The 121,896-nt window shown below is 41.7% G+C and overlaps 2 protein-coding genes across 3 annotated transcripts; one reads left to right on the top strand and one right to left on the bottom strand.

The window, feature by feature from the left end:
• The first annotated feature begins 15,796 nt into the window (after positions 1-15,796).
• Positions 15,797-49,161, top strand: EZH2 (enhancer of zeste 2 polycomb repressive complex 2 subunit). Of its 2 annotated transcripts, none has more exons than XM_075271237.1 (20): positions 15,797-15,924; positions 31,089-31,212; positions 31,780-31,908; positions 34,966-35,082; positions 36,969-37,089; positions 38,706-38,852; positions 38,940-39,042; positions 39,261-39,424; positions 41,033-41,124; positions 41,590-41,830; positions 41,930-42,099; positions 42,527-42,621; positions 42,801-42,841; positions 43,337-43,462; positions 43,548-43,726; positions 45,174-45,269; positions 45,566-45,647; positions 46,969-47,049; positions 47,141-47,225; positions 48,892-49,161. In XM_075271237.1, exons 2-20 carry the CDS (start codon positions 31,096-31,098, stop codon positions 48,950-48,952), a joined length of 2,247 nt encoding a protein of 748 aa, XP_075127338.1. In that variant the 5' UTR covers positions 15,797-15,924; positions 31,089-31,095; the 3' UTR covers positions 48,953-49,161. The 2 variants fall into 2 exon arrangements, with proteins under 2 accessions (XP_075127338.1, XP_075127336.1); XM_075271235.1 differs by having other exon boundaries at positions 41,554-41,830.
• Positions 49,162-57,586: 8,425 nt separating this feature from the next.
• On the bottom strand, positions 57,587-110,648 carry CUL1 (cullin 1). The gene is made up of 22 exons (XM_075271255.1): positions 110,564-110,648; positions 84,292-84,627; positions 77,353-77,527; positions 77,092-77,259; positions 76,943-76,993; positions 74,852-74,942; positions 72,232-72,395; positions 71,615-71,777; positions 70,150-70,280; positions 68,934-69,041; positions 68,633-68,739; positions 68,497-68,545; positions 68,172-68,303; positions 66,956-67,073; positions 65,228-65,304; positions 63,709-63,840; positions 63,525-63,617; positions 61,585-61,632; positions 61,154-61,236; positions 60,374-60,479; positions 59,506-59,619; positions 57,587-58,144 (listed from the first exon to the last, which is right to left on the bottom strand). The coding sequence occupies exons 2-22, from the start codon at positions 84,429-84,431 to the stop codon at positions 58,064-58,066; spliced, it is 2,331 nt and encodes a 776-aa protein (XP_075127356.1). The 5' UTR covers positions 84,432-84,627; positions 110,564-110,648; the 3' UTR covers positions 57,587-58,063.
• Positions 110,649-121,896: the final 11,248 nt, after the last annotated feature.

The raw sequence follows: 121,896 nt of genomic DNA, 5'->3' as shown, positions 1-121,896 counted from the left end.
CTTAAAATTATAGACTGTCCATGTCTTTGTCAGTGGGCAAACTTACAAAATCAGCAAGGGATCAAATACTTATTTCCTTCACTGTAGGTCTCTTCTACACCTATTTTTACCTCTCTTGATCTGCTTTTTTACAAATGCTGAGACTACAGAAAAATAATAATAATAATAATAAATTTTATTTATATAGCGCCAACATATTCCGCAGCGCTGTACAATTTGTAGGGTTCAAATACAGACAGGAAGATATATTACAAAGAAAATCATTTCACACAATGGGACTGAGGGCCCTGCTCGCAAGAGCTTACAATCTATGAGGTAGAGGGGCTGACACAATAGGTAGCAGGGGCGGCATTGCTTATGCAGAGGTCAGACACTTTGTAATAGAGGTTACTGTCATTACACAAACATAAGACTTTATGAGCCGTCGACAGTCGTGTCCTTTAACATGTGGATGTTGCTTGGACCTATAAAGTTAGCATTAGATGACATCATATCATGTGGGGAAATGTGGGAGTGGGGACAGGGGAGGGTTGAGGGTTTACGTTAGACATTGTGATAGGCCTGTCTGAAAAGATGCGTCTTTAGTTTGCGTATGAAACTTTAGAAATTGGGAGTTAATCTGATTGTCCGGGGTAGAGCATTCCAGAGAAGTGGTGCAGCTCGGGAGAAGTCTTGTATACGAGCGTGGGAGGTTCTGATAATAGAGGATGTAAGTGTTAGGTCATTGAGTGAACGGAGAACACGAGAAAAATTATTTACTGGGTGTTTGTCTAAGATTAGAAAAATGATTAGCTCCATGGGCTGTGCACAGTATTTGCTGCTCATCCCAATTCAACTGAATGGGGTTGTCAAGTTGTTGAAATTCTAATTCAAGAAATCAATTAACATCCTTCTCCTCCCCCTCTTCTCCTCGTAGACTTCTGTATGTGAACTGGACATGGACTATTTGTAAACAGGCAGCCTGAGTAAAGATAAGGAGGGGGAAAATACCCTAATAAGTGGAAAAACAGATAAGAAAACAGGTTTTCTTAATAAGCTATATTACCAGGTTTCTTATATTCACATGTACACATTTATACTTGGAAGTACAGTATAATTTTTTCATTAAAGAATACCAGACACTGGGTTTTAGGATAGCATAAGCAGTGAAGTGTGGGGTATTTTCTTTGGCATCACCTGCTCAATATACAGTATTTGCACCTGATGGATTCAAGAAAGAGGTGCTTGGTAAATTCTTTTACCATTTAATGCTAAAAATGCTTATTTTTAGCATTAAAGGGATCCTATCATTTAAACACATTTTTTTGTGGTTGACACGTAGGCTTAAGAAAGCCTACCTTTAGATGTCTTCTCCGGGCCGCCGTTCGCTTGAAATCCCGGTTTTTGCCAGTATGCAAATGAGTTCTCTTGCAGCACTGGGGGCGGTCCCCAGCGCTCAAACAGCACTGGGGGCGTCCCCAATGCTGCAAGAGAGCTCTCCAGTGCTGCCTCCATCTTCTTCAGGAAAAAGGTCTTGACACGTCTTCTTCCGGGGGTTGGCTTCAAACTTCTAAGCCTCAGGCGAAGCCGACTGCGCATGCCCGCCGGCCACAAGAAAATGGCCGCTTACAATACTGTGGCTGGCGGGCATGCGCAGTCAGCTTCACCTTAGGCCTGAGGCTTAGAAGTTTGAAGCCGACCCCCGGAAGAAGACGCGTCAAGACCCCGTTCCTGAAGAAGATGGAGGCGGCGTTGGAGAGTTCTCTTGCAGCATTGGGGACGCCCCCAGTGCTGTTTGAGCACTGGGGACCTCCCCCAGTGCTGCGAGAGAACTCATTGGCATACCGGTGAAAAGCGGGATTTCAAGCGAACGGCGGCCCGGAAAAGACATCTAAAGGTAGGAGAAGAATAGCCTTTCTTAAGCCTATGTGTCAACCACAAAAAGATGTGTTTAAATGATAGGATGCCTTTAAATAGTAAGCCTCCAACTGCAGTACAAAATTCTGGATGTGTAATGGACGGAAATCTACTGACAGATTCAGTTAAGGCAAAAAAGGCACAGATCAGATAAAAATAGTGATTCAGTTCAGAGTTTCAAAAATAAGTAAGGCTGGGCTCACATCTGTGCCAGAGTCTGCATGGAGGACTTTACTCCCAGCCAATTGCAGTTTGGAAACGACAGACCCCATTATGGACAATGTGGTCCGCTGGTGTCCGTGTGTAACGCTGTTTTATCAGTCTGGCTCTCAGTTGAACATCGGACACTACAATCCTAGTGTGAACCTAATGTAACACTTATAAATTAAATCATTCTCAGCTCCCATTACAAAGGTCTGTGCAAATTACTATCCTCTTGCACCAAAAAAGTAAAACCCATTCCAAACATATTATAATTAGGATTTTTCAATACTATTAGCAGTTTCTGTTTTGCTTTTTATTTAAAAAATGCAAAACAGGGAATGGATTTTTGTCTGAAGTCAGGTATGATTTTCCTATGTTCCATGTTCATAGGAGAAACTATATGCAAATGTAGTGTGAGTGCTCATCTTTCATGCTTGTCCTGAAGGTCTCAACTAGAGATGACCAATTTGCAGAAAACTAACACTATTTTATATCAAGACATAACAGAACTATTGTAAATAGCCTCCCAGACTCTATAAGACCCTTTTCAAACTGTGACTTCGTGCCACCAGTGTCAGACAGATGGGCCTAGGAGCCACCCAACAGATTCCTGCTAATAACCTACACCACCGCTCCTTCACTGACCTCTTACAGATGTGCTGACTATCCAGCATTATTGAGTATGTTCCCAGTATAGTCATCCCCTATAGTACAGTGCGGACCCAAATAGCTCCAGTACTGTATGAGGAATGACACAAATATGGAGCACTACTAGTATGCGCAAGATTATAGGGAGGGAGCTGTGATGCAGACATAGCACACAGGGCTGTCAGCAGGAATTTGGACCCCCCCCCCCACACACACACAGTATAATGTTCCACATATTATTTAATGATCCACAGTGACCCACACAGTATAAAATTGCTCCCTTCACACCTCCATAGTGACCACTTTCCCGGGCATCCTTGCATTGCTACGTTGTCTCTGCCAGCTTCTTCTTCAAGTCTGCGGCCGACGTCATGCATCCCGGTCGTCACCGCTGAGGCTTGTGATTGGGTCTAATTGGTCACGCGGGGCAATCACTGGCTTCAGCAGTGGTCTGGAACGTGTAACGTCAGTTACAGGCCAGAAAATGACGCTGGGTCACCAGACGCACAGAACAGGTGATTAATAATGTTTGTTATTTCTACAGACCTTGCGTGAGGTACCCCAATCAGTTAGGTCCATCCAACTGTATAGTATGATGTTGTTAATAAGGAGTGGCTAACATCACAGAAATTTGCAACAATACTGATAGTGTGATTACTTATTCTGGATGAATGGGCAACCCTTATATAGTTATTCACATATTTTCTATTTTGGGTGAAGAAAAATAAGCAATAACTTTGTCTTGTGAGCGCAATCCGCTCTAAGTATCACCGAATTGAAGTCCACATTATTAAAGATATGCTAGCATAGAGATACGCACAAAATACACTCAGCTGTGGTGTATATAGTGTGTTCTGTTTTAACAACATGCCAGACTTCCCAGAAGTCTTCACTGCATGATGCAAGGTTATAACCAAATCAATTTCTCAGCTACGGATGGCACCGTTTCTGTCTCTTTGGACTTCATCAGAGCAGCCTAGAGAGAATTGATTTGGGAAGTCGGGCATGTTGTTCAGGGTTGCTTGCTATAGAGGGCAGCATAACAGAGGCACTGTCTCCCTGTTTACATCTTGGGAGACAGATTTGCATATTCTTCCCATGTTCCCTTGCAGTGGAGCAACTATGGCTGTATAAGTCTCCACACACCTGAGAAGGTGGTCTCTCCCTAAGGATAGAGGTCATCCCCATAATCTTATATAATACGTTGCATAGACAAAAAACAGGTTGGACTAGTATAATTAGCATAACATGATTGGGGAGAAGTTGTAAGAATAGGGGGCATGGCTATTGGATAAGAAACTGGAGAGAGATCACACACACCCCTGAAGGCTGAGAGGGGTTGTTAGCTCTCTAAACAAACGTGAGCTGTGAAAAGGCCACCACATGGCCAGCACAGGTCTGGAATCCAAAATGGAGGTTGTGAGCACATGTCCAGTATCCAAAATGAAGGTTGCACAAGCTGACAACCTCTACAGTCTCAAATCTCAATGAGTTGTCTTATAAATAAATTGTGGTCAAGATTGTATAGCCAATTAAAAGGGTTACATCAGATATGTAAGCGTTGCTATATGCACATTGCAGGGGAGACAGTGATGTTTTTGTGCGCAGAGTCCATAGAAATTGATCCATAATAATATGGCAATGTGCATAAGGTCTAAACAAAAAAAATTTGAATAGTAAATATCTCAGGAACATTTCTCTTCATGCTACCCCATACATATAAGTATTTATAATTAATATACTATTTTAGCTAAGCAAAGGTACAGTATATATCAGACTGATGAAGATGGTGACAATGTTAGTGCAGCACTGCAAAATAGTGCTAGGTATGTCGTGAGGATAAGGTGGATTACCTGGCTGTGAATTTGCTAATGTCTGAACTCAAGACTTTTATTAGTTGTGTGCTGGCAGACATTGTTGACCAGGAGCCAAGCAGAGGCGCTCTCATACTTTGTTGCAGTTACACTTTATGACAAATCTTTCCTGTATGTTGCAGTTTGAGTGTCCAAGCACTGCTATTTATTCCTGCAGTTTTTGTCTACAGTAGTAACGACTCATTAAGTAGAAACAAATTTCACTCTTAGCTACCACGAATGAACGACTTACTGTTTGTTCCTCTTATTTCCTGTTGAGATGGTTTTGATATTGAACTTCTTTGAATACTTAAAATGTACCTCCAGTTATAAACAGCTTTCCATAAATGAATAGTGCATTTAAAATATTTAAATTAAAAAAAAACCCTTTGTAATATATCTTATTAATCTGATCTGTTTCCTCCTCCACTTATTAAGCTGTTGTCCTCATCTTTCATCTATGTTTAAATAATATATCCGTATTCAGCCTCAAACATACAACTCTATGAAGCAGGGAGGGGCTGAGCAGAATTTACCAATTTAATTACCTGATTTATTTCCTTATTCTGTGTATTATCACCTTCTTATCTACAACTTAGGAGTGTTAAAAAAGCAAGGAACAGCAGACTGTAACATGAGCAATTATTTGAGCATCTTTCCTAATCCCTCTCTCCTTTTCCTACACTAATAAGTAGAAAGTAACTGTCTAAAGAGAGGAGAAGAAAATAGATTTCTTCAATAAGATTTAATACAAGGTTTCTTATTTTCACTTGTACTATTCATTTATGTAAAGCTGTTTATAACTGGAGGTACACTTTAAAATGCCAAACACTGTGGGTGGGGTAAGTAGAACTCTCTTTATCAGCAGTTTATTTAGAAATCCTGATACAAATCATATAAAGATATATTGTTAAGACAGGCCGGGGCCTCCAATGTGTTGCGCGGAGGCGCCCGACCTGATTTCTGTCCAGTTTTGGGATGGCTGCTGGTTCCGGTACTGGGGTAGGGTGGAGGCCTCCGCTTGAGTGTGTGAAGGTTCCGGTTTCCCCCTAGCACCGGAACTGACGCTTCCAGGTTCAGTGGTGGGCCTGAGGCTATTTAGGCCTCATTTTGGTTCTGGCCCATCACTGGTTATTCATTCTTCTATGGTGTCAGCTCCCCTAACGATGAGCCTCCTGTTCCCTGCCTCCTTACCCTGTACTTGGACTCTGTGTGTATGACCTGGCTTACTTTACACACCTCTCCTCCATGATCCTGATTTGGAGCTGACCTTTTTTTGGATGACCCTTTCTTTCTGTAAAACTACACGGTAGGCCATTTATATGGATACACCTAAATAAAATGGGAATGGTTGATTATATCAACTTTCTGTTTGTGGCACATTAGGATATGGGAGGGGGGAAACTTTTCAAGATGGGTGGTGACCATGGCGGCCATTTTGAACTCGGCGATTTAGGGTCCAACTTTAGTTTTTTCAATGGGAAGAGGGTCATGTGACACATCGAACTTATTGAGAATTTCACAAGTAAAACAATGGCGTGCAGGGCCGGCTCCAGGTTTTTTATGGGCCCTTGGGCGACAGAGCCTCAGTGGGCCCCCTTGTAAAGGAGGTGGGGGGACTTGAGACACTGTGCGTCACAGATGAAGCGAGTGACGTCACGCAGGAGTGTGGCGTCACCAATGCCATACCTCCCAACTTTTAAAGAGTAGAAAGGGGGGCAAAAAGTGCGGTGTGCTCTGCGCGCCGCGGCAAATTTAGCTCCACCCACTTTTATGTTGACTTTGCCCATTCTCATTCATTTATCATGTGCTCCCACACAGTATAATCCTCCTACAGTCACACGTACATTATATGCCCCCCTCCATCTCTCCCCCAGTTTAATATACACCCTTCCTCTGCCCCCAGTTTCATGTCCCCCCTCCATCTCTGTCCCGTTTCATGCTGTTCTCCCCCTTCATCTGCCCACAGTTTCATGTCCCCCGTCTCTGCCCCAGTGTCATGATGTTCCACCCCCCCATCTGCCCCAATGTCATGCTGTTCCTCCCCTCCCCTTCATTTTCCCCCCAGTTTCATTGGGTCCCCAGTTTCATGCCGTTCTCCCCCCCCCTTCATCTGCCCAGTTTCATGTCCCCCGTCTCTGCCCCAGTGTCATGCCGTTCTCTCCCCACCCCCATCATCTTCCCCAGTGTCATGCCGTTCCCCCCTCCCCTTCCCCAGAGGCTCTGTGGGCCCCGGCACTTGCCCAACTATGCCGTGCGCTGACGCCGGCCCTGATGGCGTGCTTGGTTTTAACGTAACTTTATTCTTTCATGAGTTATTAACAATTTTATCTTTGTTTACAGCCATTGACATGTCGCAGAGGTTAACACGTGAGGAGCGGATAGAAATTGTGTTGATGTCTGGTGAACACAGAACACAGTAACCGGGTCATTGCAACAAATTTCAATACAAGACACCCTACAAGACCACCCATATCCCTCTGACTCCCTTAGAATTTTATCTTTGGGGTCATCTGAAGGCAATTGTCTATGTTGTGAAGATACGAGATTGCAGCACCTGAAACAACGGATACTGGAAGCCTGTGCTAGCATTTCTTCTTGCTATTAGTGTGTCAAGAGTGGGAGAAGAGGATTGCATTGACAATCCAACACAATGGGCAGCACTTTGAACACATTTTATAAGTGGTCAGAAATGTGTAAATAACTCAAGAAAGAATAAAGTTACGTTAAAACCAAGCACACCATTGTTTTTCTTGTGAAATTCTCAAAAAGTTTGACATGACCCTCTTCCCATTGAAAAAACTAAAGTTGGATCCAAAAGCATAAGCCCAAAGCTTCGCATTACAAAAGTCTAGGATTACCTTGGAAACTTTGTTACACTGTGAAATCCAATGAACAAGTTGAATGCTGGACATATTTCTCAGTCTCTTCGAAGTTACCATGTTTATTCTCTTTCTTCTCCCTTTTTATTTAAAATAGTTATTTGGCTTGCCTCATCATCTTAGTCTTTTCCATAAATAGACTGAATAGCCTTTAGGTATTAAATTTAATAGTACTTACAATGTGCTCTGTGAACACATTACCTTTTTGAAGTGTGTGTGCAGCTGACTTTTGGGAGCAGTAGTTTCTGTCTGGGATTCATAATGAACCTAACTCTGAATACAATGGTGGCAGTGTGTATTTAGGGTGCAGGGACTGTGTTAGGGTGTGATCTACACTCAATTTTCATCCTGAGTGAAGGAAGAGTGTAAGATTGAGTGAGTGGAGCGAATTGACTCCTTAGAGCTACACACAGATCATGTGCTAGGACATCCCATATGTGACAACCAGATTCTACCTAAATATTCCAAGTTGATTACTTTTTAATTAAAGTATTTCATTGGCGATAGTTGTCTTGAGAGAAAGACACGTGTGAATAGCCTTTTACTACTACCTTCTTTTTTTGAGATCCTCCCCGCCATTCCGTTTTAATCCTGGTTAATAACTTTATGCAAATGACCCTGCAAGCACCCCTCCTGCGTCATACCTTTCATTCCGCTTGTGCTCCGTCCACCCTTCTCCTCGCGTACTGTGAAACCCTCTTTTCTCCAATCTTTCTCTGGCAGTTCAAATCTCAGGCATACTGAGCAATACGCTCAATTCTCCAGTGAACTACACCAAAATGGCCGTTGGACATGCGCAGTAGAATGAAAGGTACCTCCCAAAGATAATTGGAAAGGTGTTCGCACTATCCTTTTCATCAGGTAACACTAGACCTCATACAGCTGCAATTACTAATGGTGGTAATATAGGATTTAGACCAAAATAAAAATAAAATTTATTCAGATAAAAACTCCCACAAAAACCTCTTTGTCCATTTTATTAAAAACAAAAACATTGATGGAGTGTAGCTCCTCCAACATAAACCACGTGATCCTCTGTAACCTGAAAGATAAAACAAAAAAACACAAAGAGAAAAGAAATACAATTCTGTCTGACAATACAAACTGTCAAAGGGCAATAACCCCTTTCCCAATCTATATCTTGGCATAAGTATACTGCGCTACATATATAAATTAAGGGCTTCGACAGTTCAGAAATCAATGGGAAAAACCAATAGATGAGTTTCTCAAACTTGTGGAACTAGAATTCTTGTGTCTAATGAAATGCATGCAGACCAACAAATATAGTGTTAATAAATGGAGAAAGACCATCTTTCAGTTCTGCACCTCAGGTTAGGATTGCTCAAGGTTTACGAAAAATGTTGCCAACCTGCCTGTGAAATGTAAATGTACCAATACATCTCATCACTTTTTAAATCTATCTCATTGCTCCACTACTCAAAAGTTTAAACCTATCCAACACCCTTACACAGGCTCAATGTAGCATTTTATTGGACATAACTGCAAATAATGTATTGTTAGAAAAAAAAAAAAGTAAACTGTTTTATGTCTCATCACTGGAGCATTTCCCCACTGGAATACCTTTTTTGAGTGAGACTGGGTACCAACTTCTATGATAACATTTTGGTAGCAGGGTTTTTTTTGTTTGTTTTTTTATATATTGTGAATCAATTTCATGGCATCAATTTCATGGCATCATGAATTTCATGAACATCTGAATGTTCTGAAGTAAGCACAATCACTCTCCCACAATATTGTCTATATAACAACCCCAAGAAGAAAGGTGTTCAGTGAAAGAATCCATATGATGGAAGAAAAAAAAAAAAAGTTTGCATACGTGGTTGCACAGGTTGCTTCCATAGCAGTACCAGTTCTCTTAAAATAAAATTTACCATCAAAAAGAAAATAATTGTAATTCCCAAAAAATCCTAAGTGTTCAAACAAACTGGTTGTGATATTAAAAATGTGTCCTTAGTGTTCAAAAAATGTTTATCCTAAAACTGAAAACAATGCTGAATGCTTGTATATAGTGATTCCAGTTTGGTTACCACTTCTTTCATAACTCGTATTTAAGATGGCAAAGTGGCTACAAAGACCTCAAGCTTTAGTTTACGAATGTCTTGTCTAAGGTAATCATTACCTGACAATAGAAGGGCCAAGGACAGGACAACATGGTTTGTGAATCTTTGGGAGTGCAAGGTAGCTATGGTTGGAAAACTATTTTATTGTATCTCAAAGGCATATCAAGATGGCGCCGCACTGAGTGGCTGCCTCGATACAGAGCTCCAAGCTGAGAGCAACCTTTATCTTCCTTTTTACTCTTTTTGTCTGTATCTTCAAGAATCCTCTAACCAAGCAAACTAGCACTATGAATTAGCAACTATAAATCGAATGGATGACCCTGTGGAGTACTTCCCCCCCCCCTTTTGTTTCTATTATTAAAGCATGGACAAGACTCAAGACCTGAATCAGCTCTAGTTATCCTATTTGCACATGTGCCTGTTAACATCCCCCCCAGGAGCTAAGGACAGCATGGACACCATGCAGCATGGAGGAGAAACCTGCATGGAAGTGTGGACTTCTTCTTTCAAGGAGACGATTTTTGGCGTCTATTGCTGATGTGTGATTATGCCGACAGCTGACTGGTATTTCTTTCTTTTACTGTGGACACGTGGGACTCTGTTACAGCCTAGGAGCCTACCATCACCCACCTACCCCATAAGTTTATGGAAGCTTGGCAAGAGAGCAGCACCCTGTCTACCTGGATGGCTTCAGACTTCTTTGGGCAGTAGAACACAGTGGTAAGAAGAAAGGAGGAGGGCTTGTGATGAAGGACATTTGGGGCACTTTTTGTGGTTAATGGACAATAGTGCTGATGCAAGATACCGAACTATCAGCTGTGAGTATGGTATCTCGCTACCTACCAAAGGAAATACCACATGTTATCATGATAGCTGCCTATGTCCCCCACCTCTGCAAAAACATTTCTGCCTGATATATCTACATGCTGTGACCCCTCCTCATGTCCTCCAACCACGGTCGGGCTGTATTATTATTAACAACACTCCACACAGAGAACTAAATGATCCTGCAGTGTGTCTGTGTTTCTTTCCTTTTTAGTTGCTATGATTCCTAGGATTTCTCTATCTGCCATGAGCTTGTATGTGTTTCTCTCTTGTTATATACTACTGTACCATCTATGAAACTGTATCACTGAAATGTCCCCATTGTGGGGCTATTAAAGGATTATCTTATCTTAAATTCTCCTTTAGTGATCAGTGCATTGGTTTTTGCCTCCTTCAAAATGAATGTTAGTTCTTTAAAGGTACCTCTCTGTGGGATTTTCCATCAGTAATAAATAGGTATTAGCATAATCAAGAGGTCTCTCTACCATTTCCTTTACCTTTTTTTGTACAATTTGCGAATTATACTCCTCAGGCCCTGAAGTGTCAGATTTTGATATATCTGTGTAAATAGGACTGGGTTCTTATCCAGACTTATTAGTTCTTCTATAAATCTGATGTTCTTCAAAGGGGTATTTTTTTTAATTTTATTTCACAGCTATTTCTTAAGGTTATAAGTTTACGTTCCATCAACTTAATGTAACATCTCTGCCTGTTCGGGTCACTGTGCCACCCTAAGCTCGCATGCTGCGGTGCAGGAGGCATTTGCAGTTTAGTTCCTTGCTTAGAGTTTTTGGTTGCATTGTGTGAACACGGCTCTAGTTCTGTAACTGAATTTCCACCACACCCGTCTTCTGATCTTGTTTGCCTCTGTTCATGAAGTGGTTAAGTTTAGCCTTGCCATGTGATTGACAGCCTATCCACCTATCAATTCCAGGGCGGGTTCTTCCTCCCTATTTATTCTTGGCTCACATTCGTGCTTGCTATTGCTTTGTGCATGCTGGCTTTTCTCTAGTTGTTTATTCTTGTATTCTGGCTTTCCCTTCTGACTACTCTTTTGGATATTGATTTTGACACTGCATTGCTCGACTGTTATCAAACCCTTGGCTTACTGACCTCCCTTTGTTGTTGTTTGCCTTGTCTGCGTTTTGTGTGTGTCACGTATATAGGAAGGGTCCGTCTCCAATTTGCCTCCTATTACATAGGATAGATCTAAAAGGAAAATGTTTGTTTTGGTACCATGTTAGCCAGTGGTTATAAAATATAAAAAACAAAAAAACTTTGCAAGTCTTCAGTAGGTGATACCTTTTTTTAATGGCTAACTCATAATGATGACAGAATATGACGTTTCGAAGCTTCCTCTGAGCTTCTTCTTCAGATATAACTAAAAAACACTCTGTAGAGGCTGCATATTTATGACTGGGCACAGGGCTAGAATTACAGGAGGGAGGGGGGAAGAGGCTTATTACTATATACTTATAACAACAAACAATCAATTGCCAGATCCCCAGTTCTTATCTTAATGGCTGTCTTAATGATCTGTATAAAAAGACATAAACCCAAGTGAGATGTTCATCCCATTGTCCAATGTCTGGAATAGGGTCATGGCCTTGTACTCATAAATCAGTCGCTGTTTCCTTGATTTAAAGTTCCCTTTTAACATTTTGACATGAAAATCTTGATCTTAAAAGGGAACTTTAAATCAAGGAAACAGCGACTGATTTATGAGTACAAGGCCATGACCCTATTCCAGACATTGGACAATGGGATGAACATCTCACTTGGGTTTATGTCTTTTTATACAGATCATTAAGACAGCCATTAAGATAAGAACTGGGGATCTGGCAATTGATTGTTTGTTGTTATAAGTATATAGTAATAAGCCTCTTCCCCCCTCCCTCCTGTAATTCTAGCCCTGTGCCCAGTCATAAATATGCAGCCTCTACAGAGTGTTTTTTAGTTATATCTGAAGAAGAAGCTCAGAGGAAGCTTCGAAACGTCATATTCTGTCATCATTATGAGTTAGCCATTAAAAAAAGGTATCACCTACTGAAGACTTGCAAAGTTTTTTTTGTTTTTTATATAGGATAGATCTAGACAAGCAGGAAGGGACAGTGGGGGGATTCAGCTTAGGGCCCACTTTCTCTTGTGCCCCTTCCTCCAGGGTTCATCTACAGCACTGGGGAACTGATGTCCTAGCAATTGCTAACACTTAAACTGCAAATATTCACTTTTCTTCTGCAGCTTGGTTTCAAGATTCGTGAATTGAGGTATACAATTTGGAATTTTAGGATTGCAGCTATTTCTTGGTCAAATTGTACAAGATTTTATTTTTCTTCAGTCTTAGTTTCTTCATAATCATAAAGAATCATAAGTTTCTGCTCCACTCCAATAAACTCACTCTTCTTGATGTGAATTAGGAGTTACATTAATTTTAATTCTTCTATATAACATTTTTCGTTCAATATATGTATTCAAACAGGGATCTGATATATGTTTATATCTTATGTAAAATTACCAAATGCATATATAGGAATAAAGGGTAGAGACCAACTTAAAAACCTAATTACCAAAGAGCAAAAAAAAAACCTCTACTTGTAATGTTCCAAACAATTAAATCAGTATAACAAGGATAAATTACTCCTAACAATTAATATGTATTCAGTTCTACACAAAAAGGGGTTAAAAACCCAGGTAGGCAGTGTTCTTATTAGAATTATAGTTTCAGTCTATATGTCCTAAAAACTAGACAGTTGCTACCCCCTCCATTTCGTCATACTGACATGTTCAGGTGTAAGGATCAAACAGCATGAGAGGATCTTGGCACCATAGCTACAGTTAGGCATAGATGATTTGAACAGGGCACCACGCAAAGTGGGGATAACCTTGGTGGATAAAGAGTGGGGGCATCTGCTCGTCAGGAGCCGCCATTTTAGTAGCAATGGAGACGTGATCGATAGAGCATCATGTGTTCGTGTACAACACCTTTATTGAAACGGGCCGTTCTGTCATTCAAGCACAGAAACGTTTCCGGAATCATTTCAACATTGGCTATGATGGTCGTGTTGCGAAGTTTGACACGATAATGAAGTGGGTGCATAACTTTCAACGAACAGGTTCTTCGAGCAGTTCCACGTGATATGCTTCAGAGGAGTATGGACAACTTCTCACAACGTCTACAGGAGTGTATGGACAAAAACAGACGCCATTTAACAGATGTAATTTTTCATGCGTAATCAATGTTTTAATTTCTTTTGTTTTTCTTTGATTTTTGTAATGGCAACATTCAAGCTACACATTGAAAAAAATAAAATTTGAGTTTCGTTGAAAAATGTGTGTGTAATTTATTTCAAATCATCCATACCCCCTGCCTAACTCTGTATAAAAGTTTTAGTGATTTCACAGGAGGGTCTACTTAGTAAAGTTGCCTGATTAATTGCAATTTTTATTTAGGTCATACTCATGTGCTATCCAACTTTCCACTCAATATTATTAACAACTAAATAGTTCTAGAAGTGGCGTGGGCGGTGCACAGAAATTCATATGAATTGCAAATGAATGTAGTCACCCTGGCATAGACTTGGCATCATTGAAAACTTCACTACCACGAACTACCTGGAATCAAATTCCTTTTTCGTATGAAAAAAAAAAAAAAAAAAAATTGATGTCACAAAGATCAGACATGGAAAGATACTAGGATGTACAATGTCCTTTGTTTCCTACTCCACAAAATGATTAATTGGTGTGAAACCAGATGGTCAACTAATCATGCCAAAATAAGCAGGTCTAACCAACATTTGCCTAAAGTGTACAGCCAGTGGCACAGCGGCTTACCGTGCTCACATAATCATCTGCAAATCAAGCTACAACATAAAGGGGTTATACCAACTTATCCCCAGTCAGCAGAATAGGGAATAACTTCATGATCAGAGGGGTTGATCGTTGAGACACCAACAATCCCAAGATCAGAGTTCTGATTCTGCCACAGTGATTGAGAGGCAATCCAAGCACTGGAGATAGCCATGAACAGCCTCAACCTTCTCTAGTAGAGAATGAATGGAGCACTGGTGAGCATGCTTGGCCTGATTTGGTTATCGGTGGTACTCCAACCAATGAATCCCCTGCCAAATGGAAATTAATGGGGATGAGCTACAAACCCAATTAAAGCCCCTACGCAAAACATAGCTCTGTGCTTGGTACAATTTACTGAAAGGGTCCCAGTGCTGACCCTGAGGTTACACACACGCACAAGCAGATACAGGTCTGAGAGAACAGTACAGACCACAAATGGGGGAGGTCCACGGACCCATGCATTTCAGTTATGCTAGGTACACGGGCTGTTTTCAGGCTTTCCATTCTTTGGGTCCACTTGGGTACCCAAAAACAGAAACCCAATCAGCAAAAAAAAAAAAAAAAAAAAGTTAACAGCCGCACCCAAGTACTATAATGAGGTCTGCCGGGTTTCCGCCTCCAAAAAATGCAGAGAAAGGCCGTTTACAGGACTTCTCTCTGTCTGCATTTTTCTAATGGATTGAGGAATGGAATTCAGATGCAGGTGTGAACCTAGCCCGAATGAGCCTGGTCCACAAATGGACAGAAAATGAGAACATGAACCTAGAGACTATGATACTTTTATAACTTTCCTCACGAGTAACAACCGTATACAGGGGGGCAAACAACGTATAACAAGGTCTACACTCCATTCAGAGCCTCCTCCATTACAGAACACTGTTTACTAACTACAACGTGCTCCACACAGGTGAAGCGGCAGCGGGCCCGCGTCATCACTACGTGTACAGTCACGTGACCGCCCACATCACTACTCCACAGTGAACGTTAATGCGGTCAACGGCTAGGTCAGAAATTCAAACTGTAACCGCCCACTTCCTTCCTCCCGCCACTGGCGGGAAGGCGCCAATATTAACTGACTAACGTCGGCGGAGTTCACCGCCCCTGAGGCAGATGGCGCTCACTCCATTAAATAAAACGGCCCAGTACTCGCTACATAGACTCGTGTATTTATAGTCTATGAAGACATAAGTGTCCGGTCCACACGGCACTGTGTGACAGCCTGAGGTAAAGCGGTACTGCTAAGCCTCCCGATAAGAGGCAGCTGTAACCCGCCTCAGGGTAACTTCCTTCAGACCCGTGTGACTGTAGACACCGCGAGTTGGAGAGAAGTAGTAGTGCGCGCCCCCGCCGCACCCGACACAGGAAAAGCAGAACAAAGGATCCGGAGAGCGCGACTGGACGAGGAGGGAACTGCTGGCGCCGGCTTCGTTTCCCTCTCTGCGCCCTCATTGGCTCTTCTTGCGTAGAGCGCCGCTTTGGCGACCAATGAGGAGAGTGTGGTTAGGCGCCGGTGTGGGCGTGGCTGTAGCCGGGGGTAGGGTGGGCGGGGAGAGGTGGATCAGGGAGGTTAGTTTGGCGCCCGGGACCGGTGCTGCTGAGTGAGCTTGGTTGTCTCATAGTCGTTTACAGGGACTGAGGAAAAGCGGCGGAGAAGGAAGTCCGGCGGAGAGGACAGCCACTTCTACGGTAATTGTCGCCTGTCCCCTGAGCGGCTTACAGTGGCTTATACTATGGGCCCTGTGTGAGTGCAGGCGAGGACAAAGGGGCCGCCCCCAGCTAGTGAGAAGGAGGGGCTCCCGGCACAGCAGAGCCACACTGTGCCCGGGTGGGATGTAGGGACAGGGTCAGTATAGGGACAGGTGCTGCCCGGTACTCTGATAGCTCAGTGCCTGTGCTCACCGGAATAAGCTGGGGGCGGTACCGGTGCGGCAAGTTTCACTGTATGAATGGGGAGAGACTTCCTGACATATGTGTGACTCACAGACACATGCGCCGCTCATAGGTGTACGGGGGTAATGATGGCACCTATAGCACAACTTTATTACACACTGGAAGAGTTCTGATGAGGGATAAGTGATAGAACTATAGTGAGTGAAGTTGGCGGTAACCAGTGTCTTGTATCTGCTGACTCTGTATACTAGTGTGTCTGCTGACTGTATACTAGCGTGTCCCTGTGTCTGCTGACTGTATACTAGTGTGTCCTTGTGTCTGCTGACTGTATGAGTGTGTCCCTGTGTCTGCTGACTGTATACGAGTGTGTCCCTGTGTCTGCATACTAGTGTGTCCATGTGTCTGCTGACTGTATACTAGTGTGTCCCTGTGTCTGCTGACTGTATACTAGCGTGTCCCTGTGTCTGCTGACTGTATACTAGCGTGTCCTTGTGTCTGCTGACTGTATGAGTGTGTCCTTGTGTCTGCTGACTGTATGAGTGTGTCCCTGTGTCTGCTGACTGTATACGAGTGTGTCCCTGTGTCTGCATACTAGTGTGTCCATGTGTCTGCTGACTGTATACTAGTGTGTCCCTGTGTCTGCTCACTGTATACTAGTGTGTCCCTGTGTCTGCTCACTGTATACTAGTGTGTCCCTGTGTCTGCTCACTGTATACTAGTGTTTCCCTGTGTCTGCTCACTGTATACTAGTGCGTCCTTGTGTCTGCTGACTGTATACTAGTGCGTCCTTGTGTCTGCTGACTGTATACTAGTGTGTCCTTGTGTCTGCTGACTCTGTATACTAGTGTGTCCTTGTGTCTGCTGACTGTATACTAGTGCGTCCTTGTGTCTGCTCACTGTATACTAGTGTTTCCCTGTGTCTGCTCACTGTATACTAGTGCGTCCCTGTGTCTGCTCACTGTATACTAGTGCGTCCCTGTGTCTGCTGACTGTATACTAGTGCGTCCCTGTGTCTGCTGACTGTATACTAGTGCGTCCCTGTGTCTGCTGACTGTATACTAGTGCGTCCCTGTGTCTGCTGACTGTATACTAGTGCGTCCCTGTGTCTGCTGACTGTATACTAGTGCGTCCTTGTGTCTGCTGACTGTATACTAGTGTGTCCCTGTGTCTGCTGACTGTATACGAGTGCTATGTCCTCATCTCACAGCTGTGCTCACATTGGCCATCAGGACAGTCTGCGCTTGCAGGTGGCTATGACTAGGTGTTATGGTGCACAGCACAGTCCTATACAGCCTGGCTCCTAATCAGTATGTACAGGAGTACAGCACATAGGAGTACAGCACAGTGTCACCCCCTCCACAGTCTGGACATATTGGCCTGTTCACAGAGGACAGACACCCCATCGTCTTCCCAAACTGAGATGGCTTTATGTATTATGTGATAAATACTAACATAATATCTTTTCAAGTGAAACATATTTGTACTAAGCTATGACTAAATCTCTAGTTAGGTCTTGAAGGTTTCTAGAAAAATCTTTATAGGTTTTGATCCTTTTTTTATTTTCTGTTTCTGCCAGCTGACATGTCACTCTCCTCTTGTCTGTCTTCAGTACCCTATAGGCACTTAAAGGTGTTGTCCAGGAAAAACATTGTTTCTCTTGAAGGCCGGGGAAGGTAAATAAAAATAACCCATACTCAGCTGTCCCAGGCTCCTTGGTCCCGCAGGTCTCCAGGGTCCAGTTCCTTTCCCTGGTCTCCAGGAAAACATCCTTTGAGCTGTAGGGAGACAATGACCTAATTACTGTCATTGGAGAAAATGTATCAAGCTGGGACAGTTCATTTACTTATTAGTTATTTGCTGCAGTAGATGTGGCCATACAACAATCTTCCCCATGGAATAAACCATTGCCAGGCACCTCTTGCTGCAGTATAAGGATTGGGTATGTTGAAGGGGGTGTCTGGGGACTTGAAATGAACCTACCTGTTTAGGGTGTTTGTTGCAGCTGGACCTGGGGGTTCCAGGATTGTTCTGACCTTGTGTCACATGATTGATATTAACCTCTGCTCTCCTTTTTGTACAGGCAGTTACCTGTGCTATGGGGCCTGGCTTTATATAGTCACCCAGCCCCCATAGAGTAGTAATTACTATGCATACAGGAGAGGATGCAGGGGGTGGAGTAACCTGGGTGAGGTGGGGGCTGGGTGCTGGTTTTGATCACATGATTGTAGGTCAGAAACAGTCTGGTGGTCATTCATTTCAGTGTCTGTCATGTCCGAACCAGATCATGTGGTCAGATGCAGGATCGCAACATCGGCTTCATTAACAAAATGATCAGATCATCTCCTTTAGGTAACTAATGTATTGGAAAGTCAGGAATAGTCCTAGCAGCCGGTCAGCCAATGGTGCCTAAGGGGCTTCTTCTTACATTGACTGTGTATGGAGCGACTTTTCTCAGTATATTTTTGTTGTTAAAAAGAAAATCAGTTTATTTAAATAAAAAAAAATATATGTATGCACATGACAGAGTCTGATACAAGCAAGCCTTCTAATTACATTCTGTGAAGTACAGCACTAACAAAGTATAAAATGTATTGCTGCAAATCTACAGAGACTGCAGCACCAAAACAAATAAACATAGGCATAGACAGCATCGGCATAAATCCACATCATGCATCACAGAAGTCGTGGTCATAATCTTCTTCAATGAGCTGGTTTACAGGCCTATTACATCAGTCATGCCACGACTAGATGACATTTGGCGTATAATTCTTAAATAACGGCAAGGAACCAGTTATTAGATTGTTAGCGCTGCCAATCATATGTACGCTCTTATATCAGCTCGGCACTACTGTCAGGATGAAAGTAAAACATTTATCTACTGCTACCTGCTCCATAACTGGATCTTAAGTGATGTCTCTTGCATTAGAATCTCCGTCACTCTTGCTGTGGATTTGTCCTCCCCATCTACTTGAACTGCTGAGCTATTATCCTTCACCATATTCACCCAGGGACAGTTGTGGGCCTTAAAGCATAGTGAGGCCCGGTTCACATCTGCACATGGGTTTCCTTTAGGGGAGTACACTTGGGGACCCCAAAATGGAAACCTAATCCGCATTAAAAAAAAAGCAGTTACCTTTGGAAATCCATGAACCCCATAGACTATAATGGGGTCTGTGTAGTTTCTGCACGAAAAAAATCAGAGAGTGCTGCTTGCAGGATTTTTCTCTCCGCATTTTTCTTGCGGATAGGGGAACGGAATGGCCCGAACGCAGATGTGAACTGGGCCTAAGTAACTAGGATCATGTGTCAGTCTGGGTCTCCAGACACAGTGGAGTCCTGGAAATATGGCCAATACATGGACTGTATTTTCCAGAACTGACTATACAGGAAGCCTAAGGCCTAGTTCAAACGGTGCAAGGGGGGCGTATTTTGGTCCTGATTTTGACGTGGGCAGCTGCCTTAGAATAGGACCAAAATATGCCTGCTATGACTGTCGGAGCTTGTCACTCCGGAGTAGGCCCAAATGAACGGGCCTAGTCCGGAGCGTGCTGCCGCAAGGCGGACGTGGAATCGCCTGAAGAAAGGGTAGCTCGAGAAAGTAAGCTAGTGGTCTACATAGACGGCTATTGCGAGGGGGTGGATTCAGCACCAAAATCCGCCCCCTCTTGCCCCGTGTAAATGGGGCCTAATGAGTTTTTTTTTTCCCCATAAAAAGTGGGAGTTTATAATTTTGGGCAACCCCTGTGTTCACTAGTTCTGAATTATCAATGTTTTCTGACATAATTCCAGTATTAATAAATACACCTCTCTAATTTTAGACATGCTTGTGCTTTGGAAGTCATGCTTCATTCATACGTGTTTGGTTATATACGTGTCACATGTGAACTCATTCAGGGTATGCACGTGAAGTGGTATGTACCCAATCTGTGGATAAAGATGTATGGTCAAGATAGTCAGCTAGAAGAAGTCTATAATGAAGCTTTACCTCCAAATCAGTTTCTAGAATTTTCTACTTTTTATTTTTCGGACACGTGTAACCAGGTCCTGCTTTTATATATTGGTCTTCATGGCAAACATTTACCTTTTTTTGGGTCTTCTTCGTATGCTGCAGAAGTATGTGGGAAATGTTGGTCTCATTTCAGATGTAGAACCAGGAACAAATGTTTCTTTTGCTATGACTGGTTTCCACCTACAGTCATTTAGGTTCTCAGCCTGATTTATGAAGCTTCTTTCTTCATAGTGCGCTTGACTCATTCAGATAAATGTGATCTTGTAAGGGCTCGTTCACACGGAGTAAACGCGCCGCGCATTGTGGCGCGTTTACGGCGCGTGTACGCCGCGTTTTTTTACGGTGCGCGATTACGGCGCGTTAGCGCCGCATAAACACGGCGTTAACGCGGCGTAATCGCGCACCGTAAAAAAACGCGGCGTACACGCGCCGTAAACGCGCCACAATGCGCGGCGCGTTTACTCCGTGTGAACTCTGCCTAATATGTTAAATTGGTTACTTGGAAAGTTACGTCATGATTCTATTGAGAAAAAGCGTTTTTGTTTTTTTTCTTAACAGGGTTTTCCTGTAATAATTATTTCAGCAAGATAATCTTAAGATCATGTGAATAGGGGTATCCAAGTGTTTTGTATAAATGGAGTGGTAGTGCGCATGTGTATCCACTGCTCCATTCACTTCTGTGAGACAAATAGCTCAGTGCAGTCTGATAGAACTGGATGGAGAGGTGATGAATTACTAGTGTTGCAGCTCCTTTGGGACTCAGCAGTTGGATCCAGGGCTGTGGAGTTGGATTCAAGACTAATTTTGGATGGCATTACTGACTCCATCTTCAATATGAAATTATTAATAATTTTTAAAGGGGCTCTATCATTGGGAAAAGTCATTTTTAGATAAGCACATCCTTGTATAACCTTTAGAAAGGCTATTCCACACCTACCTTTTGTATATAAATTGCCTCAGATTTGGAATAAGTCTGTTTTTTTTCATATGTTAATGAGATTCCACCGTGCATCGGAAGTGCCTCTGTGCACTGTCTGCTCTATGTGTGTGTATAGCAGAGGTTGCTGTGCTGATGCCAGCGGTTTCCCTATAGGTATAATGGAAGCAGAAACCATAAACATGGGGCCTTAGTCTTAAAGGGAAAGTGTCCTCAGAAAATGACTTTATTTAATTAAAAAAAAAAAAACTAAACTCCTGCAGCTTTTACTGTAGCTACAAGTAAGTTGTTCATTACCAACTATAGAAAGAACAGTCATCTGATGAACAATGGTTTTTCTGATTCAGCTGTACTGGAGTGCAGTATCCCACACTCACGAGACATTTTACAGAGCAGTATAGGTTTCTTTACAGTGTTGTTCATAAGGTGACGTATGCCACTGTAGACCTGTGCAGTGTTTATATGTGGGAGCCTTCATGATATATACTTCAAGTAACATGTATGGACAGTGGGCCGGAATAGTTCCATTTAGAAACGGTGTAAATGTGGGCAGTCTTACAATGTGCCACGTTTATCGCAATGACTGATGCTAGGTAATAAATCTTGTGTATCTTTATACTGACTAGTGTATGTTTATATTTTTGTTACTTACTTTGAGCCAGAAGTTTAGGACACAAATTTGGCACATCGCACATTAAGCCACACACCTCCTTTCTTCTTAGAAACCAAACAAGATGAGCCAAGATGTGCCATGTTTGCATCCGTGTGTGCACAGAGCTTTAGTAATTTTATAGAAGAGTGCATGGATTTTCTTTAGGATAGATCATTATATCAGATTGATGGAGTGTGACACCCTGTACCCCTAACCAGCTGTTTTTAGTTGGTGCTCCAGACAGGGACATAGCCAGAAGCGGATGGTAGTAGTGTGTAGTGGCTGTTGTAAGCTAGTGCAATTGAATGGCGGGTGAATTACAATGTCGCGGTATAGCCATTCCACAGTGGATGGAGCCATGTACTACCAGCTCCATTCAGTGTGTAGTTCTGGTGCCGGGTGTCAAACTCCCATGAATCTGATTTTGATAGGGGGGTTTTAAGGTAGATAGTGACTTATACAATTTGTCTAATTACTTTTACTGGGCGGCAATGATTTTTTGGAAAACTTTAAGGAATATGGTGGTTGATAAGGGGAATATTCCTCTAAGAGTTGCCACAGTCTCCTCTTTCAAGCTATATTTTAAAAGCTCAGTTCCTCTGTATATTTTATATTTAGATATAATTATATTTATTTTCAACAAAGCCCCTTATCTGCTCATATATAGTACTTGTAATTTATCTTAACCTTAAATCCTTATGCGACCTTCCTGACTGAACACAAGGATTCTTACTCTGTGGTTGGGGAATGCTTTATATATTGTTGCATATTTTATTAAATGTCGTCTACAGGAAAGTGGCTGAGCAATATATCATGAGACTATCATGCCTCTTCTCAATTAACAATGTTACTTAGGGGAATAAGAAGCGCTGACGGAGGCATGTTTTTCTGGAGTATGTAGTCTGTGCCCTTTCTTTCTAGGGCGAAAGATACCATTGATGTCACACGTGAAGATTATTTTCACGGCTGCTCGCTAGTTAGTATTATACCTGTACGAGGAAAAACGTTAAAAACACTAAATTAGTAATATGAGAGTACTTGTGCAGAACCTAATGTCATGAACCGCACTCAGAAGGTAAATGTAATCATTTTATGAAGTTTTCAGTGTATCGAGCCACTGAGCCCTTTCACCAGCTGAGAGCCGAGTATCTCCACATAAGTAGTGTGCAGTATACAGAAAGACAATAATAAGGATTTCAAGGCAGTAATACATTGTGTGTGTGGAACAGATAGTATATTTCAGTACGACATGCGTGGGATTCGAGATGGTAGCCTTGAGCAACCTCTACATCGCTTCTGAGCTGCCACCATGAATCCAATGGTCGTTGTATTGAACTGTACTCCCTTTTCTGCACACTGTAGAGCAGATTTGCTACTACTGTTTTAGGCTACGTTCACATTTGTCCCGGAGTCTCCGCTGGACAACATTTTTTTTGTCTGTTAGTTTTAAAATGAAGGAAACCCCATTATAGTCAGTGGGGTCCATCAGTCTCCATATGTAACTACAAACTGTAGCAGTCCATTCTCCTGGTCCTCTGATGGGCTAGAACAACAGACAGCTCGGCAAAAGTGTGAATGTCGGTCTGCTTATTATGCTGACTTCAATATTTTTATTTTTCCAAAAGTTTTTGATTTTTGTTGTATTAAAATGGAACAAAAACTATATTTTTGCTATCACTGTAATCCTAATGAACCACAGAATGTAAGTAATAAGTAATTCTGGCTGCACAGTGAAGTCTAGAAATAAAACCTATAAAAATTTACAAATATAAAAGATATGTAGATAAAGATTTAAGTATTGTGTGATTTGTATTTCCATCTTTCTTCTATTTCATGTTTTTCAAGTATATCTGTGATCTAAGTGTTACATGATAACCTCAGGAGGTATAACATACAGGGATTCAGTTACATGTAATTGGCGTACTGGTCACTTAGAGTATGGATTAAAGAATCACTTTTGTTGGTGGTGGATTGACTTTGAGATCAAGTATAGATATATTTGTTCTGATTGTGTGTATAATATCTACAGCAGGGGTCTCAAACATGCGTCCCGTGAGCCACATGCAACCCCTAAAGCTGCCATCTACTGCCTTATTGGCACTGGAGCTCCCAAGACCTCCTCAGGACAACAGAGAGCAGGCCAAAGGAGGAGTGTGCGGGCACCCTTTAATGATGTCACGCTGGAGCACAGTATGTTAGAGCGGAAGCATCTCATTCCCACACATTGGGACCAGCAGACTGTATATAAGGACTATATTTCTATGAGCGCTGGCAAATGTGTGGTAAATTCAAACCTAGTGGTATTACTATAGTAATGGTAACATCACATTTGAAAGGAATCTAGTTAGTCAACTTCAAATGTTTTCTATTTGTGGTGCCCACTTCCCTCGTCACAGTCAGCGCTTCAAAACAGAATCCCATTGACTTCAATGGCTTCCGTCTTACGTGCGCTTCACATTGAAATCAATGGGAGGCTTTTTAACCCATTGATTTCAATGTGTTACGCGCATTAAACGGACCCAATTGAAGTCAATGGGATTCTGTTTTGAAGCGCTGACTCTGACACGAGTTGACGTGTCAGAATGAGCACCGCGTTACATCGTGCGCACGGGTCCTAAGCCTCCTCTTTACTGTCTCAGTTCTCATTGACTCTAATTTACTTTTTCTTCCTTTTGAAAAAAGTAAGTAAACATGACGGAAGATAGTGCCCATCATGTTGTTTGTATTAGTGTCAATAGGAACGGAGATGGACTCAGTCTGTGTCTGTTTTCTGAAAGAGTTAGTGTCTGTTGCTGTTATTCTATGGTGGAAGATAGCAACGGACATTAACAACGGTAGTGTGAACCCAGCCTAATGGTTTCTGCTTTCATGTGACGCCACAACCACTGTTTGAGGTGGTATAAAACTGGACTTAACCATTCCCCTCTGGCAACTGCTACATCTGGTAAATACTGAAATATCAAAATAAATCACTGGGTTTTATACTCTTTAGGGCTAGTTCACACGGGGGAAGTTGGCAGCGGATTTTGACGTGAAATCCTCAAAATCCACTGCCAAAAATTGCTCCTTTTGACTTCAGTGGGAGCCAATTGCTTCTTTTTTCCGCTAACTAGTAGCGGAAAAAAGAAGCGAGATGCTCTATCTTACCGTGGATTCCGCTGCTGAATCAGCCGCGGTGCAAGGCTCCACCACATTCATTTGGGCCTAATCCATCGCACAATGCCTCAACAGAATGTGTGCACGCGGAGTTCATTTAACTCTGTGTGAACTAGTCCTTAGTACACTTCTATATATCAATATAGCAACCCACCAAAAATAAAAACACTGGAAATCAGTTACATAAAACCACATATAATCTTTACAATAAAAAGCATATAAGCAATATTGTCTTACCAAAGCATATTCACCCATGGAAATAAATAGGATTACAAGCCAAAAGGCCAAGTCATCAAAAAATTTCCATAACCGAAATGTACTCTAAATACCCCATGATCCAATGTAAAGGTATGTGCACAAATGTCCAATAATAATAAAATAATGGTGTGTAAATAACATACACAATACATACAGATAACCCCTTGAGAAAATGTCTGCGAAACACACACTAGGGCGACAATCGCTTTTCTGGCTAGTTGGTATCTATTGGCTGTGGTATCTGTATGCTATAATTTTGTTATTATTGTACATATTTTGCCCGCAGCTTATGTTAAATTTCATAAAGTAAATTACAAAAAAGGTAACCAAGCGTTCCATATGTAATAGTAAAGTGAATAACATTGATTTTGTTGTGAAGCAAGATCTGAGCATAATTTACAATGACCATATTGTGATAGCTCTAACCCAGTTGCCTAGCCATGGCACATGTCAAGGGGTAAGATTCATTAGGCTTCAAGTGAACTGTTGTTGAAGTTGGTGTCTGGTTTAAGTACAGAAAAACTACGCCCATGTATTGATCTGCATAAAATATGCTCAAAATGTCAGGTCTGGTGGGGTATTCCCGATTCACAATGGTTAGTACATTAAAAAAAAGTAGTCCAAGAAAGCATAACTATTGAACCAGCAAAAGTGTCAAGGGCACCTAACGCTCAAAGATGCAAGTGAAGAGAGCCGTCAAACCAGTCCGGTCTGATTCAATGGAAGAGGTGTTCTAGCACAAATTGCTAAAATTGTTAATAGTGCTCCCTTTAAACATTGTTGGAGACCAAGTGTAACCCTTTATAACAACAGTATTCCATAATGGTAATCGCCTCTTTCAGTAAAATAATGCACCCTGTACACTGCAAGAATTGTTCAGAAATGGTTTGTGATATATAACAAGAGGCCAAGTCAACAGGTTGAACTCAAAGATCTCAATCTGAACAAACATCGATGGGATGCTTCAATCTATAGTGGTCGCAACTTGCCAATTACAGGATAAAAAGATGTGCTATTAACGTTTTGTACCAGATACCACAGGACACTTACAAGCCGTAACTATATTAGCCAGACAGAATATCTATCATCTGAACAAGTGTTTGGCTTTTTAAGGTACATACTCCGTAGGCCCGGTTCACATCTGCATTCGGTATTCTGCTGGGGGGGTCTACTTGGGGAAAAGCGGTTAGCAAAGAAACCACACAGACCCCCATAGACTCTAATAAAGTCTGTGTGTTTTCCGCACAGTGTCCACACGAGTCTTGCAGAGAGAAAAGTACTGCAAGCAGCAGTCTATTGGGTTTTGTGGTTTCTTAGCTAACAGCTTTTTAATGCGTTTGGTATTCCATTTGGGGGGGGGGGGGGCAAGTGTACTTCCCAAACGGAATACTGAAGGCAGATCTGAACCGGGCCTCACATACTCCTTTAGGGAGAGGAGTTCAGATCACGTTTATCAAGCTGTGATTTTCTAGAGGCTAGAGGTTCACATTTGCATAATGGTTGTTCAGAAAACTTGCATTCTATTTGGAAACTGCAGTGAGGAGCAGGGATGTAACTAGCAAAGATTGGTCCCCATAGCAAACTTTTGACAGTATAATATCCCATAGTGGGGTATTAAGGTTTGATTATAGATAGATTAGATAAGCAAGACAAAATTACGATGAGTGAAGCGGAAGGTTTTTGTTCTCTCTTTACACAGTGAGTGAAGAGGGGAGGGGTTGATTCTCCTTACAGTCTGCAGAAACACATTGCAAACTGCCAATCTGTGTAAAGCGCTGGAAATCTCACAGCTTTACAATGTAAGAAAATAAAGTCCACGTACTTCTGTGTGTGATTACAGATTAGATATTAACAGACAGCGAGCAGTTTTCCTGACTGTGCTCAAAGATAATGTTTTTTTTATTAAGTGTTTTACCTGCTGGCCTTTATGTATTTGCAATCCAGGTTCCTGGATCTCCTCTATTAGTGTCACTTGGGCTCTTCTCAGCTATTTGTTTGCTGTTGTACAATTATTCCTTGGAGTATGATAGGGTGGGGTTGGGGGGCAGATTGCCTCTTATTATATATGTCCCCTGAATGAGATAGAAATGTGAACTGTGCTGCAGCTATAACGGGGATGTTAGCTACAGAAAATTTGATAGGACGTCATGTTTGAAGGCTTATACCTAGATAGAAAATATTGCCCAGCAAGATCCTGCAGATAGTTCAACTTTTCATGAAAACTCAGTTACCCTTTAAGGGTTATGAAACTGTCAGGCTAACTTCACATGCAATTACACATGTGCATATTCCGGGGCGGCTGCCGCGATGGCGGTACAGTGCACGGCATCCCGTCGCAGCTCAAATGAATGGGCCTACTCTGGAGGGAGGTGTCGCGAGGTGGACGCCGCGGCTGAATCAGCTGTGGAGTCCGCCTGAAGAAAGGGCATGTTGATTCTTTTTTCCGTAGCCTGGCGGTCTACATAGACCTCCATTGTGACGGGGCGGGTTTTGACGTGGATTCAGCACCATAATCCGCCTCCTCTTGCCCGTGTGAACTAGCCCTTAGTTATGTGCACAAAGAAGCGCTGACAGAGGCATGTTTTTATGGAGTATGTAGTCTGCGCCCTTTGTTTCTAGGGAGAAAGTTACCATTGATGTCACACGTGAAGATTATTTTCACGGCTGCTCGCTAGTTAGTATTATACCTATACGAGGAAAACGTTAAAAACACTAAATTAGTAATATGAGAGTACTTGTGCAGAACCTAATGTCATGAACCGCACTCAGAAGGTAAATGTAATCATTTTATGAAGTTTGCAGTGTATTGAGCCACTGAGCCCTTTCACCAGCTGAGAGCCGAGTATCTCCACATAAGTAGTGTGCAGTATACAGAAAGACAATAATAAGAAGGATTTCAAGGCAGTAATACATTGTGTGTGTGGAACAGATAGTATATTTCAGTACGACATGCGTGGGATTCGAGATGGTAGCCTTGAGCAACCTCTACATCACTTCTGAGCTACCACCATGAATCCAATGCTCGTTGTATTGAACTGTACTCCCTTTTTTTCACACTGCAGAGCAGATTTGCTAATACTGTTTTAGGCTGCGTTCACATTTGTCCCGGAGTCTCTGCTGGACAACATTTTTTTTGTCTGTCAGTTTTAGTTTTAAAATGAAGGAAACCCCATTATATTCAGTGGGGTCCATAAGTCTCCGTAAGTAAGTAAGTAAGTCCATAAGTAAGTATGACAGTACTAAGGCACAAAGCCTTATTGCAGTGCTCAGGGGCACCATTGGGTATATTATGTACAGACACATTGTTTCTAGGGGAGAATTATTATTATTATTTATTTATATAGCACCATTAATTCCATGGTGCTTTACATTTGGGAGTTACATACAATACACAGAATATACAGGTAGATATAATGCTAACAATGACCGACTGGCACAGTGGGGTAGAGGACCCTGCCCGCGAGGGCTTACAATTGTTTCTAGGGGAGAATACCTCTGCACATGCAGCATCTGATATAGCATGCCATGTTTTTTCTGTTAAATTTTGTGGTAATCAGAAAGCTGAAGCCTCTGTATACAACCTGATGCATAAGGAAGTGCAGTAGAGGTCTCCTATTTCTCTAATAACCCTCCAAACAAAATGTGTTATATGGCCATGTGCGTGAGGCTTACAGGACTTACAGAAACACTATGGAATTTCAAGGACAAGTGTATGAGGGAGAGCAATATTTAATTTCGTTTTACCTTGTTGTTATCTGCATGCTTCTGGGAACTGTGAAGCAATTGTCTGATTATCAGATGTTTATAGCTAGAGAGAAATATGAGACTCACATTGTATGTTTTTAGTTGTTTTTTTTGTTTTTTTTTTTTCAGAATAGTAATATAATGTAAGACAACTGTATGTAGTATTATAGGCAAATAGAGTAAAACATTATAGCTTTCAAATAGTAGCCACAGTTTGTGACTGTTATCTCTGTGACACCATTTTTCCATAATGGGTCATTAAAGAACATTTCCAGAGCTGCAAGGCATTGAGTGCCTGCGGACTACAAGGGGTCGCTCATTGACAATTGTCACAACCAAAAGTCTCAATTTACTCAACAATGACACAAGAAATGGGCAGTGTTCACCAGTCTTAAAAATCCTCTTTATTTCATGTTGTGGAAACAGTCAGGGGTTTTTTTTGGTTTTTTTTTTTTTTTTTTTTGCAGATTTTGCTAGGGTTTTTTTGGGGGCAAATCCAGGAGTGGATTGAGCACAAGGTAGAAGTACACTGTCTACCAATAACTATTTTTTTTACACCTGTGGTAGAATAGAAAAACAACATTTATTCATATCCAGTAGTTGGTAGAACCCAGCAGATGCTTCCTTACGGATGGTATTGATCAACACAATACTCTCGGCTGCCTGGTGAAAATCCTGGTGTATGTGAGCCATCGGTTGGGTGCGGTTTCTCTGGCCAGCACTCGTCAGTCTCTATCTCCCAGTTTCAGGAGTCTTCCGACTCGGGGCACATTCCGACAATCAGTGTTCACCTTCCACTTTGTAATCACATAGGCAAATTGCTGCCGTCAATGGTTCATCTGCTCCTGTGTTTCAGCAGTTTTCAAGCTCTCCTGCTGTTGAGCTTGTTCCTCGCGCTGTGCCTGTGATTGTTCCAGCATCTCAGGAACTGGCTGGGACGCCATATAGTGAGCGTGTTGTTAGTGTCAATGATCCGCCTTTTCCAGGCGCTTCGGCTGCTGCCAAGCTGACCTGCCGCTGAACTTGTTCCTTTCGCCGCTCCTTTGATTGTTCCGGCATCTAAGGAGCAAACTGTTGTTGGAGTTGATGATCCACCTTCTCCAGCGTTTCGGCTGCTCTAAGAGCCACTTGATGCCTAGTTTGCTCAATCCTCCTGAGCTCCGCTTGAGGAGAAGTCTGTGACTTCTGGCTACCGTCATACTCTCGTTTTAAAATTTGGCCACAAATTAGATTTTCTTTTTCCCAGCATGTTTAAAATTGCCAAGCTGCCAATTTGGATTATTTCCTATGTCAGAGTCTCAGCACTGGAGCAGATCAGATAATATGCAAATGCATGTACACAATGGACTCTGTGTTATGTGTGTATTTACATAGAGAGGTAACAGCCCAGGCTTTATCAGCAAAGTGCAATTATCTGATAGGCTGCAAGATCAGTGTAATATAGTATATGAACCCGAATTCATAACAGTCATGAAGCCGTGTCACAAACTATCCAAATTACAATCTGTGTGCCCAATTTCATCTAAATCTGTTCAGATGTTTTTGCGTGAAAGAATAACAAACATCCAAACAAACTTTCACATTTTTAATATTAGTAGGATAGGATTCTCTGATGGAACATGGTACGATTTTGTTTCTTCTGGATGTACGTGGAAAAGATAGTATGGTAGTCTAAGCAAATTTGTGTGCGCCGTATTACAGCGTGGAGCAATGTACTTTGACGGCACTGTTTTAATATTATTTAATGGCTTGTCTGACCATATAAAATTAAACTAGATCTAAAGGGGGTTGTCCAAGTTCAGAAACATCCTTCCAGACCCAGCACCACAGCTGTCTACACAATGGTTGTTGTATTCCAGCTCCATTGAGGTGAATAGTGTCGAATTTTAGTACCTCACACAACCTATGGACAGCCATAGCTTTCTAATCCTGGTTTTTAACTTTTTTTTTTTTTTTTTGCCTTCCATAGTATAAGACAGCATTATCATTTCTTTTATTGCTTAGAGTTGTCTTGAGTGACCCCATTTTAATTAGTAATGTCATCTCTATACCTCTGCAAAGCTATTTTGTAATAATATGGAGCAAGTAATAAAATTGTAACATATGTCTATGATAACAGTACAGTAAATACATTTTAATTAAATACAGCAGTGTCTAAATGTACTTACAGTACAAGAAATCAAGATCTTTCCTTATCTCTGCAGGATAATCATGGGCCAGACAGGCAAAAAATCTGAGAAAGGACCAGTATGCTGGAGGAAGCGGGTGAAATCTGAGTATATGCGTCTGCGGCAGCTTAAGCGGTTCAGACGGGCGGATGAAGTAAAGGTACATAGATAAGCCTGAGATTGTCTAGATTGGTTGATTTTACTTGTATATAGTTTCATAAGAGAATATCGCCTCCTACACCTACCACTATGGTTGTATATTATTACAAATCAGTGGAATGGAAATGGATTTCCATGTAGGTAAAGTCAATAATAAAGCAGATTCAAACCTTTCTTTCATGCTTATTATAATTTTATATATTAACTCTTCCACTGGCCCTTGGGTTTTGTTTTTTGGGTTGTTTTTTTCACGGACGCAAAGTCCTGCATGTCCGACTTTTTGTCCATGCAAAAAAAAAAACCCAAACAAACAAAAACAAAATGTTTCATCGCAGAGAGACTGCATACAGACACAGGCGGATCGCTTTACAAACCCTTTCAAATGAATGGGTTTTTAAAATGACTGCCAGCAAGCTGTCCCTTATGCAGTTTCTCTAGGGATTAGGACAGAAACGTGGAGGGCAGACAGGGGCGCAAGTGTGAACATCCCATAATGTCTGCAGTGATGTTCATAACCATGTTCCTCTTCAATATTCCTGGCAGTGAATTGTCTCCCTTCTATTTGCAGGGTATGTTTAATTCAAATCGTCAAAAAATTCTAGAACGAACTGAGATTTTGAACCAAGAATGGAAACAACGAAGAATCCAGCCTGTTCACATTATGACCTCCGTCAGCTCTTTACGGGGGACGAGAGAGGTACGAACCAACAGTTTCTTATGATCATTGTAGAACTGTAGATGATTTCTTTGTTTTTAACTTGAAGCACATCTGTCGGCACGATATGCAGGCCTCACTGAGGGCAGATTGAGAAGTGACCGTGTGTCTATATATGTGTGACTACGGGGAGGTTTATTGGGATTTTATGGTAGGTCATTAGTTGTAGCGCAAGCTGAGCATTCTGACCTATGCGTCTGGTATATTTATGAGCTAAGTGACAGTTTTTTTCATAGTACTATGCACAGGGAGAAAGCTGTGAGAAGTCGGCGGGTGGGCAGAGTATTCACGAAACAGACTACTAAGCGCTTTACTTGTGCTGCAACAAATGATCTGCACTCCGCAGCACTTTGCATCATCCTGACTAATATACTATATGTTTTATATTACTCTATTGACATAGACATAAGCAGCACTGCTGTATGAATGCATCTGTCACTATTTCATGCTGCCCTCAGATGAGTTACCTTTAGAATGTTTACGTTGCGCTACCTCCCATGGTGGATGAATATGCATACGCCAATATAATGACAATCTGCGTAATGTGAAAGTAAACTTGCCCCTGACCTGCTTCTACTGGCTAAATTCCTCCTCTGATATAAGCTGCTTTTCTCTCATTAAACAGAATGGTATAGCAGAATGCTTTACTATTGAGGATTTGAGAACTTCTTTATTATTCATTTTTCTATTGTTATTAGCTCGGATAATGACCCAGTTGTTTTCACAGTTTTTTCCCAGAACTATGCTATGTTTAATTCAGTTCTAAGGGAACATAAACAGGATTTAGGAAAACAAAGAACGGTTTGTAGTTATTTAGATATGTAGAACTAATTTGCAAAGCAGATTCCTAGCCATATACAGCCTGTAAGGCCCGGTTTGCATCTGAGTTTGACTCCTCTGAACAGAAACCTATCCGCATTAAAAAAAAAAAAAAAAAAAAAAGCGGTTACCGCGGACCCCATAGACTATAATGGGGTCCATGTGGTTTCTGCATGGAAAATGTGGAGAGAAAAGCACTGCTCCCAGGACTTTTCTCTCCGCATATTTCATGCTGATATTGGAATGGAATGGCCCGTACGCAGATGTGATCCAAGCTTATTATAAGTCAATAGATTTTAAAGTATATTTCAAATCATTAGTATTGTAATATAAAGTATAGTATGAGGTTCAAGTCCCATACTTGGTGTAATAATAAAAGTTAAATTGTAAGTTTAAAAATAAATAATAATAAAAAAAAAAAAAAAATTCAAGTCATCCCCCCTTCTCGCCTTCACGTGTCCCATATAAAAATAAGTTAACATATTGGGTATCCTTGCATCCAAAAATGCCAAATCAGTATTTAAAAATATTTATCTCATTCTGAATTCCACAATGAACGTTGTAGTGGGGGGAAAAATCAACACAGCCGAGTTGGCAGCTCAGATTTTTTTTTTTCTTTCAAAGTTTTGGATTTTTGTAACTTGTGATCTTTACTCCATAAAACAGTTTCCAGCTTCTCATTACATTGTAGGGAATATTAAATTGTACAAATAAATAAACCCTCATATGTTATGTCACTTGTCTAAAAGAGGTAATGTATATTCACTGAGTGGTTTGACCTGCTGGAACCCCCCACCGGTCATGAGATGAGGGTACCAGAGTCTTTTTAATTTTTTATAGGACTAACAACAGTAGGTGAATACAGGACACTTTTAGCCCTATAGAAGTGAATAGAGTGGTGGTCACGCATGTACAGTATAATAGATTACTTATATGACTACATGAACTCCAGAATAAATATAGAATAAAATACATTTAAAGAGGACCTTTCACCATATCCGGGCACATGCAGTGTTATATACTGCCGGAAAGCTGACAGTGCGCTGAGTTCAGCGCACTGTCGGCTTTCCCGATCCGTGCCCGGTGTAAAGAGCTTACGGTGCCGGTACCGTAGTGCTCTATGGTCAGAAGGGCGTTTCTGACCATTAGCCAGGAACGTTCTTCTGCCTCGCGGCACCAATCACGCTGTGCTGTGGAGTGGGGAGGAACGCCCCCTCCCTCTGCTCACACAGCTCGTCCATAGACAAGTATTATCAGGGAGGGAGGGGGCGTTCCTCCCCGCTCCACAGCACAGCGTGATTGGCGCCGCGAGGCAGAAGGACGTTCCTGGCTAATGGTCAGAAACGCCCTTCTGACCATAGAGCACTACGGTACCGGCACCGTAAGCTCTTTACACCGGGCACGGATCGGGAAAGCCGACAGTGCGCTGAACTCAGCACACTGTCAGCTTTCCAGCAGTATATAACACTGCATGTGCCTGGATATGGTGAAAGGTCCTCTTTAAAGGGGCTCTATCAGCAAAATCATGCTGCTAGAGCCCCACATATGCGTGCATAGCCTTTAAAAAGGCTATTCAGGCACCGTAAATGTTATATTAAACTATCTAACTAGAGCACATTCTTTTTTAGGTTATTATTTTAAAACGGGGGGGTAGTTTAATATAACTTTTACGGTGCCTGAATAGCCTTTTTAAAGGCTATGCACGCATATGTGGGGCTCTATCAGCATGATTTTGCTGATAGAGCCCCTTTAATAAAAAAAAAATTAAATGACACTGAGCTGTAGTTACAGAATTTCTTAGGACGGGAATTTTTAAAATCTGTTTTGCTGGAGTTTGTGTTGACGTGATTTGTCCTAAATTTATCAAATGTGAATGTGAAAATTCTTATGGTTAACCTGTCTAGCTGACTGTGCACCAGATTTACCAAAAGCGACGCATTTGCATGTCAGGACAGACATTTTAGACCTAAATGTGTGTGAGATCTTGTTGATCTTGTTATGGAGCATCAGCCATTGTATTGATAGGAATGTTCTCGGCAGTGAACTGATCATGTGAATTGGTGTTCCTCTGGATGAGGCCTAGTATGGTAACATATTCACCTTCACTATTATGTAACACCGTCTTTGTAAGATGCATGCTTTTGGTTTCACTGTAATGTTAAGTTCTAGATTATTTTTTTACTTATTTCTGATTTCATATTGTCTTTTTTTATGTTTTAGTGCTCTGTTACTAGTGATTTCGATTTTCCAAAACAAGTCATCCCTCTTAAAACACTCAATGCTGTAGCCTCTGTGCCTATCATGTATTCTTGGTCTCCACTCCAGCAAAATTTTATGGTAAGTGGCATGTGGAATATCCTATGTTATTCTAAAAGTCTTGTGTCATCTGTATAACACATCTGTAATTGGCGATCAGTGTACTTTTGCATCGACTGAGTTATATGGCTTATAGTCCGAATATCCGCTATATTACACAGTGCTGTGCGCTACTGATAGTCTTTATCATTTGCTAGTCAGCTAAGTAACATTCCTAGGTGCCCTTATTTCTGAGACATGACCCCAAAATCGGGTCATGTAATAGGTCCTTGAGTAGTTAATGAATAAAAATGACAGTATGTTGTGAAAGCATTGACATGGGTGCCGGCATGTTTCCTGTAGTGATAATTATAAAGTTACCAACAAAATTATGACATAAACCTAAATAAGCGTAGTTACTAAGTAAGCGTCAATCTTGCCATTCTCACTGGGATAGCTTTTGATCTTACGTCACTTTTAATGTACAGGCCTTCGCTCCTTTAAACCTATGGGTTTTCTCAGCTTAGACAGAGTTTCATAGTAACTATCTTTTCACAAAACTAGTGATACATCTGATGGTTTGATCAATGGGGTTGTAATGCCGAAGCCACCACTGATTGATGAAATGGTGAGGTGGAAGAACTCCGCTGAGCACTGTGCCTGTTCAGCTTTGTTTCTCTATCACTGGAAAATGGGCTGATTAATTATTTCCACAACTTTGTTTCATTAATTGGTGATGGTCTTAGCACCCAGACAACCTACTGGTCAAAGTTTATAACAGCTGAGGTTTTTTGAGATACTAGTTATTCTTTAGGGTATGTTCACATGGTGGAAAGCTTTTCCACCATGTGAACGCTCCATGTGGCTAGCCGTGATGGGATGCAGTGCATTGGCATCTCGTCATGGCATCTCGCTCCTGATTAGGCCCAATTGAATGGGCCTAATTGGCAGTGAGTCTCGCGCCACGGCTGTCTCAGCCACGGAATCTGTGGTAAGAAAGGGCATGTCGCCTCTTTTTCCTGCTAGTGGGAAAAAATAGCGAGCGGCTCCCATTTAAAGAGGTTCTCTGAGTTGGATAATCCCTACTTGTTGCAAGAGTCCCTTGTAAATAAATAATATGATCACATAATGTCCCCTCCTGCTGAGTTGTTAGCAGGTGAAGACTGGCAGAAAGTGTTTCAGTTCTCTGCAGCGCCACCAAAGGGAAAATGAAGTATTACACAGTGCTTATTCAGAGCAATGTGATGTCTGCACTAAACTAGATGGCTTGTTCTACCTCTAATAGTAATAGTCTTTGTCCCAGTAACCCAGGACCATAGAATCTCTATAATTCTGGGGCCACACGGTGGCTCAGTGGTTAGCACTGCAGCCTTGCAGCGCTGGAGTCCTGGTGTTCAAATCCCGCCATGGGCAAAAAACCATCTGCAAGGAGTTTGTATGTTCTCCCCGTGTTTGCATGGATTTCCATCCCATATTCCAAAAAAAGACATACTGATAGGGAAAAATGTACATTGGAGCTCTATGTGGGGCTCACAATTTACATTTAAAAAAAAAAAAATCTCTATAATTCTGGCTTTGTGCAGGTGGCTGCACGGATTTCAGCTGGTTTGTGTTGCAGCTTAATGGCAGTATTGCCTAATACAGCAATTTAGAAAAATTATTTTAGTCCCATTATAGGATAGATTTCTTTTATGAAAATCGAGTTTTTTATTTAATTAGTTTTCAGACAAGAAACATATTCTACAAACAGAACCAATAAAAACTAGCAAGCAATAATGTACGCAGAAACTTATCATATAAACAGACAAAAGAGAAAAAAATGTGCACATGAACAATGCAGAATTGCCTTGTGTGAAATTTCTTTTTGTAAAGTAGACAATGTCTTTAACCCTATATATATTCAGCTTCACTGTTGCATATGATTTCAGGTAGAAGATGAGACGGTGCTACATAATATTCCTTACATGGGAGATGAGGTATTGGATCAAGATGGGACTTTTATTGAAGAACTCATTAAGAACTACGATGGAAAGGTTCATGGAGACAGGGGTACGGTTATTATTGCAAATCGTTTCAGTGGATTAGAAATTAATTATATTTTTTGATATGGTCGTCCTCTCTGGGGCAGATTTACTAATTCTATCTTATCTATTATTAGACAGCGCACACCGTCATATATGCACTAGAAGTATTGCATTGGCTTATGCTAGATGATAAATCTCGCACATCTATAAATTGTCTAGTTCCTCTATACCACTTATTAATTGACAGGCTTTGTAATAGAAATTTATACCAGAATTTTAGTATAATTCTGGCTTGCTTTGTCACAGCTTAAGCCCCGCCACCTTCCTAACTCCCACTAAGCCACATAATAACTATGGTGCACAGCATGTAGACTAGTGTTTGCTTAGTGCAGATGAAGCCAGAATTCTGGTGCATTTAGCTTAATATTTTTTCCCAATGGATCTGGACATGATGGGCTTCACAGAGACCTTACAAGACATGGAGCAGTTGCAGAGGAATTGGATCACTACTGTATTATACCAGTGACAGCAGAATGTAATTGGTTCCTGTGGGCCACTGCTCCGCTTCTTGTCTTGGCTAGTCACGAGGCCCATTGTGATCTCCTCTTATTCGCAGGCTACATTTTTGGATATCTGCGATATTTATGTCCTTGACTGAAATCTTTTGTTGGGCTGGATAGTAATTACTAGTTTACAGCTGTTAGCGGACATGTTTTGTTTCCAGCCAAATCTCTTGGCAGTCATACAAACCTCTGATTCTGTAATGACCATGGGTCTGGCAGGGCTGGTGGGAAAACAGCAAGGTAAAGGAAAGCACTGGCTCTTTTTATACTCGCACTTAATAACTGGTTGCACTTTTTTCCAAAAAGAAAAGATAAAACATATTGTCATGTGTTATTTCTTTTAGGAAAATCTTATTGACTTGAGGTATTCCAGTTATTAAAATGTTTGTGTTTCACTTGTCATTACAGGAGTAATGGTGTAATAGAAAGAGACATATGGGTGTATGTAAATGGTTAAATAGCTTGTCCAACTCAGTTTTAATAAAAAAAACCCATATAAAGGAATTTGTATGCATGAGAAAGGGGTGCTGCAGCAGGACCACCTTCCCTGCTGTTGCTGCTCCCTCATAAACCATTTGTTTGTGGTCAGTTGACCTCTGCAGCCAGTTACTGGACTCACCACTAGCAGTTTATGACCTCTATATACTATACACTAGCGGTTATATACTATACTATATACTAGCATTTTATGACCTCTCAAGACTTTTAAAGGGATCCTATCATTAGAATCCCGTTTTTAGCTAAACCCACGTCGGAAAAGCCTTAAGAAAGGGTGTTCTTCCCCTACCTTTAGAAGTCTTATCTGCGCTGCCATTCGGTATATATTCCCGATTTCTTCATTATGGTAATGAGTTTTCTCGCAGCACTGGGGCGGTCCCCCACGCTCAAATAGCACTGGGAGGTTGGGAGAAGCAGTCAAAGCACATGGCAGATTGATCTCTAATGTCTATGACTACACTAATCTTTATAGGTTTTTGTGTTTTTTTTTGATCATGACATTTTTCTGAAGTCCATCTTTTCGAGAGTAACATACTAATATCATCTATCTGTGTTTTGTTTTGTTTTTTTAACTTTGCAGAATGTGGCTTTATCAATGATGAGATATTTGTGGAGCTGGTAAACGCACTCAGCCAGTATAGTGATTATGAAGATGATGATGATGGAGAAGACAATCAGGACGATGACCAAGATGACAAAGATAAGGATCACGAAGACAGTTTAGATGGTAAATATAATATTATTTGTGTTCCTTTTTTTTCTTTGCAATAACCCAAAATGTCTAGATTAAAATATCATCTTTCTTTCCCTACAGACAAGGTGGCTCGTCTGCCACGGAAGTTTCCTTCTGATAAAATCTTTGAGGCAATATCGTCCATGTTTCCTGATAAGGGAACAACTGAAGAATTAAAGGAAAAGTAAGACTGGCTATATATGTGTTTATCAGAGTTGGGCAATGAATATTTTGCATGTAGGCAGCCAAAATCCAGTTAATAAAGATACAGGACATATCCAAATAACACCAAGTAGTCTAATGTACATTGGAGGGTAGCAGTCATGGGGCCCAAAAACTAAACGGGCCATTTCTGCTGAGACCTAATGTGCACTTGATAATAAGTTGTCTTATTCTTACCAGATACAAGGAATTAACAGAGCAACAGCTGCCAGGAGCTCTACCTCCAGAATGCACCCCAAATATTGATGGACCAAATGCAAAATCTGTACAAAGGGAGCAGAGCCTACATTCATTCCATACATTGTTTTGTAGGCGATGTTTCAAGTATGACTGCTTTTTACATCGTAAGTTCATATCCTACTTTAAATGTTATTTGTTAAACTTTTATATATACCGCTGATACATGAAGGCCTTGTGTAGTTATATAAAAATATTAAAACCACCTAGACTGTGGTGAGATAATAAAAGAAGTAATACTTATCTTACTGATCCAGCCCGCTTCCCGTTTGATGCTTTCCTGTTCCCGGCCAGTCTTGGTATGCACTCCATTGCTGAGATCCTGATATGGATGTGTGACCACTGCAGTCACTGATGCAGCCAGTGTTTTGTCTTCAGTGGTCACATGTCCATTCTTGGATGTCATTGCTGGAGGCAAGGATACAGAAACTGGCGGAAGACCAGGAAGTGTTGAAATAAGATCATTGGGGGGAACAGTAAGATGAATATAAGTTCTTAGAATTCATATACATGTATGTGAGTTTGACAACTTAAAACCACTCTAAGGAAAAAAGATAACATATTTGTCCATATAAGTGATGCATTAAACAGTGATTTTAAAGAGTATCTCCAACTATAAAACCACTTTTCATTAAAGGGGTATTCCCATAACTCTTGTTCTTCAGCCTCCAGGCTCTGTGCTATCTTCACTTCCTGGATTTCTCGGCACATTGGTGGGCAGGGTTTCACTTGCTGTGCTATGTTTGCAGTCAGTAATGAGGGATTGGTTGTAAATGCATTACCACAGTATGAAGCTGATGTGGAAACTGATGTAGCAGAGCTGGATTTAAGTCAGCTTGCATTAAATACAGAAGTAATGGACTCCTTATCTCAGCCCTTGTCAGTCAAATTCAATTGAACCGGCTGATAATTGGAAAAGCTGAAGATAGACAGCACAGTAATCTTAGAGCTCTCACCTCCCTCCTCCCCTATCTGAGGAGCTCCATTGCTTGTCAGCTCCTCCCTTCCCCCCTGAGAGAAGGCAGCTATGTCACTTGGGAAATGAGCAGATAAGCCCAGTGGTCATAGAAAACAGTGTCAACAATGAAGTGAATAAATTAAGATAGCGGCCAAACAAAGCAGTTTTGATAAAGCAATGTATTTAGGAAAAGTCTTAAATCCACATAAACTAGCAGTATAGATAGGATGCTTTTCATGGGACAACCCCTTTAAATGAACAATACAGGTAAAGACACTTTATCCATCTGCTTTCCTCCTCCTTTCTCTTCACTTTATCTGACACAGAAGTCTATGGAGAAAGGAGGAGGATCCTGATTCCTTCTAGTTAAATCATTATTTTTTTGCCTAATTCAGTACAGTGGCACACCATTATCTTACAAGTTATAGCGGAGCTAAAGAACTTTCTTAGTTAAAGTGTGGAGTAGAAGTGTTATAAGTAGTTCAGTCTGATGAATGGAGGTAGAAACATATTTCTTTAATAAGATCTATTAGGAAGTTTCTTGTATTCACCTGCACTGTTAATTTATGAAAAGTGGTTTTATAATTGGAGTGATTTTTTTCCCCAAATTCAACCCTTTTTGAGTATTTTTCTTATAGTGAATATATGTGCCTTTAACGTCACATGCTTTTTAAAGGGATAATGTTTTGTTTTGTTTTTGTTTTGTTTTGTTTTTTTAGTCACTTACAATTCATGTTACTTTTTTGTGTTTGTAAAGCTTTTCATGCCACTCCCAATACATACAAAAGGAAAAATAATGAAGGTGCAAATGATGGGAAACCTTGTGGACCCAGCTGTTATCAACTTTTGGTAAGTTGAGTTTCACTGATTTGCTCAATTTTTCATTTAAAACCATTCAAAAAAGCTGGCCATACACATGAGATAATGTTTGGTTGTAATGCAGCCGATTCGTTGTCTGTTGGATTATTTGTATCGCTGACAATGGAACAGATAAACTAGTGAGCAGGGAGTCCATAGTAAAAGAAGGCTTGCAGTAAAGGGGCAATGATCATGTAGAGACAGAGTCATTCAGTTATGGCATACACATCTAGCTTCTGCCAACCACAATCAAAATTTTCACATAATTTTCGTCAGATGCCTTCCGTTGCAGGGGTTTGTTCTCATTAATATTTAGGACGAATTTAAGCATTTCAGATAACTTTTATCCCATGTCTGTGGGCAGCTTTAGAATGGTGAATACCTGTACAAATGTAGATTGCTATTTACTAAGCATTTCAGTTGAGCCCACAGTCAAAAGATGCATATCATTTAAAGGAAGGAGCAAGAGAATTTGCTGCCGCTTTAACAGCAGAGAGGATAAAAACACCACCCAAACGTCCTGGTGGTCGCCGAAGAGGTAGACTTCCCAATAGTACCAGCAGACCTAGCACACCAACAGTTAATGTTTCAGAATCAAAGGACACAGATAGTGACAGGGAAGCAGGAACTGAAACCAGTGGTGAGAGCAATGATAAAGAAGAAGAAGAAAAGAAAGATGAGACCTCAAGCTCCTCTGGTAATTGACTTCAATTAACTTAAGTGGCTTCTGTTTATAGATACTCATATCTCAGTGGCCTGATATCAAACTGTATTTTATTTTTCTTTGAATCTAAAGAAGCAAACTCTCGTTGCCAAACGCCAGTCAAGATAAAGCCAAATATTGAGGCTCCCGAGAACGTGGAATGGAGTGGAGCCGAAGCATCTCTCTTTAGAGTTCTCATTGGCACCTATTATGACAACTTCTGTGCAATTGCAAGGTTGATTGGTACAAAGACATGCCGACAGGTAATTAGACCTATTTTACAGCTTTTCAATATGACTTAAAGGGGGTTCCCATGTGAATGCAGCAGTGGTGTGCGTTCATTGACACTGCTCTATTCAAATCTGAGTGTCTTAAGGGAACAGGTATGGGATATAGGGGACAGCAAATGTTGACCATGGCCATGCATGCACATGGCCGCAACCTTCTAACAATGCACTTGGGGGATTTCAGACCCACCATTCTCTTGAACGTTTGTGGTCCCAGCCATGGGCTTTCCCCCAGTGATCAGACACTTATTCTGTATCCTGCAGATTGGGAATAAGTGTATGCAGTGGGGAAAATGTCTTTAAAATAGTGATATTGAGGTTGCAGATGTCTCCCAGAAGATCTGTCTATGGTGTCTTTTGTCATGTAATTTTATATTTTACTTTTCTGAACGATCTGTTACAGGTGTATGAGTTCAGGGTAAAGGAATCTAATATCATTGCTCCAGTTCTTGCTGAGGATGTAGATACACCACCAAGAAAAAAGAAAAGAAAACACAGGTACAATTGTTATTTAACCTACGGTCTAATGTAGTGTCCAGCAGCAAATAAACAATGTTAAGTTTCCCACAAACTTCATGGAACATCTTCAGGTTTTCTGTGCCCTACTTTATGCCCCATTCTGTTCATACTTGTTATTGTGATTTCTTATTTCTAATACTGAATTTTCACTATTGCAGGTTGTGGGCCGCACATTGTAGGAAAATTCAGTTGAAAAAAGGTTTGTGTGTATTTTTGGAGCTTTTGGTTGGGTACTTATGGTAGTGTACATTCCTGTCTACTGTGCATCAGATGTTTTAATCTGCACAATTCCTGGATATGTGGGAAAACAGCACAGGCTTGGCTAACATTGGCTTAACTTGAAACAATGCAGAACTTATAATAATGCAAAAAATTGTTGTTCAGAACATCTCTCTTCACTAAATGTATACATGGCTACTTATCCAATATAGATATGTTAGGTGAGAAGGTGAGATGCCATGTTTATGCGTAGGGAAGAGAGAGGCTCTAAACAACCATTTCTATATTATAAGTATAATAATACTGTACATAATGATAAAACTATGAGCGCTTCTAGAACAAAATGATTTGTGGGCAATCACACAAATGAATAAAAGGCTAGTACAGCACTATTCTCTTTTGTACCAGTTCTATCAGCGTATTTTCTTTTTTACTTTTTGTATCTTTACACCTTTTCACAATTTCATTTTTGCAGATGGTTCGTCTAATCATGTTTACAATTACCAGCCTTGTGACCACCCTCGCCAGCCCTGTGATGGCTCCTGCCCCTGTGTAATTGCCCAGAATTTCTGCGAGAAGTTCTGTCAGTGCAGCTCTGAGTGTAAGTTAAAGGTTAAAAGCAACGTTTGAAGATCTACGTTCAGGCTCCCGTATACACGTCTCATTAATTGTCTCTCTTGATAAAGGCCAAAACCGATTCCCAGGATGTCGTTGTAAAGCACAGTGTAACACCAAGCAGTGCCCATGTTACCTTGCTGTTCGGGAATGTGACCCAGACTTATGCCTCACCTGTGGTGCTGCTGATCACTGGGACAGCAAAAATGTGTCATGCAAGAATTGCAGCATACAGCGAGGATCCAAAAAGGTTAGGCTCATTTGCCTCATCTCCTATATTAGTTTAGAAATGCAAATACTTTGAGGTAAAGCTGTCAGCCAGCTGTTGGTTGACGCATTTGCATTTCTAGCCACATGTAGGCCCTATAAGAAATATCAAGGTAAATGATCTAGGTATTTTGATGCAAAAACGACTTTTGTGATGAGGCTATTTACCTGTATCCAGCTATGAGAGGAGAGCTCTGCCAACCAGTTCTCAACCAATCTGCACTATTGCCAACACTTCCAGAGCCCCTGAATGTTGAGAACTGTCTGGCAGAGTTTTCCTGGTGCCGCTCCCTCTTGTCTTTATCGTAATCAATGTCTATGTGAAGTGGCCCTTAGTATAAGGTTGTATTTTGAAGTAGTTCATTAAATGACCTACTCTTAGGATAGGGAATCAATATCAGATCAATGGGTTTTGAATCCTTGAACCTCCACTGAACAGCTGTTTGAAGGGGTCCCGGTGCTCTGGCGAGCTTTGTGGCCTCCTCATCCCTTACATCAAATAAGCAGGAGGAAGCTGTTGTATGCTGATGGGGGTGTCCTGAGCAAGACCTCAACTGATTTGATATGGATGGTCTATCCTAACTAAAACCCCTTTAGGGAAATTTGATTTCATTTAATAGATACCTTGTCCTCCGGTTTGTCATGAGCCACACCTTAGAGGATAGCTTGTTTTAGGGCCTCCCCCCTACCATCTTTAACACTGTATCTCTGTATTAATAGAGCCCTGGACACATATATAGAATTATTATTATTAAAGATTAGCCTGACATTTGTCACATATACATAATGTTGCCCTTATCTTGGGTTAGAGGAATGTAACAAATACCCTGTCTTTGTTTGCCCCTCTCCACCCTTTTTCAATAACACTTGATTCTGCAGACTGATATGGTCCAATTTTGGCAAAGATGCAGAATTGCTAGGTAAGGCCTCTTGCGTTTTTGGAATAGATGCACGTGAATGGGCGGTATGGCTGCCTTGACATTAGGAATGGTGCAGAGCGTGAGCTGGCCATTTCAGACTGCATTCCTCCCACAAGTCATGAGACACAGCCATGTGAGAGCGGGTCTCATTAATCCTCTACTCTTCATGTTTTCCATTTCTTTGTGGCTTAGAAAGAAAGGGAATTGCCATTGAGTGAGTGCCTTGCAGTAGGTGCAGTACTGTGACATATTTTTTTTTTTTTATTATTCTTTTTCTTTTGCGGCTTATGCTTGCTATGTTCACACACTTGAATGTCTGTCTTGCGACTGTGAACGGCTTTGCCGCAGTGAGGTTGAAACTGTGATTTGCAATGTTATTTATTGCATTAGCAACTCTAAATTCATTAAGATTTTATTTTTTTCTTTACTTCTTTGCAATGCAATTTTACATTCATTCAACATTACTTCAGTAGTTCACTCCTAGCAACTTAAGATATCCTGTTTTCTTAGCATTTGCTTTTGGCACCATCTGATGTGGCTGGATGGGGAATCTTCATCAAAGATCCTGTACAGAAGAACGAGTTTATTTCTGAATACTGTGGAGAGGTATGCTAAAAATGTCTGACAAGTTATTCACAAAGTACTTTACATATCTGTTAGCCTAATGTAGTTTACCTGACAGCTCATACTCTTGTACACTCTGTGGGCTGAATTTGCATGTGATGGTTTATCTTCCATTAGAACATAGGATTTGGTGTGTTGTAATCCAAAATGGCTGACCTTTCTTTCTCCTGACATCTAGCATTCGAAAGTGGTCTGCTGGTTCAGTTTATTTGTTTTATACAGTAGCTTTCCATTGGGTCTAGGCTGGTCATTAAGTGGTTAAATGTTTTTGTTTTCAGATTATATCTCAGGATGAAGCAGATCGAAGAGGGAAAGTGTATGATAAATACATGTGCAGCTTCCTCTTTAACTTGAACAATGGTAAGTCTAACATGTACTACATGTATGTATGTTGTATGATCACTACTAGCGATGAGCGAGTAGTATTTGATCAAATACCTCCCTGCCATAGGTATATGTGTAAGCGGCTGAACACCAAGGGGTTAAACACATAGAATACTCGATGCGCTTAACCTCCTGGTGTATGGCCCAGCGCCGCACCTCCCATGAGGCGACCTGAAGCGAGCGCTTCAGGCGGCGCTATGTCAGGGCCCCGGGGGAGGGCGGCATTTTTGATTACCTAAGCCAGCCCAGGACTTAGCACCGAGCGGTGGATTGGGGAGGCCACTGAAGCAGCGCTGCTCCAGCAGCCTCCCCTCACGCTCAGGCAGAGAGCAGGTCCTCTCCGTGCCTGCTCTCTGCCTGCGAACGCCGCTAAGCCTCACCCCTTCTCTTAGCCCCGCCCCTCCGCTCAGTCACGCCCCCTCCTCCGGGGGGGGGGGGGGGCAGCTTTCTGTCGTTCGCCTCGGGCGGCGAAAGGGGAAGGTTCACCCCTGGTATGGCAACTTATACGTATACCTATGCTGGAGAGGTATTTGATCGAAAACTACTCGCTCATCTCTAATCACTACATGTGATGTTGGATACATGGCCTATATGGGGAAGTTGAAGTGCATCGGATTCTGTGCTCTGTTTTCAGGACAAGCCTGTATGTATAGTTTGATGCTCATACAAGGCAACTTTATGGGCATCTAAATGTGATTTGTACCTGAGGTGAATGGCATTAGCCTGTTGGGTAACTGCTGATACACAGGCAATGTCCTACTCTAATGGTGGCAGCTTCTGACCTCTGCTATTTAACACCTTGAATGCCACAATAAAAGCTTTTTACAGCTTACAAGGACCTAGACAATTGGAGTTAAATTTCATAGACAATCTGTTTGGCTCTGTGATTGGAACCAGCCTAGAGATTAAGTCACTCATTGTTCTTTATTTGAACCTACATCTTTTCTCTTTTGTGTTTTACCATTCCCTTATTCAGGATGTTACATGTTGTTTTGCGAAAATTTGTTTCTGCTTTAATAAAGTGTGATGAAATATTCATATTGCAGGCCTATGAATAGAGTAGGGGAGTTGGGAATACATACAATGTATAGAAATGACTGCAATAGCTAAGAAACAAGAATGTAGCATAAACTATTGTGCAGACTCCTCACATTTCACAAACATAAAGAATAACATTTGTAAGGATCAGAAATATTTTGGTATCATCTTGGGTTTTCTCCAATGTGCAGATAATTTCTTTTCTGTTTATTTCAGACATTTGTCTTCATTGCCTGTTTTTTTTTTTCATTCATTTTAGATTTTGTAGTCGATGCAACCCGCAAAGGCAACAAAATTCGTTTTGCAAACCACTCTGTGAATCCAAACTGCTATGCAAAAGGTAATGGATTCCTAGCAAAATGTGAACTGGGCACTGATGCAATTGGGAATATGGGGACATGTGATAACAGCCAGTTTTTTTTCTGTTTCAGTAATGATGGTTAATGGAGACCATAGAATAGGCATATTTGCTAAAAGAGCCATCCAGACGGGTGAAGAACTATTCTTTGATTACAGGTTGGTGTTATGTACTAAGAATGATTCTAATTGATAGCTACAAATATTACCGTATTTTTTGGACTATAAGGCGCACATAAAATCCTATGATTTTCTCAGAAATCGAAAGTGTGCCTTATATATGAGTTAATTCTTCACTTGTTTCTTACAGTTACAAGTTCTTACAATTGTAAGAAACAAGCCGGGCTTGAGTGAATGAGCGGGGGGGCTAGAGATGAGCGAATACTATTTGAAACATCCATTTCGAATAGCACACTCCCATTGAAATGAATGGAAGCGGCCCGCACGCAGGGGGTTAAACGGCCGGCTGCCGGCAAAGTCTGTGTGCCGGCTACATCCATTCGTTTGAATGGGAGCGTGCTATTTGAAACAGATGTTTCGAATAGTATTCGCTCATCACAGTATACAAGTTGAAAGTTATATGTGCTGCGCCTTATAGTCCGGTGCACCTTGTATATGAACCTAATCGACTTAGCAGGCGCTCCTTGGTTTCTCTGGATTACATTGATGTCAAAACTAAATGTGTAACAAAGGAAATGTGACATTTGATGTCATACAGGAACTTCTGGATGACTCCTTGTCCTTCCATATGGACGTTTCTAGGGTGGCTGTATGGCATGTATTTCAGCTTTGACTTTAACAATGTGAATATAACACATTGTGCAATTGCATGCCACGTCATCTATAGTACAAAAAACTAGCTGTTTTCTGCACACTGAAATATCAGGCATTCGTCCTTTTACACATTATTTGAAAACCCCAGCTAAATAAGATTGTGACCTGCCCCTGCAGACTATGTATGTACAGAAGTATTCGTGCCTACAAACATTGGTGCACATTTACTGTTGTGGTTATGGCTAGACACTGTGTAAACATGGTGCAGCTTGGCACATTTTAATTTTTTTTCTTGCTAGACGTGTGGGGTGTGGCTTCTGGCGTGGTTTAAAGACGCACAAAAATTGTATTGTAAAATTTTGTCTCAAAGTAAACCAACTAAAGGGTGGTACACATTTAGACTACAGTCTAAATATACACCAGATTTACCATCCAGCGTCAGCCACTGTGATAGAAAAAGAGGTCTAAGAATGCACCAGGAATTTGACAAATGCCAGAGGAGGCCAGGGAGGGTGAAAAAAAAAAAAAAAATTATATATATATATATATATATATATATATATATATATATATATATATATATATATATTTGTGTGTGTGTGTGTGTATGAGTATGATATCACTGAGTCCTGGCCATGTCTGACCTCAGCAGTCAAATTTGGTGCAGAACTTTCAGCAGCAAAGGCACGGCAGTGGGGACAGGCGAGTATGATTTAGGCTCTAGGTTGTAAGGCTCTCTCTTCTGACAGTGGAGGGATATCTGTACCATCTCTGGCATCTGTGCTTATATTGGCAAAGCTGACAGTGCACTGTATTCAACTAGTGCCTGAATTGACTATCACTCTTAGTAAATCTGGGCCGTTTTGTCTGTTGTGTACCAAGCAGCTGTATGGCCCCATTCAGAATATGTGTCTATATGCATCAAACCTAAGCCTCTGACATGAAAGTGTGTGGCCAGTAAATAGTTTTCTTAGTGAGTATTCAGGTGGCTTTGCCTTTACTTTGTTGTATATCAGCGTATTTCTTACAATACAACTTCTTTTCCTTGTAGATATAGCCAAGCCGATGCTCTGAAATATGTGGGTATTGAGAGAGAAATGGAAATCCCATGATGGACCAGCTACCTCTTGTTGCAGCCCATGCCTTACCTTCTTCAGGAATTTCTAATACTGGCGCAATTTTTAGCTACAAAGAATGAAATGAAAAATGCGAGTGGAAGTTCTGAATTTACTGAGTACTGTATAACTAATTTATAGTGATGTCAAAAACAATTTATTCTTTTTTTTTTTTTTTTTTGTCAGCTGCAAACTTTCTTTTGTACCAGTGAATTTTTGGCAATAATGTATTGTGGTACATATCCCACCTCAAATAAAATATACTTGAACTTCTGTATTTCTTATCTGTTTAACTTATGGCTTTCCTACTAATGGACCGGATTTGCTGATTTCAGGTGACGGTTTATCGAACATTGTGCAGACTGCGTCAACAACTTTCCATTCTGTGGGATTGATATGATGCACAGAAACAAAAACTACTATAGCAAATTATGTGGCTAATAATTGATAAAGTGTAATTTGGTCACTGGTGACATGGAGAAGTCCTAGTGTTCGTGAAGGACCCGGCTGTTGTGGATATGACGTGTAACTCTACTAATGGCTTTTGTCCTGGCTGAATTCAGAAATGGTTTAGAAAAAAAAAATAACAGTGAGAATTATGCAATAACTTTATAAGGGGTAGGGAAAGTGATTTTGTGATTTTATACATTTTTGTAACATCTTTTATGTGATTTAAAAAAAAAAAAAAAAGTGTGAAGTTTTCCCTTAGCAATGCTTTAAATGAGCATTACTAATGAAAAATCAGTCTTCAGCTTAGACTATACATGCTGAATATGCCTGACGTATATAGTAAGGAATATGCAAGTAAGACCTCATTGGTGGAAAAAGAGGAATGTGCTCTAGTGCCACCTTTTGGAAAAGTAGCTCCATATAGATTAATGCAGGGTTTTCAAAGAAACGCTTGTCTTTCTCTGAGACCCCTTCTGACTTACATGGAGAGGCAGGTTTCTCCCCTGCCTACAACCATTTATGTAACTTATATAGGACACTTAACTGCAAGTATAAGGGCCCCTTCACACGGAGTATACGCTCACTGATTCTGAACGTGTAACACGTTCCAAGTCAGCGGCGTTAAAACAGATCCCATTGCTTTCTATGGATGCCAGCATACGTGCGCTCCCCATAGAAATGAATTGGCTGCCTTTTTCCCCCCTATTGCTTTCAATGTGATACGCGCGTATCACATTGAAAGAAATAGGGGGAAAAAAAAAAAAAAAAAGCATTAATTTCTATGGGGAGCGCACGTATGCCGGCTCCCATAGAAAGCAATGGGATCTGTTTTAACGCCGCTGACTCAGAACGTGTTACACGTTCAGAATCAGTGAGCGTATACTCCGTGTGAAGGGGCCCTAATGTTTATCCCTGACTTTTACACTAACAGACTGGCTCTCTTCTGTCTTTACAATGTGCGCTCAGAGATAAAAGTCGGGCTGTTGGCAACCAGCAATGACAGTGTAATTAGGTAGGGGGGAAACATTTACAGACCTTGGGAAAGGAAGGGGATAAGGAGTGTCTGCAGAAGATTGAGATTTGTGTACCAGGCCTATTGGGGCCAGTCTGGAGCCACTATGACTTCCTGGAATGGCTTTTGTCATTACTCGCATGAGGACACAAGATAAAAGTAGAAGTGGAGCGAAGAGATACATTAAAATATGTTTCAGGACACTTCAAGAATATCAACAATGAGAGCGTTTGGCTCTTGTAATCTGTAAGTTTGTGTCTCGTGAGGGGTACCAATAGGTCCTCATCTAAGGTGCCTGATGTTTGATAGCTTTTCTGGAAAACCTCCAGGTTAAGGCACCAGTTCCCCTAAACTAGCTTTTACCAGTAGAGCTATCTCCTGCTCCACTGTCCACGCCTGGGATGTAAATTTTTGAGGGCAGAGATAAGTAGCGCCACCCAAAGAAGCAAGCTTCAACCTGGTTCCCTAATCCCTCATGCCACCTTGCTGATTTTTTTGAAGTCCATTTGTATCACACGTATTAAATGTCGCATCGATTGATAAATTTAGTGCACCTATAAGGGTAAAGTTCACACATTTTTTGGTCAGGATTTTGAAGCCGTATCCGCCTCTAAATCCTGACCAAAAAGACGGCTCATGTTGAAATCAATGGAGCCGCTCAGGTGTTTTTTTTCCAGCTCCCGGAAAAAAGCAGCGAGATGTTCATTCTTCAGTCCGAGTCGCCTCTCCTCCAGAGTGGGCCCATTCATTGGGCCTATTCCAGAGCGGAGTGTGCAGCTAAATACCAGCGCAGTGCACCAGCTTTCAGTCATGGCTACCCGGCTGACAGAATAAGGACTGCACCTGTCCATGCCTGGTATTACATATCAGATCCCCAATAAATGTTGTATGACTGCAGTACCCCACACTGCTGATTCTTAGGAGAAAGCTATGGTTTTCTGATCCTGTACTAAGGCTGGGCAATTGATTGCAAAATAACCAAAAGTCCGCTGAATTAATGGATGTGAACTTGCTCCCCTCGATTATTTCATTTATTTTACATCCACGCCGTCTTGTTTCACACTACCATTAGCTAAATGATGCGTGACTAACTACGTTATACAATCAGGATTGCTGATATGTGAATCGCCAAAACCAAAATTCTGTTAATTCTTTACATGCTGCTTATGATACCTGAGCTTGATCCCCTCAGTTGACAAACTAACAATTCTTTTAATTCTTTCATAATTTATGGAGTCAGGTTTTATATCAAGCTCATTGGGTGAGATTTATCGTGAAGTGAAGACAGGTTTGTATTGCTGGAATTTGTGCCAATGAAAGGCTCCATTCAGAACTTTTTTTACATCCTTTAAGCTGATCCATTTAATAGATGCAAACAATGGATGACTATGCATTTACATAGAGATCAATATCCATTTTTTTGGACGGACACAAAAACATAGTATACCTTACTTTTGTGTCTGTCTGAAAAAAAATGGATTTAATTTTTTAATAAATCAATTATTAATATGTGAAAAGATGGCGATACATTTACATCCGTTTTTTGTATCCATTATACGGATCTGCTAAACAGAGGAAAACAAGATTTGAATAGAACACTTCTGTTCCGAGATGTTTCCCCAATTTCTATACCACCCACTCACTGGGACAAAAGCGTGACTTTTTTTTTTTCATTATTTAAAATTCGCAATGCATAAATCTGGTGTAGTTATACAGGCTGGCCACGCCTAATCTGCCAAACACTTCTTAAGGCCGGGGCCCCACGGGACGCAATTTGCCCGCAGCGGAGATGCTGTGGCAAAAATCGCGGCATTTTACAGTGCAAACAAAGGGGATGAGATTTGTGCGAATCCCATGCCCACTTTGTGGAAAAAAACGCAGTGCAGACACGCTGCGATTTGCAAAGCCATTGCGGCTTTGCAAATCGCAGCATGTCAATTATATCTACGGAAACGCCATCGGCTTTCCCATAGATATAATTGTAACAAAGTCCGTGGAGGAAAACTCCGAACTTTTTGTTGAAAGTGCTCTGGAAAGAACCGCAATGCGTTCACGCCGTGGTTCTTTCCGCAGCGCTGCAATTACGGCCCGTGGGGCCTTAGCCTTAGATTGCAAATTCAGAAGTCGGAAACAGCAGAGTTTGATAAATTCTCCCATTATTCTGAATGTCCCGTTTTTAGATTCTGTATTTTCTTGTGCCAGACTCATTTCTTAATATATCTTTATAGTGTTCAGTCAGGAACTACTCACTAGGGAAGTTGTTCTTAACTGATGTCTTAGTTAATGCATTAGGAAATTCCACACGGACAATTTTGCTTCCCGTGTAATACTAAGGATATCCTGATAACCTGACCTATTGGGGTTACTATAGGACTGGAGATGGGAAGCATTGCTTTATTGAAGAGGTGGGAGTATAAAATGAGGAGTATACACTGCGTTCCCTCACTTTTGATGGGTTAAATATCCTTCCGCTGAATAGGAAACTAAGCAGCTTAAAAGAAGAAGATAATAGGAAAATCAATCTTGTTCATTTAAGAAACCAAAGATGCAAGAATGTACTGACCATGGAAACAAGCCATCCACGTCATACAAATAACATTGATTATGCCTGTACAAGAGCTGCATATTTGGTTTTAAAATCAGAATAATCTGAGTCAATGTGACCAGAACACACAGGGACTTACACTTCAAGAATCAGAAAACAGAATTAGACTTGCCACTAATTAAATCTCTGTAGACTCCTTTGTGACATCACCACAGGAGGTATAGGCTCCGTCTTATAGGGACAGCAAGACCACAAAAAGGTAAAGGGATTTTCCCATATCCCTCCCTCAGAAGTTTCTCCTCTTCTCACTTCCTTTATATTTCTACAAGCTGGTGGGCTGGATATGACTGATGAACAGGACACTATGAAGTATCTCACTAAATATTGCCTTTCCAAAGAGAGTTTAAGATTACATGAAATCTAATATAAATGCAAATCAAATTTTCACAGTAAATGTGTATTACATTACCTGGGTTTGCAGCAGACTTGCAGTAAACTCAATGTTATCTTTCCAAGCCTTTATCAGGAAACTGCTATTAGCTGACCCGACTGCCAAGAACAGAACATAAAACGTGACTACTACGTAACTTTTATTAGTTATTACATTAAAAAAGGAGAAATATCCAAGTGATATACAGTTTGGTAAACCCTTACTGAAATAGTGCAGTCTGGTGAAAAAATATAATTGTCTACTGTTAGGATATACAGTCCTATGAAAAAGTTTGGGCACCCCTATTAATCTTAATCATTTTTAGTTCTAAATATTTTGGTGTTTGCAGCAGTCATTTCAGTTTGATATATCTAATAACTGATGGACACAGTAATATTTCAGGATTGAAATGAGGTTTATTGTACTAACAGAAAATGTGCAATATGCATTAAACCAAAATTTCACCGGTGCAAAAGTATGGGCACCTCAACAGAAAAGTGACATTAATATTTAGTGGATCCTCCTTTTGCAAAGATAACAGCCTCTAGTCGCTTCCTGTAGCTTTTAATCAGTTCCTGGATGAAGGTATTTTGGACCATTCCTCTTTACAAAACAATTCAAGTTCAGTTAAGTTTGATGGTCGCCGAACATGGACAGCCCGCTCTCAAATGATCTGAAAGCAAAGATTGTTCAACATAGTTGTTCAGGGGAAGGATACAAAACGTTGTCTCAGAGATTTAACCTGTCAGTTTCCACTGTGAGGAACATAGTAAGGAAATGGAAGACCACAGGGACAGTTCTTGTTAAGCCGAGAAGTGGCAAGCAAATAAAAATATCAGAAAGGCAGAGAAGAAGAATGGTGAGAACAGTCAAGGACAATCCATAGACCACCTCCAAAGAGCTGCAGCATCATCTTGCTGCAGATGGTGTCACTGTGCATCAGTCAACTATACAGCGCACTTTGCACAAGGAGAAGCTGTATGGGAGAGTGATGAGAAAGAAGCCGTTTCTGCAAGCACGCCACAGACAGAGTCGCCTGAGGTATGCAAAAGCACATTTGGACAAGCCAGCTTCATTTTGGAAGAAGGTCCTGTGGACTGATGAAACAAAGATTGAGTTGTTTGGTCATACAAAAAGGCGTTATGCATGACGTCCAAAAAAAAAAACAGCATTCCAAGAAAAACACATGCTACCCACTGTAAAATTTGGTGGAGGTTCCATCATGCATTGGGGCTGTGTGGCCAATGCCAGCACCGGGAATCTTGTTAAAGGTGAGGGTCGAATAGATTCCACTCAGTATCAGCAGATTCTTGAGAATAATGTTCAAGAATCAGTGACGAAGTTGAAGTTACGCCGGGGATGGATATTTCAGCAAGACAATGATCCAAAATACTGCTCCAAATCGACTCAGGCATTCATGCAGAGGAACAATTACAATGTTCTGGAATGGCCATCCCAGTCCCCAGACCTGAATATCATTGAACATCTGTGGGATCATTTGAGAGCAGGCTGTCCATGCTCGGCCACCATCAAACTTAACTGAACTTGAATTGTTTTGTAAAGAGGAATGGTCCAAAATACCTTCATCCAGGATCCAGGAACTGATTAAAAGCTACAGGAAGTGACTAGAGGCAAAAGGAGGATCTACTAAATATTAATGTCACTTTTCTGTTGAGGTGCCCATACTTTTGCACCGGTGAAATTTTGGTTTAATGCATATTGCACATTTTCTGTTTGTACAATAAACCTTATTTCAATCCTGAAATATTACTGTGTCCATCAGTTATTAGATATATCAAACTGAAATGGCTGCTGCAAACACCAAAATATTTAGAGCTAAAAATGATTAAGATTAATAGGGGTGCCCAAACTTTTTCATAGGACTGTATAGTCATGTTAGCAGACCCATATCCCGTACCATCACCAAAGCTGATCATTTTTACTCACCTGTCCAGGTCGCCTTCCACTGCCTCCTCTATGTACAGCATCCTGGCATTCTTCAGCATCAGCACACCCTTGAGGTGGCAGCAGAGGGTGGCCAGGACTAGAGCATGGACAGGAGAGTAAAAATTATCAACCACTGGGTCTTATCCCGTGGGTGGGTTTATTGAAAAAAAAAAAAAGTCATACTGTGTGTATGGGGTATAAAAGGGGGTCAAAATGTGGGATCAAACTCTGGGGAAGGGTATGAGGGAAAAAAAAAAAGGGGGGGGGGGGTCGTATACGACTGTTGTGTGGGGCCCATAAAAAACATTTGAGAGATTTGATGCAACACCTCTCTGCATTTGGGTATCCTAATACAGAGACAGAGTGAATATACCAAACAACATCTCATGGTGCATCATGGGAATTTTAGTTCTTTAAGGTTCAAAGGCATTGTGAAAGTCCACAGGCCACTAAGGGGAAGAGATTCAAGGCAGAAGTTACTAGCAAGAGACACATTCTGGATTTTCACACTACCAACCCGAACACCAGAAGGTAGGACTATAAGACAGCATGCAATCTATGAATATTAGGGAAGTTATGTGACTCCAGCTAGTATCTTAGCAGTAACATGTCGTGACCTGTGACTTCTCAGCACAAGACACTGCCATCGCCCTTATAGAATGAGCTCTTAGGTTATTAGGAGGGGGATGTAACATTCAGAGATTTTAATCTGGCTTTTTAATCCAGAGAATTGCAGTTTCAGACGCTTTTACCCTGAACAAACAGGTTTTGATGTTAAATGAGCCTGAAACTTCCGAGTATTTTAGAAACATTCTTCTGACATCTAGTATGGAAATCCGCTTCCTTACCACTCGTGGAGTCCGGACAAAGATGGAAGCTAGATTTACTGGGAAATATAAAAATCTGAAGTCACTTTAGGCATAAAAATGGCGTCTGATGTAAAAATTATTCTATTACACAGGTCTGTGACTAAAAAGCCGTCCATGTATTTTTGTGTGCTGAAAACAAAATTTTGAAAAAAAAACTCCCAGACGTCAGGATTTGCCACAAAATGTAAAACTGTCTTCAAATTTATCAAATTACACAGGTCTGTAAAAAAATTTTCTCAAGAGCAGTTTTGGTTATTCCACGTAATTTTTGGGTTTTTTTGGTGCGCTGAATCCGAAAATGACCTCCATTTTGTCATAGGACATCACATTTCCTGACAATTTAGATAACCATGTTAAATGAGGGAATACCTCAAAATAAGTGGAAATAGACTTAAAAACATTATTCCAGCAGCTACTGGAAAATTAAAAAAAATTTAAATAGATACCAATAAAATTACATTAACAGACATCATGGTCATGTGCATCACAGGTTAGTATCTCCATGTGCCTCATAGTAATAGCAGTTAACCCCATCATGTCCCTCACATTAACCCTCTGTGTGCCTCACATAAGAGTTACTGATATGTGGGACATATATTGAGGTAATAATTAGGCATCTTCATAATTAAGGTCCTTTATTAGTACCCCCATGTGTCTCACGTATTAGTAACCCTTATATGGGGCACACAGGGGTTAATATGAGGGACATGATGGGGTTAACTGCTATTAATGTGAGGCACATGGAGTTACTGAAACTAAAATAACCCTAATTGCCTGACATTACTAGGAATAGTAACTCCAGCAGGTACCTGTGTGTTCTACTGTCACTTTATTCTAGCTTCCTCTCCTCGATGCAGGGCAGCAGCAGGGGCCTCCCGAGCTTTCATCTCTCTTGGTATATCATTGCTGTAGCACTAAAGGACCTCCCCCTTTGTTTAATTTATGCAGGTCCTTGCCAGTCCAACCCCGAGTTGGACCCTCATTCGAGTATAAGCCAAGGGGGGCTTTTTCAGCATAAAAACTAAACATAAAAAATACTCAAGTGTATACGGTATGTTTTTGATACAAAAGAAAAAAACACCTAGTCATAAAAGGGTTTCCAACCAAAGATTATAAAAGGCCCATAGACTAAACATGTTTTCCTGTGTCACGGTATTAATGATATTCGTATGAGATAGTCCATCAGTATCAGATAAGTGGGGGTCTGACTCTGCAATCTTGCCTATGAGCTGTGTAGGGTCTGTGCCCCTCGTGCCTGCAGTTTACACAATAGCAGCTTTATCTCATGTTAGACCACCACTTATCTGATATTTGTGGCTTATAATTGGACAAACAAAACAAAAAAACTACCACATAGCAAAGTTGTGTGTATTTTATCGGTTTTATTCATACACACATAAAAAAAAATTAAACACACTATACAAATGGTATTTCATAGCAGATTACATTAGGTCCATTCATACTCATTGTGCTGCCAATATAACTAGGGACTAGCTCCATTGACATCTGTTGCCCGTACAGCCAAATGTACTGATTTAAAAGGAAGGAGGTGGTAGCATGCAAACATCTTTTCTGTTTGGGTACAGGCTACCCTCAGTTCTTAAATTAAAGCGCACTGGTGTCCATATATTCATATTTACATGCTTGAAACGGTGTCAGTCCCGAGGTTGGCATTTGGGCGTCCTTTTCATCTTGTGTGTGATTAAAAAGTGTTGGACCAGGTGGCAGCATGTCCGCTCCTATGAAGTTCCTGTGTCACCATTCTTTCCATCACACAACTATCTGCAGAGTGTCACACAATGACATTTAACCAATCAGGCAATTTCTAAATATACGTATAAAATTTTCATTTCATTCAAGCCAGATAACTGTAAGTGTCCTTTTCTCCGTCCACACGCTCTAGATACTCTTTTTCTATTAGGATGTCAATACATTTCTAGGAGGAAAAAGAAAGAAATGTGAGTGGCTAAAAGTAGCAGGCAAAAATACATGACCCTGTATGCGCCTTGCAAAGCTCTAGATAAATACAATGCACTGTAGCTGAATCTCCACAAGGTGGCAGTGTCTAGACATGGTAGTTTTGCATGGTAGTTTTGTATATTTAAATACAAATATTTCGACACTAATCTTTATAGCTTAGACTCACATCTGCGATTATCTCACCATAGTTTGGGAGAGCAGAACCGCTAAAACAGCAGACACTCATGGGCCACGTAGAATATAATGGGTTCTGCTGAATAGGTGTTTATTTTTTTTTGTCCTTTTTATACTAAAAACATTCTGCCGCAGAAACTGCTGAGAAAAGTCCTGCACTAAGGACATGGTGGCTCCCGCAGCAGGGTCTCTAATGGAGACTGGTGCAGATGTGAGCCTAGCCTTAGTCTGTGACAATTATGCCAGATATCAAGATGTTTTACAGTCACTTTCATGGACCCGAGCAGGTTGGGCAGATTTTCAGTTAAAGGTCACCAGCCCTTATATTCTATCACTCATGAATATTTGGAAGTAAGGAGGACCTTTCAGCTTCCGGACTTGTCTTTTAGGAAATAACTGGGTGCAACCATTGCTCTTCTCAAATTGGTGTGCTCATACACAGTGATGCAGTCAGCAGTGACTGGATGGGATCAGATTGAAGGACAATCATTCTGGTTAGGTCTACACAAGCCCCATAAGTCACACAACCAATAATCTGGGAAGGGGGGGGAGGGGGGTTGAGCCAAGAGTGGCTTCAAAAGGAAGAGTATATATAGGAAGAATATCTAGGAAGTCCTTATTCTTCTCCTTTCTGCTTAATCCACTACTGGCTTTGGATATAAAACCAAAAAAAACAAAAAACAAAAAACCCTGTAACGTGGGGCCTCAGCCTAAATACACACTCTTGCAAGTGTCCTGCAATGTGGTCCATGTTGGGATTGCATTGCAACCTACACGTGGTTGCAATTTTCCAATTGATCATCATTATATGATATTGCACAGACTGTAGACATGCACAGACTGCAGTAATAACAGTCATATGAAAGTAATCTAATGTAATAGAATCGATGGGCATCAATTTTAGATGTGGGGTACAACTGTCTGAACCCCTGCAGATAAGCTGCCACTTTCATAGCAGAGTACTGCAGCAGTGTCCTATTCAATTGCAAGTAAACGAATAACCTCTTTCATTTCTGGAACTTGTTCTTCCAGATAGCTGAAGAGTGTTGACCGTGAAGGGACAGAATGATGGATCACAAGAAAGTTATTTGCTCAATTACTATTTCAGTTTCCTTTAAACTCCCAGGGATAAACCCAACTCACTTTGATAACGGGAACACGTGGTTTGAATCTTGAGGACAGCTGGGTCAAAACTTCTCCAAGAAGCTGCTGGTGTTTTAGGACTTTCCTCATCTTCATGATTCTTACAATGGCAGCCTACTCAAAAGATAAGCCAAGGCAAATGAAAGATTGGGCATTTTCCACATAGACTTAAATGCTTTAACAATGGTGGTCACTGAAACTTGCCCTGACCTAAATGTTGACTGACTGCTATGATGTAGCCAGTTGGATATTTTCCATTATACAAGGCCTAAACTCTTAATTTATAGGTGGTTTTCCATCTGCAGAGGCGTAACGCAAAGTTCCTATATTCCTAATATTTAACGCTAACACCACTTACCATGTGCCATCTATAAAATTGGCATCTTTTCTTGTTGTGAGGCCTTTGGGCCCTTCAGACTCTAGGGCCCAGTAGTATATGCTACCTTTGCATCTCCAGTTATATATACCCTATGTATCTAAGATAGTATCTACAGGATATGCCATAAATGTCCAGTGGATGCCGGTACCGCTTACTACCTCAAAATCAAGGGTTGGGGACCTCAATACTGCAACCTCTGCTTGGTCACACATGCACAACAAACTCTATTCATACCTAGGGGAGTTCTGAGAAAGCCAACTGAGCATATCTGGTGGTTTTCATAACAAGTGAACATAGAAAATTGTGCATGAAAACCCCAAACCTTTCAGGTGGAAATACCTGTTTATACTACATGCATTCCTGTAAATTACACCTTGATTTAGGTGAATCTGACAATCTCTGCTTCATATCAATTGTTTCAACTCTGATATTTCCAAAGAGATCACCTAGAGTGGACTTTACAAGATTTGGGACAGAAGGGGACATTACCTGGATGAGAAGTTTGCGATCTTCCTCAATGTTTTTGTGCGTTGTCTCCTGCTCCTGCTTCTGCTCTGTCTTCATGGGGACATTAATGTTCACTCTAAGCTTTTTACTGCAAAGACAATAAATCACTATCTATAAAAGGATAAATACGACAATGCAGATTCCAAAGAGTGATGATTAGAGTTGAGCAAGTACTGTTCGGATCAGCCAATCCGAGCAGCACGCACGCATTGAAATCAATGCACGCAGCCGGCACGCGGTGGGTTAAGAGGCCGGCTGCCGTCAAACCGGAAGCACCAGGTGCTTCCATTCATTTCAATGCGTGCGTGCTGTTTGGATCGGCTGATCCGAACAGTACTCGCTCAACTCTAGTGATGATGTGTACCCCGCAACACTAGGAGAGAGGACCCAAGCCACCGTAGTGGAGAAGTGTAAATGTAGCAGTGGTCAGATATACATAGTGCGGCTTCTTTGAAGTCTATAGGACGTGTGCAGGCAGTGAAGTACAGCACTCTGCGGCTTTATTTCATCACTATGGGACTGATTGAGCCAGAAGTGTGCAGGTATGTGCGGCTCTGAAATAAGAGCTCAGGGCCCTCTATTTGTGAGGATTCCAGCAATCACACCTTTATCGCCCCCCCTATCCTGCACATGGGTGATAAATGAGAATACTTTCAATGGAATAAGCCCTTAAACTAAAACATTATGGCAAGTAGTAAATACTACTCCCTCCTACCAGGAACCATCAGATATATAAGAAGGTAGCAAGTCGTATGAACCTACTTTTTATAGCCCAGGTACAGTTTTATTAATATGTCCGGCCTCAGTTCCACTTCATCCACATTTGCGTTTTCATCTTCTAACACCTATAGTTTAATAAATAACATTACAGTAACATTAGATTTCCTTAAAACGGGAAAGAAACCGCAAATACACATCTTCAATTTGTAATTAAATAGCATATGATGAGGGTGAAGATCTTAAGAGCAGAATTAATAATGGAGGATGATTTTGGTCTCGCAATAACCAGTCACACTATGAGGAGAGAAAGTTCGACTGGAGATATAACCTTGCAAGTATAAAATGTATTGAGTTTTTATTCGGCATCTTCAGTAGCTTGTTCCCTTCTTTCCCTTTGTCCTATTTTACATTTTTGCAGGATTCTATTAATACATTCCATTTTAATGCATGAAATTAACACACTAATGACTCACCAATAGCTTTGACTTCAATAATATCTGTAGAACCTGCACCAGAATGTCCTGTAAAAGTAATATATGTAAATGAAATTATTAAAGTGTCATTTTAGGTATACAGATATAATATACACAGATTAAATCAAGATCAAAATCCCCTAAAACCTGAAAACTCCATTTAATAAAGATTTTCGTTCTATTCCATGTGAATCACTGTAATAGTTAGCGTTACACTGGTTTGAGCGCAGTTGTAATTCCCTGCATACACTTAGGAGCAGATCTACTATTGTCGTAACAGCTAGACTTTGGCATAAAATGCTCCAATATAGGTAGATTTAGCTTGAGAAGTAAATAAAATTGTGATATAAATTTAGAATAGACAGACACAACATGTACCAACTAGATCATCCAGCATCAGCCACTGTGATAAACCTGGTGCATTTACAGACCACCTTTTACACTATTAGTGAATGGGAGCCATAGTTTTAAGGGATAAAAACTAGAGATGAGCGAGTACTGTTCGGATCAGCCGATCTGAACAGCACGCTCGCATAGAAATGAATGGACGTAGCCGGCACGCGGGGGTTTAAGCGGCTGGTCGCCGTCAAAGTGGAAGTACCAGGTGCATCCATTCATTTCTATTGAGCGTGCGGTTCGGATCGGCTGATCCGAACAGTACTCGCTCATCTCTAATAAAAACACCTTCACCTTCCTCCATTAGCTGAGCATTCATTTCTGGAAAATAAATTAATGCAGCACCCTGCAAGTTTTCCCTTTTTGTATTTTTCTTGGTGATGTAGCCATATGAGGGCTCGTTTTTTGCAGGGATGTGATTAATTTTGTAATAACACCATTTTTGGGTGATTATAACTTAATGACTAAATTTTATTAACTTCCATTCATCGTACAGCATAAGTAACATTTTGCCTTTATTCTATGGGTTTGTACGAGGATGAGGATATAAACTCATAGATAGAATAAACTCATTGGGGGGGGGGGTTTGCATCACCTTCTTCTGGGAGGTGTAATTTTTATTTTTCTGTTGACTGAGCATGTCGAGGGATTAGTTTGTGTGGGACAAGATATGTCTTATAATGGTACTGTTTTTCTAGTACATATGACTTTTAGACTAAAAGCCCCACGTTGCGGCTACATTTTTTTTTTTCTTGCAGATTGTGTTTTGTTTTTCTTGAGCGAAAACCAGAAGTGGATTGAGCAGACGGAAGTATAAGAACTCCCTGCAACAAAATCTGCCACAAATAAATAGCTGCGTCTCTGCAACATGGGGTCTTAGATGGCTTTTTTTTTTTTTATGCAAGAGTCTGAAAAAAATACCGCCAGAATTTTCTTTTCACAATGTTCACCAAGTCAGTTAAACGTTAAATAGGAAAGGGGACAATTTTACACATTTTTTTTTTTTTTTTGTACCACTCAAGACTAGACTAGACTAGAACTAGTGATCTTTTGATTGCTGGTCCAGTAGCATAGACTGCAATACACTTGTATTGAAGTATATACAAAGCTTTTTCTATACACTGTGATTGGGCAGGATCAAACAGGTATGTGCTTTAGCATATCTAGGGTCACTGATCAGAACCAGGCTGATTTTAATACAGAACTGCCCTGGGAACACAGTGGAAAGACCGCTAATGGGGGCAGTATACTTGGGAAAACCCCTTACCAAGCTTGACCACAGCATCTAAGCGGTTAACACAATTAGAGCTCCAACTGTGGGTGCTAGCTGCATGCTACAGCTAACAATCACTCCAGAAGCTTCTGTCATAATGACTACCCCTTTAGTGACAAAGTAATTGTAAGGTGCAAAGTAGTAAAACATAATAGCGAATGCACAATCATACTGACCCACAGCACGAAGTTCACATGTAAAAACAAAACCTCAGCAAAAAAAAAAAAAAAAAAAAAAGTGATCAATCCCCCAAAAATGATTTGAATTGTACCATTTTGATCTGTGTGCTGTCTGTCAGCTGCTGTACTGTGTAGGCATCTTCTGTATTATACTGAAGGAGGATGGCCATCTGGAACGTGGAGGCCTAAAATACAAACAGAAGCCATGTAAAACTTCCACACAGAAAACAAAGTAGTCACTGGCTCGCTAGATGTTCTCACAATGTGAATACCCACCTGTAAGGTATATCTATTTTTAAAACAGTTGGTAACCAACTCTCCTTTGGACAACTGATATAACCAAGTCAGTTTTCTCCCACTGTGCCGGCTGGCGTAAAAAGCTGTAAACCTCTGATAACTTCTTTCCAGCTGTAGAAGCAGACAAGACGCAGATTACAGAAACAAACATGCTAACTTACAGACCACAAGTCTACCCAAATGACCATGGCCTTTCTTCAACCAACACCAGGAGGACACTTATGTGTGAAGCTTTGTCTACAAGAGGGGTTTCTAAAAGGCATGATCAGACTATGGATTTTTCAGGCTGAAAAATCTTAACCCACTTTAATAACTCTCAGGGTATGTTCACACAGAGGAAAAAGTTTCAGAAACCTTTTCCGCCATGTGAACATTCCGTGCGGCGAGCCGAGACGCCGATGCAGCATCCGCATTCCGCTCTTGTTCAGGCCCAAATGAATGGGCAAGATAGGGCATATCACTTCTTTTGTCTTTTTGAAGTCAATGGGAGCAGTTTTTTGCTGGTGGATTTTGAAGCGGATTCTGCATCAAAATCCGCCTGGAAAAAAAAACAAAAAAAAACAAAAAACAAAAAACTGGTGTGAACTAGCCCTCAGATCTCCACAGTGACGTTGCAGCTTAGTCTCATTTCAATGAGTGTAGGACACTTCTGGTTTACCCAAAGAATTTGCCTCAAAAACACAGCAACGGATACCAACAGATATGTCAGGGGGGGGGGGGGGGGGGGGGGGGGAATCACTTTCAATGGGATTTGTTCTGTTGTCCATTAGCGTCAGTTTTCATCAAATCCGTCACAAGTCCATTATTTTGGCGGATGTAATGGAGATCCGAGACATTTGGTCCCTTCAAATTTGCAGATGCATGGCAGATGTGATCTGTCCGTTATTTTCACATTAATGTCTATGGCTAATGAACGAATGTCTCTTATACAGTCAAGTCGTTTATTGTTTTTGTCCGTTTTTTTGTACACTCAGCAGATTAAACATATATATATATATATATATATTTTTTTTTTTTTTTAATGGATCCGCTCATAAGAGATTTCCAATGGTAATGTGAACGCTTCCTAAACCTGCTCCATTCTTCCTGTTCTCCATAAATTTCTTTCCGGTCTTTCTTTCCGGATTTTCCAGCCTTTCTAATGTACAGGTTAAATAACGTGAGGACTTCAGATAAGTGCTTGCAAAAAGAGTGAACAAGAAATACTGATACAGTAATGGCTGATGCCAGAAAGCACTTACAGAATATAGTATATGATATTAAAAAAAAAAAAACAAAAAAAAAAAAACACATGGCTGACAGTTTGACAGGACTTACAAAGAATGGCTGAGGCTATAAAATATTCAGCACGGCTTTTAGCTTACACTGAAGCAAAGCACATTGTGAATTATGCAGGAATCATGTTTTGTCCTGAAATGACTGCATGTTACTGTATGCAAGGTGCTCATATATTCATATCACCAGTTACACAACATGAAAGGTCAAAGAACTACAATACCTCAGAAGGTAACGCAAACGTGCAGAACTGCTGAAAAGGCCACGATCCAGAGCTGAGAACCTGTATGCTGAAATCCACTATGAAGGAAGAGAGAACAGAAAGAAGTCTTACACTTAGGTCACCTCTTCTTTCAGAGGTGTCATACACTGAATGACAGAACTATATTATACAGAGGAGCATTAGGGTATGGGAAGGCTCCTCCAGAGAACACGTATACGTTTGTATGTGTATGGCGGTGGTAGGTTCAGTCGCAACTTCTAACAGTAGAAAACCTTAAAATCTGTCTATGAAGTAGGGCTGGGCGATTACGACCCAATTCGAAATCACGTTTAAAATTGACCATTTTATTTCATTTGTGACTAATGAACAACTATCTTTTGACATGCCACTGAATTTTGGTTTGTTATTCATGTATTCGTAAATCCCTAACAACTCTATGTGTACATAGGATTGTAATTATTGCATGACTTTCTCTCCCTATACATATATATTTTCTTGATTGATTGAAGTGCTATTATGCAATTACTGAACATATACTGAAATACACTATGTACAGATGGTTTCTATATAAAATCTTTTCGTTGTGATAAACAAGCATGTGATTCAGATGATACTGTGACCTTTGCTTTTTGTAGATGTTTTTAATGTGATTTTAATTATTTTCTTGATAAATAAGATTGTGATTTGATATGTTTTATTTCTGCACTGATTCCAGATAGGTTTAGGTGATTAATTATGGGAATCATTTAGCTGTTCTATCGAGTATAGAGAATTTGGTAGGTTATATATCCATTCACTTCTATGTAACTGATGAGTCGCTGTACTGAGCCATCACTGTCCTAAAGAAATCAGAGTGATAACCATACATTATGCACTACCGCTCCAATGAAACAGAGATCTTGGCGACTATGGCATTACCATAAGCAATCAGATACTATCATCCCTATCCTATTGCAGCCAGTCACTGGCCTCAATGGACTAGTTCTGTCCACTGTTAGGGTTAAGGTATGGCCTCAGCGATCACTTGGACAAGACCTTTCAGGAGCAGAGATGTGGATGTACTGGGATGAAGTGATTTATCAGGCCAGTAGTTGTTCGTTATTTTATGTAATTTCTAACCCATAATTTCTTTATTCAAACTATTAAAAAAAAAAAAATCCCTTTATGACCCCAAACAAAAGAATTGTCAGAAGCTGACAAGTTTTGTGGGACCAGCTAAACAGCAATACATGCTTCCGAATGAGCTGCACACGTGAGTATAAGAGTAGCTGGACGTATAGCAGTCAGCAGAATGTTATTAAATGTGTATGGACACCTTTCCTGTATTGTATGGGTGATGTCCAGTGTATGACAGGGGGAAAGTATTCTACTAATCATATTATCCCAAATCTCCTATACCAGTGGTTCTTAACCTTGTTTGAGGTACCGAACCCACCAGTTTCATATGCACATTCACCGAACCCTTCTTTAGTGATAAATCAAATATGACTTTTTTCCGAATTCAAGACATAGGTATATGTTTTTTTTACTGGTAGACAAAATGAACCATGCATATGGCCTAGGGTTCGATCAAACCCTGGTTAAGAGCCACTGTCCTATATAAAAGAGCTGCTAGCAACATATTACAGTACTGGATACGCAATACGGTTACAAGACAGATCTAGTCAGCCTATACTGTCACTTCCATTACTTGTAAGATGCATACATCAGTAAGCTGAGTGCACTTACAGTCAAGTGGTTCAGAATTAGTCAGGTGCTTCTTAAACTGCTCATTCAGGTCTTTGCTGACGCCAATGTCTTGAAACATTCTCTGCAGTTTCGAGGTATATTCAAAACCACATGCTTGCTGTAGAAAGAACATAAAAAATGTGAAGGCTACAAAAAAAAAAAAAAATAAATAAAATATTTTGAAATATCAACTTTGTAGATTTACTAAGCAAATCAAATCACAGCTGCAAGTTGTGCAAAAAGCAGCAACATACCAAACAGATTATCTTGACCGTTTTAAAGAGGTATTGCCAACTGAAATGATATTATGCAACGAGATGTGAGCCATATTTTGGCATGAAATTCTAGTATACCAGTAAAGCAGCCATGAGTTGATAGTGTGTGTTTAGCATTGCAGCATCGGAGTCCTCGGACTGGATCTGTCCAAGGACAACACCTGCAAGGAGTGTGTATATTCTCCCTGTGTTTGCATTGGTTTCCTCCAACACTCCAAAGACATACTGATATGGAAAGTAGATTGTGAGCCCTGTATGGGACAGTGATTGACAATGCCTGTGAAGTGCTGTGGAATATGTTGGCGCTATACAAATAAGCTAAATAAATGACACAAATTCTGCACATTGTGCAACTGTAACTGCTCATATAAAACAGGTCTATGCTAATCTTCAGTATAAAGAGATCACTGCATTTGGGTGAGCAATATGAGGACCTCACAGAAAAAGTGTCATACGTTTTATAGCTGCCGCACTTTGTATCACGACTCAGCCCCGATCCCTTTACTGAGACTGAGCTGAAGTAGAAGCGGTACATGAGAGTGCTTCAAAGAGAGTGCTAAGGAACTTCAATTGATAACCTCTCTAAAGGTTACGTCAATTAAAAAGCATAGAAAACTCCACAAATTCACCTCCAGCAACAAATAAATGAGGATCCAAAAGGGCCCTATGTGAATAGAATAGTGGTGCGCATGGTCAGACACACTTCTATGGAGCTTTTAGAAAGGCAATTTCCACAGAAGTGAATAGAACCGTGGCCAAATATGTGCACACGACTATTTACATTGTGCCATTTACAGACTCTAGCTTTGTAGATGTTCTTAATGCTAAACGACCCCTTCAGGCAGTTAAAGAGTGGGCCAGTTTTCCTCCAGACTTTATCAACTCTTTTCAAATGTCGTTGCAGAATAAAGTTAAGACCCTGCTGGTGCTCCAAGTCTCACCTTAAGTTTGGATATCATGCTTGCTTCTGCATCATCACTGGCACTGTTCTGATGAACAAGTCGTTTAGCAAGCATCTTTGCATAGAATTTCTGAAACACGTCTTTGTCTTCAATATATTTAAAAACCACCATCTGCAAAAGGAGGAATGTTCTAAGTTTCATTGCAACTCAAGAACTTAGAAAGCAAAAATACAGAAAAAAAAAAGCTCAAACAGAAAGTGAATAAAAGTAAATGAATCTGTATGCATAAAGTGTATGTCCTCTCTTCCCATATGCATCATTTGTATAGAGGAAAGTTTCTAATACACATATCCAAGACTCTTACAACTTGATTGAGTGTATCTTCTAATTCCGCCTCTTCAGGGTTCTTAGAGCTATGATAGAAAAGGAATATACAGTCACGCTCAGACTGGGAGGAGAACACACTTCCATATGAGCAGTATTACTGGATCTATACTCACCTCTTCTTCAGTAGTGAATCACAATAACGGGCAAGCAGCTCTGGAGATTTGCTGGAAGACTGGGCCATTTTTGTCACTGCGTTGTTATTTATAAATCGGCCACAAGCCTAGCAAGATATTAATAACTGCATATAAGAAAAATCTATACTGTATTGCCAGCTTAATGTATATATATATATATATATATATATACATATATATATATATATACATATATATATATATATATATATATATATATATATATACACACACACATACACACACACACACACACATACATACATACATATAAACCTACCTTATCTAGTGCAGCCACAAATCCAGCATCATTGTTAAAAGCAGACATTACTAGTGCATTATATTTCTTATGGACATCCAAAACGGTCTGTACATACATTTTGGGATCCTGAAAAAAAAAAAAAAAAAAAGCAACAAAAATAAAACTACATTCTTCTTAGCAAAAGAAATTCACAAGTGCATTAAATTATCTAACAATCTGTAAGTTATAACCCCGGGATACTAAATGTATGCCCCCCCCCCCCAACACAGACAGCCCAGGCCCTGCACTAGGTATAAGTGTACCAATAAGATCTGAGACATTTGAAGGCCTATCCCCTTATCGGCACATCAGAAAAGGAGCGGTTACTAGGCATGCATACTGTTCTCCACAGTGGTGGCCCTGTTCTAGGAAACCATAAAAATGAAGCCACAACCTGTCAAAAACGTATTGCATGTATACAGTTGATTTGCAATAAATGCCCCAAAATGAGAAGTTTATTTTAGCACTATATCTGACATGAGCCTCAGACCAGAAAAGGTTATGCACCCTTCATTCTATTCTATTGTACTGTGCTGGGACAAAAAAATACAGTAAACTGGCCAAGGCTTGTGTTGTCCTGGCAAAAAGTAAGGAATAAACGCAGAGTCCTCTCTGGAGTGTGAAACTAGGCAAGATGCCATCTACATTTTTATGCAAACTGATGAAAACTATAAAAAAGTTATAGTACTACTAATATAATGAAAGTAGTTCAATTTGCTTCATTCTATTTTGGGTGGAGGATCAGACAACCATGAGGCAAAAGACTTCCATACGAAGAGATTGACAAATGTCAGCCATAAGATAACAATGGAATGCAGTAAGGCAAATGCCAAGAGGGAGGCAAATTGAGGGGGGGGGGGGGGGAGGTACAACTTCCTGAAGTATGCACAAAGTGGCAATAAGATGAATTCAGTCAAATATGCTACACACGCGTATTTCAGAAAGTTAGCTAATCACATGTTCAGGAAACCGTATGCTGTTGGCCATTTCAGCAGACGGACATGACTGGGCAGCTTACAAGGATTTTGTACCTCTGATTTTCATACTGATCCTCTAATTTCAATGGCCACCTCAGGCACTTCTTGCCCAAAGTTTATCTACCGCTGCAATTATTGGGAAACAAGGCCACTTTAAAGAGTTAGCATCACCGTATACTTTTTAAGGCTACAATGATGGAGGAAAGGGAAATACTTGCATTTTGTGCTGCTTCGCCACATTTCTCTATGGCAGCAAGTCCCTGATTGTGGATGTGGGTTTCTAAAAGCTTTTTCAGTTCTCCCAAGCCATCTTGAATTCTTGATACAAGATTGTACATTCGCCCCAAATCTGCAATACAAAAGCTTCATGAGCAATACTCCCCAGATACAAAACAGCATGTAATCTATTTACGGTGGCACCTACATCTCTTCATTTAGAACTCGATAAGAAAATAAAAAAAAAAAAAGTAATGACACGGGGAAATCCTGTAGCTGTGATATCAGTGATTAACCAACCTTAAAAAGAGGCTGTCCCACTGTTGTCCTGCTCCATGTTTAACCAGAGCAAAGCAAAGCTGAATGTGGACAGGACTGTGGTGGTCAGTGCATCCATTCACTTCAATGGCTGTGCCAGAGATAACTAGAAGTACAGCACTCAGCAAGCTTCAGCACCAGATCCCCCTTACCCTCATTCAGCCTGGCTGCGCTCAGGTCGAATGTAACGCGGTACAGAGGACCTGCTGAGTTTACTTCGTGGTGCATCCCCTTTAACGCATACCTCCAAATATAACGCCATTCATACAGGAATAGTAAAAGGTGGATACTTTGCAATATAGCTTAATAAAGGAAATCAAATCAATAGCACATTAATTTAAGAAACTTTACAATATATCTTAAAGCTATTTATGATTTTTTTTTTTTTTTTTTTAAATAACTGGAGGTACACTTTAGGTAATCTGAGTCACCACAAAGCATACGTCAGCATGCAAACAAGAAAATTATGGGGTGCCAGGAACCAGACTCTCAACTACCAGCTAGTAGAAGCCTACCGTAATTCTAGATTATCAATAGTAATTTCCTGGAAACCTCTTAAAGGCTAGGATACAAGTGATCAATGGATTAATGATAGCAATGGAAATACAGCATTTACACTGAACCAAGTAACTGAAGCATCTACAGGAATCATGTAACACTTGTAGTTGTCACCAGAGAATGTTATAACAGCACAGTATGCAATAAGCTACTGGCAGACATGCAAAACGGAAAGGGTGAGGTAGCTGTGACTAGGGGACCAGTTATAATAAACAGCATTTATTGGCTATCCATTTTACCTGCAACTTTAGGTTTCCACTTGTTGGAGAAACACCAAGTTCTGCTCTAACAACTAAAATGCTATGCAGACTAAAGGTTCATTTACACTTATGGATGAAAAGCAGAAAACTCATCAGAATATAAAACAAAAAAGTCAAGCTTTCTTACACATTTTTGCCTTTTTCCTCCCCCAAGATTTAAGAATTTTTTTTCTTGTTTTCACAATGAGAAATTTGGATGATAAAAGGAGGGGGAGGGGGGGAAAACACAATTCATCCCATACTGATTTGTTCTATTGGAAAAAATACTCTGGTTTGTTTGTTTTTTCACCATAGACAGAACGACTACTTGATCCATTAACCAGCGATTTACCTTCATTTTTATCTGCGTCTAGCAAATTCTGGAATTCTGTGTGGAAAATCTCCAGGTGCTTTTCAATCAGAACTTGCTCACACTTCCGTGCTAACTCATCCTGTGTGCTCTCATGGAGGTACACCTGTACTCGTCTCTGTTCCTCTAGAAGCCGGGCTTCTGCCTATGGGTTTAGAAATAAAATTACACATCACTCACATTATCACAGATTTCACTTTGGTCAGTACGCAAACAGTGAAATATATATATTTTTTAAAACATATTTCTGATGAGAGTTTGAATGAAAGTCTTAAACTCTGGTATCTAAGGGTTAGCAATCAGAGATGTCTCTTATCACGGGCACTGCTGCCAGGTCTTTGCTATGTAAAATAGATATCCCACAGCCATGGTATACATTCATATTAATACAAATTTATCTCAGCAGCAAAACTAGTCATGTAGAACAAATTGGCCCCTGCCAATTTTTATAAAGGGCAGGAAAGGGTAAATCAGGCAATGTCACCGAGAAATTCCTAGAAGTCTTCAAAGGGGGATAATGGAAGTTGTCTGCTTGAGAGAGCTCTACACAGAACAGATGAGAAAAGCAGCCATCCAAACACTGGCAGCACTGAACTCACCTTCTTCATGTATTCTGTGACTGGGTTCTGCTGTAAAAATTCTGTGCTCTCTCTTGTGTAGAACCTCTCTGTGTCAGCCAAAAACTGAGACTCAAAAGACTCTTTGTACACAGTCAACGTTGGGCCTTTGGCAAACGCATCATCTTCATTCAAGCCCAGCTCCACTGCAAACAGACAGGGACAGTGTTAGTCCATGGCTCCAAGTAAGCTTTGTACTAAGTAACCCTCAGACACAATATCCACATTCACCAATAACTACTAAGCTGGGAGAAACTTGGAATATCACTTTCTAGGAGGAGAAATAGATTTGTCTGTCAAGCACCAGTATTCTTCACAACAAGAATTAGAGTGGTTTAGTGCTTTAAAAAAGATAAAATGAGAATGAATATATATTTTAGCACATATATATTATACACAGAGATGAGATTGTGTTGACCGCCAGCTAATCTCCAGAGTAACCCTCATGTGCAGCACAGACAGCAGCTAGACTGACTCAATAAGGATATGTTCACACAGCCGAAAATGAAGAAGAATTCCTCTTCATTTTCCGCCGCCGGCATTTTCTCCGCAGTCTAGCTGTGACAGGATGCTGATGTGACGGCCTTCCATCGTGGCATCCCGCTCCTGATTAGGCCCAATCTGAAGGGAGCCTTGAGCTGCGGAATCCACGGCAAGATCAAGCAGGACGTCTTTTTTCCCGCCTCCGGCTGCGATCTCTGCCTCCATTGAAAACAAAGGGAGGAGGAATCTGCTCCAGATTCGGGCGCGGTAAATTCCTTTGTGTGAACACAGCCTAAAGGTGCTGGTAGGTTTTCTCAGGTATCTGGAGCCATGCTACAGTCCATCCCACATTTGCTGGAGGGTGCCTAGGGGAACATTCCAAAGTGAACACGATAATCAAGATGGTCTCACAGATACTCAATTAGGATAAACTTTGGGGAACCAGAAGGCCAGAGAAGTGCTTGTAAGTCTTGGTCGTGTCCTTCCAACCACTGTTGGACATTTTTAGCTGTGTGAAAAGTTGTATTACCTTGCTGGAAGACAAACAGCATGTATGGGTGTATGATCTGCAAGACTGAATTAATACCCAAACTAGTTCTGAGTTCCTGCTACACAAACAAGCGTGCCGAGAGAATGGCATGAAAAAAAATTCTTCAGACCATAATGCTGCTGGGGGTAACAGGTTGTTTGTTCTCTGTTGTTTCCTACCTGACACTTCAATTTCAAACCATTTGCTGAAGCAAAAAACATGACTGCTGATAGGCAATGGGCTGTCTTCTCCAACTCGGTCCAATTCCGTTACTCTTGTGCAAATTTATGTCATAAACACAAGATGCTGGTCCCATCTTTCTCAAGAACAGAGATTTCAGTTCTTTGGAATGCAGTAGGATGACTAGGACAGAACCATGCTTGAAAGGCCACCATTTCATCCACCGGGACCAAATTCTCTGTTCTCAAGAGTCAAGATCCGTATCTTTAAAGGCATCTCTAAGATAGAGATGGGAAAAGGTAGAGTCTGCCATTGACAGGGACACCTCAAATAAGAGAGTAAAACAGACATTGCTGCTCATAGCATCTAATTGGTGGGTATAGTTTCAATGCAGACTAGATTTCTCTAGTCACCAGTCTCACATGTAAAGCATCTGTGAAAAGACTTAGACCTTAAGAACATGACTGACGTTTTTGACAGCTCTAAGGGATGTTAATGCTAGTTTTTAAATGCAGTTCTGCGTCCGTTCAGTTCTTCCATTTTTGGTGGCAGCAGCTCAGCTGTTTGGCAGTTTTTAACAGAGAAAAAAAAACAAAAAAAAACATTTCATTGAAATCTTATTTTTACCTAACCCACTGATCCATTTTTAACAGATGTACAATGAACATAAATCCATTTTACAACAGTTATAAAGCGATCCATGGATTTCTATTGGATGCAAGCGTCCATCAAAACAGATTAAGATCAAGCATATCAGATTTTTTTGAAGGCAGTGAACAACGGAGCATCAAAAAAAACAAAAAAAAAAAAAACCCCAGATAAATTGAATTCAATATGTTCTCAGAATAGATGTTATGTCATGTGAATTAAGCTTTCTGACAACTAATCCACTTTAGAACCATATACAGACACATGGAGACTTTATGATATTTTTTTTTTGTAACTTGTATCCATAACGGATCTTCGGACAGAAAATAAAGGTCAAGGTAGAAGATAGTTTCAGTAAATTAGAGCCTATTCTTTGTGTATTGTCAAACTAAACAAATTGTAATGCTTTGGGTCAACAGTGACATTTTGCAGTTTAACAAAATGTTTCATTACAATGGCAAAATATTTCAGAAAGAGAAAGATTTGTTAAGGTGAAAGTGTTATTCCCAAATCAGTCTTTCATGGCGGAGATGGGAGTAACCCTGTCTCGTCTCCCTGAGGTGGTCAAGAGTTAGAGACAGTCAAACCCAGTGGTATACTGGAATTACAGGTACAGCACAGAACAGCCGAATTTGACCATTTCTGTACCTCTCAACCTAGTAGTCAGGAGGAGTCGCCTGTTCATGACAGAGATTGGACTAACCCTTCAGTTTGAGTTCCCTGCTGCATGTGAATATCCACCAAAACCACACATATGCCTACCATAAGATTGTACAACTCCACTTATCAGCCTGGTGTTGATGGTTTCTCCATTCCGCTCCTTCTCAATCAGTTTCAGGACTGCATTTGTCACCTAAGCAGTTGGATAGAGAAGATTTCACATCAGAATGCAGATCTGACAGTTCACTAAAAATCACAAAAGAAACAAAGGGGGGAAAAAAAAAAATAAAAAAAAAAATTTGTTTTGTTCACCTACGTATATTATTTAGCCCTGTTCGATTCCCAGGGAAGAATAGTATGTAATCAATGGTGCGAGCACTCATCTGCTGCAGCTTTCATGTACCCCCAGCTGATCACGATCATGTTATTGCCAGGATTCATACACCAGTCCCTAGTTTCTACATAAGTCTATGTCAGGCAGGTCACTCCATCAATAAGACCAGTCAGAGAACCCATTTTAGAGCTCAATAAAAGTGAAAGATTCAGTGGGTAAGTCTCAGGACCATTCACTACATAAATCAGCATGCTCTGTATTATAGGGACAAAGAACAAAATCTATCCCTAGAGTGGGACTTGAAGATAATTTAGGTTCACAATCACCACCAGTGATTCAGTTATCGGTATCCTGGTTACATACTGAAGGGAATGGACTGATGTGATTATATAATTGCTGCCTTTGCACAAGTAAAAGAATCCTACAAGACAGCACTCCATAATTACCACATCCCTATTTAGTACCCCACTACAGCTGTAGTCAGTGTAAGAAATCCAGGAAGGATTAAAACACATCCCCAGTGCAGCTGCAGATCTGTGTCCGACATACTGTAGTTAGACAGGAGTATGAGCTGCAGGTTTTTGCACAGTTTTCCTTCTCCCTGCTGGACTCTGTAAATGTACATGGTATTCCTTTAAAAGGGGTTAATGCCATGAAAAGTATTCATCCTCTATCCACATCTGAACCTACACCAGGGAGGTTGGGAGCGCAGAGGTCACACCACCCATTCACAGGATCAGTGAGGATCTCAGCTGCTAGACCCCTATGGATAGAAGAAGAATACTTGTTGTGGCATTACCCCTTAAAATAAGAACCGCGGCATGCCAGATGTGGAAGATACTTTCTGCAAACCCATGGCAATAATCCATACTTGTTAAAGATCCTGCTGCGAAATCCACAATGCAGAACCGTGACAGGATTGACAAGGTAGAAATGTATAAAAATCCACAGCCGAAACAGCTTTGCAAATCGCAGCGTGTCCGCGCTGCGATTTCTTCCGCAAAGTGGGCATGGGATTCGCATGAATCCCATCCCCTTTACTTGCACTGTAAAACACTGCGATTTTTCCTGCAGCGTCTCAGCTGCGGGCAAATCGCGTTGTTTCCGTCCCGTGGGGCCCCGGCCTGAATGTATTTTTTGCTGCTAGGTGGGTGAGCCCGCACCCTTGGCGAAATTCACATACAAACTGGATTTCCGTTTTTCTGTTCTAGTACAGGAACTTGGCATGAAAACATTTGTTAAGTGAGATACCAACAGATCCTAAAAGTACCCCATGGACTGTAATTGGGTCAGTAAGGTTTCAGTTCTGCTGGACTTCTGCAATGGGGGCCCCTAAGGGAATGCTCACACGGCAGATAATGGATTCCATGTGTGAACATACCGCGCAGCTAGCCATGACAGAATGCTGATGCGGTGCACCGGCATCCAGTTGCGGCATTCCGCTCCGGATTAGTCCCAAATGAATGGGTCTAATCGGGAAACAGTCTTGCGCCGCTGAGGAGTCAGCAGCGAAATCCACGTCAAGATAGGCCTCGCTTCTTTTTTCTGCTACTAGCTAGCGGAAAAAAAGAAGTGGCTTCGAATGAAGTCAATGGGAGCTGTTTTGGCAGGCGGATTCAATGTCAAAATCCACTGCCAAAAAACGGTGTGAACTAGCCCTAATGGATCTATGAACATATTCTTAGAAAGCAATGTGAGATTTTTCTGGTATATTTATTGTTTTGAAATATGGCAAAAGATTTACTTTATTTTAAAGAAAACTTTTACTAAAGAAACCTGGCTGCTTAATGATGCAAACACAACAGGGTGTAGGGGGAGGGGATAAGGACCCACAAAATAACCAAGCCAAATGCATTAACCTGTTTGTTCAGAGGACGGAAGAGGCAATCCCTCCAGGTGACTAAGGCAAGCTAGAGAGAGGGGGGAAAAAAACAAAAAGCCAATAAATAAATGAATACAACAGTGAGTGACTTTATGCAAAACAATTTTAACAAATGGAGACCCTTACTGAATAAATTTCATATATTCCTTTACGTCCTTCATCACATTCACGTCGAACCCAATGTCGGTTGAGATATGCACAGATCCCATTCAAAACTTTACTAGAAAACCGATAATCTTCCCACTGCTGTGTGTAAAACTTAAGAACACTCTCATCCATTAAATCTTCACCGTCCTAATACCAAATAAAGGTTTGTAAAGGTCAACACATACTATAGGATCTTAAAGTATTACTTTTACTATTTCTAGGTAAAATCTTACACATTACCTTCAGGAGGTTTGTCAAATAACTTTTCAAAAACTCTTTTAGCCTTTTGTAAAGTTCAAGCCCCACGAATTGGGCCCCTCCAGGGGTCTGGCCTTTTTTGGATTTTGATGGTGGTACTCCAGCACCCCGTGCCTGGTTAGACTGGTGGACACTGGTACAGTAGTTATAAACATGACTGACAGCAGGGGTTAAGGAATAAAAGTAAAAACAGAAAAACTGCCAAACACACAAAAATACTGAAAATTATAGAATAAAAGAATTTGAGGAGAAGGAATAGTGAGTGTATTTAAGATGAAGACAAGTTTAACCAGGATTTTATACAGATTGTTGGATTAGGATTGTTTTTCCCACTCACAAGGGGCGATTACCACCAGCCTCAGGGGGCATTCATACGGAGGAAATTGGCACCGATTCTGGCACAGTTACTCACGGCAGAATCTGTGCTTGGGGGAAAAAAAAAAAAAAAATTTAATGTGTTACGCGCAGAAAACTGAACCCATTCAATGGGAGTTTTTTTCAGCGGCGATTCTGTTGTGAGTTATTGTGCCAGAATTAGCACTAACTTCCTCCGTGTGGATGCCCCCTTAAGCGGTTTTTTGGTTTTTTTGCCTTCCTCTGGATCAACACTGTAGGATTAAAGGTTGAGCTTGGATGAAGACACCGGTCGTCAAGCCCATCTACTATAGAAGGTCTTACTTCCATCATTGGAGGGGATATGGTAACCACAGGTAAAGTCTGGATCATTACTGGGTTAGGTAGATAAATTACAAAGAAGTAGAATGAGTACAACGTGTAACCAATTCTACCACCACAAACAATGGGAGGGGGGGATTTATTAGCCTATCTATGCCAGTTTTCAGGCGTAACTTTGGCGCATAGTGATGGTATTGGTACAACTCTGTTGCTGGAGTGTATACTATGATATACATGTAGAGGTTTCTCCTGGAACTCCTGTCAGTAGACTTCAATGACCTCCTGCACCCTCTCATGTCATGGCTCACACAGATATTTCTACATATACGATCTACTGTGGTAACAAGCGTTCAGTGCAATATGTGTCACTTACATATACAGTAAACTACTCGGGTTAAGGGGTTGTTTAAGTACAGCACCCATCTATATGACGTCATATGGCATACAGTGTTTGGTGTGTGTTTGTGGGGGGTTCTCAGGGGCGCCATCCATTTTAAGAGTCTGAGTTCATCTGAATAGACACCATGTAATGCTAACACTGCAGGAGAAATATATGACCACAAGCAGCTGATCAGTGAGGACAGAGAAGACAGACCTGAGGCTAAAGGGAGTGTCTGTGACAACCCCTCTAAGCATTTGCTCTAGTATAAAATTCCATTCCCACATATAAATAGTAAATGGAGAAATGAGAATACTTAGATTGCAGAATTTCACCATGAACAGAAAAAAAATAAAATGTATTTTCTATTACATGGGCAATTCTTCTTGTATACACAAGTATATACACTTGTGAATGACAAAGTGGTGACATACACTAGGGAGGTGGTGCAGCCGTTCTGTGGCTCCCACATGGATAGAAGACAGAGATGACGGGGTAAAGACATAGCACGCAGCGTGTAAACAATATAACAACTGCGCAACGTGGAAGTTTACAAGTCAAAACTGACTGTGAAACACACCCATCTGTGCCTACGTCTACAAGAAGCCTTGTATAACACTAAAGTAATAGCAGATTGCATGCTACACATAACTGAGATCAGGACCAGCTTCTCATTCACTGACAGAAAGCACAGGTCTTGAAAATGGTGAGGAACTAAAATACAAGTGTACAGATTCACGCCAGCACTCGCTCTACGTTTGGGGACTCGGTCTTGAATGCAAGGTGGAAACCCAGTGGACCCCATTATCGTCTATACGGTTTGCAGGCAACCACTTTTTAAGTGGATTGAGTTTCTGGTTTTTGGGAAATCAGGGACAGGTGTGAAACTAGAGTTACAATAAGTTTTAGGACGGGTTCACACCTGCGCCCAGTCTCCGCTTTCAGGTTTGCGTCTTCTGACCGACAAACTGGACAGGAGACGGAAACCAGCAGTCACTTTTCGAACCCGTTGCGAAACGGTTCTTTTTTAACCGGACACAAAGTCGAACATGTAGGACTTTGAGCCTGGTTAAAAAAGAAACAGTTTCACCGCGGAGACCAGAAGACGCTCACAGGCGGACACTGACTGTCGGTTTCGGTCTCCTGTCAGGGTTTCTTGGGCATAAGACGGAAACCCCACAAACCGAAGACCAGGCTCAGGTGTGAACCCTCCCTTAGTGCAGGCTTTTTCACAGTGGCTCAGGCTAGATAAGATTTTGACAAATGAACATTTTTAACCTGAAATTGACAGAGGTAAAAATCCTCCGAGCGAGCATGACTTTTTCCTCTGCCGATTCTTAATTTGCAGCATATCAATTCTTTCTATGGATTCCAAACGCTACAATACATAGGGTCACATCAGTAATGTCGCACAACCTCTATGGAATCACACTATACATGCGCTAGTTTGCTGAGACCACAAGGGACAAGAGGCATATTGTGAATCTGAATAGTTACATTGGCTATGAGATACTTAGGACATGTTCAAACAGTCAGTGTTCCATATAGGGGCTCAATCTAAATTCCCCATTTCATACACACACTATGGGCTAAACTCACGACAAGTCAAACCGCAACTCTGCAGCAGAAATCTGCACCTGCGCTGTATTTCACGAAATGTCAAGGTTTTCTGTCCAAGTGCAGAGATCCATTTCCATTCATTATAATGCAGTGAGGCCATGACGTCTGCAACCAATAAGGCTTCTTCCCTCTCTCTATATAATAAATCCAACTAGATTTTACATTGGGATACAATGAAATATCTCTGTTGGTTTTACCAAGACTGTCACCCTTGAAAGCTAACCTTATGGGAATGTAGCAACTTGAAGAGTGTACAATAAAAACTTTTACAGTAGCCAGCCTGGAAACCAATTTATCACTAAACATCCTCTGATACCATAGTATATGCCAAAAGAGTCTTCCAGGCGCAGGCCCACCTCTGGGAGGACAAAGTAAGGACCTGTTCCCACGGAGTAACGCGCTGCTCATTTAGACATGTAAACACGTGTCAGAGCGAGGCGTCAATCAATGGGAGGCTTTATAACCCATTGATTTCAATGTGTAGCGTGCATAAGCCAGCACCCATTGAAGTCAATGGGATCTGTTTTGAAGCGCCTCGCTCTGACACGTGTTTGCGTGTCTAAATGAGCGGAGCGTTACCCCGTGGGAACGGAGCCTTATTGTGTACATGCAGCTCTCCAGTCACCAGTCATAGAAATACCCCTTTAAGAAGCGCTGGCTGCCACTGGTTCCTGAAATCTGTCCAGCTTTGCAATATAAAAACATATGGCCACTGTTGCTATTCATATTGAATCTCCTACGTATTAATAATGGATGTAAACCTCTCACGATTCTTTTCTAATATTGTTGTACTGATGAATAACAGTAGGCTACACATGGCTGGTGGCATGGCCAACAGAATCCCCATTAACACCAAGTATTCTCCATAAACAAATAGGGATCAGACCGCCTTGTGCTTTCCCATATACTAGACGCTGGCCACTTTTGCATTGGGTTCTCTTATTAGCATTCTAATCATTTTAATGCCATTTAGTACAGAACGGCCTTAAATATTATATACTGGAGGGTCAAGGTTGAAATGTCTTGGCTAAGCGTGGTGCCAAATCTTCTGCATACAAATATAAGGAGAAAGTGACAAAGCTATTTTTAAGCTTTCCAAGGCTCAGAGGAAGAGTAATGAACTGGAAAAGTTACACAGAGATAGAACGGTGACTTTGCAGGAAAAACAACCGTCCACAAGTGATTAAAACTGCACAAAGGTTACCTTATAAGACCTTATTCAACAACTTCATGTTTTAACTCACCCCCATTTGATTTTGAAAGAGAACTCAAATATCTAAATAAATCCCGCCATATGAACACAGACAAGAGCTTTCTGCACAGCAGATGCGCTAAACCTCCTAACAGTCACATTAAAAATAAAAAAAACTCCAGAAAGATTTTTGGGTTTTTTTTTTTTTTTTTTTTTATTAATTACAGATTTTGAATTTTTGGCTCCGTGAAATATCACTTGCACATAATTCACTGGCGATTTAACCCGTTTTAGCTTTAAACCAATGACATGTTATCCTTTCTGCATTCCCACTGATAACATAAGCTAGGTTCACACTAACACTCAGCTTTCCATCCTCTGGGTCCACTTGGGGAACTGAAAGACGGAAACCTTATCAGTATTAAAAGTGGTTACACGCGAACCCCATAGACTAATAATGGGATCCACTAGGTTTCTGCCAAAAGCAGCGGAGAGAAAGGTCCTCATTGCAAGACTTCTCTGAACACTAGTGGGAACCTAGCACTATATAAATTTTAATTCAATATAGCCCTTGGACCTTTTGTTTTGTGGAACTTTTTGTCAAGATGAATAGAAAACCGCCATCTGAATTTTAAGGTTTAGCGTGTTTGTCATGTTGAATATATAAGGTACTTATTTTGTTACCTATGTGACCAGATGTCGTAATAATGCCTGGACAAGAGGCAGATGCCTATAAAAGCATTTTTTGCTCCTTAAAAGAAAGTCTTGTGTATTAATACAAGTGACTTTTCTGACTTTTTACACCTAGCACTTTTGGAGACACTCCGAAACAGGCAGCACAAACACTGGGTCTCTGCTGTTCCAAGTCCTTAACAATAATGGGCATTTAGTACATATAAGGCCCACCCTACCACTTACTAAATGTTGTTGGCATGGCTCCCACACAGCGATATTGCAGAAACTGTTTGCTGTGTGTGACAGGCTCCCAGGTCTGTCATAAAAATATATAACTATCAAGGTTTGCCTGTGACCAGCCTGGGTAAAGTGTCTATTTATATATTGTTTCTGTAAAACCACTAAGATGCTGTGGTCATTTCTGAAGGCAACACCTAAGGGGGTGAAATAGAAAGTATACCCTCCGATTGATAAGATAGTCCTGGCGTTATGTGAAGTGAGAGAAGAATAAGAACTACTACTCTCCCTGCACACTATAAGCTGCACATGTTCCCCTGCACACTGGCTGAAGTGAGCGCTGAAGTATATTCACCCAGTGAAAACTCTGGATCTACTGGTATACAGAGACAATGTTTGACTTTAAAACAAGACCAGAGCTCCAAGCTCTATCCCCTGTGGCTTTGGATTTACAGCTGTTTAAAGGGGTTGTCCCATCTCAAGGATCCTATCTATACTGGTAGCTTATATAATTTGAAGCCTTTTCCTATATATATTGCTTTAGAAATTCTGCTTTGTTTGCCTGCTCTTTGAATTTATTCCCCCCCATTGTTTACACTGCGTTGAGATAACCACGGACCTTTAGTACAAGTGACATCACTCACTGCTCTTGCCAGCAGGGATTTATCAGTTATTCTGTTATCTCTATATGTAAACACACAGATAACACTTTGTTCTGCACAAGAATCTGCAGAAGTGTTCTGTATCCAGTTCAGCAGGAAGGGGGAAAGAAATACAGGAAGTGAGTAGCAGAAACTGCATATAGCCTGGCTGAAAGGCTGACATGGGAAACCCTCTTTAAGTCACTGATCTCTTTACAGTTTTACTGGAGTCTCCTGCTTGAGGTAAACGTTTTAGCTACTTTGATCAAACACTGAGCAAGAGACGTTCAAAAGAACTGAAAACAACTGTGTTCTCCTCTTAGAGATGGGACAGAGGGCTCCATGAATCATCGGGAGGGCTGTAGCAAAGTCCTCTCCATCTCCGCCCTTCACTCACATGTACAACCAGCAGGGAAAGCTGATCCATCAGTGCTCTGCCTCATGCTAGAACCAGGATAGCATGAGTGCCTGAAAGAGTCAGTAACCAATTAGGCCCAAGATATAAACAATTAGCTGCTACACTGTACTAGCCCACCAGGGGTTTGGATATTAATCCTCTCTCTACTCTACTCAGGAATATTGGCATTACTACCTTATCTTCTGTAGTCCACCCACAATCCTGGCTGTAAAAAATTGTTTGCCATCAACCACCAATAAAACAGACATTGTCCTTTAACGGTTCTACATCACCAGAGTTACACACATTCTGGCCTAAACCACCAGGGAAGACGTCATTAAATCCATTCTGAGCCGGAGACTACCAAGGATGTTATTAACCCCTTACCTTAAAAGCCGTTGACCACCGGAGCTTGCATCATTATTCCCTTCTATAATCTAGACCAGGGGTCCTCAAACTGCGGCCCGGGGGCCACATGCGGCCAACCAAGCACTTCTGTCTGGCCCCGCCGACAACGCCGGCAGGCGTGCATTTATAATGAAGCTCCTGGGGAGCTCGGGCCAGGCCATGGAGCGCACTTCACTTTACCTATTGGAGGGCACTGCTCCCGATGTCTGTGCGCCCTGCTCTGCCTCCGGCCCACTGTTTAAAAAGTTTGAGGACCCCTGATCTAGACCATCGGGAATATTACAACATTAACCTACCCAGGATGCTGGCAGTACCCACTGTTCTGTTATACTAACCCCTTTACGGTTCTAGATCACCACTGTTGCAGACATTAGCACCTTCAGTGACCCAGACAATCCCTTCTATTCCATAGACCTTGGTAGTTGCAGCAATGTTTGCCAAAACGTATAACTGTCACACGTAAATTTACTATACAGTATATAGGCACAGCATCAAATTGTATCAACTCACCTTTCTTATGTACATTATGATGAAAAAAAAAAAAAAAGATACATATATTATACATTTTACCTTACCATGTATCTACTGACCCAGACTGAACACACCATAAGTTACTGGGACATTTGGCATCCAGTCGACCTCTTCAGATATAGAGCAATACATTCAGGTTAAGCATGAAGATGAGAGTTAAGGATACGTGTAGAGTTCCATGTATCTAGATTTTGCCATACTCTGTCGAGTATAAACTTGTTGGATGCCGGCCCGCAGGTCATCCCAGATCTGGTCCAAGCCAATCTGTTTAAGTCCATGAGGATTTTGACTTCTGTTGGATGACATTTTCTCTGTTCCTATTTTTTGTGTGTCACGCCCCAGATAAAGTCTTTCAGTGCAAATTTAATTTTTTTTTTTTTTTTTTTTTTTTTTTTTTTTTAAAGTGAACTAACTAATCCTCCATAAGACATCAAAATGATGGCACATTCCAATGTATCAGATGACACCTTGAAGAATTAACAAATAGTCTCTGTCAGAAAACCTGAAAATGACAAAAAAAAAATAGATTAGAAATTTGAGGTTGCAGTAAATTTTGCCAAAATGACAGCTAGTATGTCTTGAAAGCAAACAATGCTGAAAATAATTTTTTTTCCCCTTTTACATTTAGAGTGAATTCACTAGAGCTGGGGCTTGAAGAAATCAGTGCGTGTAAATTTGCTGTTAAATGGCTATTCCAGGGTTTTTACTATATCCCCCTCTTTGTGATTGCCATTACGTCCCAAGTAAATGAGACTAGAGAAGCTATGCCGGGTAAAGGAACTATCCTATGTACAATACTGTTCCTGAAATACAGTGAAGTGGCCACAGCTGTCACCTAATCCATGCAGCCACTTCAGTTATATGACTGGTGAAGGTGTATGTCAGATCCATAATGGTAGGTCATCAATACAGAAATATTTAAATATTTAAGTATTCTCATGGCATATCCACAGAACATACCTTAAAAGGTCTTACTGATACAAGTCCCACACCTATCTCCAGAACGTGTAAGGAAAGTGTTGCACATGCATGGTCACCTCTGCAGTCATTGAAGCAGTGAAACCAGTCAAAATAGAAGGGTTAGAGGACCCCTGTCCTGGAGAAAAATGTCCAGGGGATATGCTGCAAGTGTGTTGTAAAGGATAATTCTCATCACAAACACTTACAGCATATCCCCCGGACATTTTTCTCCAGGGTATACCACATAGGTTCCACAAGAAACTTGTGCATGCACCATTCACACCAAAGGAACTAAAACCAATTTATAGAAATAAATGTTAGTAACTTGTCCACTAACAGGTTCTTTTTTTAAAGAGCTAAAGCCTCTTAGAAATAAAATCCCAGTAAAGTCAACGGAGTTGCTTTCAGAGGTTCAAAAGGAGATAGACTATTACAGCTCTGCACCACCGTTGGGCTCCTGCTGCCCATGAGACAGCTAGAGCTGCCATTTGTCAGGAGAAGACAAATTACTATCCCAGTTTTTTTTTTGCCTGGTTTGTAATGACCGCTGCTTGGAGGAACAGACTGTATACACCACTAGTCAAAGTCAATAGTATTTTATTGAGCCCACTTGAACACACAAAGTTTGGTTAGAAGTACATTGCAGATGTAGCCTCTTACGAGTCATATTCTCCATAATGGAATCAATCTGAAGAATGGAGTAAGACTCCCTCGTCGTCAGAGGGGCGCTGACCTTCCAGTATCTAGCAATTATGAAGCAGCCAGCCAAAATAACCTTGCCCACCAGTTTCCTATATGGCTCCCAAACGTCTTACCAACCCAATGAGGCATAAAGCAAGAGGGGCCAACGTTTAAGTGAGGGTTTAATCGCATCAGAAATAAATTGAAATAATGCCATCCAAAAGTTGGGAAAAAAAAATGGTCGGAGAGAAGAGAGGGTCATAGTATCTCACACTTGAAGGAATGTAGGCAACAGCTACTCTAACTAGTAATTTATGAATAAACTGAAAATGGTTAAAGGGGTGTGTTCCAACTCAGTCTGGTATTGACAACACTTGACAGTGTGACAAGCCTTTAGGGAAGGGGTAGGGAATGTACGGCTCTCCAGCTGTTGCAAAACTACAACTCTCAGCATGCATACTGGCTCTGCTGTTCTGGGAACTCCCATGGAAGTGAATGGAGCATGCTGGGAGTTGTAGTTTCACAGCAGCTGGAGAGCCAAAGGTTCCCTACCTCTGCTTTAGGGGGATGCCCCCCCAACGACTAAGACAAAGTTGTCAGAAATTTCCAATAGGAATAACTGGAACTGCACAAGGAGTTAGGCCCAGTTCAGGCCATTCCATTCCCCTCTCCACTTGAAAAATGCAGAGAGAAAAGGCTTGCAAGCAGGATTTTTCTCTCTGCATTTTTTGTGTGGAAACCACATGGACCCCATTATAGTCTATAGGGTCTGTGGGTTTCCTTAGGTAACCGCTTTTTTATGTGAATTAGGTTTCTGTTCAGGGGGGTCTGCAAGTGGACTCTCCAAACGGAATCCCATGTGCAGATGTGAACTGGACTTTGTTGTTAAAAAATATTTATATTATGGGGAATATAATTTATAAAATATCAGGCTAAGAGATCATAAAGTGTTTGTTTTATATTGGGACCCCTATTTTGAACACTCCCTTTTTTAGGTTCAATGTGTTTAAAATATAAAAAATGCCATGCTGAACCCAACCATCTCCCACCAGTCTCGTTCCAACACATCAGATCTCCAGCAGCGTCTATTTCCTAACCCCTCTCTACAAACAGGAAATGCCACACGGCCAATCACTGGCTAAGGAGAGTCAGCTCTGCGGCCAGTGCTTGGCTGCACCGTAGTTTCAGGTGTGCCAGGGATCAGGAAGAGGAGGCCAACAAAGGACACAGGCAACGCCACAACGGAAGTGGCAATGGTAACTGAGCCAGCTTATGTCCTTATGAATAGCATCTTAATAAAGTTGTTCAAAATCTAATATGGCATGCACCGAATTGCTATATAGGCATCACTCACATTAACAAGGCACATGGCAAAAGGAGCTGTAAAACTTCATGAGATGTAGTTTCTAAAAGGAACTAAAAGTTACACCTTCCTATAAAGATCTAGCATGATACCAGGAAGTGCGCGACAATCTCTGCCCTGAAAGACTTGTTTATTCCACACACCTACAAAAAGGAATGGAATTTACCGAGACAAAAACAAGCAACGTCATGCGGCCCGTCACAACACTCAGTAACATCCACCACCCAAGTGTGAGGGATTCCAGAAAACAAGGACGACCTAGTGGGAAACATGAAAAGCCAACATATGGTAAAATAAATGCATCCTAATAGGCTCATCAATAAGTGTGAAACATAAGGTTTCTCTTTACTAGCACTAAGCCAGTTCTTGCTGACATGGTGCTAGTCTGTGTAGGCAGCACCATGTACACAGTGTATCAGCTATTCTGGACAAAACAAGGTGAAAATTAACATCCCCTTTAACATGTGTAAGGCAAGTCATGACAGCCTTGTGCGCCACATGGACAGTCCCTTCCAGCCAAGACACAATGGGCCATAAAAATTCAGGGCCATTTGCCAAACTTCTGTAAATTTACAGTTCATACATCCACCTTAGCATTGTATGGTGCAATCTTACTGGAACGGTCTTAATATATGGGATTGTGCAATATACCACCCAAAATACATGTAAAGATGAAATTCCAACACACATTGTACCTGGTGGTGTATATATAAATATAGCTCTGTTTCTCCAAGTGGGCGGTAACTTTTTGTCAGTTTCTGAGGAAATAAAAAGCTCCCGCCCAAATGGAAGATCAGAGGTAGTTTACATGCAACCTTCGGGGGCTCAATCTTGTGAAAAGAAAGTCGGGGAAGCAGCACTTGGGGAAATCACCAAGCGGACTTCTGGAACGGAAACCAAACGCAGATATGTACTGGGCCAAAGGCTTCCCAGACACTTCACTATTGTAGCATCCCATAAAAGCGGTCAGAAAAGAAAAGGATCCGGGAGCTTTCAGTACAGAACCCTAGGCCCTACACATGAATGGTCCCCTCTCTTCTGGTTACATATCATGGTAGCCAAACATTGAACTGGAGAACTCTCTACTACACAACCCAGGTATGTATCCACTGCTCCCCTTGTCTTCTATACAGCACTGTCAGCAATTGTGTGGTTCACAACTAACAGCAGGCTCCCTTGCTAATAGGGACATAATATGCAAATCTATTCTCCTGGATGGAATTAGGAGAACAGAGTGCACTCTGTACACCACCCTTAACATCATGAACGACTCAGTTATAAAGTCTTTTAATCGTGATGTGGATTTAATTGCCAAATCAGTATTTCTGTAGCAAGAGGAACAGATTCCCAGCTATGGACAGCACTGTTTCGGCCTATTGGGCCATCCTCAGCATAGCGTAGGGATACTGATTTGGCAGAGTGAGAGACTATAGACCAGGGTCAGGGGACAATCGTACACATCAGGGAGAGTGTTTGCCTACATAGGCAGTACGGAGACTTACTAGTCATTCCTGCTCCGCTAGGGATTATGGGTAAAAAATATGCAAATCTATTCTCCTGGATGGAATTAGGAGAACAGAGCAGGAATGACTTGTAAGTCTCCGTACTGCCTATGTAGGCACACACTCTCCCTGATGTGGACGAGTGTCCCCAAACCCTAATAGGGACATGTGAGACATTTTGTTCAGTTCTGTACAACAGAAGGTTGGAAGGGTGCAGCTTTGGCCTTTGTCTATTACGGGAGAGAGCCAACACAATCATATTGTTTCTTATGTAAAAATTTGTTTATTAAAGATACAATTGTTAAGAGAATTTTACGGCATCACAGAAATAAAAAAGCGACTAGAACAATCTTATGACTTTTGTGAAGCTTGACCACTACACGGCTGCGTCAGACATAGAATCTGTATATACAGTTGAGCCTATCTAGACAATGTACACAGAAGAGAAAGTCACCACCTCACAATGTAAAAGGTGTAGATATTCCAGAAATGATATCACAAAATAATTTCAGCCTGTCTGGTAAAGTGATAGTACAGCGCCCACAAGTGTCAGATACCAGCCAGCTATCTCCAGTCAGATGATAGATGTTGCAACAGATGTTTATTTCTCATGCATCATGGCTTATCTACTTCTAGAAGCCATATTTGCTTCATCTTTCTAACTTGGTATATTACTCTTGGAAATAGACAGCAATGGATGTCCCCTGTGCTGTCAGAGAAGGAAGCTGTCCTATTCATGACTATATAACATACATCTAAGGCCCGTTGCACACGACTGTTATTGAATGGCACAACCGATGCTCGAATGTCAACCTTATGCTGCCTGTGCTCCGGCCATGCTTCCACAGCACCATTCATTCAATGAACAGGAGCCACAAAAGCATGCCCGCAAATCTGGAAAGGAATAGGACCTGTCCCAAGTTTTGCAGCCTGGACTGTTGGTCCACACACTAATCTGTTTAATACACGGTCATGTGAGTGGGTGGACAGAAACGAAAAACCCAGATAGCACACTGACCTAGCCAAAGGGGTGTGCAAGGAGCCTAAGGCTTGCCAGAGACAAAATTAGGGAACCGGGTTATGACAATGGCAAACTTTTGTAATGCACTTTTCTCACACAAGGGACTCAAAGCACAGGGAGCGTTGTGGAGAAGGGGAGTTAGATAGTTAGCCATACAGTTGATTTTACAGGAAGCCAATATAGCTATAAAGTATATTTGGCATGTGGGAGGAAACCAGATTACCTGGAAGAAACAAGACAAAAACATAAAGTCCATCCAGATGTTGTCTTATGTGTGGTTCGAATCCAGGACCCCAGTGCTACAAGCAACAGTGCTGACCACTGAGCCACCATGTTGTCTTAGATTGGCTAATCCCATAGAAGTGAATGGACCGCTAACCATGCATACACATTATCACTATTCACAGTACTCTGCACCCACAAGCTCATGATCTACAGGGTCAAATATTCTATAGTCACAGAATAGCGGGTAAGTGTTGTCCATGAGATCAGCCCTACAGTGTGATCGGCCCTACAGTCCCTTAGGAGAATGTTCAAGTTGCCACTACAAACAAGGACTGGGATTTGCTTATCTATCCTGCTTGTAGAGAAAAAAAAACTGTTTCACACAGGTCAAGCACTCTTTATGGGGGAGCTTATAGTGATCGGAGTAAACAGCTGTCATCCAAATAAGTATTCAGCCGACAGTTACTGTGTATTATATGTACGGCCAGCTTTATGGAGGAGATTGGCGAAAAAAGTAGCTTGTGTCAAAGAGTAGGAATCCCCTCCCAGAACCCTCTGTCCACAATAACCAAACAGCTTACCAAGATGGAGATTTACCCTACTGTGAGAAAATAAAGCACCGGGTAACTCTTTTGCAGCTTAGAAGCAGTGACAATGTCAGGATAGGACCTGCTCTATAGTCATCAGAACAAAATAGATACTGGCATGCACATTAGGCTATACAGCACACAGACTGCGCACCCAGAAGAAAAACAATGTGTTACTGCCCACTTGGCTAGTATACCTTCATAGGTACTAAGATCACATGTGGGTGGCAGTCATGACAAAACACTTGGCATTAGCAATGTTTTATATGACCGTTTTTAAAGGTTTTACAAGAAGGAACCAAGCGTCCTCACCCTAAACTCAAATGCTTGCTTCTTGTACATTTCCATGTGTAAACAGGGGACACTGACGCAAACTGTATAGTGACCAACCAATCATTCGCCCCTAGACAGGTTTCATTGGGCTGTGTAAAGACCCTTTAAACACTCCCTGATCGACTCATTTCACAACATTGATCTGTGCTCATTCCAGGAATAAAACAGCCCCTAGCAAAGCCCCTTAGGTACACCATGATCCAGTACGCTCCTCAGAATTTGTAAGATCTATGCAGGCAGTCATTGCATATTTTGTTCACTTCCAGAACATATACTACATGATTAGGATTTTATTCATAGTGTTCCATCTTTATAATCAATAACCAAATGAAAAAAAACACCCCATTTCCCATCCATGTGTTAGATACTGTAAAACTTATCGTTTATTAAAAAGTCTATTGTGAGACAAATGAGCAATCTTAAAATTATTAGCAAAGTGTCTCCAAGTGGAAAGTAGTAGTAATAGTGCTACACAACAGTAATAGAGTATAGCTGCACCACGTAGGGCTACTGTATCACCTATCAGCATATGTGTGCCTACGTCTAATATATTACTGTGTATTATCCTGTATCTGTATTACTATGCTGCTGTAACATACTGAACTTTCCCCACTGAGGGACTATTAAAGGATTATCTTATGATGGAGGTAAGTTATAGTCCCACAGGAAAGAAGTGCTTTTGATGCACAACAAAGTCTACAAAGGGTCTGTGAAGCAAGACTCCTATTGATAATATCTGGAGAGGTGAGGGACACTATCCTGTAACCTCCTATCAGTGGTTTAGAATTTAACCTATGAGGTGTAGCATCAAACAACCTACCATAGCTAGTGTGCAGTACAGCCACATGAGTAGTGATATTAAAAGGCGTCCTAAGGGGTCATGGGTGTTGTAAAGGGAGTAACAGACAAATTGAGCCCCCTCTGTTTATGTTCATTCCCATCATGTTTGTTTCTTTTAGGAATGGAAGAAAGTCCTGCATGTAGGACTTTTTTCTTCCATCAGAAAAGCAAAAAACATGGAGGTGACCGCAGACATATGGGGTATATGGGGCTCAGGCTGCATCTGTCATTTAATGTGTGTTGCTCTCATCCCGTGATGGATGAGAGCATTAGACATTAAATAGTAGTGGTGTGAACCCACCAGATTTCCTGTGTATAGAACCTGTGGGGGGGACGACGACAGATTAAACAGGGCTGTGGAGTAGAACTTTTAGTTGGGGCCAATTTTGGGTGGAGTTGGAAATAAAAAAAGATGCCAACTCCAGATTCAGATGAAAATGATTGTATACATTTGTTGGTATTAGATAACTTGATGAATAGTCACTGCATATTCACTTTCATAGGAATGTAATCATTGGCTTTTGTTTGTAAATTTGAGGTGCTTTACTGTTCCTGCTTGAGCATGGCTGTCAGTCACCATTAATGAGAGAGTCTGAGCCAAGCTGTGGGAGAAAAAAAAATAAAATGAATAATAAGAGTTCAGTGTTTTGTCCTACTAAATCCACAGCCATGAGATTAAAGGGTTTTCTGGAAATTTTTAATTGATGATCTATTCTAAAGATATTGAAGATCCGTGGGGGTCTGACATCTGGAACCCCCATGGATCAGCTTGTTGAAGCTCTGGTCATGTTTGCTTCCCAAGTCATGTGACATCGCATTCATCAGTCACATAGCCTGATCACAGCTCAGTCCCATTCAAGGCATTTCAGCTCAGCCCATTCAGCTCCCTAGATCACTGTTCTTGGCATTCTGACCCATCTCTTGCCTGCACCACCAAATCACCTATCCTAGTTGAGTATTCAGAGCAGTTCTTCCCGGGTTTAAGCGCTTCCCCCATGTAACAACTGCCTCATTTGTATAAGAATTCAAACCGTTTTTCTCCAAGACTAGTAAAGACAGATATATAACAGAGTTCTGTTGTTTATCCCTCTATTGTTCTCAATAAGACAGTTGTGGCAGTTGTAAATGCTTGGCAGAGGTGGTAAACTCCCTTTAAAACAAGAGCCATGGGTATTGATCCGGTAATATCTATGGGGCTGTGTGCTGACCCCTAATACATCTACAGGTGAACACGGAGCACCTAATCTGTGACAGTTCTCATGCTCCACCTCAACAAATCAGTTGATGAAGGACATAGTTCTCAACAAGAAACAACTGAAACACCCCCACAATGGAAACCATGCAGCTACATTTAGTGAATGTAAACACACCTACATTTAAAGAGATGGTCTGGGGAGTTAGAGTCACTTACTTGATCCCACAGACTCTTGATCATGGCTCTTGGGGGTTCTTTTCTGATTAAGACCACCAAGTCACATGATCAGTGAAAGAGAAAGACAGAGCCACCTGGGAGTTGGAACACTGGTACAGATCACATGACCCAGGGGGTTGGAACCTGGCCAGATGCCGAGGTCTATCAGAATGAGTCCGCCCGATAAGGCAAATTATTCTAACCTCCCTGGGAAACCCCTTTAATAAATGTCCTTGTTTGAAGTGATTTACAGAAATCTGACAAGGAAGGAGATGAAATAAGTCCATGCCTGCATCGCTGTTAGGGTTTTTTCCGCTTTCTGGCCATTTATGGAACGAGAAAACTGGAAATACTTATGTGGACGGATATGTAATATGACAAGCAGATAATGGAAATAATGGGGATCATTTGGGTTTCTTTTACAGTATGTCATTTTGCCAGATGAGAAAGTCCTGCAAACAAGAATATTTCATCCACAATATTTAACACAAACTGCAACAGTCTCTTCATACAAACCTCTGACACGGACTCTTAAAACTCATGGATTTGGGGGTCCCAACTAACCTCTGCTCACTTCCTGTAGTGACAACATGCCATATCTACATGCGTGACAGCTGCTGCCAGTCACTGGCTGTAGGAGTCATGTGACATACATAGATGAGTGACAGCTGCTGCCAGTCACTGGATTTAGTAGTCATATGACATACATGCTGACATCACAGCTGAGACCAGAGATTAGCCAATGTGATGAAGTGTACATGTACAACACATCACCACTGCAGGAAGTAAGTAGAGACTGGACAGACTGGGGGCAGTGAGATGGCAGATTGGAGAGGTCATTTTTTTTTAAAAAAAATTCCATCCCATGTTAGTTTTTGCAACTCCATAACAAGCCATTACAAAGCTGTGTCAGGATCAGGTGAATCTACCAGGACAGAAAGCCCTCTGATGCCATCTGTACAGCACAATACATGATGAAGGTCAGTGTAAGCAGTGTCTCACCTGCTGGGCACTCACTGACATGAAAGGCATCTATTGTGATAGGACCGGGCACAGCAGAGATGCCACTAATGTGGTGATGCCAGGCACACAGTGACAGGAAACAGGCTGGCTGTACACAGAGACCTGGCGCTTCTACACCATGTATTATACCCACATAAAGCCGGTACCAAGCAGACGACAAGCAGCGCAGGACACCCCGCCGTCCGTACAATGAATGGATGGGGTGACATCACCGTCCTGCCAATACCTGTGAGGGGCGCAGGGCCGGTAACCGGAGCACAGCAGCCGCTACCTCTCTACACCTCACACAGCCGCCACACACACCACATACCGCCCCCGACCCTTAACCCCCGTACGTCGCCATGTTCCCCACATCCCTCACCTGTCTTTCGGCGGCAGGCGCAGAGAACCCCCTGGGAGAGCCCGGACTGTCAGCCGGAAGTCCCTCCCTATTCTGCAGGCAGCCACTCAATAACCACAATACGGAGTCCTACACTTCCGCTCCCACTGTCCGCCTTTACTCTGCCACCAACCAATGGAAATACACAAGAACGTCACGCACACGACCCGGAAAACAAGGGGTGGGACCATGTAAAGAAATTGATTACGTCCGGTTGTGGGCGTGGCTGAATAAAGTACGAAAGCCAATCAGGTGCGCTAGAACGGCCAGACACCATGGAAACAGCACGCGCTTGTTCTGTAAAGAGTCTGCGCGACCAGCGGCTTCCCAGAACAATGCCCTCAGTGAGGCACTTCCGGTACCCAACGTGCAGTGCTGCAGTGATCGGAACTGCGCACCACAGCTGAGGAGTGCGGAGCCCAGTCTACCTCCTGTACACAACGTGGCTAGACGTCAATGACGTCTAATACGTAATAAAAACTAGACATATACCTGAATATCATCTATCTACCGACATATGATAGATATTCACTACATTGGTGGGGTCCAGTTACCAGAAGGGGCGCTCATATCCCCCACATGCCTGCTGCCAGGGCTGGGGAGTCACAAAAAGTTACCAGCTTCAAAGTGAAACATTTTTAATTATACAACTATTAATATTGTTCTATTAATTAGTTTATTTACTTTTTTATGAATTCACTCACTACATTGTAATGAATTGTTGGAGCTTCTCTAATTGTGACTGTCCTCATAAATGACTGACAGACGAGGTCAGAGACTAGAGACAGAGGTGTCATGGTGGGTTGGCTTACTGATTCCACAGGCCTCAATGCATTTATCTCTATGGGACTGGAGAAGACAGTATTCAGCTATCTCCAGCAGTCCCACCCAGATGACTAGTTACAGTTATACCTGTGTGACCACCACCATAAAGGAACACGAGAACCAAGCACCAGCCTAGTTTCAGAATCCCACCTCACCACCTGTGCGCTTGACCTGACCCAATTGCTCATTTCCAACCTCACAGAAGTCTTTACTCCTGCTCTAACCAGAGTTACTTTCCCTTCTGTCTTTAAACACTACTGTCACCCCATCTTTAAGAAACCCTCCCGCAATTTGTCCTATCCAGCCAACTATCACCCTATCTCACCGCTCCAGTATGCCTCAAAACTCCTTGAACAAGACGTTCACTTTGAACTATCTTCTTATCTCTGGTCCCACTTACCCTTTGATAGACTACAGTCAGGATTCCAACCTCATCACTCCCTAACCAAAGTCACGACCTAACTGCCAAAACCAAGCGGTAGATGATACTACCCTTTCTCTGCCTTCACGTTTGACCACTCCCTCTTGTTACAAATTCTCTCATCCTTTGGCATCACAAACTTGGGCCTCTCCTGGATCTCCGCATACCTCACATTCAGTGTCTCCCATTCCCACACCCTCTTTCTGTAGGTGACCCTCCAAGGCTCGGTCCTGGGAGCCCCCTGTTCTCCATCTATACTCTTGGCCACCTTGCACGGCCCTCCTACCTGACCCATCTGTCAAATTTAAAGGTACCACACTTACCCCAGTCCCACAGGTTCATTGCCTTGGGATGACCTTTGACTGACTTATTCTTCAAGTCACACATCCAAGCCCTCAACACCTCCTGCTGCCTCCAACTAAAGCACATTCATGGAATCCTTTCCTTCCCCACCGCCTCCAAGACTTGTCCCCTCCCATGTATTTCACATACTAGGGAACTCGCTACCATGACACATAAGACTGTCCCCCACAATCACAAGCTTCAAGAACTTAGAAGACTCACCTATTCAGGAAGGGCTACAACCTCCAATAACACTACTATCACCACACCACCACCTAAACAGCTTCTACTCGCCTTCTGTCTCTATCCCTCTACCCTCACAGTCTAGATAAAATTGTACTTGTTTTATGTATTGTATGTAAACCCTCTAATGTACAGCACTGTGGAATTAATGGTGCTCTATAAATAATTAGAAATGAGCGAACACTGTTCGGATCAGCCGATCCGAACAGCACGCACCCATAGAAATGAATGGAAGCACCTGTGACGCTGGCCGGCCGCCGGCAAAGTCAGCGTCACAGGTGCTTCCATTCATTTCCATGGGTGCGTGCTGTTCGGATCGGTTGATCCGAACAGTGTTCGCTCATCTCTATAAATAATCTCTAAATTATCATTTATTCAAGGAATAGGTGAGAATCTGATATTATCAGATTGCCCCTCTAATGTTATTAGGGCCACGAAACCATTCAGAGCACCAGCATAAGGAGTTCATGATCATCTCCATCACCTTATAATTTTATTACAGAGTACTGAAAGTATGATACGTTATATTTTAATATATAGTCTAGATTCTATCAAGGCCCAGTTAAAACTAGCTTAAAGGAATTTTACAATATACTTGTGTACATGACTGTTCATATTATGTCTAACCATACTGTCAAACTTCTAAAATATGCACTAAACATATCATGAACACATGGCATTTAGAGCATGAGTCTGATGTATTGCATAATTCATACTTTTGTTATTTTATTGATTACTATCATACAAATGTATAAGCTGCAGACAATGGCAGCTATCAATTACCTCTATTTCTAAAACAAAAATCGCACACATTAGCACATTTCCTTTGCAAGTGTTGAACTCTATGTGATAAAGTAAGATTTGTCTAATTTAATAAGCAGCTGTGGGAGGCCCTACCCCTCCTGCTAATATCCACCATGCCCACCTCTAGGAAAGGTTGCGGGGCGGGGCACAAATATACTAAGTGTTACAATTTTTGGCAGAGAAAAAAAAAAACATGCACCAAGTTAGTGACTTTTCACATATATTGTGGCAAAAACTGACACAAAATATACAGTAACTCCCCAGTGTATTCCCTTGGACAGTAACTGTAAAAATCACAGTTAACTAGTAAAAATGAGAACCTCACATAAAGAGTTGCCCTGCTACGCCCTCACTAATGTAAGTTATATGGAGTTACATGGATGCTACAATCATTACTTGTAGTTGCAAAAAAAAATAATAATAATAAGCACTCTACCACTTTGAAGATAAGCCAGAAGTATCTAAGGTTGGAGTCCAATGTATTCACAAGCTGTGGACTACCCCATCTAACTACAGCTGATTGACAACTTTCTCTCTATATTACTGTGCATAGGGAGCAACCTGTCAATCAGCAGTGGCTGGCATCAAGCCGTCATAAATATCCTGTCTGGGCTAATAGATTTCCTTTTGAATGAACAGATGTAGTAGAGCTATGGCCACATATACAGTAGGTACAAAGCCTGCAGTTCTCACTACACACTGGCTTCCAGACGATAATAGGACCGATGGTTGGTATGCAGAACACAATGAAGAGCATGAAGCAGCTTTTATAGGGGGTTATCTGCTTTGAAAGATATTTGAAGTCTGTGTTACAACTGGGTACTTTTTCTACACAGTTAACCAGGCCTGTGAAGTCAGTAAGTCAAAATTGGTTATGAATTCAGTTAGCCTTGTTCAATGTCTCTTTACTCGCTAATCATTCTTTTCCCTTGTAGAAAGAGGATGCAAGCAAGGATCCTCCATATATCATTCATATATGGCCTAAAATGGGTGTCAATAATAGACAGCCCCTATAAAGGCGAGTTCGGGACAGTAAACCACCGGCATATCCTTATGGATCGATGGCTTAGTGTTCCAATAAACCCTAATATTTATTAAGAGCGGAGTCTGGTCTTATAGGACTCTTGTTTTCAGGGCACAACACCATAGTTTCACTGCAAGATCTGCACTCATATCATAGCATACCCAATAAGTATTAGGCTAAGGCCACGGTCAGAAAGCACTGGTATGTAAAGACATTGTGGTTTTTCCCGCAGCGCTTTTCACAGAAACTCAGGACTTTCTGCTTCCATTATACCTATAGAGAACCCACCAGCAAGATTTTTTCAAACCACAGCATTTCTGCTGCAGATTATTTTCTGCAATGTGTGGATTGGATTAGCCAGAATCCCATTGACTTTGCAGTTAATGTAAAACACCTTGATCAACTTGCGGCGTGTACGCTCTGTGGGGCCAGGCCTTAAAGGGATTGTCCCATCACAAGGATCCTATCTATACTGCTTGTTAATGTGGATGTAAGACTTTTCCTAAATACACTGCTTCAGCAAAACTGCTTTGTTTGTCCACTATCTTACTTTATTCAATTCATTGTTGACACAGCCCTTGACTTATCTGCTCAAAAATCAAGTGATGTATCTGCTGCTCTCAGGGGAGAGGGGGTGGGGCTAAGTGCACGGTAGCCAGCCTGTGTATCTAGCTATTCCTGTGTCTGCACCACGTGACCTAGCTTCCTGCACTCAGATAGGGGAAAGGAGCTGCTTTCATTTCTGAACTCGTCTTCTGTTCTCCCAGTTATCAGGCTAGCTAATTCAATTGTGTTCATTATGGCAGAGACAGGCAGTCTCTGTATGCAACACAGAATGGAGTTGCTCCTGCCTGTACTTCATAGTCCAATATTGTACATATAGTGTTTTTTGAGGACATTTGATGATATCACAGGCCCTTCAGCCGCCCCATAGGATCACGCTATGTGGTGGGCGGAGCTACGCACTAATTGGGGGCAGAGCTAAATGGCAGGTTACATATGAAACCCTGCCCACCAAATGACACAAGAAACCAGGAAGATAGAAGATTTTACAGCAGTGAAGACTGGAGAGTATGCAACGTGGGAATACCCCTTTAAGGTGTTTATTTTATGATTCAGAGTCCTAATTCATTTGACAGGTTCCCCTTAGGTCATTAGGTTACCTTTCAGAGTTTATCTGACTACTGATGCTTATACAGAATATAGTCATATATCTTTGACAACACAGTTTACAAACACTACTAACTTTTTAGGATTACTAGCAGTCAATGGACAGAATCAGCTTGTATAAGTGGAACAAGGTGTTCTTATAAAAGCCAAACATAGCTCACCATTAGAACATATGACAATCAGACACAACGCAATGAAATATGGAACAGGCGCATAGACTCATGTAAACAAGTGTGATTGCTGGAATTAATGAACTAAGGCATAGCACCGCGCCTGCAGAATGTCAACGAACCACTAGTTTAAAATATAGTCCAGCTACTATATACAGAGGCCTTCACAAGGCTATGGGAGCCTCACATCTCTTGGTAGGTTCACACAATGCAGTTTTTGTTATGGGCTAATGATCCAGGTGTCTATAGAAAAAGTTATAGAGTTTTCCTTCACAAATCTGTGAATGTGCAGCCAAAACTTATGAAAAGCCCTGCAGAATTGTGATTGCAGCTCTGGGCTATCATACAGACTATCATAATGACAAGGTGCAAAAAGTATATTCCATGTGCTATTTCTTGTTCAATGAGATCAGAACTGATGAAAGAAGTTTTCTGAACAAAAAGCAGCTTTGAGGGGCAATGAGGGAATAACGTTTTCTGGTGTAGATGTGTGATAATGTGGTACAGCTATGCCGCAAGACCCTGTATTGCACCAAATGTGCACCACATCCCCGTTCTGCGCCTCGATCACCATATTCTGTGAATGTCAGAGGGATGAGCAGGAGATGCCAGTAGTCTGGTCTGAGGTATACAGGAAATCTACACAGTTCCTGACTGTCTGAGATCTCTATTCAGTTGAGCCTTGCACCTATGGGGGCAATTATTAAGTCTGGTGTACGAAATGCCAGCTTTAATAAATGTGCCCCAATATATATTAAAAAGTATGCATCAAACTGCCTAAGGCTGAGGCCCCACATTGCAGAAGCTCAGCTTTTTTTGTTGCAGATATTGCTGCGGTTACTTGAGCCAAAACCAGGAGTGAAATGAGGATAAGGTAGGAGTATAAGAACTTCCGATATATTTTCCATTCCTTTTGTAGCCATTCTTGACTTTGGCTCAAAAACTGCAACAGAATCTGAAACATAAAAAAGCTGCATTTCTGCAAAAGATGTCTTAGCCTAAGGCTAAAGCCCCACGTTGCGGAAATGCTGCTTTTTTTTGTTGTTGCGGGTTTTTTGAGCTAAAGCCAAGAATGGCTACAAAAGGAATGGGAAATACATATAAAGTACTTATACTTCTCTCTTCTGCTCAATCCACTCTTGGCTTTGACTCAAAAGACTGCAACAAAAAAAGCTGCGTTTCCGCAACATGGGGCCTTAGCCAAAAGGAGTTATACCAGGAAGAAAACACTGCAGGATCTTCCTCTTGCTCCACATTCAACTTGAGCACAGCCAGAATGTAAGTGGGCATGACTAGTGGTCAGCGCTCCCTTTCACCATTCCGGCACACTTCAACCTTTAAGTGCCAAACGTTTGCAAAATTTGCGACAAGTTAAATACTCTGATCAAGGCACGCAAACAGAGAGATACTTCATGTTTTACCTAGTGTTTCCTTATTTTATACAGTACTAGATCACATCCACGCGTGGCAGGACAAGCTGACACAATGGTACTTCTATGTTATCACATCTATGAAAAGGCAGAGGAGTTTGCTTGTGCAATGAGGAGTTTCCTCTTGCCTTAATTTTGAGTAAGAAAGTTTTTCACACAGTTGAAGATTTCTGCATATTCAAGTAATAGGGAATCATTTTCATCTGCTTTATGTAGAGTCATTTTCATGACAGATATTTTGTTTTACTTTATTAATAGAGTATTAATCTTTTTGGAGAAGGGCAGACATATGCATTATTATGGATACAGGTTGACTTTGGTATTCTGAGCTATACTGTAACAGACCCCCATTAAAGTCAATGGGGTCCAGCAGGACTCATCATCATTCTCCTTTTGGAAAATGACTCCGCACACCTATTCTAGCTCCATAAACAGTGTGAACAGAGCCTTATTCTGCAAACACCTTTTCTTGAGGTTTTTGGTGTTTGTCTGAATACTGTACCCACTGATAGTAAAGATTAACCTGCATAATAAAGATGAGGAATGTTTATATCTTAAATCAATCTCACAATCCTTGGCAGTCAGTATTACCATTCTTTCACAAGCATTGCCTTCACTTCTTCCAGCATTCCTTGCGGGGCCTTTGCAGGGACCCCCCACCCCCCATTTTTTCCAATAGCCACAGAATACCTTGCTCTCCTTCAGTGAATGCCCCCCCCCTCTCCCATCAAGTATTGACAAACCTATTCCATTGGTCAGTCTGAAACAGGGTCTCTGTCTTTCGGGTGCCCTTGAGGACCCAAACGCTATTGTGAACCTAGAGTTCTCTCCAACTTTGTGCAATGTCATATTCATTTATTATGCATATTATCTGATTTGCATTTATATTATATTGCTAGTAATCATAATAAATCATCTCTCATGGTAAATGCAATGTCTAAATCTAGTGAGGTACCACAGAGTCCTCTCCATCGAACAGTCAAATCCTGTCCACCAGCTTCCTGAAGAACACAGGAACTGAGAAAAAGTGATAGCAGGAAAACTGGTGTGAGAGGGAGCAGGGAAGTTTGGGCCTCAATAGGACACAAAGAGTCCTGGGAGCCCATAACCCTGTTGCCAGTTTACTAGCTGTCCTTCCTTGGCCCATATCTGGATATGTAGTTGTTAGAAGCTACCAAAACATCTTACAACAGCTGTCATTTTGGTGATGCTCTGACCGGTTATCTAGCCATAACAATTTGGCACTTGTCTGGAGATGCTCAGATCCTTATACTTGTCCATTTATCCTACGTCTAACGCAGGGGTAGGGAACCTTCGGCTCTCCAGCTGCTGTGAAACTACAACTCCCAACATGCTCCATTCACTTCCATGGGAGTTCCAAGAACAGCAGAGCAAGTATGCATGCTGGGAGTTGTAGTTTTGCAACAGCTGGAGAGCCGTACGTTGCCTACCCCTGGTTTAACACATTAAACTCAAGAATTTACTGTCCACTCACTGCATAATATTTTCAATTTCTGGACAGGTAATACTGTCAGTAGATAATGAAACTCCTTTTGTAACCCCTACCACTACATACATCTATCAAAATGCAGATGACCTCAAGCTCTGATGTCACAGAATTTCAAATAAACTGGCGTGTATGCAGCAGGAGAGAAGGCCAGCATCAAAAGCCCAACAGAAAAGGGGTACCATGTCGTAATGTACCCATAGACAATATCTGAAGAGCAGATGGATCAGTGGTGGAATGGCACAATCAAACAAATGTCTCCTTTTAAAGAGGACATATCACCAAGTACAAAATACCATGCATCATTTGAGTCTCTTGAAGTTTTTATTTTTAAAGGTGTTATCCAAGAATTTCAGAAGTCAGGGACAAGACTGGAGTAGGTGAAACTGTGGCACTTCTATTACAAGCTGCGTAAAGCAGCCTGTAACAGAAATCCATGCCAGGCATGCCTAGGAGCCCTTCAATAGCCTCCTGGCTGTCATGGCCATGGATCACTGGCCCCGGATCTCACTCTGGAGGCTGACGACTCACCCCAAAATGGCAGCCACTGATGCTCATATCTGAATACCTGACATCTGCAATACTTTTACAGCGGATGTTGGGAAGGAGTTAAAATATATCTCCAGCTATATACAACTTCTCAGAAATGAATAGTGAATGTGACAATATGAAACTTTGTAATATTTTATTAAGGTTATCTGTTTCCTTTGCCACTTATTAAAGACCTTTCATGTCTAGAAAGCCAACTGTGCGTTGAATTCAGCACACTGTCAGCTTTCCGTAAGGTACCCCAGGGCTGGAGATATCGGTGCCGTTATAATGGTTGTGAAGAACGCCCCCCCAGTACTAGTGGAGCAAGGAATTAGAAAGTCGGATTCTCCTGTTGGCTGATTAAATGATTTATTACCTCGTTCTGTGCATTAGCAGCAATTAAAAGGATTTTCTACCCTTCTCTCTTCATAGACTAATATGGGGAAAATAAATGTCTGAAAAGTGGAGAAGAAAATATATTTCTTTAATAAGATAAGATATTGTACAAAGTTTCTTATTTTCACTTGTACTATTCATTTATCAAAAGTTGTTTATAACCGGGGGTATACTTTACATATGGTCATATTCATGGGTAAACACCTTGAGTCTGAGACCCATATGGCATCCCGCAGCACTTTTTTGCTTCAAGAAAAACCGCAGCGGCAACACATCATACAGCGCTTTTGACTGCGGACTTTCTGCTTCAATTATATCTATAGGGAAACCGCCAGCATTTCTGAAGGTATAATCAACATTCTGCGATTTCCAAAACTGTGTGGAAATCATTGCGTGTCCACGGTGTACACTCACCGGCCACTTTATTAGGTACACCTGTCCAACTGCTCGTTAACACTTAATTTCTAATCAGCCAATCACATGGTGGCAACTCAGTGCATTTAGGCATGTAGACATGGTCAAGACAATCTCCTGCAGTTCAAACCCAGCATCAGTATGGGGAAGAAAGGTGATTTGAGTGCCTTTGAATGTGGCATGGTTGTTGGTGCCAGAAGGGCTGGTCTGAGTATTTCAGAAACTGCTGATCTACTGGGATTTTCACGCACAACCATCTCTAGGGTTTACAGAGAATGGTCCGAAAAAGAAAAAACATCCAGTGAGCGGCAGTTCTGTGGGCGGAAATGCGTTGTTGATGCCAGAGGTCAGAGGAGAATGGCTAGACTGGTTCGATCTGATAGAAAGGCAACAGTGACTCAAATAGCCACCCATTACAACCAAGGTAGCCAGAAGAGCATCTCTGAACGCACAGTACGTCGAACTTTGAGGCAGATGGGCTACAGCAGCAGAAGACCACACCGGGTGCCACTCCTTTCAGCTAAGAACAGGAAACTGAGGCTACAATTTGCACAAGCTCATCGAAATTGGACAAGTGAAGATTGGAAAAACGTTGCCTGGTCTGATGAGTCTCGATTTCTGCTGCGACATTCGGATGGTAGGGTCAGAATTTGGCGTCAACAACATGAAAGCATGGATCCATCCTGCCTTGTATCAACGGTTCAGGCTGGTGGTGGTGGTGTCATGGTGTGGGGAATATTTTCTTGGCACTCTTTGGGCCCCTTGGTACCAATTGAGCATCGTTGCAACGCCAAAGCCTGCCTGAGTATTGTTGCTGACCATGTCCATCCCTTTATGACCACAATGTACCCAACATCTGATGGCTACTTTCAGCAGGATAATGCGCCATGTCATAAAGCTGGAATCATCTCAGACTGGTTTCTTGAACATGACAATGAGTTCACTGTACTCCAATGGCCTCCACAGTCACCAGATCTCAATCCAATAGAACATCTTTGGGATGTGGTGGAACGGGAGATTCGCATCATGGATGTGCAGCCGACAAATCTGCGGCAACTGTGTGATGCCATCATGTCAATATGGACCAAAATCTCTGAGGAATGCTTCCAGCACCTTGTTGAATCTATGCCACGAAGAATTGAGGCAGTTCTGAAGGCAAAAGGGGGTCCAACCCGTTACTAGCATGGTGTACCTAATAAAGTGGCCGTTGAGCGTATATTTTATTGCAAATTGGAGATAGGATCCACTTTGTTGTCACTGTAAAACGCCATGTGGGGGCCCCGCCTTAAAAGGGGTTGTCCGGGATATTTTGAAATCCGTACACTACTCTAAACACCCTCCCCCTCCTACTTTCTAAATAACATTATTAATTAAAAAAAAAAAAAATGTATATTTACCCAGGGACATTTTCTGATTAACGTGTGACGATTCATTTCCCCATTTCTGGAAATGGATCATCACTACTACTCCCCCCCATCCACTCCACTCATACTTACCCATCCACGGCTTCTTCCGGCAAGACAGCTCCTCCCTCTGTACTGGCAGGGTGCGCGCTCCTCTTCTCCGAGCAGTGTGTGCGCACTGTTACCAGTAAATCACCTCTACTGTGCGTCCACACATGCTCAGTAGAGTTGATGCGTCGCTGGAGGAGTGCGCAGACAGTACAGGAGGAGCAGAGGCAGTCTCACAGGAAGAAGCCATGAAGGGTAAGTATGTAATATGTGTCGGAAGTTGGGTTGAGTAAGTAGGGAAGGACATATAGGATAGCTAGAGAGACAGGGAGCCCCCAGAGCCACCTAGAAATCAGTCAGAACACACAAAAACAGTATATAGGTACATTTATTGACCCATTAATAGCACCAATAGACATTTAAAAAAAAAACCTTTAAACATATTTCTCCAAGGTATCTAAAATAAAAAAAAAAACTGATTTGCAAATAGTTTTCATTAAAAATATCCTACTATCTTCCTACTTAGCCCTATCGGTGTTGAAGGTTTTTGGCTGTGTTATGGTCCTTTCCCCCTACTTCCTCTCCACCATGGGCTTCTCGGCTTTCTCTCTCTCCATTATGACTCTGTCGCTCTCCACTTCCCTACTACCTTTTGTTTCGCACCTTTCTCTTTTTCCCTCACTGCTTTTATTATACGTTTGCTTGACAAACGCTGTTTGATTGTTATGTTGACTTCTGTTCTGTATTTTTGTAAGATTTATTTTTTAATCCCATTTAAAGAAGTAATAAAACCTTGAATGAGAAAAAATATCCTAGCGATCTTGCGTACAGCTCTTATACTAAATTGTGTCTCCATAGTTACAGACTGCAAACAACCCAACACTAGCGTTAGAAACAAATGCGTTCTCTGTAAATAGAAGTAACGAGATTTAGGGCTTATTTCCACATCCTTTTCATCTGCACAAATGACTCTCCTGTAGCGCTGGTGCACAGTCCTCTCTAGTGCCTCTCTGCACTCTTCTCGATCAGTGACGGAAACTACCAGTGTTCAGTCTACTGTTAGAACGAATACAAGGCCTGGTGGGGCAAATAACCACTGGACCCCAGGTATTCAGCACTAACCATTCCCCAACTCCACATCATTAACTATTTGATTGCTGTAGACCACCATGATGAGGACATTAAAGTCTTCAAAACCCTACATCACCACAGATTTTCAAATTATAGGTGATTTTACTGTTATAAAGATATTACCTATTAAATGGAGAGGTGAAAACTTCTAAATCAATAGTGGACCCCTAAATGAGGAAAAGAGCTGGCACCCCAATTCATAGTTTTGCCCAGTCAAAAGAGCTTAAGGAAGCCGCAGTCCAAGATGTACTCTACAGTAGATTCTTATCTGTTTAAAGAGGACCTTTCATCAGATTGGGCACAGGCAGTTCCATATACTGCTGGAAAGCCGACAGTGCAATGAATTCAGCGCACTATCGGCTTTCCTGATCTGTGCCCCCGGGTGAAGAGCTAGCGGTGCCGGTACCATAGCTCTTTACAGTCAGAAGGGCGTTCCTGACAGTCAGTCAGGAACATCCTTCTACACAGCAGCGCCTATCACGCTGTACAGTGTGAGCAGGGAGGAACGCCCCCCTCCCCTCCTGATAATACTCGTCTATGGACGAGCACTGTTCCTCCCCACTCACACTATACAGCGCGATAGGCGCTGCTGTGGAGAAGGACGTTCCTGACTGACTGTCAGGAACGCCCTTCTGACTGTAAAGCGCTACGGTACCGGGACTGATAGCGCTTTGCCCGGGGCACAAATCGGGAAAGCCGATAGTGCGCTGAATTCAGTGCACTGTCGGCTTTCCAGCAGTATATAGAACTGCCTGTGCCCAATCTGATGAAAAATCCTCTTTAAGTCTGGACTTGAATTAATCCCACCACTTTCCTAAACTAAAAGGTATACAGATATTAACGGGGATATGGAGGGGAAAAAAAGCTTACTAGTGCATTCCTCTGCACTGGATAAGCTTACTTACTAATACATATTCAGCTCCCCTTACATTTGCAGAGTGGGCTGAGGTCTAGCTCTTCTTCCTCCCCAGCACATGAACTACTCCGTTCTACTTTATGTACCTGCAGCCAGAGTAGAGAGGAGTCAATAACATCACAAAAAGCAGGCATGCCAGAAGAAGAGGCTTCCTGAACCCCACCATGCTCTGGGAATTAAGAATTTTCATAAGCTCACCCAGTGTTGAGAATACACTGGTAAGCATTTTATACCCCAGCATGACCCCTTTACTGGGGTTCTCCTGGGAGTGTTTCAATACTAACTCTCCCCAGGTTCTTTTTCAGGCTGGTTCTGCCCGGGGTCATTGGATCTGAGCCCGCACCAGCCACCTGAGTTTCTCTACCTCCTCCCTTCTCTCCCTTGTTCACTGCTAGTTACCTGTACTATGAGGGCTGGATGAATACATGTGAACACAATATAAAAATGAGGAGGAGGCGGAGCTTCTGATCACATGACCATCGGTTAAAACCATCCCAGAAACTCATGCTTCGTCTGCAATAGAACTCAGGAGAAGTAAGTATTGAACTCTCCCTGGACAACCCCTTCAGCTCCATCACTGTCCTATGCCACCAGGTTTTTTGACATTAACCCTTTTCCTGCTTTAAATTACCAGGGTGCTGACACTAACACCTACACTGCCATAAACTGCCAAGCATGCATTAACGCCTTCAGTGCTATAGACCACCAGGGATTTAGACAATAACCTAAAATATGCTATCAAGCAACCTTCATTTACCTAAAGTCCTAGTGCAAGGAACATTAGGACCTTGTGCATTAAAGTTTACTGCATGATGTTCTGTATAGTTGCCCTGCTCAGATTTTGGCTTCTTTCTATGAACATTTGCATATCTTTATATTTTGCTTGTTCCTCACTGTGTATGGAGTAGAGACGAGGGTGAAATATAAAGAAGCTGAGGGACACTTCAACATATGGGGCATTAAAAAGCGTAGAAACTTGCTTTTGGTCTCCATCTTTTATAGGACAGTAAGGTTGTAGTTTACACAGACAGAATTAGGATATTTATACTGTATGTAGCTGCATAGAAATATCCCAATCCTAAAGGAAATTAACAAAAGCAAGTATGTACAGTTTATAATGCCCAAAATGTAACTGTTTGAAGTGGCCCTCTCCCATCCTCATTTTCTTTTCAATTTCACACAAGGGTAATAGTAGGGAAATGCAGAATTTTACAGAAAGGAAACAACATATTTTTTTAAATAAAGTACAAAATTACAAAGTTTAATAGTGACACAAATACTGCCTGAAAGTTGAAAAGTTGTCTGAAAGATTAGTTACTCTTTAAGCCACCTGAATGTGGCCTTAGGCTTATACACAACATTTAAAGGGGGCTTCCAGGAGTTATCATTGAGGCTAAGGCCCCACAGGACGACCTGCAGCTATAAAGAGCAGTGGAAAAAAACGCAGTGGGAACGCATTGCGGTTCTTCCAGCAGTGCTTCAAACAGAAAGTTTGCAGAGTTTTCCTCCGCTGACTTTCTGTTACAATTATATCTACGGGGAAGCCACCAGCGTCTCCATAGATATAATTAACACACCGGTTTTGGAAATTGCAGTGTGTTCGCGCTGTGGTTTTTACCACAAAATGAGCATGGGATTCGCAAGACTCCCATCCACTTTGCAGTTACTGTAAAACAACGCCATTTTTCCCACAGCGTTTCTGGACTGTTGGGACCCGGCCTGAAAGATACATGGCCTGATTGCAGCTCAGTCCCGTTCAAATGACTGGGCTGAGTTGCAATGCCAAGCACATCCGCAGCACAAATATACAGCTGATGTGCTTGGCGAATACTCAAAAGGCTGTGACACTCACCTGAATCTGCAGAAGACCTGTCCTAACTGCTGCGGCTTAGACTCGGAACTGTGAAAATCATGGTCATGTGTACGGGCCCATAGAAAAGAATGGGTCAGTCTGCTATTGGTGAAATGCAAGAATAGCACACTGACCCACACCACGAGTCATCTGCAAGGGGCCTAAGTCCTAAACTAAGGATAGCTCAATTGATTAGTACCAGAAAACCCTTTTAGCCTAAATGCTGCAATTTGGCTGTGGTAAAGTGAATGGGATTCTGGCTAATCCAGTCCACACATTGCAGAAAAATATCCACAGTGAAAATGCTGAGGTTTCAAAAATGCAGCAAGTCAAATATACCTGAGGAAACATTGCCGTATACCATATACGTATAATAGGGGGCAGAAAGTCCACAGAGGAAAACTGTACGCACTTCCTATGAAACGCAATGTGGGAAAACCGCAATCTGTTTCCAACATGGTTTTTCCCACATTGCTTTTTGGATGTGGCATTCCGCTCCGGATTAAGCCCGAATAAATGGGCCTAATCGGGAGGGAGTCTCGCACCGCAGACGCCGCAGTTGAGCCAGCCGTGGCAAGATAGGTCATGGCGCTTCTTTTTTCCACTACTAGCTAGTGGAAAAAAGAAGCAAGTGGCTCCCATTGAAGTCAATGGGAGCCGTTTTGACAGGTGAGTTCCGCGTCAAAAAACTCTATGTGAACTAGCCCTTATATGGTCATTGACTTATCTCCTGCAGGAACAATTGTAGGGCATGTTTAGGATACAACACGGCTGATCCTTCTGTCCCCCCCCCAACCTCTTCCATTAGAACAGTTAATACACCCTTATAAACCATTAGATAGGTGGCTGGTACAACAAATGGGTCACGAAACCTGGACCATTTCAACCGTTTAGTGTGAATTTATCCTTAGAGATTACAAGATGGCGGTATATACCATATATAATATATTCAGGCCAGATACATATCCTGTAATACAGTACAACACTATACGTCTTGAAGACAACATAAGGTTTTCTTATTTTCTAAAGACTGGTGGGGGTCAACCCCGCCAATAATGAGCGTGCAGGTGATCATCTATTACACACAGAGAAGAAGTCACCATCATCTGTTTCCATATCTCCAGATGAAAGGAGAAGGATCACACTGAGCCCTAGCAATGAGGCCAGGCACCCCCATTCTTCAGCTACATGGGTTCTCAGCCTATACATGGCAGTCCTCTCGCCTAGCACTGCTGGACTATTTGTTTACTCCTCACAGATGCTACAGAACTATGAATTGACATTATAAAACACAACATGTGAACGGGCCTTCATACGACACCAATAACAACACAGTACAGCGGCTTGGACACATAATAACAAGCACAACATTAGTACTGTAGTCTAGTGTAAGCGCTATGTAGTCAGTGTATAGCAGCCACACACTGGGGTCCCCGGCTATACGTCATCACATACGTACACATAACCCGCATATCACCCGGCTTACCAGCATTCTGCCTCAGAGCGGATCTCTTCTCCTCTATGACGCTGCAAGGACCGAGTTACGAAAGCATGACGTCACTGTCACGTGACCGGCTCGAGGAAGCGGGAGCGGACTGGGCGTGGCCTCGGCAGCACATGGCTAGGTATAGGAAGTAACGTTAGGTGTACCAAGATGGCGAGCCGAGTGCCCGGACAAGAGGGTGTTATGGGCGGTGCTGAGCCTACCTGGCTAGTGACAGTCGTCAGCAAAGGAGATCATCTGGAATGTAAAATACAAATAGAAATTCGCACTTCCAACATCTACTTTGAGTGAAATCAGGGTTGTTCTTTGTACAGTCTGGTATAAAGCACCTCAGCAGGTTTCTGACGTCATCCTAAAGTTGCAGAGTGACAGATCACCCCATAAAGTATATACCTTCCAACCATACCAGACTTGGGGTGCTGTCTTGCATAGGGGGAGATGTGTCCCAGCTTCATCATTACATCATTCGCTCATTCCTCCACTGTGAAGTTTATAATTATGTATTATAAAAAACATTGTTATCCTTAAACGCTGAATACTAGATATAGTTGCTTATGCTTGAAACTGGTATAATGTTATATCATAAGATGGCGCCTGCATCCAGGATGGGTGCAAGAAAAACAAATGCTTGGCTTGCTGCCAGAAGACAGCTCCCCAAGGTTACCACACAGGACCAGGAGTAGCTGGCTATATATGGCACTGCTTAAACCTTTTCTGTTTGATTGAGATGTACCATACCAATCAAGAATGAATATGAAAACTTAAGTTGGTGTTATCTCTCTTCCTTTCTCTGCTATTATTTAACTCCCCGTGGTCTTGTATAAAGGGGCGTCAGCACACATTCTTTGGTTGAGAAAAGAACGAATACCAATAGAGAGTGGTGTGAGTTCTTTAGCGCCTGGCACTCAGCCGAATTAATTAGGACAACGACAGTTACCCAGGATTATTGGTCAATTAGTCATAAACGCGACTCTGACCTTATCAGTAACATCACTACATTGAGCCCCCTGAAGCTGCCAGCAGCAGAGACCAGAAAGGGCAATGGGGATAGTGCATCTTAGTTATTGTTTATTTTATACATTATACAGTGGCGGTATATTCAGGGGACATTATAATGTTGTGATATTACAATGTAAGGCCACAATGAGGGGGCCATTATACAGTGTGGGGACTACAAGCGGCATGATACAATGTCAGGGCATAAGGTGACATGAATGAAATGTTTGGGGCAGGAGATGTGGCTTACTGCGCATCATTTTTCCTCTTTAAGTTCTTTGAAATTTGGGAGGTTTGTTAAATCGTGTGGTATCCAGAGGTTTCCCCACTACAATGTACCATCTAGAGATGCTCTACAATAGTATGGCAGCCATAGATCCCACATAAGAGTACACCAGCACCTCATGTCTTCACCAGTATCTATCACAGAAACATCAACCTAGGAGAGCCCTTTAAAGGGTGATTCACAAATGACAAGTTGTGGAAAAAGTTGGAGTGGGTTTTATAAAAGAGCAAGGTCACAAATCTCCAGACCCCGTGTAATATTATTATAAAAATAGTAAAATTAAAAAAATTATTTTATTTCTAATAAAATAATAATAAAAAATGTAATATTTTTTCCATTAGGTATGTTTCTTTCATACCAATTTTTTTTTGGTATAGAAAAATACCTGTATATGGTAGTACATTGTATGTTTAGAAAATATAATTTTGATTATACAATGTACTGGCATATAGAGATCTCTATATACCAATACATTATGTAGGGATAGTATAATACTATTACAGCTTGGTATAAGAAAAAACCTCTACTGATACTAATAGAGCTTGTGGCTCAGTTGGTGGAGTAATAGCCTTACATAATTCTCTTCTTGAGTTCCTGGCTCACATAAACTTTACATTCATAGAGGCCCTCTTGATGAATTCACAATGCAGTTTATACTAATGATCTGGCAGTGGAATGACCCAGTGAGGGGACCTGAAAACTGTGAGACTCCTGGTTAGCTGACATGCCTGCTATCGTAGATGGTCCACTAAATACACTACATAGATGTCACCATTAAACCAAATCAATGATTTGGAGCAAAGTCAGGGTTGGCCAGAGTGGGTGTAAAACAAAACAATAAAAAATTGTTGTCATGCCAGTCTCGCTTCTGCAGAAGCAAAGGTGACTGCTGAGACCGATCACTGGCACTGTTACATATAAAAACATATGCAACAGCAGAGACTCAGTGGCCATGTAGTTCTAGGGAAAATTGCTGTATGTTTAAAGCCCATTAATACTTTGTACTTTTTGTACCCTTTCATCCCAAATAAAACTAAAAAAAAACCTCCATCAGGCCAGGGCCTCACATTGCAATCATGCAGCTTTTGGCCATGGCAGAAGCACTACAGCAAGAAGCACTGTGTTTTACATTACTTGCAAAATGGATGGGATTCTGACTGATCCAATCCACACATTGCAGAAAAAAATCTGCAGTGGAAAAGACGCAACATGTCAATTATACTTATGGAAATGCTGGTGTTTTCTGTACAGGTATAATAAGGGCAGAAAGCTCGCAGAGGAAAAATCTGCGGACTTTCTGTAAAAACCCTGTGGGGAAAAAACCGCAATGTATTTCCACCATGGAAAAAGTGAACAAATTAAAATTATAAAGGCGCCACTTTTATCAAAGTCTGTAGGAACTGCACTTTCAAGAAAATTTGAGTATATCAAGAGTATAAGCAAATATAATAGGAACATTAGCGGCTACTGCTAACACTTGCGATTTACTGCTTATTGCTATCCAGGTGCAAACCAGCCATTAATAGGAAACTGTGAGGATTATCAACAGCCAAAAATTCCTGTGTGACGGCCTCTCCCTGCGTCTTCTTCCAGCACTGGCTTCAAACTTTTAGGCATGCGCAGTCGGGCCTCGGGCAGAGCTGACTACGCATGGCCATTTTCTTGTGGCTGCTTACCCCAGCTTACTGTGTAGAAGTTTGCCTAGAAGTTTGAAGTCAGCGCCAGAAGAAGATGCAGGGAAAGTCTGTTCCAGGCGAAGATGGAGGCGGCACTGGAGATTTCTCTCGAAGTATTGGGAGCGCCCCCAGTGCTGTTTGAGTGCTGGGGACCACCCCCAGTGCTGTGAGAGAACTCATTTGCATACAGAAGAAAACTGGGATTTCTACTGAATGGCGGTGCAGAGAAGACATCTAAAGGTAGGAGAAGAATAGCCTTTCTTCAGGCTATTCCTACGTGTTAGGGAGAAAAAAAATTGCATTTTAATGATTGAATCCTTTTAAGCTGCCCAATTTTGTCAGGGTCTAGAGACTTCAAAAGTAGTATTCAACGTGCACAATCCCATGTCGCCAGAATCATTCTATATTTCTGCACTTTGGCTATTCTATCATCCAAAATCTCCAACCCGACCTTAGGGTGCATTCACACTGAGTAAACGCTAGCTTATTTTGTAGAGTAAAATTACACTTGTAAATTTTGCTATCCCATTGACTTCAATGACATTTTACAGGCGTATTTTTACAGGCGTATTTTTTACAGGCGTATTTTTTACAGGCGTATTTTTACACTTGTAAAAAAATATCATTGAAGTCAATGGGATAGCAAAATTTACAAGTGTAATTTTACTCTACAAAATAAGCTAGCGTTTACTCAGTGTGAATGCACCCTAAATGTGTAAAGTCTGCAGCATGCCCTGTATGTTGCAGATTTGATATGGAATTATACCGCAGGTTCTACCTTTTGTAATTCAAGTTTGCAGCAAATTCTGTATTTAATTTTTGTCTTGGATTTGCTGAACATACCCTTGGCATAGGTAAGGAAGAAGTAGGGCACAGATGGAGTGGGGAAGCAATTGATTTTGGTCTAGCACCTCTTATTATGAAACAGAATCTAAACTTATTATGGGCTCAGGGGCGTAACTACCGGGGTAGCAGCGGAGGCAGCTGCCACAGGGCCCAGGATACAAGGGGCCCGGTGACAGCTGCTACCGCTGCAGATTTTTTTTTTTTTTTTAAATAGGCCATTACCTGCTGGAGTAACTCCAGCACGTAACGGGCCCTATTTACTGCAGTGCCGGGGGCTGCCTGAAGATGGAGAGGAGCTGCTTCCTCCACAGTCCATCTTTTAACAGTAATTTTAACAGCAATTGCTGCCTTTACTACTGCACCCAAACAGGGGCCGCCTGCTGTCCGGGCACCTGCCTCCCAGCACTTGCATAGTGACAGCGGGCAGGAGAAACTTCTATCTCCTAACCGCAGTCCCCTGTGCCGGCATCTATACTAGTAGATTGAAGGACCTGAGACATGACATCATCAAAGGTTCTTTAATCTACTAACATAGATTCAGTGTCTTTTGTGGGCGGAGCTACCCGGATTGTACAGGTCAGTGTACAATGGGGGGAATGGGTTATAGGCTGTGAGGAAGAGGGGTACATGCGTGTGCAGGCTGTGTGTGAGAGAGTCTGTACCCCCATTCCTTCCTTTCTCACATACAGCCTGCACACCTATGTACCCCTCCTACTCACAGCCTATAACCCATTCCCCCCATTGTACACTGACTTGTACAATCCAGGTAGCTCCGCCCACAAAAGACTTGGAGTCTATATTAGTAGATTAAAGAACCTTTGATGACGTCATGATGACAGGTCCTTCAATCTACTAGTATAGATGCCGGCACAGGACCTGGGGACAGCGGCAGGAGATAGATGTTTCTCCTGCCCGCTGTGCACTATGCACTTTCCCCCTCCAGATCACCCACTTGCTCGCACACAGCTTGCACCCCTATTTCCCCTCTTGCTTGTACACACCCTGCACCCCACATCACCCTCTTATTCACAAACAGCCTGCACACCCATGTACCTCTCTTGAAGGGGGCCCGATGTCAAAAGTTCGCCACGGGGCCCCGCCATTCCTAGTTACGCCACTGTATGTGCTAGCACCATTTAGGCAGGGTTTACACTGTGCTTATTTAATAAATAATGTAATGTAAATGCTTTTTTTAATTGCAATAACGAATACCATTCTTTACTGTGCATTTCAGCTGAGTAGTGTATTTTTACAACACACGTAAACCCTAATCCACACAACCGGGATCCATAAGAAATAGAACATTTTGCCACGATCCGTTTTTAGTAAAAAAATAGCAATGTATGAACCTAACCTGCTTGTGGACTCGCAGCCCTGGAACAGTGTAAAAAGGTCAGTGTGACTAATATACTGTGACTCATTCTTATGACAATATTGATAAACATGGTGATGTTTAGCTGTAAGGCTTATGATGCAATATTCTATAAATGAATTTGTTTTATTGTTACACACACCCATATTTCGTCAAACTGTTTTATGTTAGGACTGAGATTAGAATTACTAATGTATTAATATTCACTGAATGTCTGCCATATGCACATTTATTTATTATGCTTACTGGTATAGCGCCACCATAATACGCAGCACTTTACAGACATTGTCAGTCACTGTCCCATATAGGGCTCACAATCTAAATTCCCTATCAGTATGTCTATGGAGGAAACCCAGGGAGAACATACAAACTCCTTGCAGATGTTGTCTTTGGTCGGATTTAAACCGACCAAAGACAACATTGATTATGTCAAAAATCCCTTTTTGATTACCGCACATCAGAATGAGAAAATTGTATTGGTAGCCTACTGGCACTAGATGTGCTAAAAGCCTCACCCTCAGTTTTATAATCTATTCATATCAAAAGTTTAACCCACTGGTTGATTGCCTGCCAAACCACTAGGTAATATCCTGTGCATGCAACTATGCCAATAACGTATTGTGATTTTTCCATAAAAGGGATCATTTGATGCAAGTGTAAGTTAGTTGAAAAGATTATCCAGCTTTCCAAAACTGACGTCCTACCTACAAGATAGGACATCAGTTTTAGATTGGCACGTACTCCACACAGATCAGCTTGCCCTGCTTGCTTGCAATACTTTTTGTAGCAGTGCCAGTCCCATAGACTTCAATGGAACAACCACAGCAGTACTCACAACTGCTGCTATTTTTTCCCATCTAAAATTGATATCCTGTCTTATGGATATCTGCTGTTCTGGTACACTATAGGCCATTATAACAACCTGGTAAATATGCAGTCCACATTTGTGTCCAAACAGCCTTTGTAACTCTAGGTGGACACTAGCGTTCAGGTTACCGGTCTTCGAGACTTGAAAAAATGGAAACCCAATCCGCTTAAAAAGTGGTTACCCACGGACCCCATAAACTATAATGGGGTCTGCTAGATTTCCACTTAAAAAATGTGGAGAGAAAAGTCCTTCTCAGCATTTTTCAAGCGGAATGGGGGACGGAATCTCCAAACAGAGACCGAGCACTAGCATGAACCTAGTCTTAGTCTGTACTTTTGGAACCTCATTAGAGTAAATGACAGCCTCACAATAACTTCTGAATTAAAGGCTGGGGTCAGAAGGGGTGTATTTATAGTGTGTGAGACATCAATACCTATGGGTAGTGATGTACAGTTGCAGTGTTGTGGATTAGATTCACAACACAAAGTGGTCTGCACTGAGAGTAAACCAGCAGCATATCACTTATTGCTATGGACATTGTCAGTGGCTTTAAACATTTACAATGCAAAGGAGACCAGCAGCGATATATGCAGTTGTTTGGGCTGGTACGTGAACCGCTCTATACATTGCAGGCCTAGAAAATTGAAAACCCAGGATGGAAGAAGACGCGCAGAGAGGCGGGTTCCTGAAGAAGATGGCGGCATCGCTGGAGAGTTCTCTCGCAGCATTGGGGACGTCCATTTGCATACAGACAAAAACCGGGATTACAAGCGAATGGCGGCGCGGAGAAGACAACGAAAGGTAGGAGAAGAATAGCCTTTCTTAAGGCTATTCCGATGTGGTAACTAGAAAAAAATTGCATTTGAATGATAGGATCCCTTTAACCACATCCCTTCTGGATTGCAGTTCTCTTGGGACAGACCACCTGTCTGTCTCCAACTGGTCCACAGTGCACTTGCTCCTGCAGGACACTAACTGCACTCTCCTGCTGTGTGCACTCCCTCTGGCGTTGAGCCCCTTTATGTTGACTCCGCCCACTCATTAATTTTTCATGTGCCCACACACAGTATAATCCTCCTACAGTCACCCGTAAATTATATGTCCCCCTCTATCTCTCCCCCAGTTTCATATACACCCTTCATCTGCCCCCAGTTTCATGTCCCCTCCATCTCTGCCCCCAGATTCATGTCCCCCATCTCTGCCCCCAGTTTCATGTCCCCCCATCTCCGTCCCCAGATTCATGTCCCCCCATCTCTGCCCCCAGATTCATGTCCCCTCCATCTCTGCCCCAGATTCATGTCCCCTCCATGTCTGCCCCCAGATTCATGTCCCTCCATCTCTGCCCCCAGATTCATGTCCCTCCATCTCTGCCCCCAGATTCATGTCCCCACATCTCTGCCCCAGTGTCATGCTGTCCTCTCCTTCATCTGCCCCCAGTTTCACGTTCCACCTTAGTGTACACATTCACTTACCTTCTCCTTTGCTCCCTCGCAGCTCTCTCCGCACCTTTCTCTCACACTGGCACACAGTTGTAGACGCGATGTGACTTCATCACATCGCGTCTACACAACCAGTAGGCAGCGGCAAAGCAAGGAGCTGACCTGTGTCAGCTCCTTGCTTTAGCCGCGTATGTGTTCAACTCAGATCTGCGTCCTCTGGACGCAGATCTGAGTTGAAATCGGGACATACCTCCTTCCAACCGGGACCGCGGGACATGTCACTGGAATCGTGAATGTCCCGCGGAAATCGGGACGGTTGGGAGGTATGGGTGTAGTCAGGGTCCTTTTCAACCCTGTTTTTAGTAGATCTATAGTGCCCTGTAGGTTCACACTCTCACATTATGTATATTCTTATCGGTGTTTGCTCACCTTTTTGGGATGTGAATGAGTCACAACTCCCAGAAGTACAGAAACTTTAAGGGTAAGTTCACACTGGGTTTTTTGGTCCGGAACCTGAGGAGGCCGCCTCAGGTTCCAGACCAAAATACAGGTAGCTGCGACTGGATGCCGATGCACTGCACACTCTGCTCCAGATTAGGCCCAAATGAATGGGCCTAGTCGGGAGGGAGCGTCTTCAGGCAGATGTCGCGAGGACGAATCCGCCTGAAAGAGTGAGCATGTCGCTTCTTTTTCCGGGAGCCGGAACAAACAGCTCCTGGAAAAAAGAACTGACTGACTCCCATTGATTTCAATGGGAGCCGTCTTTTTGGTCAGGATTTTGAGGCGGATATGGCCTCAAAATCCTAACCAAACAACCCTGTGTGAACTTACCCTAAGGTGTAGGGTGTGTACAAGCAAGAGGGGAAATAGGGGTTTTTCAGTTAGAAAAACTCTATCACCACCACCCAAGGACAAACAGTGACAGCCGAGTCTGTCCTGGAAAGTGTTACAAAAAGGATTGGCTCCAAAAAGAAGTATAAAAAGATCCGTTGCTTATCCATGATTCTTGAAGAACGTTTTCTTTAATGTTGCCAAAACACATTGCATTTTGGAGCTAAAATGCTCCTTTTTCAATTGGAAATGTGGTGATAATCATAAAACATACACGCACATACCTGCTTTAAATAACCATCTAAAATACTAAGTGTCCCTATCACCAAATAAACAAGCCACAAAGTGGATCTTGCCATCTTCACATTAGTGTAGGAATAACAGAGGTCAGATTTAAATATATGCCCAATAAAATTAGGGAAACAAAATCTTGCTCAGGAAAGTTGGGGCTAGAGACAAAGATTCGAACTGTGTTGGAATCAGTGGAGCCAGTGGCGTAACTACCACCATAGCAGCGGTAGCAGCTGCCACAGGGCCCGGGACATTAGGGGCCCGGTGACAGCTGCTACTGCTGCTATCATTATGCTCGGAGGTCTTTTCGGACCCCCGAGTATAATGATCGGGGCCCCCTGTTGGTGGAATACTTTCCACCAACAGGGGGCCCCGAAGCTGCAGCAACGGCTGACACACAGGAGCTGCAGCTCTGGCTCCTGTCAGGGCTTCAGGACCCTCTCCCTCTCTCCCCCCTCCCTTTCTCTGCTGTCCTCTGCCCACCAATGAGAGGAGGAGGCGGGGCTTATCCCTGCCGTCCTGCACTGGAGGAAGAAGCTGCTCCAGGAAAATGAAACTGAAGCTACACAGGTACGTACTGGGGTTACTATACTTATTACTATCAGGCATTTGGGGGGATTACTTGTGTTTTAGTAACTCCATGTGCCTCATAGTAATAGCAGTTAACCCCATCATCTCCCTCACATTAACCCCTGTTTGCCTCACCATAAGAGTTACTGATATGTGAGACATATGGGGGTAATAATAATGAAGATACTTTATTATTACCTCCATGTCTCTCACATATCAGTAACTCTTATGTGAGGTACACAAGGCTTAATGTGAGGGACATGATAGGGTTAACTGTTATTAATATGAGGCACATGGAGTTACTAAATTGTAATGCACAGGACCAGATTTTTTTTTATCCACAATTTGTCCTGGTATAGCGGTCAGCGGTGACAGTATTTAGTCCTGTAGGGGCCACTAAGGGACATAATACTGTGTGCAGGGGCCACTATGGGACATAATACTATGTGCAGGGGCCACTATTGGGTATAATACTGTGTGCAGGGGCCACTAAGGGACATAATACTGTGTGCAGGGGACACTATGGGACATAATAGAGCGCGCAGGAATGCGTAGGAGGGACTCGGTCGAGATCTTCGGTGTCGGGGGGGCCCCATGTCAAAAGTTTGCCACGGGGCCCCGCCATTCCTAGTTACGCCACTGAGTGGAGCAGCACCTATTGAAGGATGCAATGAGTTGCAGCTAATGCAGGTGGTGAATGGTCTTCAAGTGAATGTACAAAGAGAAATTTAAGTCAAATCAATATTTGGTGTGACTGTCCTTTGCCTATAAAACATCATCAATTCTTCTAGACCAGACCTGGGCAAAGCACAGCCTGCAGGCTATATCTGGCCCTCTGACTGATTCAGACTGGCCCACATAGCTTGACTAGGGAGGTGTGTCTAGGGAGGAGTGTCTTAGTGCCGGCAGGACAGTGCAAGAAAATGGAGACATGTGGTGTGTGTCATAAGGTACTGAGAGGGGAATGTGAGATGCAGGGTGGAGAGTGTGTGTGTCTGTGTGTGTGTCTCAGTAACCTAGGGGCAGAGATGGAAGGGGAATGTTATACTAGGGCAGAGGAGATGGCAGATGGAGGGGGGGACATGAAACTGGGGACAGATGGAGGGGGGGACATGAAACTGGGGGAGAGATGGAGGGGAGGGACATGAAATGGGGCAGATGAAGGGGGATATGAAACTGAGGGAGAAATGGAGGGGGACATGAAACTGGGGGTAGATGAAGGGGGCACTTATACTAATACATATAATGTATGGGTGACTGTAGGAGGATTATATTTTGTGGGGGCACATGGAAAAATGTTTGGGAATGCGCGGAGTCAATGTAGAAGTGGGTGGAGCTAAATTTGCTACGGCGCGGACCTCTAGCATAGTTTCAATTTCTTATGCAGCCCCATGGGAAAATTAATTGCCCACCCCTGTTCTAGACATTCTTTCTTGCACACAAGTTCTAAAGGAAATTGGCAGAGAGAGACCTAACCACAGATGTAGGCTTGCTCCAATCCTTTTGTCTCATCGTTTCAAATAATGATCTGATTTAGATTTCTCTTTTGTTTATTCATTTAATTTTGTTAATTGACAAAAACAAGCTGCTGTCCTATAGGAGATCCATCAGGCCTCCTGCTTCTGCAGCTGTACGATTTCAGGCAGTGTTAAGAGTGGATCACCTGGATGTAAATAGTCAATGGGCGGTCCGGAAATAGTTAAAGGGATTAACCAGGAACTTGAAATGTGCTTACATGGTCCTGGCATTTGTGGCAGCTGGTCCCAGGGGTTTCTGGCTGGTTATTATTATTAGTCACGACTATGAGTGCTATGGGGACTTACTGACTATAGTAAAGGTAGTCCACATGACAACGTTAACTACCTGTGCAAGCAGGAGAATAGGAAGGAGACAGGGGCTTGGTCTGATGAAGTATCCAGCCAGGAACCCCCGGCCCAGCTGCAACAAACACTAATTTCAAGTCCCTGGATAAACCTTTTAACTTTTCCATTTACCCTATGTTCTTCAATGGTTGATCCTTTTCTTTCATGTGAATGGAACAGATCTGCAATACCATCCACAGCTGCTACTAAACTGCTACAATCTGCTGGCATACAGTACATGGCAATGTAAAGAATAAATAGGTTGCATGGCCCCTTCA

The sequence above is a fragment of the Leptodactylus fuscus genome, chromosome 4 (assembly GCF_031893055.1).
Source record: "Leptodactylus fuscus isolate aLepFus1 chromosome 4, aLepFus1.hap2, whole genome shotgun sequence".
Classification (NCBI taxonomy): Eukaryota; Metazoa; Chordata; class Amphibia; order Anura; family Leptodactylidae; genus Leptodactylus; species Leptodactylus fuscus.
This window is presented reverse-complemented; position numbering and strand designations above follow the sequence as displayed.

Excerpts from the sequence above, each read along its gene's own strand:
- EZH2 (XM_075271235.1), top strand. The coding sequence starts at position 31,096 with ATGGGCCAGACAGGCAAAAAATCTGAGAAAGGACCAGTATGCTGGAGG. Across the intron at positions 42,842-43,336 it reads GAAAATTCAGTTGAAAAAAG|ATGGTTCGTCTAATCATGTT; the intron begins GTTTGTGTGTAT and ends TCATTTTTGCAG. Across the intron at positions 47,226-48,891 it reads GAACTATTCTTTGATTACAG|ATATAGCCAAGCCGATGCTC; the intron begins GTTGGTGTTATG and ends TTTTCCTTGTAG.
- CUL1 (XM_075271255.1), bottom strand. The coding sequence starts at position 84,431 with ATGTCATCCAACAGAAGTCAAAATCCTCATGGACTTAAACAGATTGGC. Across the intron at positions 68,546-68,632 it reads GATTCACTACTGAAGAAGAG|CTCTAAGAACCCTGAAGAGG; the intron begins GTGAGTATAGAT and ends TTTCTATCATAG. Across the intron at positions 61,633-63,524 it reads ACAGCACACAGATCAAAATG|GACATTCTGGTGCAGGTTCT; the intron begins GTACAATTCAAA and ends TTACTTTTACAG.